At 47.2% G+C, this 142,624-nt stretch overlaps 6 protein-coding genes across 8 annotated transcripts; 4 read left to right on the top strand and 2 right to left on the bottom strand.

Moving 5' to 3' along the window:
* Positions 1-30,254: 30,254 nt before the first annotated feature.
* On the top strand, positions 30,255-36,851 carry CALHM3 (calcium homeostasis modulator 3). Its single transcript, XM_047759612.1, has 3 exons — positions 30,255-30,541; positions 32,675-32,930; positions 36,360-36,851. Exons 1-3 carry the CDS (start codon positions 30,255-30,257, stop codon positions 36,849-36,851), a joined length of 1,035 nt encoding a protein of 344 aa, XP_047615568.1.
* A 15,159-nt stretch (positions 36,852-52,010) lies between these two features.
* On the top strand, positions 52,011-55,749 carry CALHM1 (calcium homeostasis modulator 1). Its single transcript, XM_047762609.1, has 2 exons — positions 52,011-52,562; positions 55,267-55,749. Exons 1-2 carry the CDS (start codon positions 52,011-52,013, stop codon positions 55,747-55,749), a joined length of 1,035 nt encoding a protein of 344 aa, XP_047618565.1.
* A 1,988-nt stretch (positions 55,750-57,737) lies between these two features.
* Positions 57,738-63,228, top strand: CALHM2 (calcium homeostasis modulator family member 2). Of its 3 annotated transcripts, none has more exons than XM_047761864.1 (4): positions 57,738-58,274; positions 59,577-59,610; positions 60,282-60,997; positions 62,247-63,228. In XM_047761864.1, exons 3-4 carry the CDS (start codon positions 60,443-60,445, stop codon positions 62,661-62,663), a joined length of 972 nt encoding a protein of 323 aa, XP_047617820.1. In that variant the 5' UTR covers positions 57,738-58,274; positions 59,577-59,610; positions 60,282-60,442; the 3' UTR covers positions 62,664-63,228. The 3 variants fall into 3 exon arrangements, with proteins under 3 accessions (XP_047617820.1, XP_047617821.1, XP_047617819.1); XM_047761865.1 differs by having other exon boundaries at positions 59,577-59,669; XM_047761863.1 differs by lacking the exon at positions 59,577-59,610.
* A 1,390-nt stretch (positions 63,229-64,618) lies between these two features.
* Positions 64,619-114,650, bottom strand: PDCD11 (programmed cell death 11). The gene is given in 40 exon segments (XM_047762679.1): positions 64,619-64,942; positions 65,890-66,055; positions 66,535-66,688; positions 67,219-67,387; positions 68,038-68,285; positions 68,502-68,651; positions 69,574-69,690; positions 69,885-70,191; positions 70,599-70,721; positions 72,152-72,274; positions 72,826-72,882; positions 75,856-76,033; positions 76,735-76,837; positions 77,018-77,107; positions 79,098-79,206; positions 84,119-84,181; positions 85,064-85,605; positions 87,187-87,302; positions 87,957-88,106; positions 89,176-89,395; positions 90,418-90,588; positions 91,505-91,699; positions 92,189-92,323; positions 93,139-93,390; positions 94,660-94,737; positions 94,739-94,807; positions 95,727-95,787; positions 95,946-96,070; positions 96,984-97,190; positions 98,457-98,564; positions 103,297-103,478; positions 104,231-104,354; positions 105,968-106,129; positions 109,509-109,676; positions 110,143-110,274; positions 111,905-111,969; positions 111,972-112,016; positions 113,691-113,742; positions 113,851-113,991; positions 114,609-114,650. Coding segments are annotated over 40 exon segments (5,871 nt in total). The 3' UTR covers positions 64,619-64,770.
* On the top strand, positions 113,901-120,327 carry ATP5MK (ATP synthase membrane subunit k). Its single transcript, XM_047761866.1, has 4 exons — positions 113,901-114,039; positions 117,485-117,580; positions 117,669-117,761; positions 120,224-120,327. The coding sequence occupies exons 2-3, from the start codon at positions 117,494-117,496 to the stop codon at positions 117,756-117,758; spliced, it is 177 nt and encodes a 58-aa protein (XP_047617822.1). The 5' UTR covers positions 113,901-114,039; positions 117,485-117,493; the 3' UTR covers positions 117,759-117,761; positions 120,224-120,327.
* Positions 120,312-137,225, bottom strand: TAF5 (TATA-box binding protein associated factor 5). Its single transcript, XM_047761862.1, is given in 12 exon segments — positions 120,312-121,370; positions 121,691-121,868; positions 122,027-122,166; positions 122,169-122,203; positions 122,725-122,889; positions 125,689-125,818; positions 126,542-126,662; positions 128,063-128,198; positions 128,555-128,718; positions 129,496-129,811; positions 133,771-134,008; positions 136,628-137,225. Coding segments are annotated over 12 exon segments (2,400 nt in total). The 5' UTR covers positions 137,187-137,225; the 3' UTR covers positions 120,312-121,152.
* Positions 137,226-142,624: the final 5,399 nt, after the last annotated feature.

Raw genomic sequence — 142,624 nt, 5'->3', positions numbered from 1 at the left:
TTCCTCTCCCTCACCAACTCCAAAAGTACCAGAGTGGGTATGTTCTGAGGCCTTGACAGATCTCAGATCTTGGGGTATATCAGAATGACCTGGGGATCTTATTAAACATGTGGGTTTGGGGGCCCTGTCCCCCAGATATTCTGAGACAGCAGGCCTGGCCTGGGGGCTGGGAACCTGCCTTTTAGATGTGCTTTCAGCTGAGGCTGAGGCTGATGTTGACACAGGCAGTAGAAAACCTCGCTTTGAGAAATACCAGCCCAAACGAACAGAAAGTTCCCTTAAAGTGTCTGAGGACTGGCTGATGGGTCTACATGGCTAATAACCTTGAGGAGGAGGTGGAAGGGGCAGGGCGCTGGGAGAGAGCACCAGGAACCCCACGCTACTCCCTTTCTCTCCTCTGGGGCTCTGCCCAGAGACCAGAAGATTGCTCCCCAGTTTCTTTCCTACAGTGGAAGCCAGAGCCCAGCAAGAGCGAGTTCTATGGGGGCAAGATGTGGAGCGATCACAAGAGTGAACTCTAAAGTCAGAGAGACCTGGGTTTGAATCCCAGCTCCATCAGTTACTGTATGGTCTGGGATTGGTTACTTCAGCTCGCTGAGCCTTCCTTCTCCATCTATAAAATGGTTACGATGGGAACCGTGAGGTTGCGGGTTCGATCTCCGGCCTGGCTCAGTGGGTTAGGGATCCAGTGTTGTTGTGAGCTGTGGTGTGGGTCACAGACATGGCTCGGATCTGGCGTTGCTGTGGCTATGGTGTAGGCCGGCAGCTATGGCTCGGATTAGACCCCTAGCCTGGGAACCTCCATATGCCGTGGGTGCGGCCCTAAAAAGACAAAAAATAATAATATAATAAAATGGTTACAATGACTCCCTCAGTATGATATCTGGAGAAGATTAATGGAAATAACCTACATGGAAGTACTGGCACACAGCAACTACCCACCACGCAGTAGCTACTATAAACATTACTGTTATGATTAATAATACTGAGTTCGAAGGTCAGACTGAACTGAAAACCAACTGGGTGGAGAGCGCAGATTCTCCAGGTTCAACACAGGGGCTGTCTCAGCCCAGCCTCTCTGCAGTCTCGGGTTTCTGGAGGAGGCCACCAGCCCCTACCCCTTCACCCTTCCAGGTTTGTCTGCTGCACCGCTGAGGGTGAAGCTCACCTAACCTGCAAGGGTCATGACAACCCAAGAAGGAGCCCAGACAAAGGCTGTGGGACTATCTGTGGGTTGGCCAAAGAATGGAGGCCTTGAATTTTTGGTGATGGCAGTCTGGGTCATGACATTGAAAGCTGTTGACGAGGACGGGGCAAGATGAAAGGAGTACTTTAGAAGGACCCCTCTGGCAGCATCAAAGGAGGAATAGGAAGCAGAGAGGCCAGCTACTGCAATATCCGGGAAGAGGGCCCAGATCAGCAGAGTGGCAGAAAGGATGTAAAGGCTAGAAAATGGCTAGGACCTTTTCCTAGGAGATGCCCCCCTACGCCCCCCCCCTCCAAAGAGCAGTGAGCAAGTTCAAGGTTTGCAAACAAGTTCCTACAACACACTCTGGCCACCTCAAAGAATCAAGGCTCCCCGGCCCACCTTAGAAGCTCCTCCCTTGGCCAGCTGAGAGCCTTAGCCACCATGAAAAAGAGACTTTGAATATAACAGGTGTCAGGTTGGTGTCACACCCAGCTAAAGCTGGAGAGAGGGACAATCTCCCTACCGCTGTCACAACAGTGGCTTTGTGAAATGTCTAATTCAAAGGCCCCAGCTTTGAAAAGATGGAAAGCTCACTCCTAGGTCTATAGCCCCAGGAACTGAACACAGGTGTGCAAACAAAAACTTATACGCAAATCTTTACAGTGGCAAAATCCACAATAACCGAAAAGGTAGAAACAACCCAACTATCCATCAAGTGGATAACAAAATGACACATGGATAAACAAAATGTGGCATATCTATACAATGGAATATTATTCAGCCACAAAAAGGAAAGAAGATACATGTTGCAACGTGGATGAACCTTGTAAACACTGTGCTGAATGAAAGAAGCCAACACAAAGGACAAATATAGTATGATTCCATTTACATGAAATGTCCAATATAGGCAAATGCATAGAGACAGAGAGCAGGTGAGTGGCTGCCAGGAATTCGGGGGGTGGGCAGTCCTGAGGAGTGACTGCCTAACGGGTATTGGCTTTCCTTGGGAGGTGATGAAAATGTTCTGGAATTAGACGTGGTGGTTGCACAACATTGCGAATGTTCTAAATGCCACTTAATTCTACACTTTAAAGTGTTAAAACGATGAGCTTTATGTTATGTGAATTTTACCACATTAAAAAAAAGAAGGCGGGAGTTCCCATCGTGGCACAGTGGTTAACGAATCTGACTAGGGACCATGAGGTTGCAGGTTCGATCCCTGGCCTTGCTCAGTGGGTTGGGGATCCAGCGTTGCCATGATCTGCAGTGTAGGTTGCAGATGCGGCTCAGATCTGGCGCTGCTATGGCCGTGGCATAGGCTGGCGGCTACAGCTGTGATTAGACCCCTAGCCTGGGAATCTCCATGTACCACGGGAGCAGCCCTAGAAAAGGCATAAAGACAAAAAAAAAAAAAAAAAAGCAACTTTGTGGGTCAACTATACTCCACTAAAATTCATATTACAAAATGGGAGGAGGTGGCCCATCCCATCCTCATCCATGGGTGACCACAGAGACTGAGCTGCCCTCCCCAAAGGTTATCTTTCCCTCAGTGCTCAGCGCCAAGCAGCAGGCACTACAGAGAGATGGGGAAGGAGGAAGACCTTCATTCTCCATGTTCTTCCCCTTAAAGCATGAACGCCCAGCCCTGGTCAGCCTGGGCCCATCACTGAGAACATATACGCACACTTACTCATCCCACCTCCAAGCCTCTGCTGCCCGTCCCTTGCCTTACCCTCTTGTCCACACCCTAGGACCCCCGCTGCACCCCAAGCCAACCATGCAATTTCGATAGTTCCTTCAATGTCCAGCTCAAAGTCTTCCTTGCTTCTCCATTTCTGACCTCTGCCCCACGTGTCTGGGATTTCAACAATCCAAGCATTTGACTCCATTCCCCTCCCTTTGGCTTCACCTTTTCAAGTAGATCCTCAGCCTGTAAATGTACAGGGATATCATGAGCCCTCACCTCTGAGCCAAGCACACGGCAGCTCCTCATAACTGTCTTTTGGTCCTTATCCCAGAGCCATAGCTTGGATCTCTCCCCTGGGCACTCCCAGACCAATACTGTTCAGACCCTGGTGGGCATCACCAGCAGCGGAATGAGATCACCATGTCTCAGGAAGAAAAGCAAAGTCTACCACCCGACAGATGGTGGGCGAGCCTCATTTCACGTCAGCCTGACAGCCAGACCAATCTTAGTTCTCTAGTGAGTCCCAGAGCCCCTGTTACACCAGGTCCCTTCCAGTTGTTTTAATTAAAACGGTGAGAAATCAATAGAGATTGCAATTATGGAAGGGGAAAAAAAAATCCAGAGTTCCCTGCCCTCAGCAAATTTCTGGATGGACACTGATAAGAATCTGAGCTGAATTCTGGGTGAGGACAAAAGCTATCCCAGCAGAACTCGGGTGGACAGTCTTAGAATCCCAACCAATATCAAGGTCATTCCAGTACAAAAGGGATGGAATTCTCAGTGACCAATGATGTATCTGAAAAGACTCCTGGGTCAATGCTGATACCATTAGAAGGAAATTTGGAGTGATCACTAAAACAATCACAGAATAAAGGTGATGGCTTTGTTAGGATGGGGAAAAGTCAAGCTGAGAAGGAGGATCAGTGTGCCCCAGATGAAGGACAAAAAGAGCCGACAGGTGGCCTTCGGGGCATGCTCTATCCTTCATTCCAGGCTTGGAAGGAGCAGAACCAAAATTCTCACGGTCACCTCCTGGAGGTGGGTGGTTAGGGACAGTGGAGAGTGGATTCTGTTAAATCAAGCCTGAAGGGAGGTGGGCAGGAGGAGGGAGACAGCCGAGGGGAGAATTTCTCCAGTGTTTACTCCAGCTGAATAAGAATGGATCCCTGTTGATGAGTGAGGCAGCAAAAGGGGGCTCTTACAGGCCAGATAGACAGGAGACAGGCAGAGGAGGGAGCTAGGGTGGGGGCAGGGAGATGGGAAGGCCTCAGATCCTCTCCTGCCCACTCCCTCCCCTGCCAGAGACCCCGTCCCAGAGACGTCATAGCCCCACAATCCCAAATTTCAGGCAAAAAAGGGTGCAATCATGGAGGCCTCCTCTGGGCTTCCCTAGGGTCATGGATGGAGCATGGCCTTCTCGGGGCAGTTGGTAAACATCAGGCACCAAGTCACTGGCCCCTAGCTAACCCCTGCCCCTGAGGGACTCAGTCTGGATTTGCCACTTCTTTTGACTGACCCACTGAGTAACTGGGCAAATCACTCTCCCTGTCCAGCATTCTTCCCGCTTGTAAGGGAGCAGAATTGGATGACAACCCCAGGATCCATTCATCATTAGGAATTTGTTTTCAACACTCGGAAGCAGTCTCCATGCATCTAATACTTCAGCTTATTTCTGATTATAAAAAATAATACTTGCTTACTGTAGAAATTTTAGAAAAGAGCAAAATATAAGCAAGAAAAGAAAAAAACTCTTATGGGATCTCACTACCCAGAAGAAACTGTGATTAACCTTTTGGAAACTTTCTTTCCAGGGTTGATTTTTCTTTTTCTCTCTCTCTCTCTTCTTTTTTTTTTTTTTTTTTGCATTTATAACATTTCCTTTTTTAAAGAAATTTGGATCTTACAGTCCATAAAACTTTGTATTCTGCTTTTTATAGCAGTCATTATGCTGCTGTGAGCATTATACCCAAGTGATCAAATATCCCTCTGAAATACTATTTTAAAGAGTGCCTAATATTCCACCAGGAGGCTCCACCATGATTACAGGGCATTTAGGTTGTTTTCCTAGTATAAACAACTGTCATGAGCACCCTAGCCTGGTGCCTAAGTATTTGCCCGCATCTTCCTTTCTGTAGAATCAATTCTTCAGGTGGAATCACAAGGCCAATGATTTTTTTTTTTTTTGCCTTTTTTTAGGGCTACACCCATGGCGCATGGAAGTTCCCAGGCTAGGGGTCAAATCAGACCTGAAGCTGCTGGCCTACACCATAGACACAGCAACATGGGATCCGAGCCAAGTCTTCAACCTACACCACAGCTCATGGCCATGCCAGATCCTTAACCCACCGAGCAAGGCCAGGGATGGAACCCATGTCCTCATGGATACTAGTCCGGTTCGTTAACCGCTGAGCCACAATGGGAACTTCCCAATGAATATGTTTTAAAAAGTCTTGACATGTACCACCATGTTAGTTTCCAGAAAGACACAACAAATCCATTGCTTTTCCCCAGCCGCGTGACAAGTGAAGTTCTGAAAGGGCTGGAGTTAGAATGCAGGATGGTGGTCCCGTCTCTCCTCCTCTCCCTCAGTCTTGAAGATTAACTGTCCAGCAAAAGAGAGGACAGAATTCTAGGTCAGAAGAAAAAGGTCTGCAGACTAGCTCTTCCTCTCTGGCTTTGGGAACCTGAAACAAGCATTAGTTCTCCTCAACTGTAAAATGGGTCTGATGAGCTCTGAGAACTGCCCAGAGCAATTTCTTTGCTCACTTGAAAAGGTGTTTGTGAACGTTCTTTGTAAATTTCAGGGCTTTGGCAAAGGGCATTACTGTATCCTTTCCATACCCAGGGCTCAGGAAGTAGACTGTTCTCCGTGAAAGCCCGAGGACTTCCCTTCCCCATCCTTAGCCATCAGAAGGCCCAACCAGAGCTGGCCAGTTTTGAGGGTGGTTGAAAAGGAGCTTCCTGAAGGGAATCAGTGGGCTCTGAGGGCCTGGGAGGGTCCAGGTGTGTTTTCCAAAGATCAGAGACAACACTGGAAGAAGTAAAGCTGAGAACCCGGCCTAGGGTGCTGGGTGAGTTGGGGGACTTGGCAAAGACCTTGCTGGTTAATGTCCCTCTGTCTCAAGGCTCCCAGCCCCTCCTTTCTAGAGTTCCAACCAAACATCTGGCCTTCAGGAAAACAGAAACCAAGCTAATTCAATGGACGCAAAAAGTCAATAGCTACAGAGGACTTCAGAGGCCATTGCCTCTGGCTCCTTCTTCCAGGCTGTTATAAATCAGTCCTGGGTTTGTAAGACTCTCCAATCAGAAACGCAACTAGTGCTTCCAGCATCAGTTCTCCAGCCATGGGCAGATGAAAAAGAAAACCATGGTGCCGGAAGCACAGGTAGCCGGCCTGAGCATCCTGCCACACTCCCCTATCCACCCGCCAAATGCCCTTTCTCACCCCCTGTACGCTCACCTAGCATCACGGCCTGAGGAACTCCAGTGACGTTACCAGCGCTGGCTGGCAGAGCTGCGTAGACCCCATTGAACGCCATCCTCCCTGATTTTCATCACCATCACCGGCAGTCCCCCACTCCCAGCCCACCTCCTCGGCCAGAGATGCGTCTCTAGTCTCCAAATACTCACAACAGGTGGCACCTGCCTGGCCTCCCCAATCACACCTCTCCACCTCTCCCTGCCCCTCCACTTGCGCCCCAGTCTTCCACCTGCGCCCGGCCCTGATGGAGCCTTACCTTTGAGGTTTGGGGGGTGGCCCCGCGGAGCCCGGCTCGCGTTTCCTCGGGGCAAAGAGGGGATACTGGAGAAGTTGTTACCCATGGCATCCGTCCCCAGGGGGTTCGGCAAGCGCTGGGGGCAGGCGAGGCTGGGCAGGAGCAGAGGTACGGTGTGCAAGTGTGTGTGCGCGCGCGGGCGCGCGCCGCCGGGGGAGGGCCCTGGTGGGGTTGCGGCTCGGGGCGGGCGGGCAGCTCCTCTCCTCCCTCTCTCTGGGCTCCGCCGTCCTCGGCGGTTCCTGCCCGCCGCGGGGGTCCTCGCGTGAGCCGGCTACCTGCCTGCCATTTTCCGCGGCGGACGCGCCCCTGGGCCGGGGCTGGCGGCGCCCGGGGCTCTCCTCTTCCTCAGGCTGGCGCGTGGGTCCTGGTTGGTGACGGGCGGCGCAGTGGTTCCGGCGCGCTCCCCCGGGGCCATAGAGTCAGGGCTCCCGGCGCTGGCGCTCAGCTGCTCGGCCTGCCCGGTGGCTCAGCGGCTCGGCGGCCGGCTCCGTCCCCGCCTGCGGGGACGGCCGCGGCGGCGACGTGCGTGGCTCCTTCCCTCCCGCGGCTGGGCATGGAGCGGGGCTCCGAGGAGCGCAGGGCGGGCTGGGTGCTCCTGCGGTGGTGGGTCTCCCCCGGCCGCTGCGCTCCCGCCCTCGCCGGGTCCCTCGCACGACCGCCACCCCCGCCCCCAGCCTTGGCCAGGATTCCCTCGCTCCGGTTGTTATGGTGACAGCTGCGCCGGTGAATGAGCTTCTTAGTGACACGTGCGCGCCCGCTCAGCCAGATGTGGCCCCGGGCGCGCCGCGTTCCCAGCTGCCACTAGTTCTCCGAGGCACGCGGGTGGGATGGAGGGGGCCCGGCCCAGGTGGGGGTCAAATATCAGAGACGCGGGCTGTAGGAGTTGGGTTTATTCCTCTCACGAACAGAGGAACTGATCCTGAAAACAAAAGAAACGGTTCCACAAGAACGGCGACCTCCCTGGGTGCCAGGCTCAGGGCGAGGGAGCTCTGTTAAAATTTCCGTAGCACCAGACTCAGCACTCAGCACATAGTAAAAGCTCCAGGAGGAAAAAAAACAAAACAAAAAAAAGTTTAAGAGTGAATGGATGAAGAAATAAATGAGATCAGGAACACCAGCACTTGAGCCTTTGCTCTCAGTCAGTCCAAGGGGCACTGGGGTAAGGGCTCAGAACAAGAATTCCAGGCTCGGAGGTCACATGGTGGCACAGGGGAAGCGAATCCCACTAGTAACCATGAGGTTGCGGGTTCGATCCCTGGCCTCACTTAGTGGGTTAAGGATCCGGCATTGCAGAGAGCTGTGGTGTACGTTGCAGACGCTGCTGGCTGCTCGGATCCTGCGGTTGCTGTGCCTGTGGCTTGGGCCGGCAGCTGTAGCTCCAATTCAACCCCCAGCCTGGAAACCTCCATATATGGCACAAGGCCCTAAAAAGCCAAAAAAAAAAAAAAAAGAATCCCAGGCTCTCCAGTCACTGGACACGTAGCATGGGGGGGGGGGGGGGGGGGCAGGGGGCTGTGGATTAACACGGATTGGACCTACGAGCCAGGCTGGGGAAACATCTCAAGGACAAACCATCAACAACACTGAACTGGGTAGTTCTGTCAGCTGTAAGAGGCTGAGCCGTCTGTGTCCTACAGCAGCCAAAGAAGGCTTCCTGGAAGAACGGGCCTTCAGCAAGTCACCTGTTCACATGACAGCACATCTATCTGTAACTCGGCACTGCTACTAGGACCTGCAGGAAGGGAAAGGGAGTCATTCTCCCACCTGGACATGGGGGCAGCTCCTCCCTGTCTTATCAGGGCTAGAAATGAGCCAGGCAGGTCAACTCCATCTACCATGATGCCCCCAGTCCCCAGGAGGGTGCCTGGCACATGACAGAGAGAATCTGCCATCCATCCTGCTCTAGGATCACTTCTAGCTTCCTGACTGGCTTCAGCAGCTCTGATCCAGAATCCAATGAGAACGTGGGCTGGCATCAGGCAGCTCATCCATCCAGGTTCTTTCCTCAAGTCTCCATGGGATGGCTCCTCATGATTCAGGCACAGGTCATGTGTCACCTCCTGACCGTCCCTGACCGCCCCAACTAGAGAACCCCCACCACTCTCAGTCACTTTCCATAGGATCACTCTGTGTTATCTTCTGGAATTCACTTAAAAGAAGCTTTCCCCCTTGCTTATGTTCTGCCTCCCCCACCAGAACTTAAGCTCTGTGAGGGGAGAGAGCAGGTCAACTCCATCTACCATGATGCCCCCAGTCCCCAGGAGGGTGCCTGGCACATGACAGACTGTCCAAAAATGCTTACGGAATGGATGAATCCCCCTGCCTACCAGCAGAAGAACTCTACCAAGAGCTCTGGGAGAAAAGCCTCTGAGCTGCCCTTTTGCCCTCCCCCTCCCCACCCTCCACCCCTTTGCAGGCATCACATCCTTAAATGTCTGGGACTCCAGGCGAGCTAGAAATATCCTTGACAGCTGCTCTCTGGGGTCTGGAGGGAAAGACAGCCCCCACCCCCACCTCCAGCCTCTTAGATGCCCAGGATCACGTGCCCAGCCAGCTGAAGAATGGCCATGGCAGGTCAGGGGTGCCGTCTTATTTGTGGGCGTATCCCCCCAGGCTCACTCCAACCAATGACTCATGCATCAGAAATCCATGAGCTCTGAACAGCAGCACACGCACACATTTGCCTGCCTACCTTACATCTCTTGCACTCACTTCTACACAAGCACACACATATTCACATACACTCATAGACCCCCTGAAGTCCAAAGGAATGAGGTCACTGTGAGCTGCTGCTGGCACCGGAGTAAATCTGAAGACTCTGTATAGACGAGACTAATTCCCCTGGAGTGTGTGTGAAGTTTAAGGGTAGGATCTGCGGACAGTGGCTGGGGAGAGGATCAGCGTCCTAGAGTTTCCAGGAGGAGGGGATACAGGAGTCAGGGGCAAGGTCCCAGAGGTAAAGGATGGTGGGGATGTCACAGGCCCCATGTGATCTAAACCTGGGCTGTGGACAAAGCCAGGGAGAGATGGAGAAGATCCAAGGGGAGGGGAAATGTGGGGATCCAGGGAGCCCCCCCACAGGAAGGGGAGAGGCATCTGGGACCAAGGGGGGGAACTGAGGTTGGGCAGAAACTTCCTCTGATCCTAGAGGGTTGAGGAGACCACGGGAGTATCAGCAGAGCCAAGATCAGGGTGAGGCGAGGCCTCCCTGGTGTGAAAGATAAAGAGGCCCTCACTCTCATGAAAGGCCAACCAGCACCTGCTCAAGCCTGGGAGGGAACGCCTTGGAAATCTGGTACCCTACGTCACCTCCTTAGCCTGACCCGAGCTTTTCTGGGGGGTTCTGTGCTGTGACAGGGGACACCACCATCAAGTGTCAACTCGCTGTAAGTCTCTGGCCAGGCAGGGACCCAGAGGAGGTGGGTGTGGCTGCATGGGACCCAGAGAAGCTGAGAGTGACCCCTCTGAGAGGCCCTGTGCCTTGGAAACCCTTTCTTGGCAGGAGCAGTGCTTAGACCCGGCTCAGAGGATCAAAGAGTCACAGCACCTGCCTCCCTCTGGATGCTGGGTGGAGTCTCCGAGGTCTTCAAGCCATCCTTCACCAAGGCGTCTGCCAGGAGGCAGAAAGTGGCCTGTGCGGGCCTGAGGGCCCTTCCCAGCCCTGATCAGGAAGGGAGGAGGGAGAAGGAATCTGCCAGGGAGACAGGCAGGATGAAGTCACTGTTTTGGTGGCTTCAATGGAAGCTATTAATACCCATAAGGTGGCACTCCAGCACCTGTCACCGTGGCAACCCCGCCTCCCCAGCAGTGTAGCTTCTGAAGGCAGTGCCCAAGCGGGTGGCATCAGTGCACAAGGGTTTGCCTGTGTGCACACGTGTGTCCATGTGCATTCTGAGCGCTCACACTAAAGCACAGGAGAGGGGGCTCCCAGCCAGGAACCCAGGGCACAACTGAGGCTCCCTCAGCAGCAGCTCTGGCCCCCCAGTCCACTCTTCTTTCTCCCCCGTTTCTCTCCCTTCTGGATGGCTCCTTTCTCTCCCTCTTCCTCTCCCCCCTCCCTCTCTTCCTCCCTCCTTTTGTCTTCCTCCCTTTCTCTGCTTCTCTCCACCCACGTTGCTTCCTGCCCAGTCTCCGCCCCTTCTTTCTCACTCGCCACAGCTCGCAGATAAGTTCAAGTCTTTAAGCGTCTCCATGTTGATAAAATAATAAAATATTTGACTGAGAACCTCCTTCTTTCCTTCCCTGAGCCCCTGGGTAGTGAACCCAGAGTGAGCCACACAGATGGTCTCCCCACCAGGCAGGCAAGAGTGGATTCATGCAGGCAGCCAGGCTCTGCTCAACTTGAGACCCCCTTCATCAACAACATGACATGCATGCCTCTCCTTGTTGAGAAACCAGCCTTAAAATAGCAGCCACCACCATCCCTGGCTAGGATACAGGCCCTTCTACCATCCTCCAAGGCCCAGCCCGGAGTTATCAGGCCCTCATACATGTACAGAAGTCGTCCTGCCTGGACTGCCATAGACGGCTGGATGTGTTAGAAGGGGAAATCCCTGAGTGCCTGCAACATAGATTCTCAATGAATATTTATCCAATGAATCAATGAATAAATAAATCAGTGAATTAACCTAGCAACACAGTCACCTAGTATGCCTTGCTCAGACCAGCCTTTCTGGTCAGGTCCCTTCCCAACAGTTCCTTTCCCACAAAGCTTTCTCTGAAAGAGGGAGTCTAGGCTGACCATCTTCGCATGGAATGGGCACCATACCGCCCTGTTCCCAGACACTTTGGGATTCAGCTTCATTCATTGCTCCAGCGACCAGACTGAGCACCAACTGTATGCCCAGCACTGAGTGAGGGGCAGTTTCCTGGCCAACACCATGTGGGAGCCTGTCCTGTGCTATTGAGTACTCCAGTCCAGTTTCCTACCTCCCAGGGCTAAGTTTAGGGCTAAACACACTTTAGGGTCTCAATAGTGTCAAGATGGCAGTTCTTCTCAACTTGAACTCTAGATTCAATGCATCCCAATCCAAATCCCAGCAAGCTATTTTGTGGCTATCAACAAACTGATTCTAAAGTGTCTATGGAGAGGTAAAAGACCCAGAAAAACCAACAGAATATTGAAAGAGAAGAACAAAGTTGAAAGACTAACACTACCCAACTTCAAAATGTACTACAGAGCTATAGTAACCAAGACAGTATGGCACTCGGGGTTGGCTCTCCCTGTTCATCAGAAGTCACCCAGCTGTGCTAGCAGCATCTATTATCTCAATAAACTTATCTTTCTTTTCACACCCCTCCCAAAAAAAGACAGTATGGTATTGGTGAAAGACTAGACAAAAATAAATCAATGAAACGGAATAGACAGGCCCGAAATGGACTCACATAAACCTAGTCAACTATCTTGTTGTTGTTGTTGCTGTTGTTGTTTTTCACGCTTTAGGGCCACACCTGAGGCATATGGAGGTTCTCAGCCTAGGGGCTGAATCAGAGCTGTAGCTGCCAGCCTACACCACAGCCACAGCAATGCGGAATCCAAGCTGAGTCTGTGACCTACACCAGAGCTCACGGCAATGCCGGATCCTTAACCCACTGAGCAAGACCAGGGATTGAACCTGCATCCTCATGGATGCTAGTCAGATTCATTAACCACTGAGCCATGACAGGAACTCCCCCATGACAAAGGAGCAATGGCAATACAATGAGCAAAGGTAGTCTTTTCAATAAATGATACATGAACAACTGGACATCCACATGCAAAAATTGAATCTAGATGCAGACCTTACACCCCCACTCACAAGAGTTAACTCAAAATGGATCACAAACCAAAATGTAAAATGCTAAACTGTAAAACGCCCAGAAGACATGTGAGAAAATCTCTGTGGTCTTAGGTTTGGTAATGAGTTTTTAGGTACAACACCAAAGGCATGAACCATGAAAGAAATAACTGATAAACCACACTTCATTAAAATTAAATTTTCTGGAGTTCCCGTTGTGGCTCAGCGGTTAACAAATCCAACTAGGAACCATGAGGTTTCAGGTTCAATCCCTGACCTCGCTCACTGGGTTAGGGATCCGGCGTTGCTGTGAGCTGTGGTGTAGTTCACAGACAGGGCTCAGATCCTGCATTGCTGTGGGTCTGGTGTAGGCCAGTAGCTATAGCTCGGATTAGACCCCTAGCCTGTGAACCTCCATATGCCGCAGGAGTGACCCTAGAAAAGGCAAAAAGACAAAAAAAAAATTAAATTTTCTCCTCTGTGAAAGACACTGTTAAAAGAATAAAAAGACAAACCACAGACTGTGAGAAAACATTTGCAAAAGACATACCTGAAACAAGATACTCATCCCCCCCCAAAAAAAGACAGTTATCCAAAATATACAAGGAACATTTAAAAACTCAACAATAAGGGAAAAAAAAAACATTTTTTTTCTCTATAGGGCTGCACCCATGGCACATGGAGGTTCCCAGACTAGGGGTCACATCAGAGCTGTAGCCCCGGGCCTATGCCACAGCCACATCAGTATCAGATCTAAGCCGAGTCTGAAACTTACACCACGTCCCACGGCAACACTGGATCCTCAACCCGCTGAGCGAGGCCAGGGATCGAACTCATATCCTCATGAATGCCAGTCAGATTTGTTTCTGTTGAGCCACAGGAACTCCAGTTTTGAAAACGAGCCAAAGACTAACAGACACCTCACCAAAGGAAAAAATATACAGGTGGCAAATAAGCATCGGAGGTTCCATTCCTCATGTTACCAGGAAAGCGCAAATCAAAACAATGGTGCCGGAAGTTCCGTCGTGGCGCAGTGGTTAATGAATCTGACTAGGAACCATGAGGTTGCGGGTTCGATCCCTGCCCTTGCTCAGTGGGTTAACGATCCGGCGTTGCCGTGAGCTGTGGTGTAGGTTGCAGATGCGGCTCGGATCTTGCGTTGCTGTGGCTCTAGCATAGGCCGGCAGCTACAGCTCCGATTCGACCCCTAGCCTGGGAACCTCCATATGCCGCTGGAGTGGCCCAAGAAATGGCAAAAAGACAAAAAAAAAAAAAAACACAATGGTGCCACTGCACAACTATTAGAACGGCCAAAATCCGGAACACTGACAACACCAAGTGGTGGCGAGGATGTGGAGCAATGGGGACCCTCGTTCATTGCTGGTGGGAATACAAAACAGCACAGCCACGTTGGAAGACAGTTGGCTGGTTTCTCACAAAACGAAACATTCTCTTACCATACAGTCCAGCAATTGTGCTCCTTGGTACTTACTCAAAGGAGCTGAAAACTTAGATCCACACAAAAACCTGCAGGTGGATGTTTATGGCCACTTTATTCATAACTGCGAAGAGGACCTCCTGTAGGTGAGTGGATAAATAAAATATGCTACATCCAGACAGTGGAATATCATTCAGGGCTAAAAAGAAATGGAGCTATCAAACCATGGAAAGACACGAGGAATGTTAAATGCCTATTACCAAGTAGAAGAAGTTAGTCTGAAAAGGCCATATACTGTATGACAAGCAGAACTATGGCAGGAAAAAGATCAGTAGTTTAGTGTCAGGGGGAGGATGACTAGGCGGAACATAAAGGATTCTTAGGGTCATGAAAATACTCTGTATGATGCTATAATGTGGCTCTATGATGTTATACATTTGTCCAAGCTCATGAAGTGTACACCACCAAGAATGAACCCTAATGTACAATTCTGGACTCTAGGGTATCACGATGTGTCCATACAAGTTCATCAGGTGGAACAGAGGTACCACTCTGGTGGAGGATATTGTTAATGGGGAACAGAGGGTATATGGGAACTCTCTGTACCTTCCACTCGATTTTGCTATGACTCTAAAGCTGCTCTAAAAGTAAAATCCATTTTTTAAACGGATCATCTTGCCCTCCCTCTGGGGTGTATGCACACGCTAGACTGATGAGTCTCAAGCTCACCATGCATCAGAAGCATCTTCCAGGGATAGGGGAGGAGGAAGCAGGGGAGGAGAGTCTAATAAAATGCAGATTCCCGGGCCTCAACCCCAAGAGATTCTGGCTCAGTAGAATCTGATGCAGGTCACTAATTGATCCCACTTTGGGAAACTGTGGTCGTGGGCATGTGTTCCAGGTGAGATGAAAATATTTAAAGAATGCCTCAGAGTTCCCATTGTAACTCAGGGGGTTAAGAACCTGACATAGTGTCTGTGAGGATGCAGGTTTGATCCCTGGCCTTGCTCAGTGAGTTAAGGATCCAGCATTGCCGTGAGCTTCAGTGTAGGTCTCAGATGCGGCTTGGATCCTGCCTTGTTGTGGCTGTGGTGTAGGCCAGCAGCTGCAGCTCTGATTAGACCCCTAGCCTGGGAACTTCCATATGCTGCAGATGCAGCCCTAAAAATGGGAAGGGGAGAAAGAGGGAGGGAGTGGGGGGGGGAGGAAGGAAGAAAGGAAGGAAGCAAGCAAGCAGGCTTGCAGGCTTTCCAGGGGAAAGCTGAACACCATATGGGGCCAGGCCAGTGCAGGCTACCACCCACATTGGAAGGGAGGGCAGGGGGTGGCTGTATAGGGAGGGGGACCCCATGCTCCTTCCTCCGCTCCATAGACAGGCTTGCCCTCTAGGAGGCCTCCCCTAAGGCTGGGACCAACTGCAAGACCCCCTAGACCTCCAAACTCTTATAAGTGGAGCCTAACCATATAACATCAAATATACTAAAATATACTGCATCCCACATTAAACTTAATTTTCCTGTCTTAAACATTTTGAAAGGATTTTCATAAATTTGGCAATCATTGGACTAAAATGAACTCATTGAATTTACAATCAGTTTTATTTCTAAGCAATCTTGCAAGTGTTAGGTTTCTTGCCAAGTGAGAAATACCCATGACTGTCTTCAAGTATAATGAAATATTTATGAGTATTCACTTAACAATTAATGAAGTTGACGCAACATTAAGTTTCATAGATGTTTAAGCAAACATTTCTTAACTTTGATTTTGAAGTTTTCCTTTCATAATTTGGAGCCAGTAATGTTGTTGTTTGTTTTGTTTTGTTTTCTCCATTCTCAAACAGACCTTTAGACAGACTTGGGCCTAAGTTCTGGGCCTATAGTGCCTAGGATAAAATCCAGGTCTGAGGCCAAGCATTCTTAAGATTGGAAGTTCCCAGGCTAGGGGTCAAATCAGAGGTGCAGTTTCTGGCCTATGCCACAGCAACAGCAACGTGGGATCTGAGCCATCTCTGAGCTGCACCACAGCTCATGGCAATACCAAATCCTTAACCCACTGAGCGAGGCCAGGGATCAAACCCATATCCTCTTGGATACTAGTTGTGTTCCTTACCACTGAGCCACAACAGAAACTCCCAAGGCCAACCATCATTAAGATTGTATCTACAACTGACAAGGGCTTAATCTCTAAAATATACAAACAACTTATCTAACTCAACAGCAAAAAACACAACGACCCAATTGAAAAATGGGCAAAAGACCTGAATAGCCATTTCTCCAAAGAAGACATACAGATGGCCAACAGGCACATAAAAAAATGCTCAACATCACTAATAATTAGAGAAATGCAAATCAAAACTACTATGAGGTGCCATCTTACACCTGTCAGAATGGCCATCGTTAACAAGTCAACAAATAACAAAAGCTGGAGAGGGTGTGGAGAACAGGGTACCCTCCTATACTGTTGGTGGGAATGTAAATTGATACACCACTATGGAAAACAGTATGGAGGTACCTCAGAAAATTAAATATAAAACTACCATATGACCCAGCAATCCCACTCTTGGGCATATATCCAGACAAAACTTTTCTTGAAAAAGATACATGTACCTGTATGTTCATTTGCAGCACTATTCACAATAGCCAAGACATAGAAACAACCTAAATGTCTATCTATCAACGGATGAATGGATTAAGAAGATGTGGTACATGTTCACAAAGGAATATTACTCAACTATTAAAAGGAAAGAAGTAACAGGATTTGCAGCAACATGGATGCAACTAGAGACTCTCATACTGAGTGAAGAAAGTCAGAAAGACAAATACCATATGACATCACTTATATCTGGAATCTAACATATGGCACATGGACCTTTCCACAGAAAAGAAATGCATGGACTTGGAGAACAGACTTATGGTTGCCAAGGGAGAGAGGGAGGGAGTGGGATGGGCTAGGAGCTCGGGGTTAATAGATGCAAACTATTGCATTTGGAGTGGATAACCAATGAGATCCTGCTGTATAGCACAGGGAACTATATCTAGTCACTTACTTGTAATGGAACATGATGGAATATAATGCGAGAAAAAGAATGTGTGAGAGAGAGAGAGTGTGTGTGTGACTGGGTCACTTTGCCATAGAGTGGAAATTTTACAGAACACTGTAAACCAACTGTAATGGAAAAAATAAAAATCATTAAAAAAAAAAAAAGATTGGGAGTTCCCATTGTGGTGCAGTGGTTTATGAATCTGACTAGGAACCATGAGGCTGCATGTTCGATCCCTGGCCTTGCTCAGTGGGTTAAGGATTCGGTGTTGCCGTGAGCTGTGGTGTAGGTCACAGATGTGGCTCGGATCCTGCGTTGCTGTGGCTGTGGCATAAGCTGGCGGCTACAGCTCTGATTCGACCCCTAGCCTTGGAACCTCCATATGCCACGGGAGCGGCCCTAGAAAAGGCAAAAAGACAAAAAAAAAAAAGATTGAATCTAAAAGGACTGGTGGAGATCCTTGCAAGAGGCCAAAAGGAAAATGCCCCGCGCCAGAAAAGGACCATACGTATCCCTGTCTGGGAAACTTGCTTAGTGATTTCAAAGGAGTCCAGCATCCCTTGACCCATCCCAGGGCCACTGGCTCGTGTAACACTGACAGGTGATGTGTATATGGAGGATACGGTCATATGTACCAGGGTTTGGTCTAAGCATTTCATCTGTATTAATTCATTTAGGCCTGGTAACAACCCTATGAAGTAGGTACCATTATTACTGTGATTGTTACTGGCAACAACAGCAGCCCCATTTTACAAATGAAAGTCCCGAGGCTTAGGAAAGCTGAGATGTGTGACTAGGAGCTGATAAGGAAGCCCTAGGATGGTCTGGGTCCAAGCCCCTGTGATATCTTGCCGGCCCCAGGATGGGATTCCTTCAGGCGCCAGCCTGAGGAGGACACCTGTTGCAGGGGACATGTCCTCACCAAGTTCCTGAGCCAGCCCCCTCCTGCCCTTAAGATCCTTAACCCCAGGCACTTTGGCTCAGCCCTTTGGAAGTTGGCCAGGAAGCACACAGCCGCTAATGGACAAAATATACATTTTAAAATAACAAAACTGAATTCAATGAACAATACTCAAAGTGGATGTAATACCCCAGCATCCTTTCACTCAGAGATGTTTTAAACACCCTTTACTTGGCAGGAAAGCTTTTCCAAGAATGTCACAAAGATCAGAGAATCATAAAAGAAAAGCATGATAAATAGGACCACATAAAAATTTTAAACTCCTTCATGGTAAAACTTGAAAGACAAATAGGAGCCAGGGGGCACTACTGACTATCCCATAAATCAACAGCCTTCAATCAGTTCAAACGCCCTAGACCCAGAATAGGAAACAGACGTTTCTCCATTACTGCTGCCACTGTCGTCTCTCACTTCTATCCCCCTTTCCCAAAAGAGGTCTCACTTGCTCCCACCTTCACCCTTTACCCAAAAGCACCTCAGAAGGAGAGCAGCCTGTGGAAAGTTTCCTCTCAGCTGGATGACCCGTCTCTTACCTCCCATTCCTCTCAATCGCTCTCCAGTTACCACCAGGTGGCGCTAGAGCCCCATTAGAATCTCCTTTGCCCATCAACTTTTGGGGTGGGGGGGCTCAAGTCAAAACAGCTTGAAAATATTTACAGGCTGTTCTTTTTCTTTTTCAAAACAGGAAAAGAATTGGGGGCACAAATAGATTCTTTTGGCTTACATTAATTACTTCATTATAAAGAAGATACAGGGGGAGGGATAAATTAGGAATTTGTGATTAAAATATACATATTGCTATATATAAAAAACCAACAAGGACCTACTGTAGAGCACAGAGAACTATACTCAATATCTCATAATCACCTATAAGAGAGGACTCTAAAAAAAAGAACATATATATATGTTCATATATATATATATATAAATCATGTTGCTGTATGCCTGAAACTAATACATTGTAAATCAACTATATTTCAATTAAAATTTTTTACTTACATTTGTCAATGAAGAAATTAGCCCTACTCTTTTAGCCACCCAGATGTTACCCTCTGGGCATATTTGCTTCACTGAGGCCACTTTCTCATCTTTCATCCTGAGGCTGTATCTCCAGCTAAAGAGCCTCCCTGAGACACACACTCTCTTCCAGGACCGGGAGAATCTCCTCAAACTTACGGCAAGTCAAGGTCCTCCTCAGAGCATTCCAGCTCACACTGAGAGGCCCACCACCCGCATCTGGTACCTGATGTGGGCACCTGCGTGTGCCCAGCTCCAACAGAGCCCCTGGCCATGGGCACTGCAGATGCCCAGTGAACAGCTGTAGTTACATGGTCAGAGCTTGAGGATGTGTGGTCCACGTATCTGATGACCCTCAGCCCTGGGACTTGCCACTCCCGGCCCAGGGCTCTCCCAGACACAAATCAGAAGTCTCATGAGGTTGTGGGCACAGGCAACAGGGAAGAGCAGAGGCCCTGGAGTTACTCTGACTTTAGTATTTACACAGAAAATACAGAATTCAGAAAATCCAACTGTCTGAGGGCTCTCTTCCCCCAGAGCAACTCACCTGTTTTTGTCCCCAAGTCTCTGCATTTGGCCCAACAGCTGTTCCTGAAGCCACTGCTGGCAGTAACTCCACGCCAGAAAACCAAACCCGCTCACAGGGTCTGGAAACAACTTCATTTCACTTTGGTCAAAAAATCCATTTTTATAGATCATTAGTCATGTTTAAAAGAAAATCGTGGAGATATTATAAAATGGGGCTTATCTGTTCTTCTTCTGAGAAAATGAGTTACAAATGTATTGTAAACCAATGAAATTGTTCCACATTCTGTAACCTGTGAAGACCAAAAATCAAAATGCTGAAGAATGTTAAGGCTTAAACTTGGTTATTTTATTTTGTGTCAGTCATATATTTCAATCTTATTTTTTAAAAATAATGTTGCAGCACGACAATGGGAGAAAAAATTATGTATACATATATATGTAACTGGGTCCCCATGCTGTACAGTGGGGGGGAAAAAAAGTGTTGGGGGAAAGAACAATAAAAAAAATTTTAAATAAATAAAATAAAAATAAAAATAATGTTTATCTACTTACATGCAGAAATATATTTTAAAAATCCATAAATTTACTGCCCAGATTACTTCTGGTGCTCTTTTTAAAATAAATTTCATATGTACACCTTGTTTGAAAAGTCAGACAGCACAGAAAGGTCTAAAATGGAAAAAAAATAAAAGTCCCTCCTCTGCTACCCCCCAATAGTATTAATCATCTACATTTTTTCTGCATCCTTCCAGCCAAAATATATGCGCAATACCAAAACTTTTACATATTTATATCATTTTTACTCAGAAAGGATTATATCATGTGCAGCATACTGAATTGCTTTAAAAAAAAAAAACTTAGACTCTATTAAAAGTCTTTTCTTTTTTGCTTTTTTTTTTTTTGCTTTTTAGAGCCACACCCTCAGCTAGGGTCAGATTGGAGCTACATCTGCGGACCTGAGCCACAGCCACAGCAACGTGGGATCCAAGCCGTGTTGGCAACCTACACCACAGCTCACAACAATGCCAGATCCTTAACCCACTGAGTGAGGCCAGGAATCAAACTTGCATCCTCATGGATCCTCATGGATCCTAGTTGGGTTCGTTAACTGCTGAACCGCAAAGGGACCTCCCTTAAAGGTCTTTTCATATAAACTCACATAGATTTGCTTCATTCTTTTATTGGCTGTATAGATAGCTCTATGGCTGTGCCACAACTTACTTAATCATAAATTATCAAACATCCCCTGTTGACGAAATTTACGTTGTTTCCAGTTTTATTGCCATTAAAAGAAAGCTATAACGAACATCCTTGATTGTTTATCTTGGCTACTTCTGCAAATCTATCCATAGGGCAAATACAGAGCTATGTAACTGTTAGATCAAAGACATGCATATTTAAATTTTTGCTTTAAATATATTGCCAGGAGTCCCCATTGTGGTTCAGCGACTAGTATCCATAAGGATGAGGGTTCAATCCCTGGCCTTGGTCAGTGGGTTAAGGGTTCAGCATTGCTGTGAGCTGTGGTGTAGGTCACAGATGCAGCTCAGATCTGGCGTTGCTGTGGCTGTGGCACAGGCCAGCAGCTACAGCTCCGATTCGATCCCTTACCTGGGAACTGCCATATGCTGCGAGTATAGCCTTTAAAAGATATTTGTGTATGTGTGTGTGTGTGTGTGTGTGTGTACACACATATATATCTTATATAAATAATATATACTTAAATAATAAATATATATATATATTTGTTCTACAAAAATTTGTACTCCAACCATCAGTGCATGAAAGTGACTCTTTCCCTAAGTTCTCATCAACACAGGATATTATGAATCTTTTCATTTCCAACAACTTGGTAAGCTTAAAAAGGCACTTGGTTGTTTAGATTCATATTTAATTATGAAGACTAGAATCTTTGCAGTTTTGGTCACTTGTCTTTACTGTGAATCGCCTGCTCACATCTTTGGCCCATTTTTCCATAGGATTGCGCATCTTTTTTATTGATTTATATGATTTCTCTGCAAATTAAGGAAAACAGGCCTGTGTGGGGCATGTGTGAGGCCAGTGCCTTTTTGCAGTTCGTTATTTCTACTTTGATTGGCATTTGCCCACAGAAGGGATGAGGCCCACTGTATCCATTTTCTTCATAACTACCAAATTCTGTGCTCTGTTCACAAAGGCCTTCCCTAGCCTCTGATTGTGAATAAATTCACCTAACTTTGCTTGTAGAATTTTTATGATTTTAATTTTTATGTTTAAATCTTTGAGCCACTGGAACTTCTTTTGGTAGGAAGAATGAAGAATGAGGTGGAGATTCACTCTAAGATTCTCCCAAATGGGGAGTTCCCATTGTGGCACAGCATAAACGAATCCGACTAGGAACCATGAGGTTGTAGGTTTGATCCCTGGCCTCGCTCAGTGGGTTAAGGGTCTGGCGTTGCCATGAGCTGTGGCGTAGGTCGCAGACGAGGCTTGGATCTGGCATTGCTGTGGCTGTGGTGTAGGCCAGCAACTGTAGCTCCAATTAGACCCCTAGCCTGGGAACCTCCATATGCCACCGGTGTGCCCCTAAAAAGAAAAAAACAAAAGATTTTCCCCGATGGTTAGCCAGCTCTTCCGATGCCATTTGTCAGAGTCTTCCCTTTCTTTTTCATTCTCTTTTCCAACCCTTAGGGGCCACAGAGCTCTACATAGTCACCAGAGTGGAGCCCCTACAAGTGCCACGTTGCTTTTGCCCTGTTCTGCCAGAGACAGATAAGAAAGGCCTGTCACCAGGATGCCACGGAGGCCTCTGTCATCAGGGTAGAAGAGAGTCAGGTCTCTCAGGGCCAGAGAAGGCACCACGGCTCTGAGAGACAAGAGCGAACAATAGCCTCCTCGTCCTGGGAGAAGTAGGACATGCATCCAATGTCTTCCTTCTGAGGGAAACTTCAGGGGAGGGTGTGTCCACTGTCCAGGAAGAAGAAACATAGTGGCGCCAGTATTTCTTTCTCATTTTTTTGTCTTTCTAGGGCCATGCCCATGGCATGGGGAGGTTCCCAGGCTAGGGGTCCAATCACAGCAGTAGTAATTGCCATCCTACACCACAGCCACAGCAATGTGGGATCCAAGCCACATCTGAGATGGATCAGGGATGCTAGTCAGGTTCACTACCACTGAACTCCGACACCGGCCTTTCTGAAGACACACTCTTACATACACACCACACACCCACACACTACACGTCATACACATACACATACAGACACACACACCCCACACATGCACACAATCACACGCACTACACATCATATACACATGCACACACAACACACACATGAACACACTTTATGCATCATGCACATACACACCACATACATACAAGGGCATGTACTGCATTCACCACACCTCTACATACACGCCACACACGCATGTAATATACATCACACACACACACACTACACATCACACATACACCACATACACATGTACACACACAACATATACCCACTCACACACACCACACATACATAACACTACACATCACACACATCATATACGCGCTACACGCATACCCCACACACATTACACACCACACACGCACACACACTACATACCCTTCACACTCCACATAACACCACACACAAACACACACACACACACACACACACACACACACACACAGCTGATACATCGACTCCTCCAGTAGGGGGCAGCCTGTCCTAAAGAGCCCTCTAAATCACAGGCACTCTGAAAACAATTCAGCCAATGTTTCTCAAATAATACCCAGATTTCTTTTGAAGGATATAAAAATCCAGAAGACCCCTAGGACTAAGTCTGCAAGACCCCAATTTGAGAAAAAAAGAAACCAAAGGCTGGTTCTACAAAGATCTTCCTATTGCAAGTTAACACATGTTTAAAACTACTAAATAGATTTAAGTAAGAATTAAAATGAAAATCTGACTATATGCAGATGACATGATATTATATATAGAACCCTAAGTACTCTTCACAACAACTACTTGATCTGATAAAATTCAGCAAAGTAGAAGAATATAAGATGAACATTCAGAAATCGGTTGCACTTCTCTAAAAATGAAATATTATAAAAGCAATATTTTTTTAAATGCCTTCTAAAATTGCACCAGAGGAGTTCCCATTGTGGCTCAGCAGATTAAGGAACCAACATTGTCTCTGTGAGGATGCAGGTTCAATCTCTGGCTTCACTCAGTGGGTTAAAGGATAGATAGCTGTGGCATAGGCTTCAGCAGCAACTCTGATTCAACCCCTAGCCCGGGAACTTCCATATGCCGCAAGTGCAGCTGTAAAAAGAAAAATAAATAATTAAAAATAATAAAATTGCACACTCAAAATTACCTAATAATAAACTTGACCAAGGAGGTAAAAGACTTATACACTGAGAACTACAAAACATTAATGAAGGAAATTGAAGAGGATTCAAAGAAATGGAAAGATATTCCATGCTCCTGGATTGGAAGAATTAATATTGCTTAAATTACTATACTATCCCCCCCATCTACAGACTTAATGCAATCCCTATCAAATTACCCATGACATTTTTTATAGAACTAGAACAAATAATCCAAAATATTATATGGAACCATAAAAGACCTAGAATTTCCAAAGCAAAGCTGAAGGAAAAAAAACAAAGCAGGAGGCATAACTCTCCCAGACTTCAGACAATATTACAATGCTACGGGAGTTCCTGTTGTGGGTCAGTGGTTAATGAATCCAACTAGGAACCATGAAGTTGCAGGTTCCATCCCTGGCCTCGTTCAGTGGGTTAAGGATCCAGCATTGCCATGAGCTGTGGTGTAGGTTGCAGATGCAGCTTGAATCTGGCGTTGCTGTGGCTATGGCATAGGCCAGCAGCTGTAGCTCTGATTCCACCCCTAGCCTGGGAACTTCCATATGCCGCGGGTACAGCCCTAAAAAGCAAATAAATAAATAAACCAATGGTACCTAACAAGTGTACAAGCTTTTGCACAGCAGAGAAAACCATATAAAAATCAAAAAGAGAACCCACAAGTGGGAGAAAATAGTTTCAAATAATGCAACCAACAAGGACTTAATCTCCAAAATATACAAAAAAACCATACAACTGAACAACAAAAAAACAACCCAGTTGAAAAATGGACAAAAGACCTAAATAGATATTCTCTGAAGAAGACATGCAATAGCCAGTAGGCACATGAAAAGATGCTCAGCATCTCTAATTATTAGAGAAATGCAAATTAAACTGCAAATTAGGGCAGAGCTTCCCTGCCTGCCCGCTTGCACCTCTCACAAGCGTCCTATCTCAATAAATCTATTTCTGCCTAAAAAAACACAAAAACTACAAATGGAGTACCACCTCATACTGGTGGTGGTCAGAATGGCCATCACTAATAAGTCTGTAAATAACAAACAAATACTGGAGAGGGTGTGGAGAAAAGGGAACCCTCCTATACTGTTGGTGGGAATATAAATTGATACAACCACTATTGAAAACAGTATAGAGGTTCCTCAGAAAACTAAACATAGAACTACCATATGATCGAGCAATATATACCATTCCAGGCATATATCTGGACAAAATTACAATTCAAAAAGATAATGCAACCCTGTGTTCACAGCAGCACTATTCACAATAGCTAGGACATGGAAATGACCCAGATGTCTATCGACAGATGAATGGATTAAGAAGATGTGGTATATTACAGTATGGAGACACCTTAGAAAACTATACATTGAACTACCATGTGACCCAGCAATCCCAATCTTGGGCATATATGCAGACAAAACTTTCCTTGAAAAAGACACATGCACCCGCATGTTTATTGCAGCACTATTCACAATAGCCAAGACATGGAAACAACCCAAATGTCCATCCACAGATGATTGGATTAGGAGGATGACGTGTGTATATATACACAATGGAATACTATTTAGCCATAAAAAGAACAAAATAATGTCCTTTGCTGTAACATGGATGGAACTAGAGGCTCTAATACTGAGTGAAGTCAGAAAGAGAAAGACAAATACCATGTGATATCACATATCTGGAATCTAATATATAGCACAAATGAACCTTTCCACAGGAAAGAAAATCATGGACTTGGAGAACAGACTTGTGGTTGCCAAGGGGGAGGGGGGGGGAGTGGGGTGGACGGGGAGCTTAGGGTTAATAGATGCAGACTATTGCCTTCACAATGGATTAGCAATGAGACCCTGCTGTGTAGCACTGGGAACTTTGTCTAGTCACAAATGATGGAGCATGATAATGTGAGAAAAAAGAATGTATACATGTATGTGTAACTGGGTCATCATGCTATACAGTAGAAAATTGACAGAGCACTGTAAACCAGCTATAATGGAAAAAAATAAAAATCATTATACAAAAAAAAGAGATGTGGTATATATATATATACAATAGAATACTACTCAGCCATAAAAAAGAACAAAATAATGCCTCTTGCAGCAAACATGGATGCAACTAGAGATTCTCATACTAAGTCAGAAAGAGAAAGGCAAATACCACATGATATCACTTATATATGGAAGCTAAAATATGGCACAAATGAACCTCTCTACAGAATAGAAAGACTCACAGACATGGAGAACAGACTTGTGATTTCCAAGGGGGAATGGGAGGGAGTAAGATGGACTGGGAGTTTGAAGTTAGCAGATTCAAACTATTATATTTAGTATGGATAAGTAATGAGGTCCTACTGTATAGCACAGGGAACTATATCCAATCTCCTGGCATAGACCATGATGGAAGATAATATTTTAAAAAGAATATATATATATATATATATATATATATATATATATATATCACTTTGCTATACAGTAGAAGTTACCACACATGGTTAATCGACTACGCTTTAATAAAAATTTAAAAATTAAAAATTTAAATGAAAATCTGACCTGTAAAAAATTTCCCAGCATTAAAAAAAATGGAAAAATACAGCTGCAGAGCCCTAGGTTGGGGTAGAGAGCTGAGAAAATCTGATCGAAGGCATCATCCTGCAGCAGGTCTTTGAGTTAATAACTATCCACACACATGAGTCACGGAAGTCTTTCTCCTATTTTTCCTCTGTTTCTGCCTCTCCTAGTTCAGGAGGCCCAGGCTCCAGGCAATAAAATGTGATCTCCCTTTTTCTTTACCCCTTAATCCCTTTGAGATTTTTCCCAGTAAAAAACATTTATGATTTTTATTGGGAAAATTTTAAAATTTTTATTATAAAGCGGACTATTTAGGGAACTCTCGGTAGCACAGTGGGTTAAGGATCTGGTGTTGTCACTGCTGTGGCTTGGGTTCAAGCTGTGGGTGCAGCCACAAAAAAAAATGAAGTATTGAGAAGATAGGGAAATTTTAAAAGATGTTAAGCCACCTGCTCACCCTGAGAAGTAATATCCCTATAAGTTGGGGTGAGCTTCCATCCTGCCTTTTTCTGTGCTTGAGTGTTTTCCAGTAAATAACTCACAAGGGCCAGTGCAGTCACACAGCACATGGTTCCCCTGCAGGGCTGGAGCTGTGAACCGGCTGGCCCGTGAGAGACCTTGGCCCAAATCCCTGCAGCATTCTCTCAGAAACATTGTGCATTCTCTTCTGGAGACTCCCTAGGTTAGAGGCGGCTGGGGGCTCTTTGGCCACCCTCCCCTCCCTGAGACATTCTAGAATAGGAGAGAGAGGAGCTCGGACCCTCCCGGGCCAGTTCTCTCCCCTCCCTGCCCAAACAGCACTTTGAGAGCAAAAGAGAAGTTTTCCGGGGTGCACACCAGTAGATTCACTCAGGCCAGATGCATCCTTCTGTCCCAGCAAGTTAAAGCACCCCCTGGCGGCCAGTGCTGAGCTGGGGCAAAACAGGGAGGATCCTGGAGACCAATGGCTTCGGCAGCTGCTGGGAATGTTCCCCCCAAATCTCCCTCTCGGGGCTAGTAGCCAAGAGCAGTGGGCTCATCACAACCATCCTGGCACATTGTCATGGTAGCAGCTTTGTACTGGGAAACCCAGGGAAGCCAGATGTCACAAGAGTGGAGCCCCAGAATGGCATTAAAAAAAAAAAAAAAAACTGTTACCAAAAATGGGGTCTAGCTGCTCATGTTCTAAAGCCAACAAAGAGGCAACATTGGTGGAAAGGAAAGTTTGCTTTATTTGGAGGCTGGCAGGTGGGACAGGGGGTGGGGCGGACCCCTGTTCAAAAGACGACTCTCCCCCTCACCTGATTGCCCACCTCCAAAATAAAGCAAATTTTCTTTCCACCAACCTTGCCTCTCTATTGGCTTTAGAGGGACCAACAGGTAGATGGCACATTTGGTAATAGTCTGACTTAAAATACAGGCTGAGTGGAAGTTCCCTTTGGTGCAAGGGGTTAAGGATCCAGCGTTGCCGCAGCTTTGGCACAGGCCGCAGCTTTGGCATAGGCCACAACTGTGGCACAGCTCGCAACTGTGGCGCTGGTTCAGTCGCTGGTGCAGGAACTTCTACCTGCCACTGGTGCAGCCAAAAAAAAAAAAATACAGGCTGACCGACACAATTCACTTTGTAGGTCCCACAGGTCCCTTAAGCTGCTGGGCTGTCATTCTTCAGAGAAACTGAAACGAGCCATGGTGAGTCCTGTGTCCTGCAGGTGAAGAGCAGGCAGATGGCAAGTCCCAGGGCAACCCCGGTGCTCCTGGGTGAGCGGCCGTGACCAAGGCTTCACTCACGCTGGTTCCTAGGAGTCTCCTGGGAATCCCAGGTGGGCCAGCCGGGCACAGGTCCATGCAAGGTGGCAACAAGTCCAGAAGGACACACACTGACGCAATGACAGGGAGACTCGGGGGGGGGTGCAGGGAACACTTTCATGTTCTCTGTTTTGAAGTTGTTCATAATGGTGTGTTTAATCAGGAAAAAAAAAAAAGACATTTTCATTTGCTAAAAGTTATTTGAGAATATGAGAAGAAGGGGGGTCCGAGCAGCTGCCGCAGGCCAGTCGAGCTCCATGGAGACCAGAGGGGATTCCTGGGCCTCGGGGCTCAGAAGGATTCAGAAGGATGCTCACCTCGTGTGCTGCAGAGGGCTGGGGGGAGTTGCACTCATGACCATGAGGACGCACTGGTCCAGGCTGGATGGAGCAGGGCTCAGCAGGGTCAAGCCCATCCCAGTCCCCAAGGTTCTCCTTCACGCAGGAGTAGCCCTGGACTGGGAGTGAGGGATGCAGATGGATGACGATCGAGGGAGAGCCTGAGTAGGTGGGGTCTGGATGCCTCACCACCTCCAGCCAATGCCCACTGATCTCCGACACCAGGAACAGAGCCCTGGGTTCCTGCAGCTGCCTCCACGCCTCTCCCTGAGTCAGGCTGCCAGCATTGGGGTCTGGGGGCCAATAAAACAGAGTGCTATGGGGCAGGCTGCAGACAAGGAAGAGAGAAAGATTGGAAGAGGCCACAACACAGAGAGAGGGACAGAATGAGAGAGAGACCCAGGGGGAGAGACGGAGAGAGATTAAGAACAGGACCTACATTCCATTCACTTCCTAGGAGCTGAGGGAGGCAGGTCCAGGTCGAGGAGTCGGGAGAGAGAAGAGAGCTAGAGAGGAAGAGACGGATCTGAGGGTCAAAGTCACAGAGAACAAACATCCGTTGCCCTTGCAATGTGCTTGGCACCCTGCTGGAGGCGGCCAGGACGGGCAGGTGCAGGTTCTGTCCTCGCTGGGAGATCTGCGCCCACACTGGGAGAGAGGAGCCGCAGGCTAGTGTGGCCTTTTCAAAGGCCGAATGGGAGGTAGAGGCACCCACGGAGCTGAGGTCCTGGGTGGGGGAGGGGGCTTGGTGAAAGGGTTGCGTCTGAGTTGCCTCCTGAAGAGCAGGTGAGAGGAAGGGGCACAGGTTCTCCAGTGGGGATGGGAGGACACCACTATGTATGGCTAGGTGGGCCTTGAATGCCAAGCTAAGGAGGCTGAGTGGGCCCCAGTCACACTTGAGCAGAGCAGTGACATAGTGGGAGCTGTGCTTTCAGAAGACCTGGGCCCGTCAGTGGCCAGACCTGAAGGGCAGCAGAATAAAGTGGATTCCAGAAAAGGTTGCAGGCACCCGCTGACCCCTCCAGTCCCATCTCTCGACACCCACAGTCTGTCACTACATTCAAGCAACCCCAAATGGCCCATCCACACCTGGCTGCTTCTCACCTCCGAGCCCTACTTTCCCAGGTGGTGCCTTCTGTCTGTAAGGCCTTGCCTTCCACGACCAGGCCAGATGCTGAAACAGAAGGTAAACTCTCTCAGGGGACGTCTCTTCTGGGAAGACTTCAGGCAGATAAGGCACCCCTCCTGGCTCCTCCCAGCATGAAAGCCTGCACAAAAACTCCCTGGGCTCAGCTGAGGGAAGTCACGTTTTTGGCCAAAACCAGACAATGTAATTGGCTCCCTCAGCACCATGACCCTGCCACACCCAGAATTTGCCTGTCCCCCACCAGAAGCCTCACCAGCTGTCAGGCCTCAGTATCCAAACCCTGAAGGGAGGAGGGAATGGGCTGGGGAGGGCCAGAGGGACAGGGTGGGGCCCATTTGCCTAGAGATGCTTCGGGCTGGCTGGTCACAGAGCAGTGACTCGTTCCCTCAGAGAGGAGGGGAACGGCAAGGGGGGACCCCTGGCTGGGAAGGAAGCCTTGGTGGAGAGAACCTCCCTCTGCCTTACATCCTTGGCTGGGTGGGGGCCTGGACGCCGCCACCTCCTTGTCCCCTCAGGCCCTTGGAAGAGAAGGAAGGACCTCTCACAGCCCCAGGCTCGCCCCCAGTGTGGCCTGGTATTGACCAGGAAGGTGGCCGAGGCCTCGCTGCCCCCCACTTCCTGCTACCCCAACCCCGGCCGCAGCCATGGATAAATTCCGCATGCTCTTCCAGCACTTCCAGTCCAGCTCCGAATCAGTGATGAACGGCATCTGCCTGCTTCTGGCCGCGGTCACGGTCAAGCTGTACTCCTCCTTCGACTTCAACTGCCCCTGCCTGGTGCGCTACAATGCCCTCTACGGCCTGGGCCTGCTGCTCACTCCCCCGCTCGCCCTCTTCCTCTGTGGCCTCCTGGCCAACCGGCAGTCCGTGGTGATGGTTGAGGAGTGGCGCCGGCCCACGGGGCACCGGAGGAAGGACCCAGGCATCATCAGGTGCGGCCCCACCTCACCAGCTACCCATGGGTATTGTCCCCCAAGGGTCCCCATGGGTGTTGTTAGGGCTCTCCCACCCACCCACCCCCAAAATCTCTAAAAGGGATGCCCCCTACCTTCCCCTAGGAAATGACACCAAGGTATCATCAGTTCACAGAGACCCATTTGCCAGTTTCCACTCTGGAAACAGATTTTTTTTTTTTTTTTCTGTTTTGGCCACCCCACAGCATATGGAGTTCCCCAGGGCCAGGGATCAGATCTGAGCCATTGTTGCAACCTAAGCTGCACCTACAGCAATGCTGGATCCCTAGCCCACTGTGCAGGGCTGGGTATCAAACTTTCGTCCCAGTGCTCCCAAGACACCCCTGATCCCATTGCGCCACAGCAGGAACTCCTGGAAACAGATATTTCTGTTCCTGTCATCTGTTACCTTTCTGTGGCCAGTGCTGGCGACGCATGCACGATACAGGATTCCCGGGAATTATCCAGGTCACATCTGTTGTGCTGGCCGAGGTTTATAACTCCCCACATGCATGAAGGATCATCCTATGATGTGTGTAGCTGAATTGCATGTACAAGAGGCATGATGGCTTGAAGGCTGTATCCCCTCCCCTGCAAACTCCCCAAGGGCCAGAACTTCATCTGCTGTATCATTGCATCCTCAGAGCCTTGGCGCCCTCTATCAAGGTCAGTTGATGGAGCTGAGCAATTCGTAATACTCCCTGGCCAGCTGTTAGCCAAGCTCTGTGCCAAGTGCTTATGTGTGCACGGCCTCTGAACTCTCACCTTGGCCCTGCGTCTGTTCCTGGACTGGACCTACTTTCAAGGATAGGGGACCTGAGGCACAGAGAGGTTAAGTCACTTCTCTGAGCTCCCACAGCTAGGAAGAGGCTCTGATTCAAACACAGCCCAAGCCAGAACCACTGCCCTTAGTGTTTTGGACAAAATCTCTAAGTGCTCTAGATCTGCGGGCAGCGGCAGGATGGGCTTTGCAGGTTTCACAATCTTTTCCTGTCCCCTAGTCTTTGACATAGACAATCCAGCTGTTCTCAAGGGCGTGTAATGTAACCTCATCACAAGTCCTCATTCCCACCTTCTAACCACATTGCCCACAGAGAAAACGCTGGAGCTGCCCCTGCCTACAACGTCTTTATAATTCACCACTGGGCAGGCCACGTACGCGCGCGCGCGCACACACACACACACACACACACAGCCAGCACGCATCATCTTACGGATGGTATACAATCCAAGTCGAAAACATCTTCATTCTGCCACAGCAGCCTCTGGGGACTCCATGCTCCCTCTGGGGATTCAGCCACGCAGGGAAGGTCACACGCACTAAGTGTGCCCTTTACCTTTTCCTCTGGGGTCTAGTGGGTACAGCTCCACTGGGCTCCAGTCCTGTGACCCAACCCCACCTAGGCCACTAGGTGGGCAGAGAAGGTCAAGAGAGGCACCTGGGGACAGTCAGAGGGTGGGCTCCCTGGCTGCCATGGGGAGGTGTTTGAGATGCTACCTCTATTTTGCTTAGTGTAAGCTCCCCCCGAACGCAGGCTCTGGAGGAATGTGACACTAAGTAGGCAACTGGGGCTCAGTCCTTCTGGGAACCACCATCTGAGAGCGAGTAGAATACCCCTTAGAATTACCCCACTGGGGGTCCCTGAAGCTGGGGCATTTATTCCCCAGGCCCCGCCCTCTTGGACTGAAGGTGGATGTGGGGGTTGTGAACCCTCCAGCACTTCCAGCCTCCCACTCTGGGAGCAGGGACCCTCCCAGAGCCCCAGGCAGAGCCACGCAGGCCCTCCACATGAATAGGAGCTGCCCGTCAAAGCTCTAGATGCTTCTGACCCGAACAAAGCAGCAACAGAGTCACTACAAAGCCTAGAGCAGGAAGAACATCAGCTCCTTGGTGTTCTGGTCCTGGGACTCCTGGGACGCCCAGCCCTGTGTCTTCCCTATGCTCTGCTGCTGGGACCTCTGCGGTGGGAGCTGCAGCCCTTCCTTTGCTGTAAGCATGCCTGGTATTTCCCAGCCCTCCTGGGAAGTCTGTCCTTGCATCTCCCCTGTGGCCTTCCTGCTGCAACTGAATTCAGGCTGCCCTTTGTGACCCCTCCCTTCTTCTGCTCCCAGGTATATGTGCTCCTCTGTGCTGCAGAGAGCGCTGGCCGCCCCCCTAGTCTGGATCCTCCTGGCCCTCCTAGATGGAAAGTGCTTCGTGTGTGCCTTCAGCAGCTCTGTGGACCCCGAGAAGTTTTTAGACTTTGCCAACATGACTCCCAGCCAGGTGCAGCTCTTTCTGGCCAAGGTGCCCTGCAAGGAGGATGAGCTGGTCAGGGACAGCCCCGCTCGGAAGGCAGTATCTCGCTACCTGCGGTGCCTGTCACAGGTAATCCAGAAGGTCCTCTCCCAGCCCTGGAAAACATCCTGCCTAGGTTCTGAGGGACAGGGTTAGGGAGGTACAGATGGTTTCCTGCGGCCCCTCTCAATGCTGCAGACACAGCCTCAGAGCAAGTGGTCCCCCAGGGGATCCGGAGCATGAGCCACACACAGGACAGCGTCAGGCCTTAGAAGTGGGCACTTTGCCCACAACGCTGACTCACCCCAGGGCGGACCCGCCCCCAGGCTGGATGGCAGGAAAACGCTGGAGGCATACTGCTCTGCCCTGCCCCCAATCCATACACATATTCTTCCGCCACTCAGAACTGATACCAATTACATTCACTGGGCACGCATGTGTCAGGCACTGTCATAACCATTCCACATGTATCACTGCCTCTAATTCTCAAAATAGCCCTAGTTGGGGATGCAGTCACATTCATCCCATTTTGCAGGTGAGGAAACTGAGGCTCTGAGAGTTGCGTTTACAAGGCCCAAGTCACACAGTTTGTAAGAGGATAGGCAGGATCTGAGATGCCATTCCCCCAAACCCTCTTGTTCACCTCCCTCCAATGCAGGTCCTCCCCAGATGCCCAGATGCTCAGAGCCCCACAGGGCACAGAACCCAGTATTCTGTGGCAAACCCCAGGCCCACCCCGAGCCCAGGCCCCAGATTCTACCCTGCCCACTCCCAGAGCCCAGCCTGGGCCACGTCTCCAGAAAGCGTTTAGATGAACCAACAGCATGCAGAGCATCATGGGAGCCCGGCTTGCTGGTGGGGGTGGGACAGGCTGGTGGCAAAGGCAGGCCTGTGGAGTGGTGGAAAGAGGACCAGCGCTCAGGACACACTTGATTCTGCTTCAGACTGTGACCTTGGCCACATCCCATCCCCTCTGGGCCTCAGTTTCTCCTGCAAAATAAAGGAAGGTTTGGTTTCCTTACCCAGACGGTCCCTGTGGACATGACAATGTAGGTTTTCACTGGTTCACTGGAAAGAACGTAGAATTCTCAGTCAGACCAGGGTTTGCATCCTGACTCAGCTGCAAATGATCAGTCATATTAAATGCTCCTGAGGAAAACACACAGTATTTTTAATTGGTGGGGAGAGGGGGGACCCTGTAAGAGGCCGAATGAGAGAACTCTGTCAATCACATCTACAAATGAGAAGGATTCCAATCTGTCTTTGTGGGTTTGGTTTTTTTTGTTTGTTTTTTGTTGTTGGTATTTTTAGGGCTGCACCCTAGGCATATATATATATGGAAGTTCCCAGGCTAAGGGTCAAATCAGAGCTACAGCTGCCGGCCTACACCACAGCCACAGCAACACTGGATCTGAGCTGCATCTTTGACCTACATCACAGCTCACAGCAACGCCAGATCACTGGCCCAACGAGTGAGGCCCGGGATTGAGCCCACATCCTCATGGATACTAATCCGATTCGTTTCCGCTGCACCACGTTGGGAACTCCCTGTCTTTGTGGTTTGGAGGAGTGATTCCTCTGCTCCAGGGCCACACAGTTGGTCTTTTTTTTTTTTTTTTCTTTTAGGGCCACACCTGTGGCACATGGACGTTCCCAGGCTAGGGGTCAAATCAAAACTGCAGCTGCCAGCCTATGCCATAGCCACAGCAATGCCAGGTCCAAGCCATTGCTCACAGCAACGCTGAATCCTTAACCCACTGATTGAGGCCAGGAATCAAACCTGCAGCCTCATGGATACCAGTTGGGTTCTTAACCATCTGAGCCACGATGGGAACTCCTACACAGTTGGTCTCAAGCGAGACCTTGAAGAGAGGATACCTTTGGATGGGCCAAGGGGGGAGGAGTTGGCCAGGTGAGGGGCTCCAGCCTCAGAGAACTGCTTCAGGCTTTTCCTCACTCTTGGTCTGGAACACTGCTCCCTGTTCATATCCTGTAAACTGTTACTCATCTTCCAGGCCTCAGCCTCAACCTCACTGTTCTCTGAGCACTCAGGTTGAGGTTGGCTGTTCCTTGCCTACATACTCATCCCTCGATATGGAACTTAGCCAGTCATCCCCAATTTCTTTATTTCTTCCACTAAAGTGTGAGCTCTATGAGAGCAAAGCCAGAGTCCCCAGTGTCTCCTGTAAAATACAGGATGAATGGATGCACAGACGGGATGGATAAACATATGTAAGCACAGATGAAGAACCGGATATAAAGATGAAAAGACGATGGATGGATGGATGGATGGATGGATGGCAGTGCAAAGGAGGCAAAACTGTACCTCCACCCATCTTAGGTCTTCAGCTAAAACACTAACAAAAAGCAATATTAACAGGAGGAAAGCAAACAGTTTAGTCACATGTGTAGAGCTCATAATGCAGGAGAAAGCTGAAAGAAAGAATAACTTATGGCAGTGGCCTCTCACCCTCAACCAAGAGCAGTTCCTTTGTAGAGAAAGGACAGGACAAAAGACAGCAGTTTTATGCTTCCAAGGGTGGAAACTGTGGGAAGGTGAATAAATCCATGGGAGGAAGCTAGGGAAGGAAGCTTTGTTTACAGATTTTCCTGGTGCCATCTCTGGGCTCATAAGAGTCTGTCTTCTGTAAAAGTGGGATTTGTATCCTGTCTTTAGGTAGAAAAGGGGAGGGTGGGGAGAGATGTTCCTATGGATGCTGCTTCTTAATGGTCTTCAGCTCAAAATAATTTTTAGTCAAAGAGGGATATTTGAGCCATATGTCACATAATCTGTTTCCCTTCAGGAGGAAAGCTAGGGGGATGAATGACAGGTAGATGAATGGTTGCATAGATAAGTGGAAGGTAGGATGAGAGTATGGGAACACAAATGGATGGAAGGATAGGTGGCTGGAAAGGAGGATGGATGATGAACAAAAGGAAGGATGGTGGAGAAGATGGCTGGATAGGAAGATTTTATATATAGTTAGATTTTGAGGATGGATGACTTGATAGGTGGAGAAATAGTTGAATAGAAAATGGGAGTTCCCGTCGTGGCTCAGTGGTTAATGAACCCAACTAGCCTCTGTGAGGATGCGGGTTTGATCTCTGGCCTCCCTCAGTGGGTTATGGATCCGGCATTGCCGTGAGCTGTGGTGTAGGTCACAGACATGGCTCGGATCTGGCATTGCTGTGGCTGCGGCATAGGCGGGTGGCTACAGCTCCGATTGGACCCCTAGGGTGTGGCCCTAAAAAGAAGGATTCAGAAGGATGCTCACCTAAAAATAAAGGGAAAAAAAGAAGAAAGAAAAAGGAAATGGATGCAAGGATGAAAGAATGAACTGGAGGGGGGAGGGAGGATCAAGGTGGTTGGTAGGATGAATTACTAAATGGGAAGATGGATGGATTTGAGGAAGGATGGGAGGGATAAGGAAAAGGAGAGACTTTGGAACCCTCTTGCCACACTGTATGATACCTGTATCCCGCCACACTCACCCTCGTCTTCCCCCACCCCGACTCCAGGCCATCGGCTGGAGCATCACCCTGCTGCTGATCGTCGTGGCTTTCCTGGCCCGCTGCTTGAGGCCCTGCTTCGACCAGACAGTCTTCCTGCAGCGCAGATACTGGAGCAACTATGTGGACCTGGAGCAGAAGCTCTTCGATGAGACGTGCTGCGAGCATGCGCGGGACTTTGCTCACCGCTGCGTGCTGCACTTCTTTGCCAGCATGCAGAGTGAGATGCGGGCCCGCGGGCTGCACCGGGACTCAGCCAGCCAAGACCCAGAGCCCCTGGAGATGCCTGAGCCCCCCGAGGGCCTGGACGGCGGAAGCAGGAAGGCCCACCTGCGGGCAGTCTCCAGTAGGGAGCAGGTGAACCACCTCCTGAGCACCTGGTACTCCCGCAAACCACCACTTGACCTCCTGGCATCCCCTGGGCTCTGGGGGGGTGGCCTGAGCCACCGCACCCCCACTGTGGCCCCAGGCACCAGGCTGTCCCAGCACACCGATGTGTAAGGACGCTAGCCGTGTCCCCACGTGAGACACCCTTGCTGACAAGGGTCTGAGGGCTTTGCAGGCGGTGGGAGCCACAAGGCAAAGCAGGGCACCCTAGCCCTTGTTGGCCTCCTTCCCCCAAAGAGCCCAATCTCACCTTTCTGGGCATGGCCTCCTGTGTGCTCTAAAGCTCTGCTTCACAGATGCAAGTGTGCTCACCATTCATGTGGGCTCTGGTTAAAGGCAGATTCGGATTCAGGGCATCCAGGACTGGGTCTGAAACTGCATTTCTAACAAGCTCCCAGGTGATACTGATGTTTCCAATCAGTGGACCAAACTGAGTAGCAAGAATCTAAATAGATCTGCCATGGTTTCTGGGTCCTAGGTGTCCAGATTATAAATTAATTAATATAGAATTTATTTCTAAATTTAATTTTAAATTTAGAATAATAACAGTAACAACAGCCCACATGTGTACGGTGCTATGTGCTAACTTCTTTCCAAATATAACTCATTTCATCCTCATGATAACCTAGTGATGTAGGATGGTTACTAGCCCCATTTTTTAAAGGAGAAAACTGAGGCATAAAAGGTTAAAGTGCCTGAGGTCATCCATGTAAGAGCTGGAATTCGATCCCAGGGTCTAGGGCCTAGCTGGTGTGTGTGTTTCAGAGCTCTGGCTGGGCTCCCTGCAGCTCCTCCACCGAGGTTCTCTTGGCGAGCTCCAGCAAGCTCTGTTTGCTCAGGTCCTCTTACAAGTCCGAATCAGAGCCACTTGCTGACTATTGCAGATGAATAGTTTTATATCTTCCTGGCAAGAGGATTTTTCTGTTTTTGAATGTCAAGGGGGCCAACCCTTGCAGCTCCCATCTACCCCAGGTCCACCAATTCTCTTCCTAACCCACCACAGCTGAGCAGCCCTTCAAGATGCAGCTCTTCTGTCAGCCCAGTCTTCTGCTCACCTCCAGTTAGCAGGTGCTTCCTCCCTTGCCTCTCCACTCTCCAGCCTCCCCACCACCTGCAGCCTGACCCCTGAGCTCAGCGTCTCCTTCTAAGTCTACCTCCTTCCCCAGGGGTATCTACCCGCTGCCCTCAGCAAGAAGCTGGCACCCTGGTAAGAATTTCCCCGGGGTACACAGTATATAACCAGATCGACAAATCAGGGTACAAACCAGGTGTCTACTCAGCCACAAACACCTCCACACTGAACAAGCACCCCAGGTGATTCTGCAAACCCCATTGTTTAAAAACTTCTGGGCCAAGTATGGGTGTGAGGTCTGACAAAGGGATGAAGACCCTTGAAACACCAGGGTTAAATCTTGCTGGAAGAATAGCCACTCAACCTCTGGCAGCCCAAACAGGAAGGGCTGGGGAAGATCTAGCCTGTGAGCTCCTCTGGGTCTCTGGCCCTCCACGATGACTCAACCACACACACACCACATCCTGTTCTGATGGTGGCCACGGACGTGCAAAGGCTTGGTTTCACCCCATGATCTTCTGGCCTCAGGGTGTGGAGGCAGTACAGGGGTCCCTGGATGCCCCCTGGAGCCCAGCCCCTCCATATCAGGTGATCTCTACTCCCCTAGGTGTTTGCCAAGCAACATTGTAGGACAGGAAAATCTCTGCAGCTCAGCCTCCCCCCTCCTATCCTGCTGTGGTCAGGCCATGCAAATGTCTGAAATGGTACTGGGGCAGGGCAGGGCAAGATTTAGGCAAAGTGTTAGCCCGGATTGGTGGGGGAGGGAGGAGGGAGCCCGGTCAGCAAGGGTGAACTCCCAGCCCAGGAAAAGGAATCTCAGGGACCCTAACCTGCGCTGCAAGGAAGCAGTATCTGGACCAGTAAAAAGCCACCAACTGCAAGCAATACGTTTGCCTTCTTATGCTGAGCATTTATAGAGTGCTTACTGCCTAGAAAACACTGTGCCAGGAGTGGGAAAGAGAGGATACACAGATGATATGCCCCCCCTCAAAAAGCTCGCCATCTACTAGAGGAACAGAGATGGGTACAGAAATCACTATAATCTGAAGCAAAAGGTGTAAGTGATATGATAGAGTTAAGCCACGTGCTGCAGAGATTGGGCATGGAGACTAATGCTTCAGGTGGGCGATCAGGGAAGGCTTCATCGGGATGGGTCTTGAAGGATGGGGAGAGAGAGATGGGGTGGAAGAACAGAGTACCTGCACAGAGGAAACAGAAGAGCAAAGGCATAGAGAAAGGGGCAGCATTTATTCATTTATTCATTCAACAAACATTGACGGAATTCCTAGAATACCAGAGAGCGGGACAGACGTGGTCCTGTCTTAGTGGAGATTCCAGTCTGGAGGGGAGATTAAGACATGAGCTGGTGAACAAACAAGCAAATGCAGAATGTACAGTCCAGCCTGGCCAAAGGGAAGGACCTTGACCACAGAGCAGAGCAGTCAACTCCAAGTGAGTCCCAGCAAAAGACACTCCCTGAGCCCTACATCCAGTGACATATTCTTGGGTCCTGAGCCTTTGGCCTCAAATGCATCCCTACCCTCTTCAGTCTCCAAATGATACGGAGGATCTGCTCTTCTCCCCGCATCCCCACTCTGCTGGCAGGAGCCGACACGGGAGGCAAGTCCAGACCCACAGTGGCGAGGGCTGTCTTGCTGCCTCCTCACAAGTTTATCTTGGTCCAAGGCTCACTGCTCTCCTTGATTCACCCTCCTACGCAATATTTGTTCATGCAGCACTTATTAACTGAGCATCTCCTAAACCAGCCGCACTGTGCAGAGCCCTGGTATCCTAGCAGTAACACAAAACAGATGTGGACCTTCAGGCTTTATGGGCTAATAGAAGCCCCACATTAAATAAACACACCCTCCTAAACAAGGAACGAACTGAAATCCATGCTGTGAAGAGGCCGATGGGGTCGGGGGTGGGCCATGAAAACCTGGATCAGCAGGACTCATCTAAGCTGTGGGTTTAGGAACTTCTCTGAAGAAGAGCCATTACATCAAGATTTAGAGGAATTTCTCAGATGAAGAGTAGAGGGAGAACCATTCTAGGAATGTGCAAACATGTGCAAAGGTCCCGAGATGGGAAGGGCTTGCTCCTGTTTGAGGAACTGAAAGCAGCCATGCGAGCTGGCCGGTAGACTTGGGGAGGAGAGTGGCCCCGGGGCCAGCTCTCACACGGCCACATAGGCCCTGTAAAGGAGTTTGGGACTTCAGCCATTAAAGGGAATTAAGTACGTGCTAATTTAATCAGATGTGTTAAACTCTCTCACTGCCCGCAGCCTGATAGGAGCCCGGTGTGGACCGTAGAAGGCAGGAAGAGCTGATGAAGCCTGGGTCCAGGTGGAGATGGAGAGAAGGAGCAGGTTAGCAGCACTGGGGAGGTGGGATGGACTCTGGGTGCTCTTGTTTGTCCATGTCCTGCTTAAAATAAATGCAGAGAGCAGACCAGCCTGGATTAGTCAGGTTAGACCAGGACGTAAAAATAAAACGCAGTAAAGAGTTCCTGCTGTGGCTCAGCAGGTTAAAAATTCGATCAGTATCCAGTTTAAAAAAAAAAAAAAAAAAAAAGGAGTTCCCATTGTGACTCAGCAGCAACAAACCCACCTAGTATCCATGAGGAAGCGGGTTCCATACCTGGCCTTGCTCAGTGGATTAAGGATCCAGCATTGCAGTGAGCTGTGGCGTAGGTCGCAGATGGGGCTTGGATCCCAGGTTGATGTGGCTGTGGCACAGGCCATTGGCTACAGCTCCAATTAGACCCCTAGCCTGGGAACTTCCATATGCCGCAAGTGTGGCTGCAAAAAGCCAAAAAAAAAAAAAAAGGAATCTGATTAGTATCCATAAAGGATGCGGGTTCGATTCCTGGTCTCACTCAGTGGGTTAAAGGATCGCGCATTGCTGTGGCTGTGGCATAGGCTGGCAGCTGTAGCTCTAATTGGACCCCTAGCCCAGGAACTTCCATATACTGCAGGTGATACCAGAAAGATGATATTGGAATCCGGTTCTTGTTCATGGCAGTTGAAGAAATGAACTCCACGAACACACAGGCAGCAAGCAAGCAAAGTTTTTTTTGTTTTTTGTTTATTTGTGTCTTTTTTTTTGCCATTTCTTGGGCCACTCCTGCAGCATATGGAGGTTCCCAGGCTAGGGGTCTAATCGGAGCTGTAGCCACCAGCCTACACCACAGCCACAGCAACGCAGTGATCAGAGCTGCATCTGCAACCTACACCACAGCTCACTGCAACACCAGATCCCTAACCCACTGAGCAAGGCCAGGGATCGAACCCGAAACCTCATGCTTCCTAGTTGGGATTTGTTAACCACTGAGCCACGACGGGAACTCCAGCAAAGTTTTTATTAAAGGAAAGCAGATAGTTCCCAGGGTTTCTGGGCGGGGGGCGGGGGGGGGGCGGAGAGAAGAGCCCCCTTTCTCTATTGTCCCATAGGGGTTTTTATTCCTTAAATTTGGGGGGGGTACCAACGTGGGGTCCAGAAAGATGTGGTTTTCTCCCATTGGCCTTGTTCAATTACCCATATCAGTCCTTGTCCAATAGGGTCTTGGGGTGGAAATGTCCCGTAAGTCTCATAGTTTCTTTGCCCTTTTCTTCCCGTAAACTGAGGCACAGGGGATTAGGGATTGATGTCCATCTGGGTGTAGGTACACTCCCTATAGTAAACAAGGCCTGTGGGGATGTTAATCCCTGGAGCCCTTAAGCCACAAATGTTCATCAATGGCCATATCAAAGAATGCATCGAAGCCCATGCTCCTACACCAATTACCTGAGTTAATATTCTGCTTCACAGGTGCAGCCCTCTCCCCCCCAAAAAAGCAGTCAAAACCAAAATATCAGTGCCCTGCCCAACAAAGAGAGATTTCTCACTTAGGCAAAGTCTGAAGCAGATAAGCAAGGGAGGCAGTTAGGGAGAAGGGAGTCTCCCCTGCTCACTGAGGCACCCAGCTGATGGAGGTGGAACGCTGCGTATACCCCAGATCCCAAGACAAAGAAGTGAGTAGGAGCTGTTTGTGCGCAAGTTGCTGCCAAGAAACACCAGGAAGGGACAGAGGAAGTGATACAGGAAAGGGAAGAAAGCCAGTGACAGCTGCAGAGCTGGTCAGTCACCATGGTGGGCAACTCTGAGAGCCCACGCCCCAGAGTCATCCTGGCTGAGAGGGAGGGATTATTGTCACTGTTGGGGGCACCTCTACCTTGCCTGGGGCCAAGTGTCTCAAGTGTGTTGTGAGCAGCCTTCAAAAGTAGAAGTGATGCTGATAAGAATAGGTTGGGCACAAATAAACAAAGAGACTACATCAAACTAAAAAGCTTTTGCGCAGAAAATCAGCAAAACTAAAAGGCAACCTACTGAAGAGAAGATGTTTGCAGATGATATATCCGATGAGGGTTAATATCCAAACTATACAAAAAACTCATCCAACACAATATAAAAAAAAAAAACTGGTTAAAAAATGGGCAGAGGGGAGTTCCCATCGTGGCTCAGTGGTTAGTGAATCCAACTAGGAACCATGAGGTTGCGGGTTTGATTCCTGGCCTCACTCAGTGGGTTAAGGATCCGGCATTGCCATGAGCTGTGGTGTAGGTCGCAGACACGGCTCAGATCCTGCATTTCTGTGGCTCTGGTGTAGGCCAGTAGGTGCATCTCTGATTCAACCCCTAGCCTGGGAACCTCCATATGCCACGGGAGGGGCCCAAGAAATGGCAAAAATACAAAAAAAAAAAAAGGTGGAGGACCCGATATAGACATTTTTCCAAAGACATACAGATGGCCAACAGTCCCATGAAAAGATGCTCAAGGTCAATAATCGTCAGGGAAATGCAAGGCAAACACACCATGAGGTATCACCTCACGCTTGGCAGAATGGCTGTCATCAAAAAGACAACAAATAACAAGTGTTGTTGAGGGAAAAAGGGAACTCTCATGCACTGTTGATGGGAATGTAAATTGGTGCAGCCATGGAAGACAATATGGAAATCTCTCAAAAAATTAAAAAAATAGAAATACTATATGATCCAGCAATTCCACTCTTGGATATTTATCTGAAAAAAAACACTGATTTGAAAAGATATGTGCACCCCTACGTTCACTGAAGCATCATTTGCAATAGCCAAAATATGGAAGCAAACTAAATGCCCATTAATAGATGAATGGATAAAGAGGATGTGATGTGTGTGTGTGTGTGTATATGCCATTATGGATATATATGGAATGTTACTCAGCCATTAAAAAGGAATGAAATCTTGCAATTTGCAGCAGTATGGATGGACCTAGAGGGTATTATGCTAAGTGAAATAAGTCAGAGAAAGACAAATACAGTACGATTTCACTTATATGTGCAACTAAAAACAAATGAACAAAAATAACAAAGCAGAAAGTCAATGATACATACCTAAAACAAATAGGGGGGTGTTGGAGACCACTGAACTGCTGAACTCTGCAGAAGGCAAACATCTGCTGACGCAGAGTTCTAAAGCACAGGGTCTCCTTCAAAGACGAGATAAGGGAGTTATGCATAAACCATGCTATTCTATAAGCAGCTACACTATGCCCTAGAGGGATGCACCAGTGCTAATGGTTTCCTTTGTTATTCACTAAGAGGGAGCTTTGTCATTTCTTGTGCCTGATTTTGCTCACTAACCTACATACATCTCCTTCCTTAACAAAAGGCATGTGGGCTAAAGCCTAGGCGCCTTTGTTCTGTGAAACAGAGTGTCTCCCTGTCCCTCCACTTTCTAAATGTAAGAGTCTTGTGTGTTTTGTTATACCATGCCATCCCTCTTTCAGGATCTCCCGTGGCCTTGCAGCGCTGGACGCGGCAGGTGGGTGCCAGAAGCGAGGGGGCTTTGGGGGAGGAGAGAAATAGATGAGGGAGATTAAGAGGTATAAACTTTCAATTACAAAATAAATGAGTCACAGTTAAGACATGTACAATGTGGCGAATATAGTCAATGACTGTGTAATGTCTTTGGATAGTGGCCGATGGTAACATCATGGTGATTGTTTTGAAATGTATAGAAATATTGAATCACTATGTTGTGCACCAGGAACTCATATAGTGTTGTAGGTCAATTATGCTTCAAAAACAAACAAACAAAGGATGGGTGGGGCACAGAGGCACCTGTTACCCTGGTGTCCAGGGTTCGAGAGACAGGGATGAGAAAGACAATGGTAACCTACATGGAACAGGGGCTGAGAATCCTAAGAAGCACGTGCAGTATTTGGTGAGCACTGCCGTTTTTTACCCCAACAGTCAACCACCAATACAATTTAGCCGATGCCGAAGAGAATAGCACTATGTCCTTCTTAGTTAAAGACTTCATTCCTCTGATGACAAAGTCTGACAGTACTTGAGCTGCTCAGGCAGCCCCATCTGGCTGATGGCTGATGGCTCCTGCCTCCTGCACCTGTTCCCTGAGTGCTCCCACAGTTGCTGCTTAAGGATGGTTTCCATTTGAGCGCCACGCACTCGCGCCGTCCTACGCAAATAAGGCATTTTCCTGAAGGCATGGCATCCGCTCTCCAGAGGTCCCCTTTGCATACTGCTTTTCATGACACTTAACTCCTCCAGGGCAGAAGGGACTCACCAGCCCTGGGGTGGGCACCCGGACCACGCTCCTGAGGGCAGGAGGTGAAGGGGTTGGTGCATATCCCACGATGGTGTCTCTGGCCGGGTTTGCCACCAACCCATGGAAAAGTTTGAGGAGGGCTGTGATGTCTTGCTTCCCACTGACACCCAGTCATGCTCTAGGAGTTACAGGGGAGAATGGAAAAGACACAGGGCCCTGCAGAGCATGCTACCAAGTACGCCCACTGTAGTAAGCAGAGCAGTGGGCCCTCCGGGTCCTCCAAGGGCCCCCAATCTCCTGAACATGTGAATGTGCTACCTGCAAAAGGACTTTGTAGATATGATTCCATTACACATCTTGAGATGAGGAGACTGTCCTGTATTAGCCAGATGGGAGTTTCCTAAGCTTCTCATCCTGGTGCATCGTGACACAGGTAACATTTCTACATGTCACCAGGGCAAACCAAGGGGATTTGGAGACACCTAGAGAGGGTCTGTTGGAAAAAAAAACAATTACATCTTCTTGATCTTCTATAATTATGAGATTGAGAAGGAAGATGTAATACCAAGTATTAGAAAAGATATTAAAGAGTATTAGGAAAGTATTAGGAAAGATATTAAATACTGAATTGGTATAAACATCCAAATGGAATCTCCCAGACTTCTTAAAATGAGAACTCTGAGCTTACATTGATGAGCACAACTTTTTAACATCAGGGTTTTTTTAATGTTTTGTTTTTGTTTTTTTGGGGGGAGGTTGCTTTTTAGGGCCACACCCACAGCATATGGAGATTCCCAGGCAAATCGGAGCTACAGCTGCTGGCCTAAGTCACAGCCACAACAACACGGGATCCGAGCCGCATCTGTGATCTACACCACAGCTCATGGCAACGCCAGATCCTTAACCCACTGAGCGAGGCCAGGGATCGAACCCACAACCTTCTGGTTCCTAGTCGGATTCATTTCTGCTGCATCCACAACGGGAACTCCAACATCAGGAGGTTTTTCTGCATGAAATGACCACAGGTAATTCACATTGAAGGATCTTTTTATTTTAATTGACATATACAACTCTATATTAGTTTCAGGTGCACAACGCAATGATTGGCTGTGTATATGGCTAAATTATCCCCACAGCAAGTCTAGGTAACATCCATCACCATGCACAGTTACAATTTTTTTCTTGTAACGTGAACTTTTAAGATCTACTCTCAGTAACTTTCAAATATACAGTATTATTAACTATAGTTACCAGGCTGTACATTACCTCGGCAGGGCTCATTGACTTTATGACTGCAAGTCTGCACCTTTTGACTCTCTTTATCCATTTTCACCCACCCCCTACACTTCAAGGCTCTTTAGCAATGATCTCTTCAAATGTTTGATAAACACCACCCACAAAAATCTTGATCTAAGAAGGTGATAAGTTTAAAACTAATTTTTATAGCCATTCAAAAATTTAGAGTCGTTTGAACAGTATGTAAAGACTCTAACACTTATTTACATCCAATAACGGTAACCAAAATTCTTATGATAATGAGAATAACGGGTTTAGAATTCAATCAAACGGTTTTTATTCCAAGCATTTTAAAATAACACTGATGTTAGAATTTGCAGCGTATAATGTGGTTAGAGCAGGCACCTGAAGCCAAACTGAGCACCATGAAAATGGCATATCAGCTACAAACAGGGAGCCATGTCCACTCAAGACAGGAGAGACAGAGACAGTCTCTTGGAGCCACACTCCTCCTGGGCCACCCTGCACCATCATTCCATACCTGGGGCTCTGTGCCAGGTTCTGTCTGCAGCTCAGACCTCCTGTCCCCCATCCACATCGACGCAGTAGATGTCCAGGGGTGGATACCTCCTTCGCTGGGTCTCCCCAGTCCTGCTCTCCACCTGTGGCCGTGGCGCTCAGGAGCCCCCCAGCAGCGTTCTCCAGGAGCCACCAGCCAAGATGCTCCAGTTGCCCAAGACCCAGCTTGAGGGCAGAGGGGAGCACTACCCTTCCCCACCTGTATCCTACTTTGTCTCGCTAGCATTCCACCCAGACTAGCACAACAGGAGAACCTCATTCAGCTAAAGGAGAAAGGCCACAAAACACTTCCCTGCCCCGCCTCTACCCCTCCACCCCCACCTGGCCTGGATTGAAATCCCACGTTCTACCTACAAGCGGTAGAACCTTTCGCTGGTGTTGGGAAGGAAGAAACCTTTCTCCACTCTTCTAGGTTCTTCTGGCTGGTCTAAGAACTAAACTGACACAAGACATTAATAGGAGGAAATCCAGTTAAATTTCGCACATGTGGGAATCTCACATACATGAGAGGGTCAGGGACCCGCACATACATGACAGGGTCAGAGACAGAAAGTCAAAGTGGGAGTTCCTGCTGTGGCGCAGTGGTTAACGAATCCGACTAGGAACCATAAGGTTGCGGGTTCAATCCCTGGCCTTGCTCAGTGGGTTAAGGATCCGGCGTTGCCGTGAGCTGTGGTGTAGGTTGCAGATGCGGCTCGGATCCCGCGTTGCTGTGACTCTAGCGTAGGCCGGCGGCGGCTACAGCTCCAATTCGACCCCTAGCCTGGGGACCTCCATATGCAGCAGGAGCGGCCCTAGAAAAGGCAAAAAGACCAAAAAAAAAAAAAGTCAAAGTGAGGTATTTATGCCACCCTGAGCTAAGGAATGGGGTAGGGGCCTGGAACTTCCAAAGACAGGAGGGTCATCACAGGAAGATACGTTTTACCAAATCTGCGTGCCCAACACATAGCAAACCAAAGCAAAAGAGTTTGTTCTCAAGAAAGCCAATTGAAAACATGAGAGAACAAACCTCAGATCTGCTCCCCCTGAAGACAAGGGGGTTGGGATATTTATAGAATAAGCAGGTAGTCTTGACATGGGGAAGGGTGATTAGAAGCAGGGGAAAATGTGACATAATTGGCATTCTATGCAGGTGTATCCGTGTTACATGTTTCTGCATATTCAAAAATACAGGCACTTAACATGATCTGAGATAAAGTTTTCCAGTGCTCTGATGTCAAAGGCCATTCATCACACACCAGTGCAGGCCCAGTTTTAGGGTTGGTGGTCCCAGTCAGCATTAGCTGGCTTGCACTGGACAAGAGCTGACTCCAAGTTCCTGTAAGACAGTTGGGCTACATGAAGCTGGGAAGGTATGCAATTAAAGAGGGAAAAAGAAAAGAAAGAAAAATAACTAAAGCAAGCTTAATCAGCAAAGCCAGTTTACAAGCAAAGGGGTTTCCACAAGTAGTTCTCTTATCTGTTGTTCTAAAAGAGAAGCTCAAAAATTCCTGTTAGCTGGAGTTCCTGCTGTGGTGCAGCGGAATCGAATCCGACTAGTAACCATGAGGCTGTGGGTTCAATCTCTGGCCTTGCTCAGTAGGTTAAGTATCCGGTGTTGCCATGAACTGTGGTGTAGGTCGCAGGCACGACATGGATTCTGCATTGCTGTGGCTGTGGTGTAGGCTGGCAGCTGCAGCTCTGATTCAACTCCTAGCCTGGGAACTTCCCATATGCCGCAGATGCAGCCCTGAAAAAAAAAAAAAATTCCTGTTACTCATCAGCTTCTGTTAATTTTCTGGAGTATGGTTTTATAAGAAGAGCAAATGTTTTATAATTAGATATGTGCCCTGCCATGTAGATGGGGCCTCTTGATAAAATTTATCTCTGGTAATAACTCTTTCTCTGGGAAAAATCCCCAATTTAATTTTTTTTTTTTTTTTTTTGGCTGTGACAAGTTCCTGGCATGTGGAAGTTCCTGGGTCAGGGATAGAACCCCTGCCACAGCAATGACCAGACCAACTGCAGTGACAACTGCCATGACAACTGTGGGATCCTTAACCCACTAAGCAAGGCCAGGGATCGAACCTGAGTCCTCGTGGATGCTAGTCGGGTTCATTATCCCCTGAGCCATGACAGGAACTCCTCTGCCAGTTTAAATTCTTGTGGCTAGGGAAGGAGCAGTAGTCTCTCTCGAACCCATAGGGTCGCCACTGCCTTTAGCTCAAAATAACCCACATGCCAAAGCAGCACACCTTGGAGAGGCCTGTTCTGAACCCCACACTTGTTGTTTTGTTTTGTTCTTTTGTCTCTTAGCGCCATACCCACGGCATATGAAGGTTCCCAGGATAGCAGTCTAATCGGAGGTGTAGCCACCAGCCTACGCCAGAGCCACAGCAACGCCAAATTCAAGCCACATCTGTGACCTCCACCACAGCTCATGGCGATGCCAGATCCTTAACCCACTGAGCAAGGCCAGGGATCAAACCCGCATCTTCATGGATGCTAGTCAGGTTCATTAACTGCTGAGCCACAGTGGGAACTCCTGAAGCCCACACTTAACTTCTCTGATCCTCAGTCCTGATCTCTGTGATATGGAGACAGTAGGACCTTTTCCCATAGTGCTGTTTGAGGGTCACATGAAGTGATGCGTGTGGAGTGTTGGCATAGGGTCTGACCCAGGGAAGCCCCAGATAGTGCCAGTTCTTGTCCGTCACACAGAGACACACAGACACAAGAGACCACCCACGTGGTTATGTAACAGGATGAGGCTGGCACCAAACCCAAGTTTGGCTGCTCACCGCTCGAAAGGCCAATACGCGAGAGACATGCATTTGGAAAGGCAAAAGGCTTTATCCAAGAGGCCAGCAACCTGGGAGGATGGTGGACATGAGTTGCCAGTCAGACGGCCAAGGTTTTTAAAGGCAGCGTGTGGTGTGGGGAGACTGGAAGGTGTGGGGTCAGCTCGTGCACAATTCTCAGATTGGTTGACATAAAGGCAAAGTTTCTTTTTTTTTAGTATTTATTTATTTATTTATTTATTTATTTAGGGCTGCAACCATGGCTATGGAGGTTCCAGGCTAGGGGTTGAATTGGAGCTGCAGCTGCCAGCCTACAGCAACACAGGATCCGAGCCGCATCTGTGACTTACACTACAGCTCTCGGCAATGCCGGATCGTTAACCCACTGAGCGAGGCCAGGGGTTGAACCCAAAACCTCATGGTTCCTAGTCAGATGTGTATCTGCTGCTCCATGAAGAGAACTCCTTTCTTCGCATTTTTTTTTTTTTTTTAAGAAAGGTGAAGTTTTGATTGGTGAAACCACTATGGGAAACGGTATGGAGGTTCCTTAAAAAACTAAAAGCAGAGTTGCCATATGATCTAGCAATCCCATCTACCCAGACAAAACTCTAAGTGAAAAAGATGTTCAATGTTCACTGCAGCACTATGTACAACAACCAAGACATGGAAGCAACCTAAATGTCCATCGGCGGAGGAGTGGATAAAGACGATGTGGTGTGTGTGTATATATATAAGTAGAATACTATTCAGCCATAAAAAAGAATGAAATAATGCCACTTGTAGCAACATGGATTATCATACTAAGTAAATCAGGAAGAGAAAGACAAATACCACATGATATCACTTATTTATGGGACCTAAAATACGATACAAATGAACTTATTTACAAAAGAGAAACAGGCTCACAGACACACAAGATAAATTTACAGTCCTAGGGAGTTCCTATTGTGGCTCAGTTTCTATTGTGGTAAAGAACCTGACTAGTACCCGTGAGAACAAGGGTTCGATCCCTGGCTTTGCTCAGTGGGCAATGTCGGAACATTGCCATGAGCTGTGGTGTAGGTCAAAGACAGGGCTCGGATCCTGCACTGCTGTGGCTGTGGCGTAGGCCAGCAGCTGCAGCTCCAATTCAACCCATAGCCTGGGAACTTCCATATGCTGCGAGTGAGCCCCTAAAAAAGACCAAAAAAAAAAAATTACAGTCACAAAAGGGGGAAGCGGTGGGGGGGGGATTTAGGAGTTTAGGATTAGCAGATACAAAAGCCTGCATATAAAATAAACAACAAGGTCCCCCTGTATAGCACAGCGAATTATATTTGATATCCTTTAACTGAACCACTTGGCTGTATACCAGGAATTAACATAACATTGTAAATCAATCGCAACAATTTTTTTAAAAGGTGATGTTTCAAGCATCACCCATCTTCTGGTTTCAGCTGGTCTGGGGCCTCTCTGCTTGTGGTCAGCAGTTGTCATCTGTTGGGGGTGTGCTTGCTGTAAAAAGAATTTAGGAATGTATGTCCGACCTTTATATCTTTTCAGAAAGGGAACTGGTTGTTCAGTGACTCTGCTCTGTGGCTGGCCTGTCATCTAAATTGTTACCAGTTTCTCTGCCCACGAGCTATTCCTTGTTTCGACATTGTCACGATTTTGAACGATTAACTCTTGATCCAGCCTTTTGAGACTCTGGGGAGGCTGGAAGATCAAACAAACCAGAGGCAGGTGGAGGACCAGGTGGAGGGGGTGGGTCTGTCCCAGGAAGCCCTATAGGGTGCTGCTTGGTTACAGTTACACACACACACTGCAGATCCACAGACAGGGAGGCCCAAAGCCACAGCAAGTTCACTCACAGACATACACAGGGAGACACAGATCTGAGGGCGCCAGGGGGCTGCCCTGTCCGGGCCCTTTAACCCCAGCCCCACCCTCTCACCCCAGATAGGAGCCATCTGGTTAGAGCTGGATCTGATCCACTCTTCTGGGAGAACTGCTGGCACCAAAGGCAGCCGAGGCATGAAATCCCATCACCCACCCCATCATTTTTTGGTCTGGCTGAGTAGGGGTAGGAGGTGGACCTAGGAAAGGGTTTTTCATCCGTAATCTACAAACACACAGACACACCCACAGAGACTCAAGTAGATAGGACATAAAAGCACCTGCACTATATTTACAGGGCACAGCTCCCTGCCTGGCAGGGAGGGGACCCAGCCACCTCTCAGATCCAAATCCTCTAACTTCAAATTCAAGGCTTTTTGCTTTATGCATTGAGCACTATCTCAGCCACCACTACTGCCATCCCCATAGGGACCACCGTCACCACCCCCCAACTATTATTACTGCTACCACCGCCACCACCAGTGACAATAGCATTGCCATCACCATCATCACCATCGTAACTGCCCTCACCACCATCACCACAACCACCACCACCATCACCAACAGCAGCACCACCCCCGCCACCACCATTATCACCACTGTTACAGCTCCCCCAGCACTGCCATCACTACATCATCATACCAGCATTGTCTGAACTGATGGGGAGCCCTCCTGGACCCTGATACATTGGGAAAACCCAGTGGAAAGGGCAGAAGGAGGGTGACGTGCTTCCTAGGAGCCCGGGGGCTGAGGTCTGGGAAGCTCAGACCTTCACAGCAGTCCTGGATTCTCTCCAACGTCAACCTTGCTGGAGAAGGTCTTCCCCGCCCTCTTCCCGCACCTGCAGAGAACTGGTCCCCATCAGGGGTGGCCCTCGTGGTTTCTCTGTGGACAGAGAGAAGCCCAGCAGGGGTGGGACGGGGAGGGGCAGGACTCTGGCTGCACCCACGGGATTGGCCAGCCTGCGCCCTCTCCGCCAGCACCTGGCTAGAAGCTTCCTCAAAGAGACAGTGTCTCCGCCTCTGCCCTGAGCTCTGCCCGTCTCAGCCATGAGGTGGGCACCAGGTAGGCAGAACGGGCTTCAGCAGCATCGCTGAGGCAGCGGTGAGGTGGAAGGAGGCCAGCAGGCCCCGTGGGGGAGTACGATGGACAAGTTCCGGATGATCTTCCAGTTCCTGCAGTCCAACCAGGAGTCCTTCATGAATGGCATCTGTGGCATCATGGCCTTAGCCAGCGCCCAGATGTACTCGGCCTTCGACTTCAACTGTCCCTGCCTGCCGGGCTACAACGCGGCCTACAGCGCTGGCATTCTGTTGGCGCCACCCCTGGTGCTCTTTCTGCTGGGCCTGGTCATGAACAACAACGTGTCCATGCTGGCTGAAGAGTGGAAGCGGCCACCAGGCCGCCGGGCCAAGGACCCTGCCGTGCTGCGCTACATGTTCTGCTCCATGGCCCAGCGTGCCCTCATCGCGCCTGTCGTCTGGGTGGCCGTCACGCTACTCGATGGCAAGTGCTTCCTCTGTGCCTTCTGCACTGCTGTGCCCGTGACCATGCTGGGCAATGGCAGCCTGGTGCCTGGCCTGTCCCCGCCCGAGCTCTCCCGCCTGCTGGCCCGGGTGCCCTGCCCTGAGATCTATGACGGCGACTGGCTGCTGGCCCGCGAGGTGGCCGTGCGCTACCTGCGCTGCATCTCGCAGGTGAGGGGCCAGGTGGCCCTAGGCTGAGTCTCCTCTCATGGACCGGGCCCCTCGGAAAAGGGCCCACCTCCTTATCTCCTGAAATAAGGCTTCCTCTGGGCACAGTCACGCTCCACAGAAGATGAGGCCCCTCAGCCAAGGCTGGGTGTCCCCACGCAGACAGAGCTCTGAGAGGTAGGGGCATATTCTCCCAACTGGGGCCAGAGATATGTGTCTTCCCTCAGGCCGGTGCCACCTGGGGAGAGAGGCCCTGTCCTGAGGGCCCCAGAGTGGACCCAACCTCTCAGCCAGCCCCACATCCTCCATCCTGAGCTCCAGCTTGGAATCCTGAGGGAATTTGCATCCTTTTCCTCTTCCAGGCCTGGGCAGTGGTGAGGCTGGTGAACGGCGGAGCCATTTGGGTACATTTCCCTGGCAAATGCCCCCAGCTGGCACCTCCCTGTTCAGGGAGTGGGAGCTGAGGGTCCCATGCCCCTGGAAGGGAGGCTTGGGGGAGAGAGGGGCACCCCAAAGGCAGGGTTGGAAATTCAGAGCTCGGGACCCTCCCACCCCCACATCCTCTGCCTCGATGGACCCTCACCCTTCTGAACCTCTCAGGCCTCCTCTGTAATCATTGTGCATGAGAGGGACCCAGGCTGTCGCGGGGGCGGGGGGGAGATGGCGGCTGACACCTGGCTCCCCTTCCAGCCCGACCTCTCCCGTGTGGGGCTTGCAGCATGTGAATCTCATGTTCTGAGTGTACAATCTGAACTCTGCTTCCCTCCCAAGCTGCACCTCCTCTCCCATGGGCACTTGTCCTCTGTACCCAGCCACAGGGCCCGGGCAGCTGTCCCTCCACCTGACCTTTAAACCATCACCTCATAAAATAAAAGGGCCCCTGGCTACCTAGTCTACAGACACGTTTCACTTGGCCTTCAGGGGCTGACTTTGAAACTTGAATTGAGAATTAGCTGGCGTCATCTTAAAAACTAGGAGTTTTCACATAAAAATCAGATGTGGATTTCCCTTCACAGCTCAGTGGTTAACAAACCCAACTAGGAACCATGAGAATGCAGGTTCAATCCCTGTCCTTGCTCAGTGGATTAAGGATCTGGCATTGCCATGAGCTGTGGTGTAGGTCGAAGATACAGCTTGGATCCTGTGCTGCTGTGGCTGTGGTGTAGGCCGGCATCTGTAGCTCCAGTTCGACTCCTAGCCTGGGACCTCCATATGCTGTGGGTGTGGCCATAAAAAAAACAACAAAAAAACAGAGTCCAGATTTTCCATCAGGAGATCCAGCCCCACAGGCTCCACATTTCTTTATCAAGCACATGCTCTGCAGCTCCCCACCCTGAGGTCTGCTCTGCTATAAACCACTGAGCCCCACTAAAGGCACGTGGGCTTGCCCTGCCTCCCCCGTCCTGAGCCAGCCAAGTGCAGGTTGCGGGAGCCCCCTGCCCCACAGGGAGTCATTGGCAGAACAGAGTACCCAAGCATCCAGAGCTCTTCAGCGCAGAGTCTGAGCAACAGTCCACTGGTCTCTGTGACCCCTGAGGGCCAAGCTTAGAGCCCATGCAGAGGATGTACCAAGTGCCTCCAACTGAAAGGCAGACAATATCATGAGCCAAAGGAGAGGTACAGAACTCAGAGGAGGAAACTTCACTATGGCCCTGGGAGCCAAGGAAGGCTTCCTGTAGGAAGAAGCAAGGGCCAGATGGCCTAGGAATAGTGGCTACTGAGTACTGAGCACTAACTAGGTACCAGGCACTGGGCTAAGTTGATTATCACATTTAGTCCTCATAACAGCCCTATGGGACAGGTAACTATCAACAGCCCCACTTTGTAGGTGGGGAAACTGAGGCACAGAGAAGGCAGATACTTTTCTCCTACTCAACCATTAAGGAGAGACATACCTCGTTTTGTGCAGCCTTGGGGGTATAGTGGGGAGCATAGCTGCCTTCCAAGGAAAGACATACCTAGTTTTATTGTGTTTGCTTTATTAGGCTTAGCAGATATTGCCTTTTTTTTTTTTTTTAACAAACTCAAGGTATCTGGCAACCTTGCATCAAGACTCTTGGCGCCATTTTTCCAACAATTTTTGCTCACATCATGTCTCTGTGTCACATTTTGGTCATTATCACAGAATTTCAAACATTTCATTATTATATTTGCTACGGCGATCTATGACCAGTGATCTTTGACGTCACTACTACAGCTCACTGAAGGCTCAAATGATGGCTAGCATGTTGTAGCAATAAAGCATTTTTAAATTAAAGTGTGTACTTTTTTATATAACGCTATTACACACTTAATAGACCACAGTGTAGCATAAACATAACTTTTATATGCATTGGGCAACAATGTGACTCACTTTATTGAGATATTTGCTTTATTGTGACGGTCTGCAGTATCTCCAAGTATGCCTGCAGTGGAGACAAGCAAACCCAGGCAGCCTAATTACAAGATCTGCCCAGCTAATTCCTGTGCATTGAGTACCAGGCCTATACACAGGGTGTTTTACTCATGTGACCTCATTTCCGTGAGATGGGTATATGTGTGCCCATTTTACAGAAGAGGAAGTGGAGGCCAAGAGGTGCAGTCATTTGCCTTTGGAGTCAGTGTTCTTTTCCTTAAGGGCCCTGACATAGACCATGCTTTGGGGGTTGAACAGCCTCCTGAGGTCAGAGGGCAGTGCCCACCTGACTCTCTCTTCTCTCCCCTGCAGGCACTGGGCTGGTCCTTCGTGCTGCTGACCACACTGCTGGCATTCGTCGTGCGTTCTGTGCGGCCCTGCTTCACACAGGCCGCCTTCCTCAAAAGCAAGTACTGGTCCCACTACATCGACATCGAACGCAAACTCTTCGATGAGACCTGCACGGAGCATGCCAAGGCCTTCGCCAAGGTCTGTATCCAGCAGTTCTTTGAGGCCATGAACCATGACCTGGAGCTGGGTCATGGCCACGGGGTGCTGGCTGCAGCCCCTGCTGGCTCGCCTGCGGCCTCTGCCACGGACAGGGCCGAGGAGGAGAGGGAGAAGCTACGTGGCATCACTGATCAAGGCACCATGAACAGGCTGCTCACCAGCTGGCACAAGTGCAAGCCGCCCTTGCGGCTGGGCCAGAAGGAGCCTCTGGTGGGCAATGGCTGGGCTGGGGTCGGGCCCCGGCCTTCACGCAAGGAAGTGGCCACCTACTTCAGCAAAGTGTGAGCCACAGCCAGGGGAAGAGCCAGAATGGGCATCTGAGCCCACAGCCCCTTGGACCCCCAGACCAGATGGCAGTAGGTCCCTGAGCAAACCCACATGCCCAGGCACTCACCTGCCCACCTGAGGCAGACAATTTGGAGCTGGAGGGGACCTCGGTCCTCTAGCTGTGGCCCAATCTTGGAGGGCCCTGAGGCCATGAGCAGTATTAGTCAGAAAGGTTCAGAACTAGCTTAGGGGGACAAGCTCCCACCTGCCCAGCCCCTCCCAGGCCCACTTTACCCCTGGTTCACCATCTCCTCTTAGGTCCTACCAGCAGCCTTGCCTCAGCATCCACTTATCTCTGATGTTTCAGGATCTCTGTTCCCTTGTGCTCGAAGCTCAGGGAATAGGAGGGTGTCCGGCCAGCTAATGAGGCAGGAATCTTCTGATTTGGGCCAATCTCTTGAGGCTGAGCAGGCCAAGGTGGGCCATAAGGACATGAGTCTCACCTGGCAGGACACACCTGTGGTCACAGTGATTAGACAAGATGCCAGAAGCTGGACCCGCTCAGAAGCCAGGATGTGTGTTCACCACGGAGGTCACTCCACATTACCAAGGTGATCTGCCCATTAGCACTGGGCACAAAAGACCTCTGTCTTAGTCCATTGGAATGGCTATAACAAATACTGCAGACTGGGTGGTTTTAAACAACAGAGACCTCTCTCACAATTCTGGAGATTGGAATTCCAAAACCATGGTCCCACCTGGTTGACCCTCTTCCTGGTTTGTAGCTGGCGCCTTCTCGCTATGTCTACACATGGCAAAAGGGGCTAGGGAGCTCTCAGGAGCCTCTTTGCTAAGGCAAGGACCCCACGCCTAAACAACTCCCAAAGGCCCCACTCCCTAATACCATCGCCTTTGGAGGTTAAGATTTGACATATGAATTTGGGGACACATTCAGACCACAGCACATCCCACTGAGGGGACCGTCCTGATACCTCCCTCACATCTAGGTCTCGGGTGGACTCAAGACCGTCCATTTAGAAAAAGAAACTGATGTCTTCCCATTTTTCCCAAAGACCCCAGGGGATGGGGAGCTCTAAAGTGCTGAGAGGATCTGCCCTGGGGTGGGATTGAAGGAAGAGCCATGGGAGGGGAGAGAACGGCTCAGACTCAGTGAGACAGAACCGGGGCAAATGCTGGCTCTACCACTTACACACTGTGTCCCTTGGGCCAGTTGCTTCATTTTCTGTGCCTCAGTTTCCTCATCTGTACAAGGCGGCTGAGGCTCCTGCCTCCTGAGGTTATGTGAGCATTAAACAGGTGAGGCGTGTAAAGCACAGAGCACATGGTAGGCTCCCGGTCTCTGGCGGATAACATGTGTGTTGATTTCCAAACCTGAGGCTTTATCCTCCACCTCCCAGTGGGCATAAGGTGGGGGGAGGGTGGGACGTGAGGAACTGGAGCAGCTTTGTCAAGGAGGAAGCTGAGGGCCAAGAAGATGTAAGCCAGCCTTGAGCCATAAGTCCCACTCACCCAAGAATACATTGAGGGGTCTGGGGGGCTCTCCCTTGATCCTAGAGGTCACCTAGACTGTCCCTGGACAGGCCTCTCCCTTTTAGTGCTCTTGACCCATGACTTCTCAGCCTCAGCTTGCACACTCCCACAGACGGGGAGCTCATGACCACTTTCTGGGACAGGCTAGGCAGTTCCGGTGTTGCAAAGGGCTTCCTTTGGAAACCTGTCTCCTTGTAATTTCTGCCCACCAGTCAGAGCTCTGCCCAGAGGGCCTCAGAAAATCCCTAGAGTTCAGAATTTACTCATCAGCACCCCAGAGATTTGAAGCAGCACCTGGGGAGTTAGCTGAAGTGTGGACAGAAGAACTGGCAGGGGGAGGGTTTGCCCAGACTGGGGCAGGACGGCTCTGAGGGAGGAGGGGCAGAGTGGGGAGGGGGGCTTCTGGCTTTGCTGCCTCCGCTAGGAGTCAGCAGCTTTCTGATGGCGCCTTTCTCCTAACCCTGCTGGGGGCTCCATCTGGCAGCTTCTATCGGGTGGGGAGTCAAGCAGGGGGCACTTGCGAAACCGGCCTGGAGGGCAGGCTCAGGCCAGATCTCCCCGGAGGCCCCCTGCCTGGCCCTCAAACTGGTCCCACTGGTGTGGAGCCTCAGAAGGCAGACAGGGCCAGGCTTCTGAACAGCCGCCTCCACTTCCTCTCCCCTCCCTGTGCCGCCCGCGCGCGGGGCCGTCCCCCCTGCTTGGCGTCTGTAGGCGATTTTCCACTGGCTGGCGGGGCGCGCGGGCTGCGGGCCTGCCCGTGGATTCTGCCTCTTTTCTGGAGGTAAACTTTTCTGAAGACACCACCAGCCCCGGGTCCTGCGGGTCTCTCCCACAAAGCAAAGCAGGAGGGAGCCCCGAGAGCACCAGCCACTCTGCCAGGCTGCCTGCCCTGGAGGCCCACACCCCAGGGGTTCCGTCGATGCCCTGGTGCCACTTGGAGAGCCCAGCCCCACGCAGAGGCCAAGGCCGCCAGTGCCCACAGCTGGTTCCAGGTAAGGAAGGGGAGCATGGCAGGGCTACTCTGCAGCTGCCCAGGGGGACTGTTCTGGAGAGGGAGGCCCCCACACCCCAGCCGCCTGTTTTCTGTTCTGTTGTTGATGGAGGTGCCCCCAAGGGCCTCAGTGTGACCCATCCCTGGCAGCCTGGGGCAGCAGTCTCAGAAAAGAGGCTGGTCCCTCCTCTGCCCACCACCCACGAGTGGTCAGATGTCTTATACCACACTTCGGGGGGTTTCTGAACCCAGGGGAGCATATTGGGAGCCTTGAAGCCAAGAAGGGAAAAGGAAGAGGGAGAGGGGGGTGCCTTTATCTGGTCCATCCCCGGCAATATTACAAACTCCCCTGCTCTGGGAGTTAGGACTGGAGCCCCCCCAGGACCTCAGGCAGTGAGTTGGGGAAGTCAGATCCCTCCTCCTCCTTCTGGCAACCCACGTGGCTACTCAGCTCTGCAGCAGCCCATCTGGCAGCCTTGGCATGCCCAGGAGGGGCAGGGGTCTAGAAAGGAGGCACGGAAGGAAATATGGGCAGGTCTCCCCATCTTCGTTTGCTGCCCACCCCACCCCTTCACCCCCCCAGCGCGACTGGCCGGAGGACTTTTGTTTTTCATCGGACTTTTGTTTTTCATCATCGGGATGGGAAGAACACAGGGCCACACCCTGGCCTGTGTGGGTGGAGCCTGGGAAGGGAGTGGGGGCAGAACACGGCTGGAGCCTGAGGCCATGGCCACTTCCTGGCAGGCTGCCAGCCCCACGGCTGCCCAGCCCAAGGCAGAGCAGGCTCAAGAGGGTGGTGGGCACAGCCAAGCCCTAGCCTTCATCAAGCCTTCCTGTTGCTGACAGGCTGGGCAGTCTGCAGGCCCAGGACCCGTTTGGAGCAAGCCTGCTGGAGAGGGAAGGTGCAACAGTGGGGATGGGGCAGCTCACCAGGGCTGTCGTGGGTGTGCCCAGGGCAAGGTCAGTAGAAGACCAAGGAGACAGAGGGCTCATTTAGCTGTACCCACCCATGTCCACATCCCAGCCCTCCTTAGGTCATGCGTGCAAGTCCTGTCCAGGCACCTCCATATTTGAAGAGCCTTGAGCAAGACACTTTATCCTCCTGTGGCCTTAGTTTCTCCATCTTCACAGGAAGCAGGATCATCCCCCACCCACCTCACCTCTGGGAGGGGTCTTAAGGACTAGACAGGGCGAGATGGAGGGTTTCACCTACAGGACGGTTATCAGGCTCTGCTTATCCCGTCTTTCCCCATCAGCATCCCTAAGAGAGCAAGAACTAGAATGACTTATCCTCTTTTCACAGATGAGGATGCTGAAGTCCAGAGGATGATCATGAAGTATGTTGAGTCAGGATCTCCTAAACCGGCCCAGAGCCCGAGGTCTCCAAAATGAGGAGGTTCCTACTATGAACTCCAGGGATGTTGCACCAGGCTCACCACTGACTGGAGGCCCCTCCCTCCATCCCGCCCCACATCACAGGGTCAAGTTCAAGTCCCTTGTCCACCAGGACACTCATTCCAGCTTTTATGCCTTCATGGGCCAGAGGCCTTGAGGACATATCCTCCAAACAGTCCTGGGTCCCTTCACACATTAGCAGGACCTGGAATCCCAAACGGGAAGCCAGTAGACATCCCATATCCCCTAATGCCAGAGGGCTATTCCCAGGCCCTGTTTTAAGGGAAGTTTGCGGTGGTGACAAGAACCTAAGTGTCTGAGGCAGACAGACTCGAGACTGCATCTCAGCTCTGCCACTCCCATGTGAGCCTGGCGAGCGCTCACCCTGAGGCCTCCACCTCCTGTCACTGGAGGTTAGAGCCGGAGCACAAGGATGGGCAGTGAGGGGTGTGAAGCACCTGACAGGTAGTAGGTGTGAACAGTGGCTTCTCTCATTCCACCCAGGCCCCGGGGCTCCCCAAGTCTCCTTCCTTTCTCGCCATCCTGGCTAAACGATACCCCCCAGTTGCTGTTTTCAGAGGCAAACACTGATCAGTCATGTACTGTCCCACAGGAAGCACGAGGCCAGCCGCCGCAGAGGATAAAATGCCAAGCCCATGCTCTGCCTTCAGGTGCCCAGCAGCCCACACGCTTTCCTAGTCCCACCAGGAACCGTCGGTCTCGGTCCCTTCCTGCCTCCACTCTTGCTGTTGGTCCTCCAGCTGACCTGTCACCATGGCAGCCCTGATTGCAGAAAACTTCCGCTTCCTATCGCTCTTCTTCAAGAGCAAGGATGTGATGATCTTCAATGGGCTGGTGGCCCTGGGCACGGTGGGCAGCCAGGAGCTATTCACTGTGGTGGCTTTCCACTGCCCTTGCTCACCAGCCCGGAACTACCTGTACGGGCTGACAGCCATCGGGGTGCCCGCCCTGGCGCTCTTCCTCATCGGCGTCATCCTCAACAACCACACCTGGAACCTGGTGGCCGAGTGCCAGTACCGGAGGACTAAGAACTGCTCGGCTGCCCCCAACTTCCTCCTCCTAAGCTCCATTGTAGGCCGTGCGGCTGTGGCCCCTGTCACCTGGTCTGTCATCTCCCTGCTGCGTGGTGAGGCCTATGTCTGTGCTCTCAGCGAGTTTGTGGACCCCTCCTCGCTCACAGCTGGAAAAGAGAGCTTCCCACTGGCCCACGCTACAGAAATCCTGGCCAGGTTCCCATGCGGGGAGGGCCCTGCCAACCTGTCAGGCTTCCGGGAGGAGGTCAGCCGCAGGCTCAAGTACGAGTCCCAGGTAAGGCTGTATCAAGGGAAGCCCCTTCTCTTTCTCCCTGACGTGATGGCTGGTGGGGAAGTGCCCAGATTGTCCTCAGGGGCTGAGCTCTCCAGGAAAACACTGGACTGTCAGCATCAGGCATCAGTTCAGTAACTGTGGGTTTGCTCTTGGTGGGGCAAGAGTCAATTCCATCCCAAATAGGAAAGTTTTAAACATTAAAGGAACACTCTTCTTGCTTAGACTGAGTCTTGATCCCAGTCACAGATTAAGACCTTTGCTCCAGCCAGACTGAGATGAACCCCAGCCATCCAATGAGTTGATAGTGCCGTGTGGCTGGCTCACGGGACCAGCAATGTTCCCAGCCTAGGGAAGGCCCCTGCCCAGTACTGAGTCAGCCTCAGGCATCGCTGACATCAGGGGAGTCCCTGGAGACAGGAAGGGCTGTCCAGTCAGAAAGCAGCAGCTCCCGCCTTGATCCTACGCTGCTGGCTCAGTTCTGAAGGAGTTGGTCAGGGAGAGAGGGCAAGGGCAGAAACAGAAAAACGGCTGAAGTATTAACTCAAGAGAAGCAGGGTGAGAGAGAGCACGTGCGTGTGTGAGCGGAAAAAGCACACAATTTTCTAAGCATCACCTCTGGGGTCCATAAAAACACAAGTGGAAAAGGAGGGCCAGAGATGACACCAAAGGGGGTGGAAGATGATAGAGAGAAATAAAATTTATTTGATGATGATCCAATGTCCACAGATCTCTGTACAGGCTTAACTGGGAAAACAAAGATGACCTTGACTGTCTAGCTTTCAATAGGCTCACAGCCAAGCAAGACAAGCACATGGGTAAGATTTTAAAATGAGGCAGAGTGACAATATAAAATGAGGAACCAGGCCACAGGGGACTCAAGGAAAGCAAGTCTGCAAGGGGCTTCTGAAACCTTCCTGGAGGTGGCATCAGGGCTGAACCTGGCAGTCTGAGCTGGATTTTGGTGCGCTGAGATGATGTGGAGGGGACCCTTGGGGCTGAATCTAAGACCAGAAAAGGTATGAGTTCAAGCAAGTGAGGGCAAAAAGGAGGAATCCCAGTCAGAAGAGCCTGCTGCCGGTGGAAAAGCGGGACCTGGGGCCAGGGAAGGACAGAGCCAGCCCTCAGGGGGTTCTGAGGCCAGGTTCAGCTCGGCTCACTGGCTCTGACCAGCTCCTGCTACTTCCTCTCGGGCGGGTGGGACTGCAGGCAGCCCCTTGCCCGCCCTCAACCCTGCCCCTTCTCTGACCAGCTCTTCGGGTGGCTGCTCATCGGCGTGGTGGCCATCCTGGTGTTCCTGACCAAGTGCCTCAAGCATTACTGCTCCCCACTCAGCTACCGCCAGGAGGCCTACTGGGCACAGTACCGCACCAACGAGGACCAGCTCTTCCAGCGCACGGCCGAGGTGCACTCGCGGGTGCTGGCTGCCAACAACGTGCGCCGCTTCTTTGGCTTCGTGGCGCTCAACAAGGATGACGAGGAGCTGGTTGCCAAGTTCCCAGTGGAAGGCACACAGCCGCGGCCGCAGTGGAACGCCATCACTGGCGTCTACTTGTACCGTGAGAACCAGGGCCTCCCACTCTACAGCCGCCTGCACAAGTGGGCCCAGGGTCTGGCGGGCAACGGCACGGCCCCGGACAACATAGAAATGGCCCTGCTCACCTCCTAAGGGTCCTGGTCCCATGCTCTTTGCCGATGACACGGCTTGGCCCCAGACTGAACCTCACTGCCTGCTCACGGCAGGATCAGAGGGGACTTTTTTTTTTTTTTAAACTATAGCTTTTGGGGGAAACTGGCCAGAAGAAAGGAACACAAAGTCAAAGTGGGGTGCAGATATGAGAGCAAGCAGACAGCATGGTCAGCTCTGGCGGGAAGGCTCTCGGACCTGAAGAAGTTTCCTCTCCTGTTGCCTCCAGTCACTCAGTCAACAGCTTTGGAGAAAAGCCCCTTTCCCAGATCTGGTCCTTAATCATGATGATGACTGGAGGTCCTTAACGATGTGGAGGACCTTTTATGGGCAGGACCCCTTGGCTGGGGAGCCCTGGCAGCAGAGCCAGGTGATGATGACACTCACCAGCAGGCGCCCTTCTATGAAACAGTGTGCAGCTCATTTGCACCTAACTGCATTCGGACACCTGGCTCAGTGGTGCTCCGCTGGGAAGCGGCCCTCCGATGTATGCCTTCAGCTTTATTTTATATACATTTCTGATAAAGCTTTTCTTAGTATAAAGGAATTCAGCCTGGTGTCGGGGTGACTGGATGGGCCACAGCAGGCTGGAGGACAAGGGGACAGGCCCGAATCCCATTCCCGGGGAGGGAAGAGGAGAGAGACCTGGGGCAAGACTGAAGAGGAGGGAGGGAGGCCAGGGTGCAGGGCCAGGTGTTCCCACACTCAGGAAGGCCCTGGGGTGCCTAACTGGGTTCAGTTAACTGATTTGATCTGGGAAACAGATGGAGCCTGGCCTTTCTCAGAGGGAAGCTCGGCCTAAATTTCAGGAGCCGGCAGATTCCGCACCGGCACTTAGTAGGGTCTAGCTCTTGTAACCCAGGGCTAGTGACCAAGCACAGGCCAGCCCAGCTTGGCCTCCCTCCCGTGCCCGACCTTGCTGGAGCACCTCCGCCACCTCTCCAACCTCTGATGCCCTCTCCCTTGTCCCCATCCTGCTTTCTGGCAAATGACTCAGTCATTTCCCACGGAAAAGCTTTCCAGCTCTCAGGACATTTAAAGCTCTGCCTAAGAAAACTTTTAATTCCCTTAAGATCAAGCCAAAAATGAACTGGCTTTGATGACTAGCTGAGTTTGTGCTGGCCTCTAAGAACCTGGGAACAAACGGGATAGTTACTTACCAAAGGAGGCGGAGAGCCAGTCTCTCTGGGAATTCTTCAGGGAGGTGCGGGTGGAGTGGCCCGTCATGTCCCCATCATGCCCCCTTCTCCTCCAGGCCTCAGGGAACAACCATCATGCCAATCAAGGCTCTGCCAGCAACCTCTCGTTAGAGGAGCTACAAGGAGACAGAGAAGCTGTGCCGCTCCCAAAGCCCCACAGCACATCTGTCTAGGTCCCCGTGGAGTCTCCCACTTGCCAGGCCCCCACAGCACACAGCATACGTGCGCTCACTGAACCCACAAAACCCATCAAGGTAGGGTTTTTTAAATCCCATTTCACAAACGAGGCACCCAATTCAGAGAGGTTAGATAAACGGGCCCCAGTGGCCCTGGAAAGAGACCTCACCAGGTGGTTTAAGCCAATACCTGTGGCTCTCCTCTCAGGCACCAGCTTCCCTAATTTTCCCTTCTGGGCTCTGCCTTTGCCCTCCTGGCCCAGCCTCACGGCCTCCACGAAAAGGCACAAAAATCTAAGTGAATGCCTAGAGAGCCCATTATCTCAGGGAGTGGCCTACTCCCTGGACCCTGCTGACCCTCTCTGGCTGGACCAAGGGCCTACCAGGGCCAAAGTGGGATCTTGACCACAGGGTCATCGGGGGTCAGCCCTCCATTCCTGCTCCCCAGGAGAGACAGCTTTGCCAGGAGCCCAGAAGTCTGCTACCTGCAACTACTAAGCAGCCCTAGAAAAGGAGAAAGATGAAATAATTTGGTTCTTAAAATTAAACAAGCAAAAAGGAATTGTGAGAAATCTCAAGTTCTTTTTCATCTTGACAAGATCACCCCAAGGATGCTGCAGAAAAAGCAGCACTTAAATAGAGTCCCCAGGCAACACAGTTTTTCAACTGCCCAGGTGCCTGGGGTTGCCACTGGCCCTCGGAGCCAGCCGGCCGCTAGTCCCCCTCCAAGGAGCTCTTGGCCTCCACGTATTCCAGGGCCTTCGCCTTTACTGCCTGCACGTCCTTCTCGGTGCCATGCTGCTTCTCGTAGTCCAGGTAGCGCTTGAAGAAGAACTTCATTCGCTTGGGGGCCAGGCTCAGGTGAATGACCCGCTCAAAGATGTCCCTGGGAGGGAGAGCAGCCAGCGTTTGGCTCTTGGTCGAGGGCCACCCGATGCCTGGCTAGCCGTCACCCCCTTGCTCTAGGCTCTGGAGGCCGGCCCTCTGTCACTCGGCACTCCCACACCTCTACCGTTATTTTTATTTCCGTTATAAACGCCCATCAGGTCCGTGGGGAGAGAACACCACCCTCACTTTCCAGAGGAGCAGGCAGAGATGTTAAAGGACTTACTGGCCTGAAATCACACAGTGAATCAGGACAAAGTTAATGGGATGGGGATCCCACGGGATCTCAACAGAACACGGATCTGTGAGGAACCGCACCCTCGGCATATGCAGGTTCCCAGGCTAGGGGTCGAATCAGAGCTGAATCGGAGCCGCAGCTGCCAGTCTACGCCACAGTCACAGCAACACCAAATCCGAGCCACATCTGCGACCTATACCACAGCTCATGGCAATATCAGATCCTTAACCCATTGAGAGAGGCCGGGGTTGAACCCACATCCTCATAGATACTGTCAGGTTCATTACCATGGAGCCACAACGGGCACTCCAAGGAAAGTTCTGCTTCAAACTCCCTAAGAGGCCTGGGGGAGGCACTAGTTCTTTGTGGACCTCAATCTGTCCAGCCCTGGGGGGATGCTGAGGGACAAGGGTGAGATCATGCCTGAGAACTTCTCTGCAATGAGAGCCAGGCTCAGAGTTAATTATGAGGAAAACCCTAGTCTCCCAGCCAGGGGCCGGGCTACCTCCCACCCGAGGTTCCAGACAAGACTAGAGGCTGGCCCCGAGGCAGGAAAAGGAGCGGAAACACGAATGTCACGGGACCCGCTGTGTCACGTCAAGCCGTTTCCCCAGACAGAGGAAGAGGGGTGCTGGGGGCCGCTAAGGGGCGAACACTCATCTACTTGGCCAAGCCAGGGAATTAGGGCTCCATCTGTCCCCCCCTCTCACCGGACTTCCTTCTGGCTGCCGTGCTTGATGATCATGTCGATGTAGACTGACCAGACATCGGTGCGCTTTGGGTAGGTGCTCAGTGTGTTCTCGAAAATGGCTTTGGCCCGCTCTGCATCTCCCAGCTGGAACTCAAGCTGGGCAAACTTGGCAATCACATCCACATCTGCAGGGAGCAGACAGCTCAGAAAGCAGACACATGCCCTCGTCACAACACACTGTGCTACAGGGACAGAGTCAGACACCTGACTCCCTGCGCTTGGGTCCTAAGACCTCGGTGATGACAAGAGGGATGATGGAGTGGGTTCAGGGCCAAATACACAGATGGGCACTGATCTCTGACTCCCACAGCAGACACCCCACTCCCAGGAGTGGGAGGGGGAGCTGGGGGTGAGCCATGGGATAGGCAGAGGCAAGAGAATTAGTGCCAATGGCTTTCTGTTCCTCTGTCTTTGGAGTTTAGCTTTTGAAATGCGACACGTGCTCTGCTCATAAGCGTATAATCAATACAGACAGCAACATACCCTCCGCAAGGCTTTCCTTTCCCACCTCTTGGATGAGAAGACCCCACCCCTCTGCCCAGATGTGGGAGAGCCCACTGTGCTCGGGAACTGGGCCGGCAGGCGGGCAGGGATGAGCACTCACGCTCTTTCTTAGGCAGGCACTCGAGGGCCCGCTGCATCACGCGGTGACTGGCCCCAGCCTGGCCCCTCCGGAGGAGAAAAGCGCCGTATTTGATCCAGACAGCTTTCTCCTGCCTGAAACGCTTCAGCATCCGGTTGTAGAGCTCACCAGCCTCCTGTGGGAAAGACAAGGCAAGCTGAGGAGATAGTGACAGACAGAGGGGGCAACGACAAATGGGGAGCTACACTCACAAGGAGCTGGCCCTGGCCTCACAGGCTCCAATCACTACCCAGGCCCCGTTCCAGGAATGAGGGGAGCGGGCAGGCGCACAGGGTGGGGGGAGCACATGATGGGGAGTGTCCCTCCTGATCCTGTGCCATGAGCAAGTCCTAGGACTAGCAGAGAACGTGAGCATGACAAGGGTGACAAGGAGAGATGGAAAGGGGCTATGTCACCTTCTGTCTGTGACACGCACTGGGGTCCACTGTCCCTTCACTTCCCTCATCTTGGCCCCACATCCCTAAAGCACATCCAAGTGGGGAAATGACGTCTCCCACTTGGAAGATGAGCAAGCCTGGGGTGGGACTAGGTCCGGAGGCAGGGGTTCTCCCCCAAGACGTCCCCGCTGCCTCAGGGACATCCAGGGGCTTGTTTCTAAGCGGTTGGGGACCCTCCGGCAGCAGGCCGCCTGGCCCAGACTCCCACCTGGAATTTCTCCGACTTGGTGTAGATGTCGGCCAGATGGAGAAAGACCTTGAGAGGCTCGTTGTACTGCACGGCCCGCTCGAAGACCTTGGTCAGTGACTCCTGGGAGCCATACATGTTCTCTAGGTTCAGCAGGGCCACCCACACGTTCAGCTTCTCCTGCTCCTCTCTGGAGGGAGAGCGGTCAGCACGTGAGCTCCAGCATCTCAGCCCAACGAGGCCCCCACGCCCACCTAGGGACTAGAAACCACCCGCCCCCCCAGCTCCACGTCCCCACTGCAGCTCACACAAAGCGGGAACCCCAACCTCACAGCTGCAGGGCTCCCCTGGTTTCCGCCTCCATTCCTGGGAAGGAAGCCTATCAAATCTCAAAGCGACCTAAGGTCTGGGCTGAAGGGACGAAGAAAATGACGCAAAGGAGCACCATTCCTCTCCACTGGCCTTCAGGAAGCCCGCTCTACCCTCTGCCCTGCCTGGAAAGTGGCCACCGACAGGGTTTCCACCCAGGTACGTGGAGAGCTGCTTGCCCTCCTCTACGTGTGCTCCAGGAGGGGCACCTGGGGTGCGGGACTCGGGTAAATGTTACTCTTAGCCACCTCGGTGAAGAAGACCGTAAAATATAAATAAGCCGATCTAGTTCACAGACTAACTATCTGAGAGAGTCCGCTAACCCATGAGGCCAGGTGGCAGCCACCCAAACTGCGGCTGGCCTGCCAAGGAGGAAGTGGCCCACAGGCGGCAGGGCCTGCAACCCGGGGAGAAATCCCCCCACCCCCACCCAGGAAGACCCGGCCGCACGGCAGGGGGCGAAGCCAGGACCTAAAGGAGATGGTCTTGAGCGCCCTCTCGGCCACAGCCCGGGCCTTCTCGATCTCCGTGGCCTGCAGGTGGAAGGCCATGTATTGCAGCCACAGGATGGAGCTGTTGGGGGAGCTCAGCACCAGTCGGTCAAAGTCATCTGCAGATTCCGGCTGTCGCCCGGGATCCATCAGTGCCTCCTCAAGGCGGGACAGCTCTTTCTCTGCCTTCTTCTTCTCCAGCTCCCTTTCCTTCTTGCTCTTCTTCTTCTGTTATGCAAGGCAGAACAACAAGTGAGCGATCTGTTCCTCGGACCCTGGGGAGGTCTGCAGTGGAAGCTGGGGGCCGAAAGAGCAGTCCACAAGCTCCATAAATACTCCCTCCAGCCTGAGACGGGCCCACACCGCCGGAAGAGACACCCAGGCAAGGACAGAGCGCCAAGTGGCCCTGCCAAAAGGACAAAACCCTGGAAGACAATACAGCACCGTGGCTTGCTCTGGCTTCTCATCCTCCTCGCTGTCTGAGCTCTCTCCGCGAGGTGGCAAGGCCGGAGTCAGGGAGTCCAGCCCCACGTCCCAAGTGAAGCCAGAAGACAGCTGCAGCCGGGGCGCTTCTGCCAGCCTGGTCTGCTTCTCCTGGAGGATCACAGGTGCACGTGAGGAAGCACTGGACACGGGCTGCCCCTGGTCTCCAGCTCCTTCCCTCCTGGAGGAGCAGGGACTCCCACGGTGCCCAGAGACCTCTCCTCTGCTCCCAGGGCCAGGCTAGGCCCCAGTCCACTGCGGAAACCTCACGGTAGTGACATAAAAGCTTTCTTTGTTAGTAAGTAAATCTAAATAATAATTTTTGAACTAGGTATGCATACACATATATACCCATGTGTATAAAACAGCAGTAGAGCTAGGACAGAGGTATGAAAAAATGACACCTAAAGTCTGGGAAGCCTTCCACACCCATCCTCAGGTCCAGGAGTGCTGTCCTCACTTCTCAGACCAGGACCCAGGCTCAGAAAGGCCAAGCTTCCTTTTCTCTGCCCATCCCACTAACTTAATTCAGCTCCATCCAATAACTTCAATTAGAATAGATTTTTAGGAGTTCCCGTCGTGGTGCAGTGGTTAACAAATCCGACTAGGAACCATGAGGTTGCGGGTTCGGTCCCTGCCCTTGCTCAGTGGGTTGACGATCCGGCGTTGCCGTGAGCTGTGGTGTAGGTTGCAGACGCGGCTCGGATCCTGCATTGCTGTGGCTCTGGTGTGGGCCGGTGGCTGCAGCTCTGATTCAACCCCTAGCCTGGGAACCTCCATATGCCGCGGGAGCGGCCCAAGAAATGGCAAAAAAAGACAAAAAAAAAAAAAAGAATAGATTTTTACAGCTCACTCAATGGCTGAAGCAGGGCCCTCTCCTCGGGAGCTGATGACCAACCAAGGAGAAGCTGCCCACCTTCTCCTATTTTACAGAAAAGGAAGAAGATGGTACTGAAGACAACCCAGCCCTCAGGCAGGAGACTGGAGTGCCCTCCCGGAGGGGCCTTTTCTCCCCGTTCAGCGCTGCCCTCACCTTGGGCCGCATGCCTGTCTCTTCCGCCTCCTCTTCTCCTTCCCGGTAATACACTTCCACACCGCTGTCCTCCTCCTCGGACAGAGCAGCTTTCTTCTGCTTCTTGTTCACGCTTTCCTGGAGTGACGGGCAGAGAAAATGCTGAGCCTTGCTTCATGCGCAGGGCACTGCCCTCCCTCTGCCCCAGCCCGCAGCACCCCGTGCCCCATCTCACTCAGGCCACTCTTGGCCTAGAGGCTAGGCAGCTGCCCAGCAGCTTCTGAAAGGTTCTCCCTTTCCCGAGGGGAGGCCGCCCTCCCCGAGGGCCGCACCTGCTCACTCGCAGACTCCGGGTGCGGCCGCTTGCCCGGCTTCTTTGCCCGTGGCCTCTGGGGCTCTTTCGTCTCCCTGCTGGGCAGCGGCGCCTCCTCCTGCCCCTTCCCACTACTCTTCTCTTTCCTTTTCTGTCTCTTTCTCTCCTCCGTCTCGCCTTCTCCTTTGTGCTCTCTCTCCTCTGCCTCTGTGTCCCTCCCCTCCTGCTTCAGATGTGGCAGCCTTGGGGAGGCCGAAAACACATCCGGCTTTCCAGTGTCACCAGGGAGGAAGGACAGCTCCACCAGGTTCTCCCGGCGGTTCAGGCTATAACGACAGGGACGCAGGGAGAGGCGACAATGAGGACAACATAGAGAGCACGACGGGCACAGCGCACAGCCCACAGTTTTCGGGGCCCTGCCCCCACCTGCCTCGGAATCCAGCCAGTAATCTTAGAAATGGTTTGCACACTGTATCAAGCTTCACAGAAAAATACCCAAGGCAGCTGTAATAGCCCATCCTCTGTCAACAACAGGTGCCTGTGCAGAGAAAAGTCTCCACATCTGCCTTTAGGAGCTGAGGCGGAAGGCTCCAAACAAAGGGATTTCATTTATCTGAATAATGAATTCACCACTACCTAAGCCATTAGATTTAAGGTTTACCTCTAAATCTCCTCCTGAGGGCTCCCAGAGAAAGGGCTGAGAGAGAGAGGGAGGGAGAGCAAAGGCACCTACCTTAGGACCTTGGCTGTGAGCAGCTTCCCTTCAGGGAGGTATTTGTCATAAAGAGCATTCCTGGCCGGGCTGTGCTGGGAGACATGCGAGTAGCGGGCCAAACCCGTAACCGAGGGGCCAAGGCTAACGAGAGAGAGAGAGACACACACGAAGGTTCCATGGTCATAAAAACTACAGAGTCCCAACCAAACCTGGTGCCTCCACTTTCCCAGAGACCCAAGTCGTGAGCAGGATTTACAGGTGACCTAAGTTCCTGGCATTCAACAAAATAGAGGGCTTTGTAAACTAGAAAAAGTATCTAGCATAATGAAGACATGACCTAAAGGTATTTTTCGCACCGTTATCAGAGCATCACAATGTAGAAATCATAACCTGCTAGAAAAGAAGAAAATGAGGGAGTTCCCGTCCTGGCTCAGTGGAAACAAATCCAACTAGGAACCATGAGGTTGTGGGTTTGATACCTGGCTTCGGTTAAGGATCCAGTGTTGCCGTGAGCTGTGGTGTAGGTCGCAGATGCAGCTCAGATCTGGCGTGGCTGTGGCTGTGGTGTAGGCCGGCAGCTGTAGCTCGGATTCGACCCCGAGCCTGGGAACCTCCATATGCTGCGGGTGTGGCCCTAAAAAGACAAAAGACAAAAGACCAAAAAAAGAAGAAGAAGAAAATGAAGAAATTACAGCAGGGAAGGCTGTAACATCTAGTGGTTGTGAACACTATGCGATCCCACGGAACATTTATAGACCATGGACACACAGTATACTCTGTCTAAAACACAAAACAAGAATAATTCAAAACCTTTTTGGGAATTCCCGTCGTGGCGCAGTGGTTAATGAATCCAACTAGGAACCATGAGGTTGTAGGTTCAATCCCTGGCCTTGCTCAGTGGATTAAGGATCTGGCGTTGCTGTGAGCTGTGGTGTATGTTACAGACGCGTCTCGGATCCAGGATTGCTGTGGCTATGGCATAGGCCGGCGGCTACAGCTCTGATTAGACCCCTAGCCTGGAAACCTCCATACGCCGTGGGAAGCGGCCCTAGAAAAGGCAAAACGACAAAAAAAAAAAAAAAACTTTTTGAAAGTATACAAAACTTAGAATAAAACACTGGTGGGAGGAAAGAAAATCATGGACATGGAGAACAGACTTATGGTTGCCAAGGGGGAGGGGGAGGGAGTGGGATGGATTGGTAATTTGGGGTTAATAAATGCAAACTATTGCCTTTGGAAGGATAAGCAATATACAGATCCTGCTTGTCTAGCACTGGGAACTATATCTAGTCACTTATGATAGAGCAGGATAATGTGAGGAAAAAAAAATGTATCTATGTGTGACTAGGTCACCTTGTTGTACAATAGAAAACTGACAGAACACTGTAAATCAGCTATAAATGGAAAAAAATAAAAATCATTAAAAAATTTAAAAAATAAAGATATTGAGGAGTTCCAAAAAAAACCCAAAACACTGGTGGGAACTCAGACTCCTCTTCCTTCACTATTCCCCCCAGAGAGACTGAGGAGAGCAGCGGGCCAACCCAGTCCCCAGGCTCCACCTCACTCACCCCAAGAGCACACCGGATGGCTGGATGGACTTCACATAGCCCCTCAGGAGCTGCCCTTCCTCAATGTCCTGGGTGGAGTTAATCTCGGGATCCACTATTTTGCTTTTCGTGTCCGGGTTTGTCCTAAAGGAATAAAAGGTTACACACATGAACCTCTAACCCTTTTCCCCAACCCACCCCCAGCTCATCTGTGATGATCACACTTGGCAAGAATATGACTCTGGACCCATCACGAGGACATCAACTCCAGAGCCCAGTCCTCCCTGCCCCTGAGGTCCTGTTGGTAGGGGACGGCTTTAATAGCAATAGGGAGAGGCTGAGCAAGCCACAGGGAGGTCAAAGCTTATAAGCATCCATTGCGGACCAGGACCCCGGGCCAATCCACGTCAAGGCACATTTGCCCCTTCTAGGGAACCCTGGAGGCTAAGTCCCCTCCCCTCACCAGGTCTGGCACCCTTCAATACCACTCGATGTGTGAACCTCTCCCTGGGAGACAAGAACCTGAGCAGACAGGTTCTTCTACAATTTGAATGTCCTCAGCCTCTCTGGATAAAAACGGGGGCAAGCAGGGAGGCAAGCTGGGGGGGGGCCAAAGCTCTGTGTCAGATCCACGTGGCCTCTCCTTGGTCCTCTGGGGGGTTCGCCCCCAGTTCCCGTCCTGACAACACACCCACCTGGATGATCGCAGAGACAAAGTCAACACAGGGCCTGCACTGGACAGGACATAACACCTGGAATGAGAGCAAAAGAAAAGGCTAACGCCACACCTCCGGAGACGAGAGGGCCTCGGCTTCCTCTTCACGAGGCAGAGCAACTGGTGGGCGAGGGTGCTCTTCTTCATTCTGCTGACCACCTGCTCAGGGACTCGGGGCAAGTCCCCTCTCTGGGGCTCAGTTTACTAGTCCATCAATAACACTACTCGCTCTTCTCATACAAGAAGGGAGCTGGGAGGAGAAAACAAGAGAGACGCGCAAGCCCTCTGGAGGCACACAGAGCCATGCAGGAAGGACTGAGGAGGTGAGACCAGCCTGTGTTGGGGGACCTCGTGGAGAGACAGACTCATCACCGGAAACCGTGGCAGGGGACAGCCTGGTACCCCTACAGGCTCATAGCAGCAGTTCAGAGGAGGCCCATCAGTGAGGCTAAGCATGGGAGGCTTCTGGGAGGGAGAGCAGGGTTTACTCTTAGGGTGGGTTTTCCAAACTCACTTCATTTAAAATGGCAAGTAGCAGTCCAGTTGCAAAGTATAGAATCTCATCAGTAGAAAGGATCTAGGCAACAACATAGACCAAATTCTCTCATGATAGGTGCCTGCCTTTTCTACCAGGGCAGGAAAGGACCTGGTGACACCATCTACCCTTAGGCAATTGACTTATCCACATTTGACAGATGAAAGAATTACAACTGAATGCTACTCATACAATTAACTATAATAAAATGTATTTTAAAAAAATATTTTGCTAAAAAAAAAAAATCACACCCGTATTTTGTAAGCCTCAAGAAATAAAGCAGAGGAGTTCCTGTTGTGGCCCAGCTGGTTAAGAACACGACTATTACCCACGAGGATGCAGGTTTGATCCCTGGCTTCACTCAGTGGGTTAAAGGATCCTGCACTGCCACAAGCTGAGGCGTAGATCGCAGATGTGGCTCAGATCTGGTGTGGCTGTAGCTGTGGCAGAGGCCAGAAGCTGCAGCTCTGATTCAACCCCTAGCCTGGGAACTTCCATAAGCCACAGGTGTGGCCCTAACAAGCAAAAAAAAAAGAAGAAACAAATCAGAGATGATCCAGGATTTCTCTCTGACTCCTTCTTCTGCTCCCAGGCCCTGAGTATTTTTGTGCCATTTAGCTCGAACAAGTGGTTAAGAATTCAGGCAGGTGCTGGTGGCAGGGACACTTGAAATGTGAAAGATCGATCACTACTTTGCAACCTCTGTCTCCTGAGGACATCTGCTCCACTGCTGGATAACTTGGATTGTCAGGAAAGTCAGCATTATACCAAGCTGAAATATGCCTCTCCAATGCTAGTTTATTCAGGCTATAAGATGGTTTTAAAACTCTGAGGTAGGTTCGTTTTTGTGAATCCAAAACAGTTCATAAATAAAGTATCCCAACTGCAAAAGGTTACTACTATCCTACAGAGAACATGTACCTATCAATTTTTTTTAAATTAATGTATGAATGCTTCAATATTAAAATGACAAAGCAACTTGGCCAAGCAAAGTACAGAACAAACATAAACATCCGATAAATATGAAAAATGACCATAAGAGAAATATAAGTTAAAATGAGAGATCATTTTAGCCTATTCAATGACAAAGACTTAAAATTAAGAATATCCAATGTGGATAGGGGTGTAAGAAATGAACAGTCAGGAGTTTCCATTGTGGAGTAATAGAAACGAATTCAACTAGGAACCATGAATTGCGGGTTTGATCCCTAGCCTCGCTCAGTGGGTTAAGGATCCAGCACTGCCATGAGCTATGGCGTAGCTCACAGACTCGGCCTATATCTGGTGTTGCTGTGGCTGTGGCATAGGCCAGCAGCTATAGCTCCGATTAGACCCCTAGCCTGGGAACCTCCATATGCCGTGAGAGTGACCCTAAAAAGACAAAAGACAAAAAAAAAAAAAGTTCCTGTCGTGGCTCAGTGGTTAACAAATCCAACTAGGAACCATGAGTTTGCGGGTTCAATCCCTGGCCTCGCTCAGTGGGTTAACGATCCGGCATTGCCATGAGCTGTGGTGTAGGTTGCAGAAGCAGCTCAGATACCGTTTGCTGTGGCTCTGGTGTAGGCCGGCAGCTACAGCTCCAATTAGACCCTAGCCTGGTAACCTCCATATGCCTTGGGTACAGCCCTAGAAAAGACAAAAAAAAAGAATAGTCATATTTATCGTTAATGGACATAAAAATTAGCACAGTTCTTTTGGAAGGCACTTTGGGAAAATGGAGAACATTGTTTGACCCATCAATTTTACTTCTTAGAATTTATTTCAGATACGCTTGTACTATATCCAAACATATGGTGCAAAGATGGAAACTTCAACATTACTGTCCATCAACAGAATTGTTTAAATAAACTGTGATTTTTTAAAAAAACACGTAATGGGGAGCTCCTGCGGTGGTGCAATGGGATCAGCAGCATCTTGGGAGCCCTGGTATTCAGGTTTGATCCCTGGCTCAGCACAGGGGCAGAGAGGGTTTAAGGATCCAGCTTTGCAGCTGCTGCAGTTTAGGTCACAACTGCAGCTTTGATCTGACACCTGCCCTGGGAGCTCCATATGGGGGGACCAAAAATGGAAGAAAACAAAAAAAAAACAGCAACAAAAAAACCCACATGCTGGAATACTAAAAAAGTACTAAAAATGAAAGAACAAGATTGACTTCAACACACCAGAAAAGGAAAAGAAAATGTTCATGATAAACTGTTATGAGAAAAAAGCAAGTTTACAGCAAAGTATATAAAATGAAGTTCTACTGTGAAGTAAGGGCAAATTATACCCATATATGTTAAAGTCTTGAAAGATAAAGATCAAAGTATATAATGGCAAAAAGTGGTAGAGAAAGAGAGGAGCAATAGCAATTTTCATTTTACATTTTATGCACTATTTTTTTCTGGTACAAAATCACATCTTTAATTAAAAAGAAACAAAAAAGCTCTCGCCAATCCCACAGATAGCTAAAAAGAGGACAAGAAGCCGGCCTACCTGACAATCTTCTGTGGGGTAAAGTCCTCCAGGGGCGTCTCTGAGAAGGAGTCACTCACGTGAAATATACTGACTTTTCCAATCTTCCCGAAGGGGAAGGAGACCATCAGCCCCTCCTTGGGGGTCACCTTCACCACGCGGCCCATGGCCACTTCCCCTTTCTCCATCTTGTGAGGACCTGCAGGAGGAGAATGAACAAGATTCAGGGAAGAGGAAATGAGCCAAGAAAAAAGCTGGGGGAGTTCCCGTCGTGGCTCAGTGGTTAACGAATCCAACTAGGAACCATGAGGTTGCGGGTTCGATCCCTGACCTTGCTCAGTGGGTTAAGGATCTAGTGTTGCCGTGAGCTGTGGTGTAGGTTGCAGACACGGCTCAGATCCCGCATTGCTGTGGCTCTGATGTAGGCCGGCAGCTACAGGGTCTGATTTGACCCCTAGCCTGGGAACCTCCATATGCCACGGGAGTGGCCCAAGAAATGGCAAAAAGACAAAAAAAAAAAAAAAGAAAAGAAAAGAAAGAAAGAAAAGAAAGAAGCTGGGATGCTGGCCATCTACAGGCCAGGGGAGGTGGAGGCATCCAGATTCTGGGGTGTCTAGGCTAAGAGGCCCAGAATGATCACACAGACCCAGATCACCGTGCCACCTACACAAGAATCCTGGGGCCATGTCCAGGTGGACAACTCTTTCTAAGAGACCTACGAAAGGCAACTGTGTACGTAAAGGTGACTCAGACACAGGCCACAGAAAAAAACTGTTCCAAGGACATGGCCAGCTCACTAGGCTTTCTGAGCACCCCTTCACCCTGGGGAATGACTGAAGACCCCTTCCCACTCCTTCCTACCCCCACCCTCCCTGACCAGGTCCCATGTCATCACCACACCTATGAGTGAGAGACACAAGAAGGCCTTGGAAGAATCTGGGCCGACCACGGTGGCCTTCAGGGCCTGGCCAATCTGGAACTTCTTATCTGGATGTTTCAGAACCTGTGAGGACAAGAAAATTCCTCTGATGTTTGGAGAATGGCCTGTCATTTATCCAAAACAACAGCACTGAAGTCGGCACAGTACCTCCCAAACCAATTCCCGAATAAGCACACTGTAAGCACGTGACAGACCCTGAGTCAAGCTCAGGGATTCCTCTCCAGGGATCTCAGGCACACCTACCTTGAAGCTAAGAGACATGAGCAACAAGGGAATTCTCCCCCGGATATCTGGAGCAATCTCCACCTCAAGCCATTTCTTAACCACGTTGTACTGGGGAAAAAAAAAAAACAGGAAGAGAAATGGAGTGCAGCGGATACAATCATCTCTTTTCCCTTCAATAAAACACTCTCTGAAAATCACAGGGCTGAAAGGGCCCTAAGCCTACACTTTTCCCCAAGGAAGAGGAGCCCACCTCTACACCTCAGTGGCCCTGTCCAACCTCCACTTCCCACAGGCTTCACTCAGAGGCTAGCTCAGAGCCTCCCAAGCGCAGCAGAACATGTACCCCTCCTGGTGCCTCAGCTGATGAGGAGGCAAAAAAGCCTCAGAAACGTCCTCAAGCAGCAGGACCAATCCCACTGACCTCTGTGAACTCCTCCAAACTGTGCTGTGCCCAGTGACTTTAGGGACTAACATCTCATTTCTAAATCAAATTAATTTCACTACTGACAGTGTTCTGCCCCAAATATATACCCCAATTTTCAAGTCAACTCAACAAAACATTTCCCAAGCAGCCACTATGTATATGCCATGAGAGTGATAATAAAAGCCAGGTTCTGCCTTCAGCGAGCTGACAGTTTACAAAGAGCAAGTCAAATGAATATGCAAATAACTAGAGGAGTCCCCATTATGGTGCTGCAGAATGAATCCCACTAGTAACCATGAGGATGCAGGTTCGATCCCTGGCCTCGCTCAGTGGGTTGGGGATCCAGCGGTGCCTTGAGCTGTGCTGTAGGTTGCAGACGTAGTTTGGATCCCGCACTGCTGTGGTGTAGCTGTGACTGGCAGCTGTAGCTCTGATTCGACCCCTAGCCTGGGAACTTCCATATGCCGTGGGTGCAGCCCTTAAAAAAAAAAAATAAAGACAGATAAATAACTAGAGCAGCAAGCAACATGATGGAACACAACGCTATGGGACGCTACAGGAGAAGGAGTAAGAAGGGAGGGTTATCTGTGCTGGACCTGGCAGGGTTGTGGGCAACAGGAATAGAGGGTACCCCGGTATAGAAGTAAAAACAAGAAGGGGAAAAGAGAGAGGAGGTTTTTAGTGTGATTGGTACACCAGATTCGTGAAGTCAGATTATGAAGAGCTTTAAATACCACTCTGAGGCATCCTGGGTTCATGAATATCTACAGACAAGAGGTAACCAAAGGGATCAAGAGCCATGGACATACTCAGATAGAAGCTCATGGAGGAAGCATCTGGAAGCAAGGAAGAATCATCCCTCAAGGTCAAGCCCAGACCAACGCTCTCTCTTATATATTCCAATCGTACAGTTCTCCCTGATCTCCTCCCTTTACTCAACTCCTATTCCACCTGCCATTAGAACACATGATCTGGCTCCCAATTACATACTGCTTTGCACTGTTCCTGAACTTCATAAGAGGCAAGAATCTAAAATCCAACACTTTATTTTAAATAAAATACTTCTATTTTTATTTAAAAGATTTTATTTCTGCAGTTTCCTTCATGGCTCAGTGGTTAGCGAACCTGACTAGGATCTGGCCTTGCCTGACTAGCTGTGGGGTAGGTCACAGATGCGGCTCGGATCCGACATTGCTGTGGCTGGGGTGTAGGCTGGCAGCTGTAGCTCCAATTCAACCCCTAGGCTGGGAACCTCCACATGCCACAAGTGCAGCCCTAAAAAAAGCAAAAAATAAATAACTAAAATATTTTATTTCTGTGTGTGTGTTTTGAAAAACTTTGTGGATACTGAAATTTGAATTTTACATTATTTAATATAAGATAAAGTACTGGATTTAAAATTTTGCTCTATGACATATTTTTCTTTCCATTTTATACAATTAATCTATAGATATGTGGAATTGTGAGTTGCTTACTAGCTGTTTTGCAAGCCATAAATTTAGCTCCTTGATTAGACTGGAGGTTTTCTAGGAGCAGAGGCCTTCTGTTGTTTCCCACAAACCAGCATGGCAACAAACACAGATTCAATGCCTGGTGTGAATGGTCACTGTCAGCTGCTCCCCCTCTTCTCCTGTAAGAAGGATGGCATCACACTGCAGGGCATGCACTACTCACCTTCTTCAAGAAGCAAGTCACAGTCTGACCAGCCTTGTACTGTTTAATCTTCTCCAAGGGGCTAACAGAGTGAGTGTTGAGAGAAGTGTGGCCATCCTCCTTCAGCTCACTGTTTGCAGAAAGGCAACAGAAAAGAGTAAAACAACCTCTGGATAAGCTGCTAGCTTGAAACTATCTCCCTCATGTGGCCATGGATCAACTGTTCGGAACTCCCCTAACTCAGACGCACCCACCACGCACGGCCCCATTTCTCTCCTTCGAGGGGAAAGAATGTTCACAATACCTGCACAAAAGCTAATCCTTTCCAACTCACTCACCTAGGTATGAACAAGCGCTAAGTTAGGCAGCCAACCATAATCTTTATAAGTTTAGGAAACAAAACTGTTTTAGTTCTTTCAATATTTCTGCTATTGCTTTACAGTTTTCAGAAATGTTTTCACAAATAATCTGCCACTAAATGTAACAATACTCTCATGTGTGAATGAGGTAGGACTGATATTATTCGATTCATTTGATGCAACTGACCCAGAAGTTGAAATCAGAGCTCGCAACTCAAAAATCCAGGGCTCTGTCCCCTGTGCTCCCTTGCCATTATTGCTTTCCTGAGCCTCCTTTTCTTCTTAGAAAAGCAACAAGGAGATGTGGTCTGAAAGTTTTCAGTCTACAAATTACTTCAAAGGAATCAAAGAATTCCCACTGTTCCAACCTAGCCTAGCTTACCAAATCAAAATTCTAAAATAAAACAGAAACCAACCATAAAATGGTACAATAATATAGCGCGCCCTGGACAATACAGAAACTCACGAAACACATACTAGTAAAGCAGAAATGCATATAATCCTATGACCCAGTAATTCCACCCTGGAGAAACCCCTGCACGGATAAGCAATGGAACAAATTCAAGGATGTTCACTCTGGCATTATTTGTAAAAGGGGAGAACTGGAAACAACCTTAAATGTCCTCCATCAGTTTGAGAATATACATATGGTTTAGCACAGTCACAGGACAGATTACTATGTTAACTCTGGACACAAAAACAAATCTAAAAACAAAATTTTGAGTGAAAAAAACAAGTTGCAGAATATTAAGTACAGCATTCTATTTAGGTAAAATTTGAAAACCACACAAAATAACTTTTTTTTCTTTGGCTTTTTTTTTTTTCTGTTTTTTTGCCATTTCTTGGGCCTCTCCCGCGGCATATGGAGGTTCCCAGGCTAGGGGTCGAATCGGAGCTGTAGCCACCGGCCTACGCCACAGCCATAGCAACGCGGGATCCGAGCCGCGTCTGCAACCTACACCACAGCTCACGGCAATGCCGGATCCTTAACCCACTGAGCAAGGGCAGGGATCGAACCCACAACCTCATGGTTCCTAGTCGGATTCGCTAACCACTGAGCCACGACGGGAACTCCAACACACAAAATAACTTTTTATAGATTATGTGTGTGTGTGTGAAAAAAATATATACATATATAAGCAAGAGCTGGATATATGTCAAATAATGGAGAATTTACTCTCTGGGGGTAGAGGGAAAAGCCTGGGAAGGGAGAATCTGTAAAATGTTATTTACTAAAACACACACAGGGGAGGTCCCATCATGGCTCAGCAGAAACGAATCTGACTAGTTAGTATCCATGAGGACATAGATTCAATCCCTGGCCTTGTTCAGTGGGTTAAGGATCCAGCATTGCCGTGAGCTGTGGTGTAGGTCGCAGATGCAGCTTGGATCTGGCATTGCTATGACTATGGTGTAGGCCAGTGGCTACAGCTCCAATTCGACCTCTAGCCTGGAAACCTCCATATGCTGTGTGTGGGTTTGGCCATGAAAAAAACAAAAGAACCCACAAAAAAACAAAAACAAAATCACACACAGAATGTCTATGTGCCTTGCTCTCTAACAGGCAATTTACATTCATTATCTATGATGCTTATATAAATATAGTTAGGATGAAAAAACATATTCCCTCAATAGCTGACACTGAGGTCCCTGCTATGAACTGAATTCTGGCACACGCCACCACCACCCACCAACACTCACATGTTGAAGTATCAACTTCCAATACCTCAGAATGTGACTGTATTTGGAGATAAGGCATTTAAAGAGGCAATTAAGTTAAAACAAAGTCCTCGGGGTGGGCCTTAATCCGATATGACTGATGTCCTTATAAGAAATTAGGCTACAATTCAATAACAACAACAAAAACCTGACTGAAAAACAGGACTTGAAAAGACTTCTCTCCAGAGACATATATACCTAATGTCCAAAAAGCATAGGGAAACATGCTCCACATCACTAATAATTAAGGAAAAACAAATCAAAACCACTGTAGCAGGAATTCCAGAGGTACACGTGAAGACTCCTCAACTGCTCTGCCCTAACTTTTGCCCCTCCAAAGGAGTAACTGAGCAGGAAGCATCTTATCTGGCTTGAGTGACCCTCACCAACCCTGAGCTCAGCTCTAGCACACAGGACATTCTGTTTGTTCACAAGATCTCCATATACGAGTGGGGAACAAAAATACTGACTACACTGGAGTTCCTGTGTGGCTCAGCGGGTTAAGAATCTGGCATTGACACCACGGCAGCTGGGGTCATTGCTGTGGTATGGGTTTGATCCCTCACCCGAGTAATTCTGCGTGCCACAGCTGTGGCCAGAAAAACAATTACACCGACTACATTTCCTCAGTAAGTCAACACCACCAATTAAATACATGTTTTTTCCTCCTGATTTTGACACGCCCCTTGCAGCATTCATTATTTTAAGATATCTACCCATAGAAGCAACCTATGTATCTATCGACAGATGAATGGATAAAGAAGGTGTAGTACATACATACAATGGAATATTACTCAGCCATAAAAAAGAATGAAATAATGCCATTTGCAGAAACATGGATAGACCTAGAGATTATCATACTTAGCGAACTACACCAAAGACAAATATCATATGATATTACTTATATGTGGAAAACAAAAAAAAAATGAACTTATTTATAAAACAGAGGTAGACTCAAAGATACGGAAAATAAACTGGTTACCTAAAGGGAAAAGGGCTGGGGAGGAATAAATTAAGAGTTTGGCATACAAACTACTACACAGGAGTTTCCGTCATGGCTCAGCGGTCAACAAACCCCATTAGGAACCATGAAGTTGCAGGTTCAATCCCTGGCCTCGCTCACTGGGTTAAGGATCCAGTGTTGCAGTGAGCTGTGGTGTAAGTCACAGATGAGGCTTAGATCTGGCATTGCTGTGGCTGTGGCATAGGCCGGCGGCTACAACTCCAGTATGACCCCTAGCCTGGGAACCTCCATATGCCACTAGTGTGGCCCTAAAAAGGAAAAAAAAAAAAAAAACCTACTATATAATAAACAACAAGGTCCTACTGTTATAACACAGGGAACTATAATCAATATCTTATAATAACCCATAATAGAAGAGAAGGTAAAAAAAAGAGTATACACACACACACACACACACACACACACACATAAGTATTTGTGTATAACTGAATCACTTTGCTGTATATATGAAACTAGCACAACACTGTAAATCAACTATATTCCAATAAAATTTTTTTAAAAAATCTACCCTTATCTTGAAAAAACTACTTGACTGCAACCCTTAAACAAGACCTCACACTTCAGAAGTGAAGACACTGCAGGCTAAAACAACAAATATGAGGACATCTCTGTTTTTACCACAAAGGAACACAATCAAATCTACAAAACTAAGGAAACCACAGTTTAAACAAATCGGAGAGTGTGCATCCACCAAATCTCATTATTCTGGAACTAAAGGACTTATTTTAAAGTTCAAGTGTGTTGTTAGCATCTGGAACTCAAGGTTCCAAGAATATTTCCCTACCTCAGACGCAATCCTTCTCAGAAATATCCCACTTCTTTTCTGTGCCCTTCAGGATGCTGACCAAATATGGATGCTGACCACCTTTGGAAAGTTTCTTAAGAGGCCCTCTCCTAACATCCTGGGCACATAAGACTTAGAGTCTGGATGGATCCGGGCCTCACGCTACAGGGGCACTTTGCACGGTCCTGTGAATCTAGCTTTGCTCACTGATGCCCTATCAGTTCCAAGAGGCTGGGTTTTTTTTGTTTGTTTGTTTATTTGTTTGTTTGTTTGTTTTTAATGGGGGAAGCAGAAGTAGATAGGCCTATGAATCAACATGCTTAAGATCCTCTGAAAGAATGACCCCAGAAAGGAGCTCCCGCTGTGGCACACAGGTTAGGGATGCAGCAGTGTCTCTGTGGTGATGCAAGTTTGACCCCTGACCCAGCGCAGTGGGTTAGGGATCCGGTGTTGCTGCAGCTGTGGCCTGGGATCATAATGCCACATGCAGCCAGAAGAAAAAGAAAAAAAAAAAAAAAAAGAATGACCCCAGACAAGTTGGATCCAGCTCTATATGGAACTACTAGTTCTACTAGTTCACTCAGAATTTCTCACGGAACATCCCTTTGGACCCAAAAGAGCATGACCTAAAATTTCAGTCATCAGGCAGCAGCAGTCCACACTCAAAGAATAGGTATTCTTGGCTATATGGTGTTTATTTAGGGAATTTCTGAGCTAGAAAATTGGGCTGAGAGCAAAAATGTTTCTTTTTCTTACATGTCAACAGACCTGCAATCAAATCAGCCTTTACATTGATATTTAAACCCTGAATATAACTTTCACTTTAATTTTCACATAATCCCTCTAATTAGCCCTATGAGAGTCAGACAAATAATCCCTGCTAGAGAAGTAAGACAACCAGGACAGAGGGCAGCAAAGTAAGTCACAACACTGGCTGAATCAAGACTAGAACTCTGGGAGTTTCCTGGTGGTCTAGCGGTTAGCATTTAGCACTTTCACGGCTGCAGTCTGGGTTCAGTCCCTAGTCTGGGAGCTAAGATCCCACATCAAGCCTCTGAACGCAGAAGCCAAAACAAACAACACACAAGACTAGATCTGAGTCTCCTGACTCCAAAGCCCCGTGCTCCTTCCACGAGACCACCGGAGTTCCCCTCACCTTGGCCGCACACTCAGCTCCGGGATGGTTCGAATAAATCTGGGATGACTTATTGGCAGAAACCTGGAGAGACAAACAGGTCAGATCATTTCTCTCATTCTCTCTAACACCACGATCTGGAGACCAGAATTTCTAACTTCCCACCACACCAAGCTTAAAAACTACCAGCTCCACTGCCACACCACCCACTGGTAATGCATCAGGCCTGAAGCATCAGTAAATATTAAGGAGCTGGCTCATCTAATTTTTGAGTATTGTCATATTAAACCCTGAAAAGATTTTTCCTTACAGACTATATTCTTCAACTCTTTCATTCTAAAAATAAGAAAACTGAGGTCTGGCAAGGACAAATGACTTACTAAAGATCCCACAGTTAGTGAAATTAATATGCAAATTACTGGCTAGACTTTGAATCCTTTTTTTTTTGCTTTTCTTATAGCAAGGATTTCTGCTGCAAAACCATACTGTCACCAGATTTAAGGTAAACAAGATTTAGGCTATGCAGTGGAGAATGGATTACATTAACTGCTGAATACACCGAGCAATAACTCTGTGCCAGACAGCCCTCCAGGCGCACCACAGCGACATGTTCCCTCTTCCAATCTTGTCAACGGCCCAGCAAGGTAGTCAGTACCATGACTCTCACTTCACAAATTCGGAAAATAAAACTCAGAGAGTTAAGTAACTACTTAAATCATGCTTGCAGAATTGTAGTAGCCAATTTGGAATTCAAACCCAGAGCTGACTCTGAATCAATGCTCTTAACCACTACATCATAACAGCATTAAAAAAAAAAAAAAAAGACATAAAAAGGATTCTTTGGTGAATGTTCTGGTAAACTATAAGAAAATCTAATTTGTATGCAACTTTTTGGAACCTGCCTCAGTTCCATTTGCCTCCCACGATTAGGACACGACAATCTCCCATCCCCCAAAGCCTCCATACTTGAACGTCTTCATGTCTCGCCCACCAATCACTCGGGCAGTGACCTTCTTCCCAACTTTCAGCTTGGTGGTAGGAGACATGCCCACTGGAACATCATCTAGAATGTGGGAGGCGTGGATACAGCCCACGATGCCATCTTCCAGGGTCACAACCACATGGGTGGGCTTAATGGACTTGACAGTCCCTGTGACCATGTCCCCAATGGACAGGGTATGCTTCTTTACAGTCCCCACAACCAGAGCCGGATCCACTTCCTCATCCTCATCGACTGTCTCCAAGTCCTTCCGGGTCTGTCTCATGGTCCTCTTGGCAGCTGGCCCCTCAACGGCCAAAAGAAGACCAGTCACTCCTGGTTCTGTGGTACTGAGGGTCAGGGAGACACCCTGCCCCACCTGCAACTTCTCGGAGTCAAAGCGGAAGGTGTCATTGAGGTGAGAGGTCAGGGAGAAAGCTGCCAGGTGGCCAGTCTCCACCAAGGAGGCGATGGCAAAGGTCTCTTCCAAGTGCTGCACAACCGCCTGGTACTCGCCGCCTTTCCTCAGCTGGAAAATGGAAAACCCGTCACAACCACTTCTCACAGAGCACACGTACTCGTTCATCACCCACTGGGCAGAGAGGACTGGGGAAGCCCTCTGAGCCCCTGGGACCCAAGGCTAATCTGAGCTGTAACAAACTAGCCTGCACTCCATCCACTCAGCCCTCTCCTGTGCACGGAGGCGACCTGACTACACTCTAGGTGCCACATCAGAATCACCTAGAGTCAGCCTCTCTTTTGATTTTAGGTCCTATGTTAGAACTAGTGAAAGCAGAACTTTCAAGGTGACTCGGAAGCACAGCCAGGTGACCTCTAATGGTTCTCCAGCTTTCAGACACTGTGGGTCCTGCAGGTCTCCACTCGATTTACTCCTCCTTTCACTCATTCAACAAAAAGGGTCATTACTGAGAGCTTATTGTGTGCAGGGCAGGTAGCCTGTGCTCACATGCTTATATCTGCCAGCTTCCCTTGGATGGTAAAATGGAATCTGGACCTGCTAGAAAGCTTAGTGAGGGGCTAATGTTGTTTCCTATTTCTCTTTGTCCCTCAAAGTCTTAAAGTTAAAAGCAACTAGAGATTAAGGATTACATCTATATAATTCTCTGTAACATACCCTATGCAAACAGGGGCTTAATAACTGCTTTAGACAATGATGTAATATATTATCGCGAGGAGAAAAAAACCACTCGTTCTGAGACTTCCCTCAAACCCGGTTCTTCTCTCACACAAAAGTGTATAGAAGAGGATATAGATGAGCAGCCTGGAGTCAGAACTACCCATAGACATGTTTTATTTGGTTCATGTGATGTTTTTAAAAAAAAATAGTTTCTGACATTTCCCACATTTATTTCAAGTAAAAAAATACGAATCCTGCCTTCTCTTAAAATTCAAAGACTTTGTCAAGTTCCCATTGCAGCTCAGGACATAGGGTTAGGGTTAGGGTTAGGGTTAGGGTTAGGGTTAGAGTTAGGGTGAGGACATAGGTTTGATCAGTGGGCCCACTCAGTGGGTTAAGGATCCAGCATTGCCATGAGCTGCAGTGTAAGTCGCAGACGTGGCTTGGATCCCTCGCTGCTATAGCTGTGGCGTAGGCTGGCACCTACACTTCCATTTCAACTCCTACCCTGGGAACTTCCATATGCTGCACCTTTGGTCCTAGAAAGACCAAAAAAAAAAAAACAAAAAACAAAAAAACACGAAGACTTTGCAACACTAGACCCAGATGTTCTCACGTGGCAACAAGCTCGTGGAACTGAGTAGTCTCTGCTCCTCTGTGGCAAGGCGTGCACTCCACAGTGTGTCAGAGTCCTAGGGCCACCACTCCCTACCCCGCCTGGCACACTTCACTCATCTATAGTACCTGCTTGGCGCTAAAGACAGGGTGCCCACATGATTTATCACCCGAACCAGAGTGGAAGTCACTGCTATTAACAGCCACACCAGAGGAGAGGCATACACTGGGGATGTCCTGGACAAATCTAGGCATAAAGTTCCTCTATCTACAGGCATCTGAGAAGCGTGTGGGGTTGAAAGGGTGTGTGATGCCTCTGAAGCCGTGGGAATACAAGTCATCAATCAGCAAGCTTACCTTTTTAGCTCTTCTATTCACCAAATCACGGCGCAGGGAAACATGTACTTCCAACTTCAACATATCAACGTTGAGGATTACAACCTTCTTTTTCTGCCCAGATTCCACCTCCTGCCCTGCAGCACAGAACCAAACACAACGTGATCACCCTCCTGGAGTGGCGGGGAAGGGAGACTGCAACCCTCCAGCAGCAGCCCTGCAGCCCTTACGCACAAAAAAGACAACCTATGACCTGGGTCTACATCAGCTAGGGAAACCTAGGATCTAACTCCCATAATTCAAGTTCAGGTATGCTGTAATTTATGCCACCTGATAAACAGAAATCTAGATTTACCCAAATATAACAATAAAGAGATCCATACCTAAACCTCCTTTAGTGTGCTGCTGCTTGCGAACCTAGAAGATTTTTTTTCTTTTTATGTCTGTACCTGTGGCATATGGAATTTCCTGCCTAAGGGTCAAACTGGAGCTGCATCTGCAACCTATGCCACAGCTTGCATCAATGCCAGATCCTTAACCCACTGAGCAAGGCCAGGGATTGAACCCGCATCCTCGCAGACACTGTGTTGGGTCCTTAACCCACTGAGCCAACACGAGAACTGAAGGCTTGCTATTGCATTGATTTGCATTTACACAAAATAAGCAAGCCAAAAATTTCCATTGAATCAGCTCACCTATCCTATATATTTAGAAATTCTGGGCTCAGAAGAGGGAGCAGTGGGCAAAGGGTTTCCCCCACCAATCCTGATGGGCAAGACAGACGCGCTCACCTGCCCGATGATATTTGCTGGCTCTCAGGACCAGGCCAGGCACAGGGCCCTCACTGAACAGCACAGAGCCATCTTCCAACACCTCCTGCACCTCCAGGTCAAGGACCATCCCTGGAGTCATCTCAGCCAGCGTCTGGATCAGCACAGAGTCTGCCAGAGACCCAAAGGGAACAGTGATTAACAAGAGATGAACCAGCACTCACCGTTCTTTCCCTCTGGAAATAGGCTGCCACACGGAGGATATTTCCAACACAGAGTGCTAGCTAGAACCACTGTGAAGACATAATCGCTTTTTGTGTGTGTGTGTATCTTTTTTTTTAGGGCCACACCCGTGGCATATGGAGGTTCCCAGGCTAGGGGTCAAATAGGAGCTGTAGCCACCAGCCTACGCCACAGCCACATCAATACCAGATCCCAGCCACATCTGCAACCTACACAGCTCACAGCAATGCTGGATCCTTAACCCACTGAGCAAGGCCAGGCCAGGGATCGAACCTGAGTCCTCATGGATGCTAGTCAGATTCGTTTTCCTCTGAGCCACGACGGAAACTCCCAGAATCGCTTCTGGTAAAATGTCTGATGTTCATGAAAGCTCTCAACACAGGCAGCTAATCCCACCTGGCCACAATTCATGAAAAGAGCCAACAAATGCCAGAAACACAGGCTTTCCTTTGGTTTTGGAAATTTCTTTCTTTCTGTTTGGAATCTCCCCTCTCAAACTTCTTATTTCTCAAACTCCGTCGAGGTTCCAACAATCCTACACAACAGCTCTAAGCTGAGCAGGGTCAAATTAATAACCCCTCAGGAGGCCTCCCAGCAGGTCCCTGTTCCATTTTATCATCCACTACAGATGTGGTGAATAAAGGAATAAAAAATGAAGAGGTGAAAGGAATCACATAAATGCAAACCTGAGGCCATAGATCTCAGGGAAATCTTGATTCTGGACTGGGAGGGAGCACAAGGGGAACTTCTGGAATATAAGTAATGATCTTTTATCTGAATCTGAGTGGTAGTTAAACAGGGGTGTTCATTTTACAAACATTGACTGAGCTGTACCCTAAAAGATTTGTGTACTTTAGAGAGGTTCTACTTCCATTTCAAAAAGTTTACCCTTTTTTTTTTAAATATCAGAGAAGCCGAACAATGCATGGGAATAGACAGGAACAAATGACGATGCTCACGCCCCACCCCAACTCTCAGGTTCGCCCTTCTCCCCCACCTCGGTTGCTCATGAGGCTGCGGACGCCCTGCTGCTCCTCCAGGCACTGGCTCAGCAGGAGGAGGCTGGTGGTGGCCAGGTCCCCCAGGGTGCAGTCTGAAAGCCGCAGCGACAGCAGCATCCGCTGCTTCTCCTCGTCCACATTGGTCACCTTCGCAACCACTGTCTGTCCCTCGACAAAGTGGTCACTTGTGGAGGTAACAAATTTGTCACTCATGATCTAAAGGGAAGATGGGCACAAAATCAAGTAGGGAAAGGAAGTCTCTCTGAAGACAACTCATTTTAAACACCCAGAAAGAGGTGTGTGAGGGGAACCAGGATGCCTCCGAGCACAGCTCTACTTCCCTTCCATAAAATCGCAGGAGAGGCCTCCCTGCCACCCCAGCCTTCTAAGGCCACGCAGCCAAGAGGGGACATTACTGGGGAGCCAGAGCAACACTCTGCCCCTCACTAGGCATGTCTCTGGGGCCCACCCCTCAGTTCCCATTTTTAAGACTGTTCTGGGGAGTTCCCGTGGTGGCTCAGTGGTTAATGAACCCGACTAGGAACCATGAGGTTGCGGGTTCGATCCCTGGCCTTGCTCAGCAGGTTAAGGATCTAGCATTGCCGTGAGCTGTGGTGTAGGTCACAGATGCAGCTCGGATCTGGTGTTGCTGTGGCTGTGGTGTAGGCCGGCAGCTATAGCTCCAATTAGACCCCTAGCCTGGGAACTTCTGTATGCCACGGGTACGGCCCTAAAAAGACTAAAGGTCAAAAAAAAAAAAAAAAAGTTCTGGCAGGGGATGCGAGATCTGCCAGGAGAAACATCAGGGGACACACCCAGGGAAGGGAAGGAACACTTAGGAACTGTCTGTGGCAGGAATGGGTGATGAGCCCTTTGCTCACCACCATCTTCCATCAGCTTTGGGAGGACTCCTCCCTCCCTGGGGCTCAGTTTGCTCAGCAGCCCTGAGGGGGAGTCGCTAGGACCTTTCCATTCTGGACAGTCCACCATCCAGTGACTTACCCAATGCTGTGGCATGAAGCAGAAAAGGCGCCCCCCCTTCCTCCAGGACACAGCCCTGAGCCAGGATACACGGCTGGGCAAGAGGAGTGTAGACCAAATCTCAGCCCCCTCCCTCTCAGCCGGGCGCCCTTATGTCAAGCCCCTGAAAACCTTTCAAGAGAATAGAGCATCCTGCTCTCAGGTTCTGTGATCCTGTCATCTTCCCTCAAGGCCCCTGTGCAGGGAAATGAACTTACGGCTTTGGGGGCCAGTCCACTGAGACCTGAGGGGAACTGGATGAACACACCATAGTCCTTGATGCTCCTCACAAAACCAATAAGCAGCATTCCAGGATGGATTTCTGAGAAGCTCTTGGGGTCCTGGCCACCCTCTACTGCAGAGACCAAAGCTGGCTTCCTGCAAAGGAGCTAGTAGCACTTCATCAAGGAATGTTCCAGAAAGAGCAGATGACCAGTCCACCTCTCCCACCTCCTTTCTCCACTCTACACCCTCTCTACTACGATGATTCTCTACGTGTGCAGAACAGCAGCATCAGCATCACCTGGAACTTGAGGCAAATTCTTAGGCACCTACAGAATCAGACGCTGGGGTGGGGCCCAGCAAACTGGCTGGACCAAGCCCTCCAGGTGAATCTGATGCACACTGAAGCTGGGAATCAAGCTTCATTCCTTTCCTTATTAATTCATCTCCAGATTATCAGAGGGGACCGAAAGGGAAGGGCTCATCTCTGCGGTGTGGCAGCTGGATGGGCCATGACACAACCCTCCCGCCTCCATCTTTGCACTAATCAACCCTGTTTTACCTCCTCTGCCTATCTTCATGCTAAGGAGACTTTCTTTCACATTCTGTAAGAAAGGAGATAGTGTCTTCCTTCTAAGCACCCGCACTAATGCCAAAAGGAACATGTGAGATCTGCATTCCAAGGGTGGAGGGGGAGGAGAGGAAAGACGACAGCAGGTACTAACAGTTCCAACTCAAGGGGCAAGCACTGAGTGCCCCCAGAAAGCTGGATGTGTCCTCGGGGTGTCCTGCTGGGCCATGCCACATGGCCCCCTTCCCCACACCCTGGATTCCCACTCCACCGTGACCACCAGCATCTGCTAGCAGCACCTCAATCTTGCTCTACTTCCCACCAGGGAAAGAGGCTGAGGGCAGCCTTGCTGCTGGTTTAGTTTTATGGAGGTGCTTCTGAAGTCAGGTGGCCGATCTCTTTTCTATGGAGTTTCCAACTAAGAGCAGGGCCTGACTTCAAGACCTCCACTCCCCTGAGGGCCCAAGACGTCCCGCAACTTTCGTGGCTCCTCAGAGACCAGCAAAGGATACAACGCGTCCCTCAGTCTCACTCAGACACAGGACTCTGTGAAGGACGTCGCCTGCCTGGAGCCAGTGATACAACAGTGGACTGTTGGCGACGTGGTCTGACAGATGAGGTGTGGGGAGGAAGGCACGGATGTTGTGGGGCAGGACGGCCACCTCCAGCCCATCTTTGGTCTTGTCTAAAACTTTCACATCCACCAACTACCAGGGAAGAGAAAGATAACAAAGAGTACTTATCTTGAGCAGAGAGCAACCTTGTGTGGGTCAGGTGGAGATCAGAGGCATCGAATTTCAGCACCAGGGATGACTGAGAAGTCAAGATCAGAGAAGCAGCTTTCTCTCACTCCCACTAACCACCCCCACAGACCCAGCAGGCACAACAACCCACACACACAGCAAGATCCATCTGTGTGTTGATGTCACTCCTCTCCAAGTCCCTCCACTGGGTCCTAAAGCAAAGACCGTCTTACAGGCTGGCCCTAGGGACCAGAGAGAAGAGGGCAGCGGCACATCACTGACAGGCTATGTAAGAGCACAGTCCTCTCCTAGACAGCTTCCATTTACTCTGACACACAGCCCCAGAATCATAGCTAGCTCCCTGGGTCCTTCCCCTCCATGGGCTCCAGGACCCTATGTGTCAGTTCTTTGCCTCGGTAACCTACAAGAATTTGTCTAGAAAAGTCCAGGTACCTGCCCGGCAGTAAGGGCTCTTTTTTTCTTCTGACTGTGTCCCTCACTTTCTTTCTTTGGATCACTCGACAGCCTGAAGGACAGGAGCATCTTCTCTTTGGACGGCTCACAGTTCAGCACCACAACCTTCACCACCTGGCAAGAAACCACACCTGCTTGGCCCTGGAGAGAGAGGTGCCCCCACTAGCACCACCGAGGCCTTGGGAGATCCACCAAGACCCTGGATCAGATCAGAAGGCGGTGAAAAGAAACACACTGAGAGCTACACAGAATCCCTCCAGGTCACCCTCTTGGGTGAAAAAAAAAGACATGAATGATTCATATAACTCTTAGTTTTAAAAATTATTTTTCCTAGGAGTTCGCATCGTGGCTCAGTGGTTAACGAACCCTGCTAGTATCCATGAGGACTCGGGTTTGATCCCTGGCCTTGCTCAGTGGGTTAAGGATCTGGTATTGCTGTGAGCTGTGGTGTAGGTCACAGACACAGCTCAGATCCCATGTTGCCGTGGCTGTGGCGTAAGCTGGCGGCTACAGCTCCAACTGGATCCCTAGCCTGGGAAACTCCATGTGCCACAGGTGCGGCCCCACCCCCACCCCCAAAAAAGACCAAAAAAAAAAATTACTTTTCCTAGATAGACCCAGGCTCACTAAATTTAGGGCACTGCCCTCGGTCATGACAGTGGCCTCAGAACAATTTCTTATGTGAGGGACACTAGCGATTATAGGTAAAAACTAATTTCCTCCAGGTTGAGGGCCTGAGGTCTGTTAGTTTGCCAGCTCCCTTTGAGCCCCCCTGAGGGCTTCTCTGTTTTGTCCCCACCTTCTCCACTTGGCTGGCTCAGGCCCACTACCCCACATGCTCTCTTCCGTATTCCTGAAAAGGCAGCCTCCTACTCCTTCAACCCGTTTGTGGGGTCACCAAGGGTAGGCCTGTCCAGGGAAAGGGTTACCTGGCCAGCGTAAAAGACGCTCTCTGGGTCAGGGACATACTCGGCACTGAGCTCGTGCTTGGGCACCAGTCCCTGCACGTCATTGTAGAACTTCACGATGCAGCCATAGTCCTTGACCCTGAGGATAAAGCCGTGGGTCTGCAGACCAGGCTTGGCATCGGCATAGCAGGTAATGGCAGGCAGTTTGGACTCAACCAGGGTTTTCTTCAGGGTCATCATCAATCTCTTGGCTTCAGGGTCACAAAGCAAAACCTAGGGGAAGGATACTGGCCGTCACCAAGTTATCTGCTATCAAGAGAGCCACTGAGCTGGTCATTCCTACAGCCCTGGAACCTGAGGGCCGTGGTCAGTCCCCAAGAAACTCTCTTCCCCTCTGAGAGTAATCCCAGATGCAGACCCTTCTGCTTCCTGCTGGATGACAATCTAGGGAGCATTCATCTCTATTTCAAATGTATCTCCTCCCTTAAATTCCCTCCTGGACCCACAGCAATGCTCATCATCCCACCCCGCCTCCAGAGGGTCCCATGCACGTTACTTCTGCTCTGTCTTAGTTCCCTCTCCCTCCCAGGTTATTGTATCTCATCTAACAGAATGAATGACTGAACCAGTCTACCACCGCAATACTGCTGGGTACCAGCTATAAACTAAGACTGAGCGAGCCAACCATCTCTTATTCCTCAGAAGATCCTCTCCCTGAGGGCAGAGAAATTCCTCTAACTTCCTGACCTCACTACTATAAAATTTTATACCAACAGATAATCAGTATCTTTGCTGATGCAATAATGAAACAAGATGAAAATAAGAAAATCTATCACTTTGAGTGTCTGCACACCCCAGGCCCTAAATACTGCGTACCATCAGGCCATGAAGCTTCTCTCAGGATCCAAGCTTTTGCTATAAAACACTCAAGTTTTAGCAGCTTTGTCTGAGCTATTTCTATACCTGACACATCCCTTGCTCCTCCTCAACCTTCCAAATCCTAGCCATCCTTTCCAGTTCAAGGCACACCTCTGCCAGAAATCTAGAAGACATTATTGTCATAAAGCGCTCAATTTGAAAACTGGTTCTGCCATTTATTAGCTGTGTGGCTGGGAGCAAGACACTTGGCTTTCCAAAGTTTTACTCTCCCCACCTGCAAAATGAAAATAACGGACTTCCTTCACAAGGCTATTTTAAGAATAAAATGAAATAAGGCATGTTATGTGCCTGGCATATACCTGATAAGCACTGATTAACAATGATTCTTGCTGCCCTACCCTTTCCTCTCCTCTTTCTGAAACAGGACCACAGCACACAGCATCAAACCACATGGTCTGCTGCTCTCTTCGAGGATGGATATTTTAACTCTCAGTTATACTAACAATTACCAAAGAGTAGGGACCCAGTTTTCTCTTCCCAATGCCAGGCACAGCCCTGCAGATTATGTGGTCATTTTGCGGAAAAAGGCAGAAACTTCAGCCAAGAGGCATTGCTCTCTTCCTATCTGTCCAAAACCCCAGCAGTGACCCTCAGGAGGCTCACCCGGCACTTGACCTCATCCCCAACGTGGTACTTCTTCTCTGGATTCTTCATAAGGATGTCGGCCAGGTGCATGGGAGGGTACCAGGCCCCTGATTTCCCTGCCCATGTTCACCAGCATCCCATAAGGCTTTATGGTTAGCACTTTGCCCTAAGAGTCAAAGGAAAAGAGGCCATGATGTCTCAAGAATTTCTTTCCTACATTTCTTACAACATGGTATCTCATATCTCTCTTTTGAAGCCCAGCTTCCTGAGCTGACAGTGCCTGTTATTCCAGATCTCATGGGGCAAAGCATATACCCCACAATGATCTGGATGCAACAGGACTTATCCATGAGAACCTTCATATCCTTCTGTGTGGGCATTTTCTGTGTGAGCATCTTCTTTCTGTCTGCCCTACAGGCTCATTCTTCGGTGCAGGGGACTACATCTCCTAAGGAATGAGCTCTACATATAAAGGGGGGCTGCTCAAAGGGGTTAAGTGGATGTTCAGGGGAGGCAACTGGAACTGGCCTCTTACTAATATCCAGGGTGGCTCAATTATCATAGAACTACCTTTTGACCTGACCTAATAAACATCATCAAATCCGAGGAGTGATGACCAACTGTCTCTGCGTAGCTGGGTGGTGCTAGCAAGACCTTACCTTGAAATTAATTACAAGTTACCCAAGGGAAGAAAAAGAAATTCCAGGAGTTCCCATTGTGGCTCAGCAGAAACGAATTTGACTAGCATCCATGAGGACACGGGTTCGATCCCTGGCCTTGCTCAGTGAGTTAAGGATCCAGAGTTGCCATGAGCTGTGGTGTAGGTCACAGACATGGCTCAGATCTGGTATTGCTATGGTTGTGGTATAGGCCAGCAGCTATAGCTCCAATTCGACCCCTAGCCTGGGAAACTCCATATGTCATAGATGCAGCTCTAAAAAGACAAAAAAGAAAGAAAAGAAATTCCAGTTAGCAGGCAGAGGCGAGGAGCATGACTCTCACTCAATGTGTTACATGAGGCCTAATGAGTTGACAGTTAAGATTTGAATGTGGGGGAGTATCTAATTACATACTTGAGGTCTTACCTTTACCAAGGCCCCAGGTTTGATATCATGATACCTAAGGAACTGAGCTTCGATAACAGACCTAGAACAAAAGGCAAATACAAGACCAAATAAATTAGGGCAGAGGCTGCCAAAAATTCAGGGCTACCAAAAACATGTTGGCAAGCGGGAACCCCTCATCAAGCAAGGCCAGGAGACACTGCACGCCTCTGCAGCCCCAGGGATTAATGACAGACTTACGTCCGCAGAGACAGCAAAACCATTTCATCCATTCGGCTGTAGTCGATGATTCTACACTTGTGAATGTTCCCTGGCTTGAAGGTCTCAGGTTTGAAGGCTTTCTTAGAGTTGGAGAGATGGTTGAACTACAAAGTACCAAGTGATTAAGGACAAGCCAGGGGCAACATGTCCAAGGCAATCAGACATTAAATCAGACATGGAGATGACCCATATTATCATTGACCAAAAAAAAAAAAAAACCAGTATTCTGATCACCTGTTAAAATAATTTCCCCAACGAAAGAACTGCTTCTTACTATTGTAGAATCTCTATAAAGTCAGAGAAAAATCTAGATCACAGGTCAAGAAATTAGAGCTCACAATTAACTGCCCATTTTTAAAAGTAAAAGTTTGACCAGAACACAGCCATGCTTTCTCACACATTGTCCATGGCTGCTTTCAGGCTATTAACAGAAGAGCCTGAGTAGTGAAGTCAGAGTCCGTATGGTCCACAAGCATAAAATATTTACTATCTGGCTCAGTGGTAACAAATACGACTAGTATCCATGAGGGCATGGGTTCGATCCCTGGCCTCGCTCAGTAGGTTAAGGCTCTGGTATTGCCGTGAGCTGTGGTGTAGGTCACAGACACGGCTTGGATCTGGCATTGTTATGGCTGTGGTGCAGGCCAGCAGCTGCAGTTCTGATTTGACCCCTCACCTGGGAACTTCCATATGCCACAGGTGTGGCCCTAAAGAGCCACAAATAAATACATAAATTAAATATTTACTATCTGGCCCTTTAAAAAAACTTTGCTAAGTCCTAGCATAGATCCTAAATCATTCTCACACCTACCACCAACCAGGCTATCAATTAAAGCAAATCAATTCTAAGGGATTCTAATATAATACACCTTGTTCTAGTCCCTATGAACTATCTGCTATCTTGGGGAAACTCAAAAATAGGAAACTCATACCCAGGGATGAAGGAAGCAGAAAAGAACTCAGGTCCCAAAAGTCCTCCTAGTGATAAGACCTTAATGAAACAAAGGGGCTCCTTACCCGGGCATAGGCCAGAGTCCCATCCTTCAGCCTGAAGGTGGCCCCAGCGTTGCCAAAAAAGCCCTGGACAGGAACGTCCTCCAGCACAGCTCCCAGCTGCTGGCAGGAGAGCCCAGTGAGTGGGCGCCCGGGCTGCAGGAAGGTGGGGCGCAGGCTCAGTCGCACATCTCTCGTCCGAGGATGGACACAGAGGACGCAGGCTCTCACCTAGGTAAGGGAGAGGATGTGATGAGCAGGGCAAGGCCCACAGGAGATGAAGCACCCTGGAGAAGACTTTTGGGATCACGACTCTCCGTGCACTGACCAAGCTACAGACAAAGCGCAAAACCAGCGTATATAATCAAACAGTATGTGGAAAATTCAAAAAGAATGTCCCAGAGGAATTATGTCCAACTGAATCAACGCTTACTCTAGGCCAGGAATAATACACAGACCAAGGTCTCCTTAACACCATGAAGCTAATAATGCATATGCAACAGACGTCAGGCACTGACATCTCTTTATCAGAAATTCATCTGAAACACACCGGAAACAGCCTGCTCTGATCACGAGGTCATAAAATGTCTCAACCCTGTACACAAAGATGACTATAGGAGAAAACACTTAATTAGAAAGAGGTTCACCAAAAAGTTAACGATATTATCACTATGTGGTGGGAAAACCTACTTTTACTCACAAAAAAAAAAATCTCTATTGCTTCCATTAACATGTGTTACTGTTAAAACAGAACTGTTAAACAGGGGAGTTCCCTGGTGGCCTAGTAGTTAAGGATCTAGTGTTGTCACTGCTGTAGCGCAGGTTCAATCCCTGGCCTGGAACTTCCACATGCCACAAGTTTGGCCAGGAAACAAGTAAACAAAAAACCCCCAAAACAAAAAGAAATCATTTTAGGATTTTTAATAAAACTCCGATTAACATATATTGGGATTTTCTTTCCAAATATCCATGTTCATTATAGAAATTTTGAATGATGTAGATAATGGCAGAAAAATTACCCAAACATAATCACTAACAGCTGACTACATGATCGGTCAGTATTTTAACCAGGTTTATTCAATTTTAAGATTTTTTTTTCAAAACAGAATCTATATTACAGCACTTTTTAAACTAAATTTTTGTATTTAATCATATATCTTCTTCTCCTATGTTAAATACTCTTCTAGAACACTTTGAATTACAAGTACAAAAGATGCACTATCCAAAAAAAAAAAAATCCAACTATATGGAAAAGTATGAAATAAAAACCACAAACTGCTTCTTCTCCACAGGCTCCTTCTCTACTCTCAACCCCCAGAAGTAACCATTTTTCTGACAGTTTCTTGTGGTCCTTCCAGAAGGCTTGTCAATCCCCTCCTGGCCTCTCTAACACATGTACACAGGCAGTCCCAGGACCTGCCAGCAGCTGGCTGTGATACTGGACAGCTGGTTGGGACACAACTGAAATCAAGAAAAAATAAGTGCAGTATTTCTTACTGGCTGATTCGAGAAATATGTTCCAGCTTTCTTAGGATCCAGGTGCATAAAGTCAACCAGGCCAGTGAAGAATGAGAGGAATTTTAGTGTAAGGCCAAGTGGAGTCACCTAGAAAATAAACAGAACTAGTTATAAAAAACATCTCTCTGAAGGAACCAGGAATGTGAGAGTTACGGTTCACACTAAGTACTCAATGCCCCACTTTCCGTGATGACTGTGTGTCTCTCCTCGCCCTTACCATGTTTCATCCTATAAAATAAAGTGGCAAGACAACTCCTGGCACTGGCTATCCCTTCTTCACTCATTAGCTCCCTCCCTTCCAGCCTGAAAGGACATCAATCCTCCATCGTCGGGACTTTCCAATGGGATGGAAGGTGTTTTGCACAAGGATCCTAACCTAACCACTTGATTTGCTGCTAACTCAGCAGCAAAGTGACACGCTCAGACCAAAAAGGCAAAACCCAAATGCTTTCAAGGGTGAGATACTGACCATGAGCAATTCACCCTACAGAGTCCCGCAAAACTAGAAATTAGAGGTGACCAACCCCTCAAAAGAGAGCACTGAGGCTGATGACTGAAATCAGGGAAACTAGGTCAGATCCCCAGGTACTCTCCTCAAACTACAGGGTCCACCCTTCTCCCATCTCCATAAAAAATGGGAGAGTTATTCTCTGGGAAACTGTACCAGACTCAAAACACAGGAGTCGTGTAAACCATGAAAACGTGAGGTAAGAAAAAGTCTGAATATCTTTAGCTATAGATAGGGAGAACTCCAGCCCCTTTCTCCCATCCAGCGCTTAGCAAGCCGGGCTTATACTCTCCCGAGGTGGATCTCAAAGACAGCCAGCCAGTCAACAAGTTCCACCCAGGCATAGGCTTCCCAGCAGTTTGTTCGTACCTCACCCATAACATGGTAGTCAAAACAAGAACTTGATAGAGATAGAGAGTTTAAGTTGAGAGACTCTCCCAGAGGTAGGATATAGAGAAATACATGCACATACAAAACTGAGGAACAGAGGAAAAAGTAAGGAAATTAAAACTGATCTACTGAGTCCAACACCATACTAACAGGAGTTCTAGAAACAGAAAAGGAAATCATAGTAAAGTTTTTAAAAGATCAAAGAAGGGGCTAGTATCCAGAATACACAAAGAACTCTTACACTGTAACAATAAAAAGTTAATCTAACTTTTAAATGGATAAAGGACTTTTAATTCTGTATTTCACTGAAAGATTTATAAATGGCCAATAGGCACCTGAAAAGATGCTCGACCTCACTAACCTTTAGAGAACTACAAATCAAAATTACCAGATACCACTTCACAACCACACCCCTAGGATGGCTGTAATAAAAGAAGAACAACAAGTGTTTGTGAGAATATGGAGAAAGTGGAACACTTATATTGCCAGTGGGGATGGAAAACATTGAAGCTACTCTGGCTGTTCCTCAAAAAGTTAAGCATACAGTTACCGTAGGACCCTGTAATTTCACTCCTAGATATACAGTCAAGCGAAATGAAAACATATACACAAACTTCATAGCAGCATTATTCGTAACAGCCAAAAGTGTAAACAACCCAAATGTCTACCAATTCCTTATGATGGGGTATAATTCAGCCATTAAAAGGAATGAATCACTGATACATGCTACAACATGGATGAACTTTGAAAACATGCTAAGTGCAAGAAATCAGACACAAAAGGCCACATACTGCATGGTTTGATTTATATGAAATACGCAGAATAGGCAAACCTAGAGATGAAAAGTAGATTAGGGCTTGCCAGGAGCACAAGGGAGGGATGAATAGAGAGCAATAACCAAAGGGTAGAGGGTTTCTTACTGGGATAATGAAAATGTTCTGGAATTAAACAGTAATGACAGCTGCATACCTTTGTGAATACACACACACACAAAAAAAAAAACCCTAAACTGTACACTTTAAAAGCATCAATCTCACTATATGTGAATTATCTCAATTTAAAAATTGGAAATGGATGGGTTCCTGTCTTGGCGCAGAGGAAATGAAACCGACTAGGAACCATGAGGTTGTGGGTTCGATCCCTGGCCTTGCTCAGTGGGTTAAGGATCTGGCATTGCTATGAGCTGTGGTGCAGGTGGCAGACGTGGCTCGGATCCTGCACTGCTGTGGCTGTGGTACAGACTGGTGGCTGTGGCAGCTGTAGCTCCGATTCGACTCCTAGCCTGGGAACCTCCATATACTGTGGGTGCGGCTCTAAAAAGCAAGAAATAAAAACAAATAAAAAATAAAAATTGGAAAATAACAAACACTAATAGAAAGAACTTTCCCAGAACTTATGGATATACATTTCTGGATTACAGGAATCCAGCACAAATAGATAGAGAACCACACTAAAGTATATATCACTGTGAAAGTTTAAAAGGAAAAGGATAAAGATAAGATCCTTGGACATACAAAGGAAAGGGAATCAAAATAACATCACACTTTTCAACAGGAGTAGAGGCCAGGTGACAATGGGAACAATGACTTAAAGATTCCCGGTTATTTTTGACCTTAGAATTCTAAACCCAGATTAACTACCAATCACACGTTAGGGCAAAGATATTTTCAGATATACTAGGTGTGCAGAAAAGAGTTAACATAGCAGTCCAGAGACTGAGGTCTTTAGAAAAGCCTGCTGGTGAGGTCGGCCTTGGCCTAATGTCTGGGAACTTGGATTTTGAGAGGGTTCCCACAGCTCCCAGAACTGAGTGGCTCACTGTATCTAAACTATTTGTACAAACAATATGGTTTATGCTAAACACTCGAATTCCTTATGGGAGTCTGGAATTTTGGTAGATGCCAGGCAGAGGTTGCCTATGTGACCAGCTACAAATAAAAACCACCAATGAGCTTTGCTAGCAAACAACATTCACATTTGGTGTCATAACTTGTTGCTGGAGGAATTATATACACCCTTTGTGACTCCACTGGGAGAGGATTCTTAGCAGCTTGTGCCTGAAATTCACTTCATGGGCCTTTTTCCTTTGCTGATTTTGCTTGGCCTCCTTTCACTGTAGGAAGTCACAGCCCTGAGCACCACAACACGCTGAGTCCCGTGAGTCTTCCTACTAGGGATCATCAAACCTGGGAGTGGTCTTGGGGACTTCGACACACACTAGGTCAAGAAATTAACCTCCCATGTGCTTTTTTTTTTGTCTTTTTTTGTCCTTTTATGGCTGTGCCAGCGGCATATGGAGGTTCCCAGGCTAGGGGTCTAATTGGAGCTGCTGCCGCCAGCCTAGGCCAGAGCCACAGCCATGCCAGATCCGAGCCACGTTTGTGACCTATGCCACAGCTCACAGCAACGCAGGATCCTCACTGAGCGAGGCCAGGTATCAAACCCGCAACCTCATGGTTCCTAGTTGGATTCGTTTCCACTTCGCCACGACAGGAACTCCCCATGTGCTTTTTTTGAGGATGCATCTGGAGACTGTGACACATTAAAATGAATGAGTAAATCAAAAAAAGAGGAATATATGGAACCAAAGAAGGTTCTATCCAATAGAGGAGACTGGGGAAGGATCCAAGATGCCAGAGAAGGAACCCTTGGATATCAACTATGCAGGAGCCTACAGAGCAACCAGCCCAGAGCCAGAGCAGAGTAAAAAGACAGTAAGAGGGGCTCCAGGCAGCGGGGGCGGAGGAAGAAGTAATGAAGATCATTTAAAGGGTTTGACAACACAGAGAACAGTGAGAGAAAAAAAAAACTACAACAGGATGTTTGAAGAAACAGGGATGGGTAGGAAGAGAATTCAGCAAGTGACAAAAAGAAAGCTGATTATCAACTCCAGAAAAAAAAAAAAAAAAAAGCTGTTCAAGAAACAAATTATATTACCTAGTTCAGCAAGTAAATAGTATTTATGCAGTCATAATAGTTTAAACACTGAAAAATTATTTAACCAAAATTTTAATATACCTGTGAAAGATTAGGAGAAGAGAAGAATAAGAAAGCGAAAATTTCATCTCCCCTGATAAGAACTAAAACTCAATGCCTAAAAGTAATAAACCATGAGATACAGCAAAGCTTATTACTTAGAAACATGGAGGTAAATTTCAAAAGATAAGCTAAACGAGTTAAAGACAGGGGTTAGATGGGATGAGATAGTTCTTCATTATAGGCTTTTTAATACCATTTGACCTTTTAGATCAACACTGTCCAGGAGCTTATACTGTGGTTCAGCAGGTTAAGGACCCAAAACTGTCTCTACGAGGATGTAAGTTCAATCCCTGGCCTCACTCAGTGGGCTGAGGATCCAGGGCTATGGCATAGGTTGCAGATGCGGCTTGGATCCAATGTTACCGTGACTGAGGCATAGGCCACAGCTGCAGCTCCAATCTGACCCCAGCCCAGGAACTTCCATATGCTGCAGGTGCAGCCATTAAGAGAGAGAGAGAGAAAACACAAAACGTAAAACAAACAAAAAACACTGTCCAAGAGAAATACAAGTCACATGCATGTTTCCTAGCAGTCACATTGTAAAAACTACAGAAAAACAGGTGCAATTTTTTTAATACTTTTTTTAACACAATATAGACAAAATATCATCATTTCAACATATGGTACTGGCTACATTTCAAGTACTAATGGCCACAGGGAACCAGTGGCTACCTTATCAGACAGCACAAATTTAGGTTATGTGCATATACTACTTGAATAAAAATTATTCTGGGAGTTCCCTTGTGGCATGGCAAGTTAAGGATTGGGCACTGTCACTGCAGCAGCTCAGGTCGCTGATAGGGCGTGGGTTTGATCGTGGGCAGAGCCAAAAAAAAAAATTATTTTTATTTTAGAAAATAGTAGGAACAATGAGCAGCTTACCTTCTGTACCTGGGCTTTGACCACCAGTCCTGGTAGCAGATTATTGAGGGTCCAGTTTTGCTCCTCAGTAGCAATGGCAGCAGAAACTTCTGAATTACCAATAGACAGACTAACAACTCCTCCGCTGCCTTTCACTTCTTGAATGATGCAGTTCAGGTACTGGCCTACTTTCAGTTTAGCATCTGCAAGTCCAGCCCCCAAAGGAAAAATAACCATTATGAGAAGGACCTTTAACTTGGGCTCAGGTGATACCAGAAAGATCCATGGCCTACTTGCAAGAGAGAGTGAAGTGACCCTAACTGATCTAGAATGAACTACCACACAAAAACATGAAAACAGCAGAGTTCCCGCTGTGATGCAGTGGGTTAAGAACCTGACTGCAGCAGCTTGGTAGCTGCAGAGGTGTGGGTTCAATCCCCAGCCCAGGGCAGTGAGTTAAAGGATCTGGCATGGTGGCGGCTATAGCGTAGGTTGTAGCTGTGGCTCAGATTCAATCCCTGGCCTAGGAACTTCCATATGCCACAAGTATAGCCATTAAAAAAAGAAAATAGAAAAAAAAAAAAAAACCACCTCAACAAGGCAGGAGAGTGCTGCTTCAGAGGCCTTGAGGGCCCAAATTTCAGTGGAATCTTCTAAGTGAGAAAAAGTGAAATTGGTCCATCAGATCTTAGTGAGACTGACAATCTCTGACCCTTCACACACCTTCTCTTTTCTATCATCTAAGATTAACAGTGGATTTAAGCAGAGCCAAACAGCCTGCAGCCTTCAGAAATCCAGTTGCTCTAATACGATATGTGTGAAAGTCCATTCTTTCCCCAATGAATGGACTTCAGGGTCACCACTCTGTCATTTTACTCAGCAAAGTGGCATTTAAATATAATCCCCGGGCATACCACCTTACTACCATGAACTGGCCCCTCTTCTCCCCTCTCACCTTTATTCTTCTGTCGGATGTACTCCTGGGCTTTTTGCAGTGGTAGAAAAGCTCTGGCCCCACTAACACCAATGTCCACTAGGTAGCCGTGGTCTTCCAGGCTGGACACAGTGCCTGTGAGAAGCTGGAGGAAGAGAAAGCATTCCCAAAAGTTCAAAAGTCAAAGGTCACGGGACACATAACAAACATCAATTACCAAACGTGACTCTTCCCACCATCAGTCTCGACATACCACCTCATAACCCCATGCATCATCCCACTTTTAACATTAAACCTTAATCCCTACAACACAGAGAATATAGCCAATATTTTATTATAACTAGAGTATAACATTTAAAAATTGTGACTCACTCTATTCTACATCTGTAACTTGTATAACATAGTATATCAACTATATACCAAAAAAATTTGTTTTTTAAGAAAAGAAAAAACCCTCAATCCCACTAGAGAACAGAAGAGGGAAAGACATCAACTTTAATTCTCCCAGAGCTTGAAGGATCTTATTTATGGTTTCCAAACAGTGAGAAGTTGAAAAATGGAATGACAGAGAGGGCTATCCTCCGTGGAGGATTTTCAAGACAGGAAGAGACTTTCATGTTATGCCAAGAGATAAATCAGATGGCCCTGCAAGGCTGCACCCAGTGCCATGACTAATAACCCAGCTCTACCCTTCTAGCAGTTATCATGTCTTTTCCAAGCACCAAGACATCAAAAAAAAAAAAAAAAAAAATTCTTGCCAACCTCCTTTACATTTTACAGGAGAACTGGCATTAAAATCTGCCCCTGACACTTACTGGCTACCTGGTACTTGGTCACTTAAGTCACTTAAAACTTTTACAGTCTATTTTCTCAGATGTACAAAGGGGCTATCTATTGGCCTCATAGGATTGCTATGAAAATTTCTTCAGAGAAAATGTCTAAAACAGCACCTGTCAAACAGCAGCCTCTAAATACCTGTCAATTTCCTGTACTTGGCTTACTTTTATTTCCCATTTTACCAAACTCTCAGTGGCTGGCACAAAAAAATTCTACCGCTTCTAACATTACAAGATTATATTGATCTCCCTCTTTTTTTTTTTTTTTTTTGGCCATGCCTATAGCATGCAGAACTTCCCAGGCCAGGGACTGAACCCACACCACAACAGTGACGACACTGGATCCGTATCCAGATGCTCCACCAGGGAACCCCTGGTCTCCCTCCTCTTGAGTATAGTTTGCATGAGTACATTTCATAGCTACTGGACTTGGAGGTACTGGGCTAGGATTCATTTCTTCTGAATCTGCACAGGACTGGGAGATCTGGTAGTGGACCATCCATTAACACAGCTGACAGACTAACTGCCCTGTGTGTCCAAGCTCTTGCTCTCAGAGAGCAGCCCTCAAGTGTTCCCCACAAATGCCAGCAGCCTTTGAAAAAGACTTAATTTGTGAAAAAGTCTAGGTAAACTAAGGCACTTCAAGCAACTCCCCCTCACCTTTGCTAGGTTTGCCTGGAGGCATTTATTTTCCCTACCAACAAATCTTGGACTTGCTTTCCCCTGCTCTCCTCCAGGGTCATATAATTAGGTTCAAGTCTTCGATTTCCATCAAGTACCCTGGAGACCGTACCTCCAGGAAGAGACCCACCCCCGTGTGTAAAGGTAAGCTGAAAGTGAAAGGCAGTCCAGAGAGCTCCCTGGATGCAGCACAGGGAGACAGCACAGTGTCTGCTCCTCTTCCCTGGCCCCAGATACATACCATGCCGGGCTTCAGGGCTTCAGGATTCAGCACTTTGTTGACATTTTTGGGGTTCAGAGATAGCTTGACATCCTTTTTGCCGCTTTTTGTGATGCCCAGACTGCTCACCACACATCTAACCAGCATCCCAGGTGAGAAGAGCTCAGGCAAGCCGACCAGGTCCTGCATAATACAAATGAAAAAGACCTGATACGAACACTTCCCCTGAACTGAGAATTCACTGCCTGGCCCTGGCTCAGTGGTTTCTCACCCTCAGACTCCAACGAGTCCAAAAGGTAGACGAAGAGAGCAACTGCTCACCCACAAAGCTGAAGAAGGGTCTGTGGCCATGTCGCAGTCTTGGATTACAGCTTAAGGCCTCCAGACATCTCCACACAATAGGCAGATGTAAAATGTCTGATAAATATCTATTAAGCCATCTGGTTTAATGCTTCACTCAGGGCCTGTGTTTCCTTATTGATTTTCTGTCTGGCTGATCTATCCATTGCTGTAAGTGGGGTGTTAAAGTCCCCCACTATGATTGTGTTATTGTCGATTTCTCCTTTTAAGGTTGTTAGCAGTTGCCTTATATATTGTGGTGAACCTGTGTTGGGTGCGTAGATATTTAAAATTGTTATATCATCTTCTTGGATTGATCCTTTAATCATTATGTAACGCCCTTCTTTGTCCCTTAAATATTCTTCATTTTAAAGTCTATTTTGTCTGATATGAGTACTGCTACTCCAGCTTTCTTTTGATCCCCGTTTACATGAAATATTTTCTTCCATCCTCTCACTTTCAATTTGTATGTGTTCCTAGAAGTGAAGTGGGCCTCTTGAAGACAGCATACATATGGGTCTTGTTTTTGTATCCATTCGGCCACTCCTTTCTGGCCTGCAGAGTTTCTGCTGAACAATCTGCCGATAACCTTATCGGGGTTCCCTTATATGTTATTTATTTCTTTTCTCTAGCTGCTTTCAAGATTTTCTCTTTGTCTTTAATCTTGGTCAATTTGATTAATATGTGTCTCAGTGTATTCCTCCTTGGGTTTGTTTCATATGGTACTCGTTGCGCTTCCTGGATTTGAGTGAGTGGTTCCTTTCCCATGTTAGGGAAGTTTTCGGCTATTATCTCTTGGAATATTTCTTCTGTCCCCTTCTCTCTCTCTTCTCCTTCTGGCATCCCTATAACACGGATGTTGGTGTGTTTCACGTTGTCCGAGAGTTCTCTGAGACTCTCTTCATTTGTTTTCAATCTTTTTTCTCTTTTCTGTTCCGCATCCGTAATTTCCACTAATCTGTCCTCCACCTCGCTTATTTGTTCTTCTGCCTCCTGTATTCTGCTGTTAGCTGCTTCTAGTGAGTTTTTTATTTCAGTTATTGTATTTTGCATCTCTTCTTGTTTAAGTTTTATATCTTGTATCTCTTTGGTCAGTGTTTCCTGTAAGTTATCCATCTTTGCCTCCAGTTTATTTCCAATGTCTTGCATCATCTTCAGCATCAACAGTCTGAAGTCATTTTCCTGGAGGCTGAGAGTCTCCTCATGGCTTAGTTGATTTTCTGGGGTTTTTCCTTTCTCCCTCATCTGAGTTATAGTTCTCTGTCTTTTCATTTTTATAGGTTTTTGGTGTGGTGACCTTTTTAGAGATAACAGAGTTGTAGCCTCTCTTACTTCTGATATCTGCCCCCCTTGTGGCTGAAGTCAGTATAGGGGCTTGCTGTAGGCTTCCTGATGGGAGGGGCTTAGTCTCTGGATGGGATAGAGGCAGCTGTGTGCCTGAGGGGTCTTTAGGTAGCCTGTTTACTGAGGGACGGGGCTGTGATCCCACCTGGGTAGTTGTTTGCCCTGGGGCTTCTCAGCAGCTGACTGATGGGTGGGACCAGATTTTCCCAAAATGGCCACCTCCAGAGAAAGGCAGGGCTGCTGAATATTCCTGAGAGCTTTGCCTTCGAAGTCCTTCCCTCACAACAAGCCACATTCACCCCTATTTTCCTAGGATGTCCTCCAAGAACTGCATTCAGGTTTGACGCAGATTCCCATGGAGACTTTGCTTTGCCCTGGGACCCAGTGCACATTAAAGTCTGTGTGCACCTTTTAAGAATGGGGTCTCCGTTTCCCCCAGTCACATGGAGCTCCTGTGCACAAGCCCCACTGGCCTTCAATGCCATATGCTCCAGGGGCTCTCTCCCAGTGCTGTATCCCCGCACGTGAGGGTTTGATGTGGGGCTCAGAACTCTCACTTCTGTAGGTGAGTCTCTCTTTGTGAACCAATTAGTTTCCAGTCTGTGGAGCTTCCCACCCAGGAGGTATGGGGTTGTTTATATCGCCCCTCCTACCTCTGGATGTGTCCTCCTCTTTTTCTTCTGGAGTAGGCTATCTTTTTTAAGGTTTCCAGTCCATTTGGGTGAAGAGTGCTCAGTCTTTAGTTGTGAATTTTGTTGTTTTTAGGAGAGAAGTTGAGCTCCAGTCCTTCTATTCCACCATCTTAATCCCCTTCACATAGGAACTTCTCATGTGACCTTTACTAAACATTTAACACTGGTACCCCCTCCTTCCTTAAACATCTCCTCTAGGCTCCCACGACACTTCATTCAATGGTTTTTTCCTCTGGCCCCTACTTCTCTGGTCTTGTTTTCTTCTGACAGCAACTTTTCTTTCTTCGGCAATTAAAATACAGTAATTACTCCAGGCTCAGTCTTGCAGTCTCTTCTCCCTCTATCTGCACCCTCTAAGCAACTTCTTACCCCTCCGCAGCTTCAAGCACATCTATACCTTCATGTTTCTAACGCAGACTTCCCAGAGCTCCAGAAGCACCTATTTACTGTTGTCTCAACTGCACCTCAAATTCAACACAACAGAAGATCAAATCATGATCATCTCTCCCAAACCAGGTCCCTTTTCAGGGTTTCCTGTTTCAGGATGGCCTGGCCAACTGTCAAGCCATGTTCAACAGAATACTAGAACTCAAACACTTCTCCCATATGGAATCCAAAATTAGGCACTGACTCTCCCTCCTCAGCCCTCAGTAATCCTGAACACGAGCTGCCATCAATCTCAGAGCCTAGACTACGACAACAGCCTCCTAAATGGTCTCTAAGAAACTACTCATGCCTCATCAATTCACTCTCTATGCTGTCTACATGTCACCCACCCCAATAAGAACACTTCAAGGGCTTCCCACAGATTCTAGAAAAACCATCCTTAGCCTAGTCTGTTCTCCACCCAGCCCTCTGGCCCCATCCCACACACTCTCCCCTGCTCTCCACTCCAGCCACACTAGCCTTCTTCTGCTATACACTCAGTTCTTTCTGCCTGAACCCCCTTCCTTCCTTCTCTAGCACACCCTCACCCTTCAAACCTCAGCTCAGGCACCCCTGCCTCAGCCAAGTCTTCCAAATGTCCTGAGCTAAGTCAAAATCCCCGTATTAAAAAAAAAAAGTCCTTATTATAAACTCTCTTGTACCTTGTGTCTTTCCTTCTAAGCATTTAGCAAAGTTGTAATTTTACATCTGTTTGTGTACTACTTACTTCCAGTTACAGATTTCATCCAAGTTTCCCTTACCTGCAGAGGTTCTTCTTGTGCCACCTGCTCATTCAACTTTTTGGTGTAAGCATCACAGATTTCAGTCACTTGCACACACCCCTGGAGGCCATTGGGGAGACTAATCACCAGCTCCAGTTCATTCACCTCTTTCACACAACCCAAAATCCGCATCCCCTCACACAGGGACTAGAAGAGAAAAAGTAAAATGTGAAATGTATATCACAGGAAGAAAGTCAGCAGTTACAAACCCAACTAGTATCCATGAGGATGCAGGTTTGATCCCTGGCCCCACTCAGTGGGTTAAGGATCTGGTGTTGGCGTGAACTGTGTAGGCTGCAGATGTGGCTCAAATTCCTCATTGCTGTGGCTGTGGAGGAGGCCAACAGCCAAAGCTCCAATTCAACCCCTACTCTGGGAACTTCCATATGCTGTGGGTGCAGCCCTAAAAACAAAATAACAGTAATAATAATAATAATAATAACTGAAAGAAATATGCTCATTTCTGAAAAAAGCTAGAAGAATCTCCAGAAACACAAAGCGTATGCCTATGAAAACAATGAAGGAATAAAGAAAAGAAAGAGGGAAGGAAGAATATATGCAGACTTAAGCAACCCAGGAAGTTTGTTCAAAACAAAACCAAACTTTGACTAACCTCCTCATTAAGAATTTCAAACTTTTCTCTTACAAACTTGCTGCTTTCTCTCTTGTCAGTTTTCAGCTTTTTTATTGTTGCTGGCTCTTTCTGGCTCTTTTTCCTTTTGGTGGATTCCTCTTCAGTAGAAATCTAAAGGGGGGAAAAAGATCCAAAAGAACGAAAAGCAGTAATCCTTGCCTTTCCCTCCAATTTCAGGCCATCTGTCACCTTGCTGTGTTACTCCTTCACTCCTGACACTCCCAACTGTTCTTTTAACTCCTGCCTCAATCCCAACTCCCCTTTCTACCACTAATTCTCCCTTTACCCAAAATCTAAGCTCTGTTCTCAAAATCTGTTTCCAAAGCCTCTTCTCTCCTATGTTCTTCCTCCCTTGACTGGGATGGACACCGGGGTTCCCCAGTATGAGAAACAATTTGGAACAGTGCATGAAAGTAAAAGGTGGAATCATGAAGGCCCAACTTAAATTTCCATCTGCACCATAACAAGCTGTGTGGATTCAGCTAAATTACGTAAGCTCTCTGGGCCTCAGTTTCTGAGCATGGAATGGCGATCTCAACTTCATAGCACAACTGGAAAGATTACATAAAATAGATATAAGACCATATAACTGCAAGTTAGTTTCCATCATTCTAGCATTTTACAGCCTACTGTAGATGAAGATGTCAAATTCTAACGCAAATTATGATCATTTTACATCATAAGGACCTGATTCAAAAATGCAATGAGGAGTTCCCGTCGTGGCGCAGTGGTTAAAGAATCCGACTAGGAACCATGAGGTTGCGGGTTCGGTCCCTGCCCTTGCTCAGTGGGTTAACGATCCGGCGTTGCTGTGAGCTGTGGTGTAGGTCGAAGACGCGGCTCAGATCCTGCGTTGCTGTGGCTCTGGCGTAGGCCGGCGACTACAGCTCCGATCAGACCCCTAGCCTGGGAACCTCCATATGCCGCAGGAGCGGCCCAAGAAATAGCAAAAAGACAAAAAAAAAATGCAATGACTGAGTTCCCGTCGTGGCGAAACAGGAAACAAAACTGACTAGGAACCATGAGGTTTCGGGTTCGATCCCTGGCCTCGATCAGTAGGTTAAGGATCCGGCGTTGCCATGAGCTGTGGTGTAGGTCACAGATGCGGCTCGGATCCCACGATGCTGTGGCTCTGGTGTGGGCCAACGGCTATAGTTCTGATTAGACCCCTAGCCTGGGAACCTCCATATGCTGCGGGTGTGGCCCTAACGAGACAAAAGTCCAAAAAAAAAAAAAAAAAATGCAATGATCAAACTGCTTTCTCTTTATCCTTAATCTTCATGGTACAAAGTTCCTAAAAATAAGAAATAATGGTACTGCAAACTCAAATACTAAATGCCCCACTTCAAACGATACAGCCTTGTGATGGCGTGGGCTCCCTAACAAGTTCAATTTATAAAAGTGAACTTCAAAAAGAAACCAATCTGGAGTTTCTGTTGTGGCTCAGTGGGTTAAGAACCCAACTAGCGTCCATGAGGATGCAGGTTTGATCCCTGGCTTCGCTCAGTGGGTTAAGGAGATGCAGCTTGGATCTGGTATTGCTGTGGCTGAGGTATAGACTGGCAGCTGCAACTCCAATTGAACCCCTAGCCTGGGAACCTCCATATGCCGCAGGTGAGGCCCTAAAAAAGAAAAGAAAAGAAACCAATCTGGGAAAACCACACATTCTCAAACAAGGTTCATTCTCCATAAGGACATTAGAGAGTGTTCAGTGAGTCTTAACAAAAAGCATACCACTTACATCAAATAAGTTGTCCTGTTCAACCGACTGCTGTAAAGTTTTTTCTGACTTGCGAATCTTTCTTGTCCCCCTCGGGGGAAGCTTTCTTCCATGGTTGCCACGTTTGGCTCTCCTAAAAACAATGCAAATAGTTGGTGAGATGTAGCTTTGACTATGATCAATGGGCAAGAGATAAAGCTTTCTAGCCCCAATGTGCTAGAGAACATTCAGGACAGCATTTAAGAAATGGATGGTTTGATGCCGGGCAACAGGTAATCCATAATTCATCTTTCTAAAAATCTTTGCTTCAAAAGCACAAGTCCACACATTTTCCTCCAGTAAAAAGTGCTATATTGGAGTTCCTGTCATGGCACAGCAGTTAATGAACCCAACTAGTATCGATGAGGATACAGGTTCGATCCCTGTCCTTGCTCAGTAGGTTAAGGATCCGATGTTGCCGTGAGCTGTGGTGTAGGTTGCAGACGCAGCTCGGATCCCATATTGCAGTGGCTGTGGCACAGACCAGCAGCTATAGCTCCAATTTGACCCCTAGCCTGGGACCCTCCATATGCCACGGGTGCGGCTCTAAAAAGCAAAAAAAAAAAAAAAAAAGCTATAGATTCGATGTAGTAAATATCACTAATCAGCTTAATTCACAGATACACAAACAAATATATAAGCCCCCACCTTCAAAGCATATGCACACTTTTTTGTCCTTTTTTTTTTTTTGGCTGCACCTGTGGTATGTGGAAGTTCCCAGGCCAGGCACTGAACCCACACTACAGCATTGACAAGATGGGCCCTTAACCCAATGAGCTACAAGGGAACTCTGAACAGACACACTTTTAAGAACAATTATGCAAATAATTTAAAATACAAATCAATTTATAAACTATCAACAAAGAAGCAGGAAATAATGAGGCTTTGGTAAAAGAGGAAACAAAAGAAGCTTTTGGGCTATGTGTTAAAAGATGAATAGAATCTTGACAGGTGGAAAGGGAAAAGCAGAAGGAATGTGAGGAAAAGCATGGGAAAAGAAAAAGCAAATTATTTTGATAAGCATCAGCATCATGTCTGTCAAACTGTTCAAAGGCTTGCTCTTGCCTTCCTTTGGAGAACTGTTCAACTAGACCATAAAGTGATAAAAAGCGTAATAAGTGGAGTTAAATTCTAAAAGACAGCTTGGGCTTTCTGTTTCAGAGCTCTCATTAGACGTGAATAGATTAACGTTTACTTTGGCAAGTCTGAGCCTTAAGTAAAGGAAAAGATAAAAGAGTAACCAAAAAAAAAAAAAAAAGACTGCAGGCTATAGACTGGACTGGAGGAGAGAGGACTGAAGGAAGGTAATCGGGTAGAAGGCTTCAATTGCAGCACAACAGAAATCATGAGAACTAGAACTAGGTATAAACGAGAACGGAAGATTAGTGGGGTTGGTTCTGAAAGACACTTAGAAATAGGAATCTAGAAAGGCTTGAGACTGTGAAAGAGGCGAGGACCTAAAATGAACCTAGGAGTTGTAATCAAGAACGGATAGATGTGTTTCAAAAAAATAGGAAAGTGCCGTGGGGTCTAGATTCCTGGGAGTTTGACCCTTAATCTCATTTCAGACCAGGGGAAACTGAAGTTTCAAAAGAATAAAGCAGCAATCCAGCGGCAAAGAAGAGAATTAAGCTACCTTCAGGGGACAGATCCTAAAGGAGCAAGTCAAGCAAAGCGGGTTTCTAAGCGGGTGCATGGTAGGGACCTGGAGGACTTAGTTCTGGAACAGACCTGGAAGCCACGACGTTTCCTCCCTTGTTGCCTTTACCCACACTCACCAAGCCCGGGACGCCAGCACTTTTACTTCGGAGGCCGCGCCACTGTGATCACACACGCGGAGACCCGCACACCAGCAGCCCAACTCCGCCCTGCCGGAAGCGAGGGCGGGCTCTACGCCCCACTTCCGTTACTACGCTATGGAGTCCTACAGAGCGAGGGAGGAGATTTGAAGACCGGAAGCGGAAGGGCGGGCCTCGAGCCGCAGCCAATCGACGTAGAGGGCCGAGTCGGTAAGGCCCGTTGAACGCTTGCGGGGGAGGTGGTTTCTTCCGGCCGGAGCGAGGGGGCAACTGGATACGTTGAAGGACACAGGCCGCGGAGTTTGTGCATTTTGGAAGGTGGGTGTGGAGGGAAGACCCTGCTCTGACCTCGCGCCTCCACTTTATGGGGCCAGCCTAGAATAGGACTGTTTTCTGGTCCAGGAACACCGCGAGGTCTTTGCTCTGGAGGGGCGAGACGGGGGGTGAATGAAAAGGAATTGGAGAAAATGATGGCCGCGAGGGGTCGGATAGTGACTAGGAAGCCTCAGTGAGAGGTAAAGGCCCTTAAAATGCATTTTCCGGTAAAGAAAAAAGGTCCGCAGCGAAGGGAGTCCGCCAAGGTCACCGAGTGACGTAATTTTGGATGAGAACTTCTGGCCGAATTAATCTCCTTTCCCATGTATGCGTATAATAGTTTGTTTTCACTGAGCTGTGTTTAGGAAGTTGGCCAGCCAGGCGTTCTTTAGTTGTGGTGCAGCCATTGTCAAACAGGAGTGAGCGTAGGTGGGCCCCTGCAGTTCGCCAGACCCCGCGGTAAGCTGGTTAGATTCAGCCTGTGTTCAATCAGCGGGAAGACCTTTCCTAGAAAGAAGGTAGCTAGAAGAGGACTGTAAACTCCTTGCAGTGCAAGAAGCTGCTTCTGGTACCTGAGCAGCTTTCACTCGTCTCTGCCTCGTAATCTCACGCATCATTCTAGGTAAATGTCCAGTCAGACAGAAAAACAGTATCGGGAAAACAAAGTAGCGAGGGCATTTGGTCGCTTTGGGCCTTTTCTGAAGTGCTCACTTATCGGTGAAGAGAGGAATGGAAAGATTGATTATATTTAATAGTAGTTTGCCGCTCAATTAGAAACAAAAGTGAAGACCCTATCGCTTAGACTTTGCCATAGGCTACCATTTAACAATTGGTACGGTTATTTTTAGTCTTAGGTAATTTTCTTCTTAATTACTATCTGTCTAAGCTGAAGTATGACTCAAAAGGAAAGCAAATTTCAGTTCAGTTACTCCACGAAGGACACCCTAACACAAGGATTCCTGATCTTTGCCCCAGAGTAACCTGCGATTTGCTGAGGATGCAGACCCAGGTGTTTCCAGGCTTTGTTCCAGTTATTTATCAGCAGCATCCCACTTCCCCCTCCAACTCAGCATTTCAAGAGTCTTCCTTTAAGACCTAGACTAAATTGGGATTCCTATACTATTCCTTTTCCTACCGTCAGAATTAGCCCTGTGTAGAATATTGCAAACATCAGTCTTCCTTTTATATTGTGTAGAGAGAAATTAAAATTTTTGTTATACATAAGGTAGTGGTGATTATAGTTAATAATTGGACAAAGTTAAGCCCTTGTTTTCTGTCAGGTTTCTTCTAGAAACCTAGTGGATATTTTAAGAATCCAAAAATCTATCCTGAAGATGAGCGTGAAAGCATATCTTTATTTTAATAAGTTTACTGAAGGTAAATCAATACAAAAGCTACATCATAAAGATTTCTTTAAATGGAGGTTTCCCTACTTGGATTGGACTGGCCAAAGCCCCTGAGGTGGCCCAAGGAAGCTTAGAATCCTTCACTGCTCCAAGAACTTTCTTGAAATAGTGTTCAGAATTAAGGTCACTTGTCCAGATTTTTATTGCCACTTCTATGCAGGTGAATGCCTCTGAAGGCCTTTGAATGGTGAACCTGAGAGTGCCATTTTCCATAGCAACAACTTCCTCACAGGTCTCCCACTTCCATTTCTTCAAGAGCCAGCCAAGTCACTGTCACTGCCTACCAATCTCGACCGGACCTCGACCGGCTCGTCTATGTTGCCAATCGACTCGGCGTGGCGTCGGTCGTGGTAGATAGGCGGTCATACAGACGAATTTTCCAGTGTTCTGGTGACCTTTGAATGTGCCTTTTTTTATTTTTTATTATAATAAAAGGAATACACACCTTTGTAAAATACGTAGGTTCTGTAGATGTAACCCCTCTTAAAAATTTGCTATATACTCTTCCAGAGTTTTTTCCTATTTAGTTACGAATGAGCATTTATTTGGGTTTCTGTTTGCTGCAATGTTTTTCAAACTTTAATATGCATCCTAGAGGGCATATTAACACTGACTGCTGGGCCCCAGCATTTATCTGATAAGGCCCGAAATGCTGTGTTTCTAACAAGTTTCCTTTGAGATTGTCAGTCTAGGGACCAGACTTTGAAAACCATTAACATGCTCTATAATATAATGTCCAGAAATAGGATGTTTTTAATATTTAACTTTACATGGGAACATCTTTCCATGTCTCTATATAGAGATCTCCATGCATTCTATCTTCCCTTAATGGAAACCATTACTTATCAGTATCCTGTAGGTGAACTTTTAGTTCGTCCAGTTTTTTATTTTCATAAAGTGTATTTCAGTTACCATCCTTGAACCATATAACATGTTTCCACTGTGTAATTTTGTTTGTTTGTTTTTTGTCTTTTTAGGGCTGTACCCGTGACATAGGGAGGTTCCCAGGCTAGTGGGCCAGTCGGAGCTGTAGCTGCTGGCCTTCGCCACAGCCACTCCAGATACTTAACCCACTGATCAAGGCCAGGGATCAGACCTGCGTCCTCATTAATACTGGTCAGATTCGTTTCTGCTGAGCCACAATGGGAACTTCTGGTAATACTTCTATAAGGATAAATTCCTGGAGAAAAAATAAACCAGCTTAGATAAAAGGGTATACTAATTTTAGAATTTGATAGATATTGCAGAATTGCACATTAGTAAGGTTGTACCACTTTACACTCCCTCCGGGCCACAGAAAGAACGCTTATTTTCCCACATTCTCAATACCACTGCCTATTATCATAAATTTGTCTTTGCAGTCTGATGGTTAAATATTGGTCTCACTTTACATTTCTTTGACTAATCATGATGTTGATTATCTTTCTGTGTTCCACCTTTTTGCTTTTGGCCACCTTTTCTTTTACTTAAGATGATTAAAATATTTGCCCATGTTTTCTTCCGGATATTTTGGTTTCACTATTTGTGTTTAAATCTTTCGATCTCAATTCCATTTAGTAAATGATCTCTCCTTCCCCTTCTTTCCCTTACCAGGGAGGTCCCAAATTATTTTTTTAAAAAAATTGTAAAAGGGGGTTGCAAAGTGAACTGTTTAGTTGGCTGTTACCCTTCTGAAAAACTGAGAAGTAGCACAAGCTCTAGCTTTCAACTCTGGTCTTAAAACTGATTAATTCCATGTACAGCATACCATGCTCTAGAGACAGGAATGAAATTGAGCTATATTGGGTCAGAGGATGGACTTAGAGGAACTACTGTGTTCTCTACCTTTGCTGAGTGATTTGATGTATATTCCAGTCTGTTTTGTAAGTTTCTCTAATCAGCAAGGTGTTTTCCTACCACTTTGCTACTGCTTTGTTGTGTGAGGCATATGTAAAATTTATAGTATTTAGATGCACTGACTTCATGAGTTTTTTAATTAAAAAATTAATTTTCTTTTAAACTGCATCCAAACCAATTTGTTGCTTTCTTTCTTTTTTTAAAAGATTGAAACCATGGCAGGTCCAGAAACTGATGCCCAATTCCAGTTCACTGGTATCAAAAAATATTTCAACTCTTACACTCTCACAGGGAGAATGAATGTAAGTATTAATGAGACCTAAACAGTTATGTTTTAGAATAATATAGGTGTGACAACAATTCCTGTTTATTTTTTCCTTTCTTTTTCAGTGTGTGCTGGCCACATATGGAGGTATTGCTTTGCTAGTCTTATACTTCAAGTTAAGGTCTAAAAAAACTCCAGCTGTGAAAGCAACATAAATGGTAAGAAGTTAATGTTTTAAAGTTCATTGACTTTGGGAGTTCCAGTCGTGGCTCAGTGATTAATGAATCCGATTAGGAACCTTGAGGTTGCAGGTTCGATCCCTAGCCTTGCTCGGTGGATTAAGGATCTGGCATTGCTGTGTCTGTGGCCTAAGCCGGCGGCTACAGCTCTAATTAGACCCCTAGCCTGGGAACCTCCATATGCTGCAGGAGCAGCCCTAGAAAAGGCAAAAAGTAAAAAATAAAGTTTATTAACTTCAGAATTTTGATGTTTAGGAGTTTTTTTCCTTTCACTATAGAAATATATTGTCAGGAGTTCTCTCATGGCACATCGGGTTAAAGATCCCGCATTGACACTGCAGCAGTTCAGGCTCACTGCTGTGCTAAGAGTTCAATCCCTGGCTTGGGAACTTCCATGTGCCACAGGCACGGTCAAAAAAAAAGAACTATAGGAGTTCCCGTCGTGGCGCAGTGGTTAACGAATCCGACTAGGAACCATGAGGTTGCGGGTTCGATCCCTGCCCTTGCTCAGTGGGTCAAGGTTCTGGCGTTGCCGTGAGCTGTGGTGTAGGTCGCAGACGCGGCTCGGATCCTGCGTTGCTGTGGCTCTGGCGTAGGCTGGCAGCTACAGCTCCGATTCGACCCCTAGCCCGGGAACCTCCATATGCCGCAGGAGTGGCCCAAGAAATGGCAAAAAGACCAAAAAAAAAAAAAGAACTATATTGTCATCATTTTGCAAAATTTCTCACAGTCAAGAAAAAAATAGGGAGTTCCTGTTGTGGCTCAGTGGTAACCAGTCTTATCATCCATGAGGATGCAGGTTCAATCCCTGGCCTCTCTTCAGTGGGTTAATTATCTGGTGTTGCTGTGAGCTGTGGTGTAGGTTGCAAATGCAGTCAGATCCTGCATGCAGCTGCAGCTCCAATTCAACCCCTAGCCTGGGAACTTCCATATGCCACACATTCAGCCCTAAAAAAAGCCAAAAAATTGGGGGGGGGGGTATATAAAAATATTGTCCATGTCCTGTTACCCTGACAATTTTTGTTAACATTTTGGTTTAGCTCCTTTTTAATGTATTTATTTGGTTTCTAATCACTGATTTATCTCTGTAATTTTGTCTTATAACATGTACTCTATAATTTGAATGCATGAGTGGTCATGGATATGTGATTTATTTTACAGAGGAAATTAGAATTTTTTAAATATAAATAACATTACAACGCTTTTGAAGAATAAAGTGTGATTGTTTTCTTTTTCTTTTCTTTTTTTTTTTTTTTTGTCTGTTTGCTATTTCTTTGGGCTGCTCCCGCGGCATATGGAGGTTCCCAGGCTAGGGGTCGAATCGGAGCTGTAGCCACCGGCCTACGCCAGAGCCACAGCAACGCAGGATCCGAGCAGTGTCTGCGACCTACACCACAGCTCACGGCAACGCCAGAATCTTGACCCACTGAGCAAGGGCAGGGACCGAACCCGCAACCTTGTGGTTCTTAGTCGGATTCGTTAACCACTGCACCACGACAGGAACTCCCATGGTTGTTTTCTTAAGCTGAAGTGTTTTCACAAAGGGTTGTAGGGCATCTAGTTTTGTGCCCGAGGCAGTATTAAATCATGTGTTTCTGATTTTTGTTAATTTGACGAGTAAAAATAATTTTTTTTGATGACAGTGTATATTTTTTCCATTTGTTTATTAGCATTTGTGTTTTTCCTAACATCCTCTTCATGTTTTTCTCATTTAATGTTTGAGACTTTCTCTTTGTAAAGACCTTCTTTCTCATATAAGTTGAAAATATATTTTGGTTCTTGGTAGTTTGTTTGCTAGTTTCAAATTTTTATGTAAGCAATTCTGTCTTTTCCTTAAATCGCCTTAGACTTCATTTTCTTCTTAGAGTGCCACTCAACTCCCATTTGCCTTTGCTTGAGTGAATAAATATTTGTTGTGTTAGTAGTAGATGATGTGCACAAAACCCAGATCCCTTTATTGTAGCTCTCCATGACAGAAAAATTTTCCTCTGCTCTTAAAGAGTTTTTCCAGTCCCAAAACTATTGACTTTAGGGGTCTGCATATCCCAGAATGCAGTGGTCCAAGGTGTCTTCCAACAAAACAGGTGGGGTTTTGCCCAATTTTTCATATTAGGTACCTCTAAACTTTGTTTTTACGACGGGGATACTACCATCCTCCCTGTTTTCTATTGTTACTTTCTGTACTAGGCTTTTCCAGTGGTACATGCTTAGGATCATGCTGAATTATTGGTAGCTCTTTTGCTAAAGATAGTGTTAGGTTAAATTGTTTTAAGCTGAGGGACACCTACATTTTGAGGGGTTACTGACTCCATTGAGAATCTAATGAATTTGCATTCCATTTCAGAGGGATTCGTGGATAGTTCTATACTAGTAATTACTAAATGTTTTAAAAGTAGAGTTGAACATGTTTGTGTCTAAACTATTCTTTGCTTTGTTTATAGGATTCTAAACTGTACCTCATCTGTTAAGTTCCCATGCCTGAAGAAGCTAATGTCAACTCATCATGTGATAGTCAATTTATACAATAAATTATGAATCTGGAAAAGCTGGTTGTCTTTATTTACAAGATATCAAAAATATAAAAACTGTACAAAATGCAACAAAGGCAAAAAACTGGCAGTGACTTGGTCTAAATCTTTTAAGTTTCCCAAAGCAAGGCTCAGTACTGGAGGTAAGCAACTGAAATGTCTGACTTCAAGTGTACTAGGTTGTATGTAGCCATTTTAGCTGAAGTAGAACATGGAAGTTAATTTCTTCACCTGGTTTATAGTGTGTTTGGGTGCACTCAAAATCCAATGGGTATAAATTCAGATGTCAGTGGATGGTTGTACTTCATCTATTTCTCAGAAAGGAACTGTAGTTCACCCTACCCAGCTAACCATACATTCCACTAATCATAAGCCAAGCAAAAATGTTAGCAGATCATTTAACATAGTTCTTGAGTGCCATACAGTAACTACATTTACAGCAGAAACATACATGCTCATAGAATTCTTCAGCTAAAATTTAGGATGGTATTATATTACTCAATTTGAATCTTGAAGCAGGATGAATTATTGAAGTCGATTTTTTTTCTAGACATAATAAATTAAAATAGCACTTGAACAGAAAATGCATAGTTTCCACGCAATCCAAAGCACCATAAATGTCCCCTCCACGAACATAATACCTCTTATTCAACTAACGGAAATTAGTTAAATGTGGTTGCTATAGAAACGTGGAACGGTCCTGTTCAGAATTTCCAAGCAGCATACTTCCAGATCCATATAGACAAAACATTCTTTGTAGCTTAAATATTAATCACTGAGGTATTTGCTTTTAGTCTCCCTTTTTCAAACAGTAGCTTCCAAAGGTCTTTAATACCGATGGTTTATTGTGGACTATAAGCTCCTGCAGCTAGAACCAAGTTTCTTCGAGTAAAATGGAGGTGTACAACGGGTGTTGATTTGGTCATATATGTTCCCAACAATAACTCCTGTGAATTCTCAGGTAAATTTATATGGCCAGTGGCTGTAGTAAAGTCATCAGTCTCTAAATCTTCAAATGCTTTGACAGCATCCCATAACCGTACTGTATTATCCATTGAACCTAAGGGGAAATAAAGGAAACCATTTAGTAGCATCTACCATATTTAGATTCTGACATTCTGTCAAGTATGCTTTATGCATTTACTGTGTATTTCCGGTAGAAAAAAAATATCCAAACTTAACAACTCTAATCCCTCTAAAGAAGCCTTTCAAGCAGTAGTTTAACCTGAGAAGTCAATATACATGTAGAGTGACACTCTGGAATCAGGGCTAAGAAGCAAAACCTAGAACAGCAGCACTTATTTTGCCATCATCAACATTCAGGGCTTCTTGTAAATAGACCACTGACCCTTTACCGCAAAGCCATTTCTAGTCATTTACCTGATGCCAAAATTTCACCATCTCTACTAAATCTAAGTGAACAGACTGTATCGGTGTGGCCTTTTAATTCTCCAACCATCAAACCATGTCCAATGTCCCAAAGGAGTACTCTGCCATCTGTTGCTCCTGTAGCCAGGAATCTCCCATTGGGAGAAAATGTCAAGGAATGAATTGGTCCCTAGAAGTCCATGGAAAGAATCAAAAGTAGGATTAAAAATATCTAAGAAAATAAGACAAAAGTTAGAATTATAAAGTTTAGTGGTATGAATAGTATCTTTAAAGTGTATGTGTCACTGGTTAATTTTTAAACTATCTCAAAAAGAAGGTATAAGGTACCTTGTGTCCAGTGAAGATCCTTACACAGTTCCCATTCAGGACATCCCAGAGCCTCACGGTTCTATCTGCAGAGCCCGTAGCAACATAATTAGAATTTGGATGGAATCTGGTACAGTTCACATCAGCAAGATGACCAGCAATATCCTTAAAGGCTGATAGTGATCCGTAGCCCAGAGCCTTTTAAAGAAATTATTGAAAACAAAAGAGGATATTTAGTAGTTAACTGTGAAATGCCAAAATTATATCCAAAATAGAGAAAAATCCATGTGAAATGTTAGCTCCAAATGGGTCCCCCTCCCTAGTTACTTGAAATACTCCCCCACACCCCAACTCCTACTCTAACCCATTGAAAAAGCATTTTTTTCCCCCTAGTTTTGGCCACCATGTAATTAGTTTCTAACTCAAGCTACCTCATCCTGAACTTTTGAGGAGATGACAGGGAAACAACGGCTCATGGTGGTTATATAAGACAAGGTTTAGCATCCGGTTGGGGAGAGGGTGGCCATGGACTCTTGGTATAGACATAATAGTTTTGTCCCAAATTTGTTTTCAAATAAAGACCTATATATGCTGACATTCTCAAAAAATTGGTCCTAAATAAGTGAAAATGAGTTTGGCTCAAGTTTATAATTCCAAACAAGAAACCATTCTGCTCTGTTCCTTAAATAGACCCAATCCTAAGCTCACAATATTCTTACCGAGCTACTCGATCGTGGCCCCCCGACACAAAATAATATCCATATGGAGAAAACTGTGTGTCCCACACTGGATAGTTGTGTCCTTTATATCCCACCAAGCAAGTAAACGTTTGAAGACTCCACAATCTCACAGTTCCATCCTCTGAAGAGGAAAGCAGGTAGTTTCTGAGAGAAGACAAGGTAATATATTTGATTCCTAGAATAACTCAGTTTATCTGTCTAGTTTCTCTGCACATCTGAATATATTAAGTATAGCTAACTGACATGCTACATCTCAATTTTAAAACCTGAAATTAACAGTAGATAACGAGTTGAAAGTACCAACTAATGTTAGCTGTGACACTCTACATCTGTGCACCTACTGAATGAGGTTAGATTTTTTTTTTTGTTTTTTTTTTTAGGGCCACACCCACGGCACATGGAAGTTCCCAGGCTAGGCGTCAAATCAGAGTTGCAGCTGCCAGCCCACAGTACAGCCACAGCAACCCCAGATCTGAGCTGAGTCTGCAACCTACACCACAGCTCATAGCAATGCTGGATCCTTAACCCACTGAGCAAGGCCAGGGCAAACCCGCACCCTCGTGTTTTGTCAGGTTTGTTACCCGTTAGCCACCATGGGAACACCTAGATTATTTTAAAAACATGTACACTACAAGAAAAATCACAGTTCGGGGGGAAAAAAAGGTAATGACAAAAAGTATGGTCAAATAAGGTCACCTGAGAAGGGGTTCTAAGAAATGTGATGTCACATAAAATTCATTTTTTTACTTTAAGATGGAGATGCAGAAAAAACAAAAAGGGAGTTCCCGTTGTGGTGCAACAGAAACAAATCCAACAGGTATCCATGAGGATTCGGATTCCATCCCCGGTCTCACTCGGTGGGAGATCCGGCATTTCGTGAGCTATGGCGTAGGTTGAAGACTCGGCTGTGGCTGTGGTGCAGGCCAGCAGCTGTGGTTCCAATTTGACCCCTAGCCTGTGAACTTACATATGCTGAGGCTCAGATCTGATCCCTGGCCTGGTACAGTGGGATAAACGATCCAGTGTTGCTGCAGCTGCCGTGTAGGTCGTAGCTATGTCTCAGATTCAGTCCCTGGCCCAGGAACTTCAATATGCCTCATGTGCAGCCAAAAACTTTAAAAAAAAAAAAAAGAGAGAGAGAGAGAGAGATGCTACGGAGTTCCCTGGTGGGCTAGCAGTTAAAGATTCGCCATTGTAACTGCTGTCATTCGGGGCTCAGTCCTTGGCCTGGGAATTTCTGCAAGCCATAGGCAGAGCAAAAAAATAATTAAAATAGAGATGCTGTTTTCATATCCTGTATAAGTTGTGTAAAATTTAAACCTTTTGGACCCCCCCCCCACCAGAAAAGCAAAAATAAAAAACAATATAGACATGTGACTAATGTTCTACTTTCTTCAGGGATAAGTACAAAAGCTGAGCTACTGAGAAAATAATAGTGTTTTTCATTGAAATCAGAAGTTTCCCAGAGTTCCCGTCGTGGCTCAATGGTTAACGAATCCGACTAGGAACCATGAGGTTGTGGGTTTGGTCCCTGGCCTTGCTCAGTGGGTTAAGGATCTGGTGTTGCCATGAGCTGTCATGTAGGTCACAGACGTGGCTCAGATCCCACATTGCTGTGGCTCTGGCATGGGCCAGCAGCTACAGCTCCAATTAGACCCCTAGCCTGGGAACCTCCACATGGCACAGGTTCAGCCCTAGAAAAGACAAAAAATAAAAATAAAAAATAAGTTTCCCTATGGAGTTCCCACTGTGGCTCAGCAATTAACGAATGGGACTAGCATCCATGAGGATGCAGGTTCAATCCCTGGCCTTGCTCAGTGGGTTAAGGATCTGGTGTTGCCATGAGCTGTGGTGTAGACGCGGCTTGGATCCTGCATTGCTGTGGCTGTGGAAAGGACAGCAGCTACAGCTCCGATTAGCCCCCTAGCCTGGGAACCTCCATATGCCACAGTGCAGCCCTAAAAAGACAAAAAAAAGTTTCCCTCAGGTAAAAATGTACCCTCTGGCTAAATCCTATAAATAACAAAAATTCTCATTCTCAAAGTTTCATCAAGATGAAAGTCTTGGAGTTCCCGTCGTGGCGCAGTGGTTAACGAATCCGACTAGGAACCATGAGGTTGCGGGTTCGATCCCTGCCCTTGCTCAATGGGTTAACGATCCGGCATTGCCGTGAGCTGTGGTGTCGGTCGCAGACGCGGCTCGGATCCCGTGTTGCTGTGCCTCTGGAGTAGGCTGGCATCAACAGCTCCGATTAGACCCATAGCCTGGGAACCTCCATATGCTGCGAGAGTGGCCCAACAAATGGCAAAAGACAAAAAAAAAAGATGAAAGTCTTGATGGGTTGAAAGTTATTACCTGTCCAATAAGACACAGATGGTATTAGGAAAACAAAATACTTTCCCCCCATTTCTACAGAACGTTAGAGATCATGAAAAATAGGCAAACACTTATTTGTGGGTTCCAAAATACTTTTTTTCACACTTTTCAATATTCTTTTAGCTTTTTGATTATACAAAGCTAAATCTTCAATTGAGAGGTAAGATGCCTTTAATATCAGGATTCGCTGCTGTGAATTTGGAGATGACAGAGGACAGCAGTAGCCAAAAAACCCAAGGCAGGAACCCAAAGAAGCAACTCAACCCCTGCTGGAGTTAACACAACACTAAAGCTAATTTTTATTAGCAAAACCCTGAAGCTATGAATCTTTTTCTTTCTTTCTTTGGCTGCACTCACAGCATAAGCTATGCATCTTCATTCTGTAAATGTGGGTACTGTACACCAGTACCCCAAGATGAATTAGCAGATGACAAGATTCTAAAATAAAATCACAGGCAATCATAAGATCTTTCTAAAAGAATTTTCCCCAACATTTGTATAATGTTTCCAGGAGCTACATTCTCAATATGATACAGCAGTATTTCATTTTCAGTGTTTGTATTTTACCTATCCGGACTGAAGCTGGCTCCATAGACAGGCCCACTGTGACCATACAAAATCTTCAACTCACTTGCCGTTTTCTCATCCATGATTCTTTCTAAGACATCATCAGATTCTTTATCTATCAGGCTAAGATCTAAAATGGTCCAGAAATATTAATGTTTAAAATAACATTCATTAAAACATTTTAAGGCAATTACATCATAGTTCAGGAGAAGAACTAACATTTGAACAGGTCATTCTACATACCAACCATTCTGCTAATTCCTCTCAATTAGATGCTATCATCTCAGTGTATAAGAGAAGAAAGTGAGGTTCAGAACAGTTAATAAAATGCCAGAGTGCACACAGCTACTTAGTCTCAGAACAAGGGCTAAACTCACATTTATCCACTATATCACAATGTTTCACAAAATAAAACTACAGAAATATTCAAATAAATTTTAAAATGTATTATCTTGTTTAAACAATACAGTTAGCAAGAAACTTTAAAATGTAACCCTGACCTTATTAGTTCATTTTAGCCATGGCTAAAACAACATACTCTCTCACTAATTACTTTAAACACTGTGTTTTTTTTTTATTCACAAGCAAAACAATCATAATATGTTAGATTTTTTAACCTTAGCAAGTTTTCTAGCCTAATTCCTTCATTCTACAGATGAGAAAACTTATGACCAGAGAAATTAACCCACTCTAGCTACTCCAGTCTTCTGATGCACTGCAAGGCACTTTTCACTGGGAAAAGTAAAATCAAATGAAATTCTGCTAAGATCACAATGTCTTGTATATGTTCCATGGAATCAAAATTGGTATGAACTAATGATGAGTTTATATCCTGACACATCATCTCAGTTACCTGCTGCTTGTTTGACACTACGAAGCTTTTTGGGTGTCACAGACCACACTCTAACAGTTGAATCTGCAAAACCTCCAGCAATCAAACTAGAGTCATCAGTGACATCCACTGCAGTGAGGCCCTGCCAATATTGAAAGAAAAAGAAAAAAAAAAAAGCTTTATATTAAATAATACTGTTTGGGGGCAGGGGGGATTCACAATCATATCTTAGAGAATATATAATGATAGCTACTTTTCTCATATAAACGATCATTCGAAATTTCATTCTCTTATGAAATCCACTGTTTAAAAGCACTTAGTTTGAGAACATGTCATCATTTATCCTTCTTTGCCCTCCAAATTTGGAGTGCATCATCTGAAGCAAATGTTAATCATTTTTCTACTTTGCTGAATATATCCTCGGCAGCCTATTATGAAGAGTCTATAAACACATGAGGAATTTTTCTTTTTCCTTTTTTTAATGGTCACATCCATAGCATATGGAAGTTCCCAGACCAGGAGTTAAACACAAGCTGCAGCTGTGACCCACATCACAGCTGCAGCAATGCTAGATCCTTTAACTCACTACACCGGGCCAGGGATGGAACTCTCCACAGTGACCCAAGCCACTGCAGTCGGATTCCTAACCCACTGTGCCACAGCAAGAACTCCAAGATATGAAGAACTTTTTTTTTTTTCTCCTCTTTTCTAGGGCGGTACTCGCGGCATAGAGGTTCCCAGGCTAGGGGTCTAATTAGAGCTGTAGCTGCCAGCCTACACCACGGCCACAGCAACGTGGGATCCGAGCCACATCTGCGACCCACCACAGCTCAAGGCAATGCCAGATCCTTAACCCACTGAATGAGGCCAGGGATCAAACCCACAACCTCATGGTTCCTAGTCGGATTTGTTAACCATGACGGGAACTCCTGAAGAATTCTTAATAAAAAAATAGAAAGTCTGCATGAGTGTTTAAGTCCAAGAGAGATGAACCACACAACTTTCCTATGCTCAAAGGCTAACAGAATTCTGATCTTTGAAACAAAGGGACACATATAAGCAAGATTCTGGTATAAATCGCTAAAGGTCTTTTAAACACTGCCTTCTATCCCAAGCAGTGTCCAATTCTCCTTTCCTAATTGCTGCTCTTTAAGCCATATTTATATCAAGAGTTTAAATAACAGAGTTCCCGTTGTGGCTCAGCAGTTAATGAACCCGACTGGTATCCGCTGAGGATTTGTGTTTGATCCCTGGCCTCGCTCAGTGGATTAAGGGTTCAGGGTGGCTGTGAGCTGTGGTGTAGATCAGATCTGGCGTTGCTGTGTCTGTGGCATGGGCTGGCAGCTGCAGCTCCAACTGGACCCCTAACCTGGAACTTCCATATACCACAGGTGAGAGCCTGAAAAAAGAAAAAAAAAAAAAAAAGAGGACAAGAGTTTAAATAAGAAAATTCCATTTAGTTAACACATCTAAGTTTCTTTTAATGGTAATCACCATTTTACATGACTCTCGAGGCAGAAACTACCCAATTATTTCACCAACCTGGTAAGCATTGAGGAATGTATAGAAGCAAATGGAGGGTAAACAATCTGGTCCAAGGCGCACTCGTTTGGTGGTTTCTTTCATATTCATTATCTTATCCAATTTATCTGAATCTTTCAACTCAGGAAGAGGAATTCTGTGAAAGAAAAACAGACTGGAAATTACTATGGATATTAAGAAACTTGAACCCCGAAGGGAGTTCCCTTTGTGCCTCAGCGGTTATCGAGCCGGACTAGGATCCATGAGGATGCGGGTTTGATCCCTGGCCTCGCTCAGTAGGTTAAGGATCCGGTGTTGCCATGAGCAGTGGTACAGGTCATAGATGCGGCTCAGATCCCGCGTTGCTGTATAACTCCGATTCGACCCCTATCCTGGGAACTTCCATATGCTGAAGGTGTGGCCCTAAAATGCAAAAAAAGAAAAAAAAGAAACTGAACCGTGAATAACATCATTTTACACTTGCACACGTGTTCCTGAGGTTTTTATCCTCACCTATTCTGAGGTGGAGCATTGGGATCTTGTTTTTTGCTTTTAGATCCAATATTGTCTTTTTTAGGCTTCTTCTTTTTAGGCTTTCCTTCTTCATTTTCTCCTTCTTCATCCTCATCATCCAAAGGCACTTCAATTTCTGGCTCTTTTAATAAACCAAAAAATACCTACGAGTCAAAAGAACCAATTTTTTAAAATTACTTTTTTGTTCATTAATACATCCTTTTCATATCTTGAGAGAAGGAATCACAATTACAATACGGTCATTTATATCCTGAAGCAGATTCTGTACTTTTCTGCCCAATAGCCAATTTCCCCTTCTTCCTTACAAACAGAACCCTGATTTTGTTGGAGCAGCAGCATGCTCAGTTAAAATCATTTTTGTTCCCAGGCTCCCTTGCAGCTAGGAATGGCCATATAACGTCAGTCTGGCCAAGAGATGTGAACACAAATATACTGAGTAGTGTTTTAGAAAAAAAATAGTTTTGCTGATAAAAAGGGAGATTCAGCAGGTCTACCTATGTCTTTCAACCTCCCCCTTCTGCCTTCCTGGAATGCATCTGCAAAGCTGGAGCTGCAATAGCCATCTGCGAACACAATGAAAAAAGCTACATTCTGAAGATGGCAGAGCGGAAAGTAGAAGGAGCCAGGGTCCTTGATGGCACTGTGGAGCCCTCACGCCAGCCTAGAAGGGTCTTCCTCTTTAATTCATTTTAGGTGAGAAAAACCCGTTACTTGCTTTAGCCACTGTAGTCAGGGTTCTGTTATATGCAACCATTCCCAAATTCTCACTAATATATACATCATCCTTAGAATACGAAATTTAGTATACAGCGTAAAATTATTCCCATACTAGCTATAAGAAAAATGTGTAAGTTATGTAGATGGAAATGCTACAATTTTTCATAATCTGCATTATATAGTTCTTAGGTTTATTCCCATACCTTTGATTTGTTTGCCTCTCGTTTAGCCTCTCCTGCCAAACTTCCCACCATCGCATCTATCTGCTGCTTACTACGCGGCATCCCATCAAAGATGTCAATGTAGAGGTGCTCCTGAACTATGTTCCATATCTGATTGTTCTGTTTCTCCTGAAGATGCCTCTTCAAGAGTTGGTACGAGTCACGGGAAATACGCAGAACAAATTTACTTGTTCGAAAATCCAACATGGTCTCATTCCCTTTCATGTGTTCCTTTTTGGTAAGACTAGATAATACTCGTAGGTCATCCTGGTAATAACATTCCTGATCTCCATGGAACCTGTTTCAGTGATTTTAAAAAGTCATTTTTCAATGTAATCATTAAGGGATCTGCCTCTCCCCCATATATTTATAAACATCCCAGAATATTTTCAACGTAGTAGTCTGAATAATCCTGGTCTAAGCTGTAGGATCAAAGTCATTAACACATTTCAAAATGATTACAATTCGGTTCTGAATTTTAATCCTAAAAATGACCAATTTTTCTAATTAAATGCATCATAAACATTTTAAGAGAATTTGAAATAAATACCACAAGTGAATGAAAGATAAGGTAGCCACCATTGGTAGACAGTCTCATTTGAATGCCATCATTGGTAGACATTAGAAAATGTCAGAATCTTTGCTCTACTAAATTTTATGTTCTCTCAAAACCTATTATGGGAAATTTCAAACATATACAAAAGTAGAAACTAGCATAATGAATTCAATGTACCTATCACCCAGCCTCTCAATAATCAATGCAAGACATTCTCATAAAACCCAACATTTTTAGTGACTTCTTATATTCTTAATATTAGATATAAATATTAAACATCTGGACTTTTATAACATGACTAAAGAACAAACATATGTTGATACCAAAGAGTGAGCACTCCCATTTACTCACCATTACCAAAGGAAATTAAATAAAGCTTTCAGCCATGGTGACATTGAGTAAATTTAAATCTACTTTTGTTTCTACAAATCTTAACTTTCCTAATAAAATAAAATGTAAAGATCATACATTGACACTCATTAAGAGCAGCAAACAATGCAAAAACATTTAGAAACAAATGATTAAACATAAGATATTAATGCTCCAACTCTGACACACAGCCAATAGATTCCCAAACTGTTAACCTGTGTTACCCTACTATGACTCATCAAGATATGAATTAAGAGTTTCTTGGGGACTTCCCGTCATGGCTCAGTGGTTAACGAATCTGACTAGGAACCATGAGGTTGGGGGTTTGATCCCTGGCCTTGCTCAGTGGGTTAAGGATCCAGCATTGCCGTGAGCTGTGGTGTAGGCTGCAGATGCGGCTTGGATCCTGCGTTGCTGTGGCTGTGGTGTAGGCTGGCAGCTACAGCTCTGATTCAACCCCTAGCCTGGGAACCTCCATATGCCTCGGGAGCGGCCCAAGAAATACCAAAAAAAAAAAAAAAAAAGTTTCTTGGAGTCCCCATTGTGGCACAGCAGAAACGAATCCGACTAGAACCACGAGGTTGCAGGTTTAATCCCTGGCCTCGCTCAGTGGATTAAGGATCCGTCGTTGCCATGAGCTGCAGTATAGGTCGCAGAGGAGACTCAGATCTGGCATTGCTGTAGCTATGGTGTAGGCCAGCGGCTGCAGCTCTGATTCAACCCCTAGTATGGGAACCTCCATATGCCTCGGGAGCAGCCCTAAAAAGACAAAAAGACCAAAAAAAAAAAAAAAAAGGGTTCCTGTCTAAGATTTGAATGAAATTATAAATATCAGCCTCTTGGTGTCTGTATTAGTTACTATGCACTAAGAATAACTTCATCCGAGCATGGGTTCCTGGCGAGGGCTGAGGATGTCCACGACGAGGAGACAGAGGATCCCCTATGATGTTCTAGCTTCCTACATGAGGAGAGGGCTACGCCATGAGATTGGAAGAGGAAAAGGTTTTTTGATGACAGTACTATAAGAAAAATTAGCTTAGGAATTCTATCACCATCAGCCTTTTTTTTTTTCCAGAACACTGAGTACAAAACATTTGTTTTATATATCTTCTATGAGGCATTGTAGAATAATGAATGAATATAATGGCACAGAAGCCAGGAGTCCTATTACTCCTCTACCCCCATTACCTGTGTTACCTGACAAGTCCTAGCTTCTGGGTCTACTGCTTATAATAAAGAGCTCTCATTCAACTGTTAAGCACCACCCCCTTTTCAAACATTCCTTTTCTGTGGCTTCTATAACTCAACCCTCTTCTGGTTTTCTTTCTGCTTCTCTGGCCTCTCCTCTTAAAACTCTTCTACTTCGCCCTCTCTTCTACTCCTTTTATTTCTCTTCTACTCCAAATACTGAAGACTGAGGCCTAGTCCTTGCAATGACTTATTTCATACTCTCTCTTAGAAAATCTCATCCCTACCCATCAATGTTGCACACAACTCCATTTTATGGCTTCAGTCCCATCTCTCCTGAGTTCCAGAGCCTTATAGGTCATTTATCTATGCACTTGACATCTTTTAAATGAGTAAAAGGTATATTCAAATCTGAACTCAAGATCATTGCACAACCTGACAAACCCAGTCTTCTCCCGGGTTTTCTATCTTGGCAAAGGGCAGCCTTATATCCAGCCCAGGAGAGCCAGAAACCTAGGGGTTATCAATTGTACTTTCATCTCCCTTACCTCCATATCCAATCCTTCACCATGAGCCTCACAAATATGTCTCCTTCCCTTCACCAACACAATCACACCCTAATCCAGTGCTTCTCAGCAGGGATAGTATTAGTATTTGAGGCAGAACAATTCTTTGCTAAGTGGGACTACCTGCACATACTGGAACTTTTGGTACCCCTAAAACACAGGATCCTCCAGCCTGGTCCTTATGACAACCAAAACACCTTCACTTTCAAAGAGCCCAGGGGAAGGAGAAATAGTATCACCCCCAGTTGAGAACAACAGCAGTAATCTCCAAAATGGTCAACCTATAATCACTCTGTCCCCCTGCCATGTTTTCCCCACTGCATAAAGGTCCTTTCAAAATGCAAATCTAGGGAGTTCCCGTCGTGGCTCAGTGGTTAATGAATCCGACTGGGAACCATGGGGTTGCAGGTTCAGTCCCTGGCCTTGCTCAGTGGGTTGAGGATCTGGTGTTGCCGTGGGCTGTGGTGTGGGTCACAGACATGGCTCGGATACCATGTTACTGTGGCTCTGCTGTAGGCTGGTGGCTACAGCTCCAATTGGACCCCTAGCCTGGGAACCTCCATATGCCATAGGTGTGGCCCTAGAAAAGACAAAAAAAAAAAAGAAAGAAAAAAGAAAATCTAATAATGACATGGTCCTTCAATGACTTCTGTAGCAGAGATGTCTCACTGTCACCAAAATCCTTTTTTTTCCTTTCTTCCTCCACACTAGAACACCTGAATATTAGCTGAGCATACAGATACCTAGGTAAAGACCACATTTCCTACCTCTCCTGTAGGTAGACATGACTGTTGGTTAATGACATAAAAAAGAGAGAAGAATGTGCAGCCTTCAGGAAGGATGTGTGCCCTCTCTGTTGACTATAACACTAATGGGATTGCTTAGAGCTGGAGAGTCACCTTGTTCCATAAGTAGAAACTGCATGACAAGAATGTTACAGCAATAAGGTCGAGAGAGCCTAGGTCTCTGATAATCATACCAGTCCTAGACTGCCTATCTTCATGAGACAGAAAAATAAACTTTCATCTTGCTAGGATAAAGCAAAAAATAAACTTTTTATTTATACCATTACTGTCTGAGTTTTCAGTGACTCTCAGCCAAATTTAATTCTAGCCAATACAACTTCCTACTTCTCTTAGGATAAACAAAGACCCTCAACATGGCCCAAGAACCTGCCTACTCCAGCCCTTAACCAACTATCCAGCTTCATGTTGCTCCACACCCCACCCCCATTCTCTGCTCCAGCCGTACTGGCCTTCTTTCTTCTCTGTACCTACCACAATCCTTCCTGCACAGAGCTGTCACACAAGCTTTTCCATTGTCTCTTTCTCTGGTTAACTCCTATCCCATCTTCAGAGCTTAACTCAAGCATCATTTCCTCTGGGAGCCTTCCCTGACTTTTCCAACTAGATCAAACCACCCACAACCCCCAACCCACTTTGGGTTCTCAAAGCACCAGATAACTCTCCTTAATAAAGTACTTTTTGGGTTGCAATCTTACAATTGTGTAGTTACAGATGTATATACATTATATATACATGCTATATATACATATTGTGTATTTATAAATTCACATACTTCTCAAAGAATGATTTTGCTTCATTCTCATGTTGATTGTAGACTAGTTCCAAGTACATGTGTACAAATAGGGGATAAAAAAGTTGAGATAACTCTGCCCGATGGCAGTCCAGGGAACATTCAATGAAGTGTTTCAGTCCACTATAGTATTCTTCATACATTGTGGGGTCTCCTTGTTGGTTGTAGGCTGACAGCACAGCACTGACATCCGGCTGGTCTTCCACAGCTAGACTTCCAACTGTTTAAAAAACGAAAAACAACTCTGAAGAAAATGATGTGACATTCACCAAGAGTCTAAGGCTGTTCTGCTAAGGTCCAGAGGTGAACTGTTTCTCAGATGTTTTTCCCTCTCTTCTCAAACTCTCTTCCCCAACACAATTACATAATCTTTGGACAGGATTCACTTTGTTTTAGTTACCCTTCCAAAACCCCTTCAGTCTGTCCCTATCTTAAAATAAAATTTTCAAATAAATACAAAAAAGGCTCAATATTTTCGCTAGAGCTACCTTATTTTATTTTTGAGGCCAGGCCAGCGACACATGGTAGTTACCATGGCAGGGATCGAACCCACACCACAGCTACAACCTGAGCCATGGCAGTCACAATGGCAGATCCTAACTCACTGCACCACCAGGGAACTCTGGAGCTACCTTATTTTATTTTATTTTATTTATTTATTTTGTCTTTTTGCCTTTTTCTAGGGCCACACCCGCGGCATATGGAGGTTCCCAGGCTAGGGGTCTAATCGGAGCTATAGCTGCTGACCTACGCCAGAGCCACAGCAACTCGGGATCCGAGCTGCATCTTCAACCTACACCACAGCTCATGGCAATACTGGATCCTTAACCCACTGAGCAAGGCCAGGGATTGAACCCGCAACCTCATGGTTCCTAGTCAGATTCATTAAACACTGAGCCACTATGGTAACTCCTGGAGCTACCTTAAAGACAAATTTTATAAAACACAGTATGTGCAAATCAAACAGCCATATTAATCTCTACAGGCTCAGTGCAAATAGCAGCCACCACCACCAAGCCACGCTCTGGAGTAACACTCCCAGCTCTCTGAGCTAAGTACTTTGTAACTTTCCTGTAACACATCCTATCCCACATACTTTCATATAGGTACACCAGTCACTCCCTATAAAACATAAGCATGTTAATGGTGGGGAGGACTTGCCTTCATTTCACAGCAGAAAACATGAGTATTTATTGGTAATATATACCAAACAATGATACATCTGTCAATAGAATCAATTTGATTGTTGGAAATTTTTTAAGTTGCAATTATAGTACTGCTATGCACTTTACTGCATAAATTTTTTTTAAGTTCTTTTGGTTACTCTGATGAGCTCTTTTTATCCTTTCTGGTTTCTGAGTTACAATCTTAAAAAAAAAAAAAGATCAAGCTTCTGAAGCAATAAGAGATTATAGCAAAATAACCAACATAATTCATCCACCTTATAGTTCATTCACAAAATAGATCATTCAGGAAAGATTCTGCTCAATCACATTTGTACACACTTCTACTTCTTGGTTACAATGCTACCTATTTGTACTTCACTTCTGGCAATGTTGCAAAGATTAAGTCTCAGAAGTCCAGATTAATTTGGCTAAAGGCTCTACAGTGGATAATTTAATTCAATAAACATTCATTATTGGCTCAGGATTACCTCTGAGATTATACTGTGTATAAATTTTACTGCATGGACTTTGTGACAACAGTTTCTGGAGAAAAAGGGGAGGAGGGAGCCTCAGTGTCAGGGGTAGATACCTAGGCATAAACTTATCAGTGCCTGACATTTTATATACATTATATCTGAATTTCAACAATAACGGGGGTGGGGGGGAACCTCTGGAGTTTAGGAAGAATAACAAGCAGCATCACAGAAGTAAAAGCAACAGGGACAGAAAATGAATTCGGGTCTGTCAACACCTGTTCCTAAATGAATGGTTCTCAAACTTTGCCATATACATCAATATCCCCTTGTAAGTATTTGTTTAAAACGCAGATTTCAGAAACAAATCTGACTAGTAGCTATGAGGACTCGGATTCAATCCCTGGTCCCACTCAGTGGGTTAAGGATCTGGCATTGCCGTGAGCTGTGGTGTAGGTCGCAGACACAGCTCAGATCCTGCATTGCTGTGGCTTAGGCTGGCAGCTGTAGCACGATTCCTCCCCTAGCCTGGGAACTTCCATATGCCACAGGTGTGGCCCTAAAAAGCAAAATAAAATAAAATGCAAATTCCCAGAGTCCACCTGCATGGGGTCTGACTCACTAAGTCCTAAGTGACGCCTAGGAATCTGCATTCCCCTAAAAGATGGAACACTAGCGATAGTAAACCTGTATTTTGAGAAAACTGGCTACACTATATTTCATCACTCTCTGGCTGTGTCAAAGCAAGTCCCTGGGCTCTTCTCAGACTCTTTTCTCATCTTTAAAATAGAGGTACTGTCTACCTCACAGTATAACAGTGAAAATTAAGATGCATAATTTAAAGTACACTAGTACAATATTGTACAAATATTGTTAGTGTTAATACACCCCTGCACAAGGCTCAAGAGCTTAAATAAAACGAAAGGGGCCAAAAGCCTGAACATCCCCGGCTCTCTGCGCCCACCGTCCCCGTACATCCCTCGGCTCAATAGCTCTCCAGAGCCTCTCTCTGGAACTGACAGCTAGGAAGAGGGTTTGACTGCGCAGCCGGCGCACTAGGGAAAGGGGCGGGCATGTGGCCCTAGAGGCGGGCCCAGGAAATTCAAAACAAGCCCGCAGAGGTGCAGGCCTGCCAGCCTCTGCCTTTCCTGCTTGATCTTCTACTTGCCGGTCTTGCCTCCCAGGGACCCCGCGGCTCACCTTTCCCCGGAGCCGCAGGACCTGTCGCTAAGCCCGAGACAGCGGAGGCCCCCGAAGCGGCGCTGCCGGGAGGCTCTGGGGCCGCAGGGCCGGGGCCCGAGGAAGTGACCCGGCTGAGAAGCGCGCTAGCCGTCTCAGCGCCGGCGCCGTCCGCCTCTCCCGGGGCTCCGGAGCCCGCCACTGCCTCCTCCAGCAGACGGGCCTCACGGCGCAGCGCCTCTTCGGCCTCACGGAGGTTGTTCTGCCGTAGAAACTGCAGTACAGCCAGCAGAGTCTGTCGGTCGTGGGGCCCGCCAGCCTCCGGAGCAGCGGCGGCCACCGGGGCCATCCCCGCCGGGGCAACGGCGGACACAGCCACCGAGGGCTTAGGAGTTCCACCATCCCCGCCGGCCGACGACGATGCCGCAACGTTCCCGCCACCGCCATTGGGGCCGTTGTTGGTTGCGCCACCGCCACCCTCGCCAGCGCCGTCCCCCGCCTGCGGAGGTAGCAGCGTCGGCGGTCCTTCAGGCTCTAACTTGACCGCCACCTCCGTCTGCTCCTCCGCCAGCGCCGCCATCTTGCGGCTGAGCCACCTCGCGCCGTCAAGCGTGATTGCGTTTTCGCCACATGGAGGGCGGGGAAGAGCGTTTTACGACAGCTCTGGAAGGCAATTTGCGGCAGTAGGAGGGGCGAGAAATAAGGAGAAAAAGGAATAGGAGGCGAGAGCGACTTTCAAAAGTGAGTGACAAAAAGGCAGGAAGTTGGGATGAGGGACCGCCTCTTCTGTTTGCCCGATGATAATTACCGTTTATTGCGGACCGGCTGTATTCAGGCACTGCGATAGACACTTTACATTATATGCCCTCGTATAATTAAACAACCTCGTAAAGTACTATTATCCTCACTTTGCATTGGTTAAGGCTCCAGCATTGTCACTGCAGCAGCTCGGGTGGCCACAGGCACAGCCAAAAAAAAATTTTTTTTTTAAAGTAAGATTATGAAACATGGGGGGAGGAGCATTAGGTTAGATGAACAATAATTGGTTAGCATTTATTCAGCAGTGGGCAAGAGAGAAAAAACCAGATTCAGATGGTAACAATTATGAGATGGGGAAATTCATCCTTTACCTCATGATCATTCAACTGATTTTTCTAATTCATTATTCGCTAATTGATATGTAATTAATTAGTAATTAGTTTAGAACTTAGATGAGAAATGCCGTAAATAAACCCAGGTGTATTTACTATTCCCTGGAAAGATGTTTTACCCTATTATGAATAGTAAAACTTCTGATGAATACATCAGTCTCCTGAATTAGGTCTTAGAAACTGGATCCAGCTATACAGATGAAGCCCAGAAACTGGGACTACAGAAGTACAGCCACTCTGTTTCCTTCTGTGGTGTCTAACCTTTTACCTGGCTTTGTCTTTTAAGTTCCACAGAGTCTGGTTTGGGACTTCAGCCAAAGCCACTTATACCAAGTAGAGTGGCTTTTCTGTTACACCACAAATAAAATCTGTAATATTTTTTCTTTTCTTTCTTTATTTTTTTATTTTATTTTATTTTATTTTTTGGCCATGACCACAGCAAGCAGAAGTTCCTGGGCCAGGGGTCAACCCATACAACAGCAGCAACCTGAGCTACAGCTGTGACAGTGCCGGATCCTTAACCCACTAGGCCATCAGGGAACTCCCAAAATCTCTGTATTTTTTATTGAAGGACTTCAAAGCCCACTTTTAATTTTTGTTTCTCTTTTCCCCTTCCTTCGTGATCCCTACCCCCATTCTTCTACTCTCTTCTTGGGATGCTTTAAGAAATCTGGTGTCAGTCTGTATCTTGTTTCTTTATGGGAGAGCTGCTCTTCCTCTCTGGCCCTTTCTCTTTCATGCTTGCTCATTTCACTCTAACATATCTAGGATTAGATTTTCCTGCCTATCCTGATTGGCCCTTTATGTACCCATTCAATCTGAGATTTTTTTTTAAATTCTGGGATTTTAGTAAGCATTGTATCTACAAATATTTCCTCCCCTCTAGTTTCCCCCTTCTTATACTCTTATGATGTAAGTATTGATACTTATACTTCTATCCTCTAGGTTTGTTAACCTTCATATTTTCATGTTCACCCCTTTCTGATATCCTCTAGAAGACTTCCTCTACCTGATTTTTCGATGTAGTTTTCTTGGCCTGGATCCGTATTACTATATAACCCACTTAGTTACTTGCTTCAACCATTATATTTTTCACAATATTATGGATTGGTTCTTTATGATTTGTTATTCCTGCTTTGTGTAACCCAGTTGGGTGACTTTGTTCCACCACCATCCCCAGGGGCATTTAGCAATATCTGGAGACACTTTGGGCTGTCACAACTGAGGGTAGTGCAACTGGCATCTAGTGGGTAGAAGCCAAAGATGCTGCCAAACATCCCATGATGTACAGGACATCCCTTGTTGCTCCTGCCACAGCAAAGAATTATCCAGCCCAAGATGTCAACGGTGTCAAGATTGAGAAACCCTGATGTAACCAGTATGAACTCTTTTCACCTTGAGGATATGTATTATTTCATTCAAATTATCTTTCCATCTGATGCACTTAATATTTTTCATCTAATCTAGGTTGTTCAATTTCTTGCTTTTATAGGCATTGTACCTCCTTCTGTATCTCATTACTTTTCTCTATGAATGTGAATTTCCCTAAAGATATCAGGTGCCTTGACTGATGTGTATACCCAGAGGGAGAGGCTGAAGCCCAGCACTGGGAAAAGGTGAGGGATGTACCAAAACCGGGAAAGCCTGTGATGTCACTGGGCTCCACCACTCCCTGTTTGTCAACACACATGCACACATGTGCACACACACGTATGCTTACGGTTTTCACAGGTCTGTCAGTTTCAGTGCCACTTCTAGGGTTGGGTGTGATGGGGGAGAGCCCACCACTGGTGTGAGTTACAATCTTGTTTAGTTCCTAAGTTTGAACCCACACTGGTGAGTGGTGAAACTGTGAAAACCCTAAGATTTATGTGTGTAATAGCACCTCAAAGTGGAAGGGGCCAGAGGGCCACTGCTGTGATTTAGTCAGGGGAAAATTTTTTATTTGTGTTTGTCTTTACCGTGCCTCACTTTGAGAAGAATGTTAAGGATAGCCATTAACTATAGGAAATTTCCCGAGGGGTGTGTATGTGTGTGTGTCTCGGTCTTATCTGTCTGTACTTGTACATATGTACTGGCAAAGAGAGAGTGATAGAGCTCAGACAGTAACAAATATGTGCTAGCCAGAAACCTCAAGGCAAAGGAATAGGGGAGGGGATGAGGTATGCAAAGGACCAGAGGTGAGAGAGCTAGGAACATATTTAGGAAATGGAACAAAACTCTTTATGGCTGGAGCATCAAGCATGAGGGGCAGATGTAAGAGATGAGACTAGAAAAATAAGCTAGGATTGGGTTCTGACATAAATTATCAAGCCTGTTCGAGCATTCTAACTCCATCCCTCAAGTAATAAGAAGCCATTGGAACACTTTAAGCTGAGAAAGGAGATAAACAGATTTATGTGTTTATATATCTCAGGCTAAATTGGAAGAATGGATTGGAGGGAAGCAAGACCAGAGTTAGAGCAGTTCCCGATCAATCGTGGCTCAGTGGTTAACAAACCCGACTAGGAACCATGAGGTTGTGGGTTCGATCCCTGGCCTCGCTCAGTGGGTTAAGGATCTGGCATTGCCGTGAGCCGTGGTGTAAGTCGCAGACGCAGCTTGGATCCCAAGTTGCTGTGGCTGTGGCATGGGCCAGCGGCTACAGTTCTGATTAGACCCCTAGCCTGGGAACCTCCACATGCCACGGGGTGCAGCCCTAGAAAAGGCAAAAAGACAAAAAAAAAAAAAAGCCAGAGTTAGAAAACTCAGTTAGAAAGTGTGAGATATGTGCTAGACTTCAAAACCTAGTACAAAAGGAATGTTGATAGGGGTTTGGGGGTTTTTTGTTTTTTGTTTTTTTTTCTTGTAGGGCCACACCCACAGCATTATGGAGGTTCCCAGGCTAGGGGTCGAATTGGAGCTGTAGCTGCCTGCCTGTGCCACAGCCACAGCAACACCAGATCCAAGCTGCATCTGCCATCTACACCACAGCTCGAGGCAATGCTGGATTCTTAACCCACTGAGTGAGTTCAGGGATTGAACCTGCATCCTCATGGATACTAGTCAAAATTCGTTTCCACTGAGCCATGACTGGAACTCCCAGTATATAGCTTCTTAATACCAGCCTCTTTCACTCAGTGTAATGCCTTTGAGATTCATTTGTGTTATTTCATGTTTCACTGTTTCATTTCTTTTTATTATTAAATAACATTTCATTGTATAGATGTACAACAGTGTATCTTTTCACCTTTGTGTATTGGTTTCCCAGGGGTGGCATAACAAAATACCAAATTACTAGTCTATAGCAGTGTGTTCATTGCTAGTATATGGGAATAATAATGATTTTTGCATGTTGACCTTGTATACTATGACCTTACTTAAAGCACTTACTTGCTATAGAAGTCTTTTTATGTGTATTCTCTAGTGACAATTATGTCTGATTTGAACAGGGAAAAATTAAAGGAAAACAGTTTCTTCTCTACACTCAACACTTGTGACACCAGATGTGTGATTTTTTTCCCCACATTGACCAATTACCTGGCACCAGCTGGGTATCTGACAATTCAGTTGTCCTACAATTCAATTCTGATACTGTCAGTCTGTGGTTAGTATCAAATCCCATAGGTTAAAGGCTCAGGCCCACAAGACTACCTCCCTACCATCAAACACCAGTCATAAGTGTAGGCCTTCCATATTTCTGACCAACCAGCTATAGATGGGGGTCCCATAACTCTTGCCTCCTGTTTGATAATTTGCTAGAACAGCTTACAAAACTCAGAGAAATAGTTTACTTCTAGATTAGTAGTTTATTATTAAAGGATACAACTCAAGAATATCCAGATGGAGTTCCCGTTGTGGCGCAGTGGTTAACGAATCTGACTAGGAACCATGAGTTTGCTGGTTCGATCCCTGGCCTTGCTCAGTGGGATAAGGATCCGGCGTTGCCGTGAGCTGTGGTGTAGGTCTCAGACACGGCTTGGATCCTGAGTTGCTGTGGCTCTGGTGTAGGCCAGCGGCTACAGCTCCAGTTAGACCCCTAGCCTGGGAACCTCCATATGCCGTGAGAGCGGCCCAAGAAATGGCAAAAAGACAGAAAAAAAAAAAAAAAGAAAAAAAGAATATCCAGATGGACAAGATGCATAAGGCAATGTAAGGGGGTGGAGTATGGAGCTTCCATGCCCTGTCTAGGTGCATCCCCCTCACAGCACCTCCATATGTTCACCAACCCAGAAGATTTCTGAACCCCTTCAGTTGGGGTTTTGAATGGAGGCTTCATTATGTAGACAATTCATTAAATCATTGGCCTTTAGTGATTAATTCAGCCTCCAACCTCTCTTACTTTCCCCAGAGGACAGGAGAGTGGGGCTGAAATTTCTAACCTTGTATTCACATGATTGGTTCCCTTGACACCCAGACTCCATCCTGAAGCTATCCAAGAGTCTTCGGCTGTCAATCATCTCACTGGCATACAAAAAGATACTTATTACTTCAAAGATTACACAGGTTTTAGGCCTCATATGCCAGCAAATGTGTGTGGGCATGAGAACAGAAACCAAATGTTTTTCTTATTATGTCACAGTTTTTATTATATTATTTCTAATTTGTATCCCTTTTATTTCTTTTTTCTTGCTTTATTGCACTGGCTAGAATTTGCAATATGGTGTTGAATATGAGTGGTAAGGTGAAAGTGGACATGCTTGCTTTGTTCTTTATCTTAGGGAAAAGGTACTTAGTTTTTTACTATTAAATATGATGTTTACGGTAGGGTTATTATAACTGCCCTATATCAAGTCAGGGAAATACCTGGAGAGTAGTGTACCCTGTGTCTTACTTCTCAAAACCTGTGGAATATTGATTGTGTTCAGACCCATATATGCAGCTTGAA

The sequence above is a fragment of the Phacochoerus africanus genome, chromosome 15 (assembly GCF_016906955.1).
Source record: "Phacochoerus africanus isolate WHEZ1 chromosome 15, ROS_Pafr_v1, whole genome shotgun sequence".
Lineage (NCBI taxonomy): Eukaryota > Metazoa > Chordata > Mammalia > Artiodactyla > Suidae > Phacochoerus > Phacochoerus africanus.
Note: the sequence above shows the minus strand (reverse complement) of the source record. Positions and strands in the feature narration are given on the sequence as shown.

What these genes read in the sequence shown, in the direction of transcription:
- CALHM3 (XM_047759612.1), top strand. Translation starts at nt 30,255, where the DNA reads ATGGATAAATTCCGCATGCTCTTCCAGCACTTCCAGTCCAGCTCCGAA. An exon ending in AAGGACCCAGGCATCATCAG is followed by an intron (nt 30,542 to 32,674) that starts GTGCGGCCCCAC and finishes TTCTGCTCCCAG; the next exon opens with GTATATGTGCTCCTCTGTGC. An exon ending in ACCTGCGGTGCCTGTCACAG is followed by an intron (nt 32,931 to 36,359) that starts GTAATCCAGAAG and finishes CCCCGACTCCAG; the next exon opens with GCCATCGGCTGGAGCATCAC.
- CALHM1 (XM_047762609.1), top strand. Translation starts at nt 52,011, where the DNA reads ATGGACAAGTTCCGGATGATCTTCCAGTTCCTGCAGTCCAACCAGGAG. An exon ending in ACCTGCGCTGCATCTCGCAG is followed by an intron (nt 52,563 to 55,266) that starts GTGAGGGGCCAG and finishes TCTCCCCTGCAG; the next exon opens with GCACTGGGCTGGTCCTTCGT.
- CALHM2 (XM_047761863.1), top strand. Translation starts at nt 60,443, where the DNA reads ATGGCAGCCCTGATTGCAGAAAACTTCCGCTTCCTATCGCTCTTCTTC. An exon ending in GGCTCAAGTACGAGTCCCAG is followed by an intron (nt 60,998 to 62,246) that starts GTAAGGCTGTAT and finishes TTCTCTGACCAG; the next exon opens with CTCTTCGGGTGGCTGCTCAT.
- ATP5MK (XM_047761866.1), top strand. Translation starts at nt 117,494, where the DNA reads ATGGCAGGTCCAGAAACTGATGCCCAATTCCAGTTCACTGGTATCAAA. An exon ending in CTCTCACAGGGAGAATGAAT is followed by an intron (nt 117,581 to 117,668) that starts GTAAGTATTAAT and finishes TTTCTTTTTCAG; the next exon opens with TGTGTGCTGGCCACATATGG.